The 123599-nt window shown below is 51.5% G+C and overlaps 4 protein-coding genes and 2 long non-coding RNA genes across 7 annotated transcripts; 2 read left to right on the forward strand and 4 right to left on the reverse strand.

Moving 5' to 3' along the window:
* Positions 1 to 18744: 18744 nt before the first annotated feature.
* DRD5 (dopamine receptor D5) lies at positions 18745 to 21081 on the reverse strand. The gene has a single exon (XM_058723095.1). It carries the CDS (start codon positions 20710 to 20712, stop codon positions 19288 to 19290), a length of 1425 nt encoding a protein of 474 aa, XP_058579078.1. The 5' UTR covers positions 20713 to 21081; the 3' UTR covers positions 18745 to 19287.
* Positions 21082 to 33889: 12808 nt separating this feature from the next.
* OTOP1 (otopetrin 1) lies at positions 33890 to 70038 on the reverse strand. Its single transcript, XM_058723096.1, has 6 exons — positions 69633 to 70038; positions 59020 to 59156; positions 54132 to 54190; positions 48157 to 48287; positions 43123 to 44051; positions 33890 to 35451 (listed from the first exon to the last, which is right to left on the reverse strand). Exons 1-6 carry the CDS (start codon positions 70027 to 70029, stop codon positions 35281 to 35283), a joined length of 1824 nt encoding a protein of 607 aa, XP_058579079.1. The 5' UTR covers positions 70030 to 70038; the 3' UTR covers positions 33890 to 35280.
* A 442-nt stretch (positions 70039 to 70480) lies between these two features.
* Positions 70481 to 72726, forward strand: LOC131507834 (uncharacterized). Of its 2 annotated transcripts, XR_009259741.1 has the most exons (3): positions 70481 to 70680; positions 71584 to 71667; positions 72083 to 72726. It is a non-coding gene; the product is annotated as an uncharacterized LOC131507834 (long non-coding RNA). The 2 variants fall into 2 exon arrangements; XR_009259740.1 differs by lacking the exon at positions 70481 to 70680 and having other exon boundaries at positions 71466 to 71667.
* Positions 72727 to 81767: 9041 nt separating this feature from the next.
* Positions 81768 to 92622, reverse strand: TMEM128 (transmembrane protein 128). Its single transcript, XM_058723108.1, has 5 exons — positions 92487 to 92622; positions 90823 to 90964; positions 86966 to 87124; positions 83810 to 83918; positions 81768 to 82394 (listed from the first exon to the last, which is right to left on the reverse strand). The coding sequence occupies exons 1-4, from the start codon at positions 92581 to 92583 to the stop codon at positions 83819 to 83821; spliced, it is 498 nt and encodes a 165-aa protein (XP_058579091.1). The 5' UTR covers positions 92584 to 92622; the 3' UTR covers positions 81768 to 82394; positions 83810 to 83818.
* An 87-nt stretch (positions 92623 to 92709) lies between these two features.
* LOC131507842 (uncharacterized) lies at positions 92710 to 107906 on the forward strand. Its single transcript, XR_009259743.1, has 3 exons — positions 92710 to 93660; positions 94075 to 94230; positions 107093 to 107906. It is a non-coding gene; the product is annotated as an uncharacterized LOC131507842 (long non-coding RNA).
* Positions 105346 to 121221, reverse strand: LYAR (Ly1 antibody reactive). Its single transcript, XM_058723101.1, has 8 exons — positions 121053 to 121221; positions 119624 to 119738; positions 115230 to 115337; positions 115029 to 115112; positions 111251 to 111668; positions 110844 to 110930; positions 106381 to 106466; positions 105346 to 105668 (listed from the first exon to the last, which is right to left on the reverse strand). The coding sequence occupies exons 1-8, from the start codon at positions 121172 to 121174 to the stop codon at positions 105534 to 105536; spliced, it is 1155 nt and encodes a 384-aa protein (XP_058579084.1). The 5' UTR covers positions 121175 to 121221; the 3' UTR covers positions 105346 to 105533.
* Between the last annotated feature and the right edge of the window lie 2378 nt (positions 121222 to 123599).

The following is a 123599-nucleotide window of genomic DNA, read 5'->3' on the forward strand; positions in this document are numbered from 1 at the left end:
CTGCCATTGCCCACGGGCGCCTCTCGCCAACCACCGTCCCCACCCCGGCAGGGCCGTCCTCCTCAAGCCCAGATGTGTGGTGTCCTGTCCCTGCACGCGACTCCACGCGGCCTGCAGGGCGCGTCACACCGCGGCTGGTGCCTTGCTCACCTCCCGTGTCCTCTGCTCTCTGCTCTCATCCTCTCGCCCCTGCCCCTGCCCCGTTTCCTAGGCCTGGAATCCCTTGCCATCCCTTTTCCCCTAGGGAACCCCAGCTAGCCTCATTTCCACATGTATCTTTTTTTTTTTTTAAGTTTATTTAGAGAAAGAGAGAGGCAGAGTTGTCAAAAAAAAAAAAAAAAAAAAAAAAAGAGTTGCTCAGGCCTTGCCGGCCAAGCCCAGCCTCTCAAGAGGAATACCACCCCCCCACCCCCACCCCCCACCAGCTGACTGGCTCCCCCTGGGGCTGATCCTGGCTGAGCCTCACCAAAAGCCCCAAACCGGTGCTGCGAAGTTTGTGATCAAAAGCCCCTGAAAGACAGGCATGTCATACGCCAACCACGAAGGACAGACCGGAGCTGGCCCCGGGGTGCAAAGAACCTCATCAAAATGGCAATAGGTTTGCTGAGAAAAGCCTGGCCTGCGGTAAAGGGAGGCTGTGCGCAGCTGCTGGAAAACGAATGGGCATGACGGCCAGAAGTCCAGTCCCTGCTCCAGCCAGAGGATGCTGTGACAGCCTAACATCCACCCGGCCAGTGACGGAGCCACGGGGCCAGGCCACCTCCCCCAGAAGGTGAGCTTTATCCATGTTCCCTCCTGGCCGTGAGCCGACCCAGCTGCTGGTGGCAGGACACGGTGGAATTGACAAGGGAAGAAGAAAGAAACAAGGCCAGGGGGAGACTGGAGCTCACGGAGACCCCTCGGGTCCCCCCTCGCTCACGGGGCAAGGATGCTCTATTAGGATGTCAGTCTAGAGCCTGGAGAGTAACAAGAAGCGTTTGACCAGCCTCTCTGCATAAAACTGTCCTCCCACTGACAGCTGGCCAAGGCTTTGGGTGACCGTGGATTCTAGCCAGGTCTAGCACCAAGCCTAAGGCTGACTTGGGACAGCCTGGCCCCTGCTCTCTCACGTGATCAGTAAGATTCCTGCAGGTCTCACCTGCTTATCTGAGCGTGCAGGGTCTTTGAGCGATCACCCAGTGGACATGGATCCATCACGCACGGGTGCCCTGCACTGGGAATGGGAGGGAGCAAGGGGCAGGATCTGCTATCGAAGGGCTCAGTCCAGGGTGGGGAGAAAGCTGATAACCAGACAAGCAGGGTCCATGACAAATGTCAGAACAGACCGATGGAAGCTCGAAGGACAGGCAGCTGACCCAGTATTAGCAGGGAAGGTGACGGAGATCAAGGATGGCTTCCTGGAGGAGGAGACACCGCGGCTGAACCTCGAAGGCATGTAGGAATGCCCAAGATAAATAAGGGAGAAAGGGCATTGTAGAAGACAGAGACACAGGAACACGAAACGTCGTGGTATGTGCCTGGGATGCTCAGCACTTCACTGTGGCGGCAGCCTCAAGGGGAGGAGGAGACAGGCAGGTGACCAGGGTCGGAGGGAGGGGTACAAAGGCCAAGAACGTGGGGCGGGAGGGAGAGGGGCCGGGAGGACCTCATCTGAGCGTGGTCCCTCGTGAACCAGCCGCCCTCGCTTTTCCAGAGTCATGATATCCCTCCTCCCTGTCCACACACCGAAAGGCTGGATGCCACTTAGGTCTTGAGTTATTTTAAGAAACGGGATCGATTTTTCCGTCCCCGGATCCCGGCACTGAAGCCCACGCTACACGTAAGCATCCGAACAAGCCGGGCAGGTGGATGTCGTTCAGCTAAACACGCGGGTTGGGAGGGAGCTCAGGAGGAAATCGATGATTTTGGTCCCTTCCAGTCTTTAAAAATCTTACAATCCCATCTAACTTTCTCGGGCCAGTTGGAACATCTCCCAAAAAGCTATTTGGGGTCAAGCACATCCTCTTACGTGGCTCTCACCAGCCTGACAGCCAGACAGCAGAGTGTCCCTCTCCCAGCTTTTATCTTATTTTGAAGTTAATTTACGTATTTATTTTCGAGAGAGAGAGAGAGAGAGTGTGTGCACGAGAGAGAAGGAGAGGGGCAGAGAGAGAGCAGACCCCAAGCAGACTCTGCCTCCGGCTGTCTGTGCAGAGAGCCCGACATGGGGCTCGAACTCATGAACCGTGAGATCATGACCTAAGCATAAGTCAGGAGTCAGATGCTCAACCGACTGAGACACCCAGGCGCCCCTAACTCTCCCAGATTTTCAGAGAAGTATCCAGAAGGAATGAGGAAGCCCATTTTCCTGGGTCTCCGTGCAGGCAGATTCCCCGACTCTCCCCGCTTCTTCCTCCCCCTCCCCCACACGCATCACCAGAAGGGAAGACAGCCTTCTCCACATTCTTTCTTCTAGAAAACCCAACGCAGCCCAACCCGACGGCGAGGCTGGAAAGAATTTAAAAAGTGCTGGCTGTGTCCAGCCGCTGAGCAGAACACTGTTTATATGTTCTCCCATCAGGAGCGCAGACCTCCAGAGCAGCGGCTGGAGGTGGACAGCCCGGGGTTCAAGGGCAAGCGCCAAGCACGCCCTCACTGTGGGCTTTCGGTCCGCCTGCTTTACCTGCTTTGCCTCAGCGTTCCTCATCTGTAAAATGGGGATGATGACACCCACTCCTAGGACTGCGGTAAGAGTGAGGCGGTAAGTTAATGAATCTGGAGCACCCAGAACAGTGCCCAGCACTTAAGAAGCTCACGGTCATTGTTGGCCATCACTCTTACGAGCTCATCTGTAAGACAGAGTGGGGTTCCCTTATCAGAAGCAGCTGGGGGCCTGTGGCTGGTGGGTGCACTCCACTATCCAGCCCCTCCCTGGGGGGAGGACGACGCTTCCTCAGCGTCGTGAGTGCAGGAGTGATCATGTGACTTCGGCCGGCCAATGAAGGCTCGTGGTTCACCATCTTTCTCTTGCCCTTTTGCCACAGAATCAGCGGTGTCCCCGAGAGAGGCCGCTCCACAGCCCGGGTTCTGGGGTGGGCCTGCAGCTTGAGCAAGAAATAAACCTTTGCTGCTGGGAGCCACTGAGATTGAAGGGTTGGTAATTACTGTAGCATGACCTAGCCTCGCCCAGCCGATTCGGGGGATGGATGGAGTCAGTGAAGTTAAGATGGGAACACAAAATGACACAGACATTACAACTAGTTTATTTTGTTTGGTTTTTGGTTTTTTTAATGTTTATTTATTTTTGAGATACAGAGGCAGAGCATGAGCCGGGGAGGGGCAGAGAGAGAGGGAGACACAGAAGCTGAAGCAGGCTCCAGGCTCTGAGCCATCAGCACAGAGCCCGACGCCAGACTCGAACCCACGAACCGTGAGATCATGACCTGAGCCGAGGTCAAACGCTTAACCAAGTGAGCCACCCAGGCGCCCCACAACTAGTTTATTTTGAAATATAAATGTGCATTCATTCGTCTTTAGTAAGGAAGTCAAGACCGTTCAGCGTTATTCTGGTAACTGGACCTCCATTTTGTCTTTCATAAGCCCCGTCTCTCACGCTCTAAAATAGAATGGTAACTCGTAGAGCAAGCTGCAGGCTTTTTTAGATTTTTACTCATTTTATAAGAGTCTACAGTTGTCTCTCCCACATTGGTTTGACGGGAACTATTTTAGCAACTCAAACTTACGGAGCCTTCTAAAGGAGTCAACTTTCTTTCATGGAACCAACTTTCTTCCTTGGGGAGCCTGGGTGGCTCAGTCGGTTAAGTGTCCGACTCTTGACCACAGCTCAGGTCTTGATCTCAGGGTCATGAGTTCAAGCCCCGCGTTGGGCTCCGTGCTGCGCATGAAGCCTACTTTAAAAAAAATAAATAAAGGAACCAACTTGCTTTCCATACTTAGGTGTTGTTGGCCTATGTAAAGATTTAATTACGAGAATCCTATAACAAATGCAATAAAGGGATATAAATATACATGTGGTTCTTTGTTGTAACAGCCCTAGGAAGCTAATACATTGACTGAGGGCTCCTCTTTCCCAGCCCAGGGCCAACCAACGGGTGAAGGTGGTCTTGCCAGACTCAAAACTGTGCATGGGTCCTGTCTGTTCATCACACGGGGGTCCCAGACATTACCGTAGGTGAAAAGGAGGCCGGGGGGAAGTAAATTTTCAAGATAAGAGTAATAACTAACATTCATTGGGTGTGAGGCTTCCATAATTCATAAGCAAAAAGAAAAATCACCTATAAAATTGCAAATAACTCTGAGTATGAAAATGACACCCGTGATTACAGCAGATGCGACCTTGAGGTTGAGAAGGCCAAGGACACAAAACCAATTCCTCACTCTGCACAGGGACAAGACAGCATTGGTGGACACTCTCGTCCCTGCACGGGAAAACTGGGGGGCACCCAGCCGTCACTGGCCCACAGCAATTCTGAAATTGGGTTGGGCGCACACCGGGGGGGGGGGGGCCCACCCAGGGAAGCAGAATGGAGCCTGGAGGTGCCTTGGTTCTACTCCCTGGGAATAGCTTCCAGACCACTGGTTTTCCGTGGCCCTTCACTCTATAGTTTCGAAAATCCTTCTCTCCCCCACCCCCGTTTCCCTCCTGGAAAAGACATTGGAGAACATTCCATTCCAGGAGGGTGCACGTCTTTCCCAGCCTGATTTCTTCATGCAGAATTTAGGAGGCCCAAGGGTCCATTTTGGTCTCAAAACGTAGAGAGCTTGGAGCTCTTATGGAAGTGGAACTCTCTCCAAAACTGAATATGTGTCTTATTACTTTATTCCAAACGGCAGTAACCACACCACAGTCCTTTGAGACACATGCCTTTCTCTCTCAGCTTAACTCCGAGCACTTAGGCTGTCACGCTTCCAAGGCACAGCCAACCTTTATTCTTTCCTCCTGCTTCGTTGGCCTGAAGGATTGAGTACGTGCTGACTTCATCGAGTCAATGATTTAACAAAGAACATGGCGGATGCACCCTTGATTTGGCCCTAGCCATGACTTCTAACTGGCATTTGTATGTAGGACCTTCTCAGGTCAACCTTCCACAGGTTGGAGATGTGAAGCAGCCTTGCCTCTCTCGACCCTCAATGCCCCAGACTTCCAGCACCTTCCATTTCGCTTCACACCTGCTTACAGCTTAGCCCCTTCTTTTCTGGGCTCACCTCTTTCCTGCGGGGGCAGCCAAGACATGCTGCTAACACTGTGTTTCCCAACCCCTTCACCTCCAGTCACTGGCTCCTTCAACACGTCACCTGCCTTCCCAGTTATCTGGACAGCAGTGTTACCAACTGTTTCTATACAGCATGGCGCACCTCGGCATCTCCCCCACCTCCAGGAATAGCTTCCTGTTGCCCGCCACCCGGACCCAGAGCCGAGGCCACACATTCCACATCGTAGAAGGCAGCTCTGTGCTCCTGATCTGTCTGCTCTTGCGATATCCAGAACCCTCTGTGGGACGTATTCTCCCCGCTGACGATGCCTGGTGTCCGAGGGGACTATACTCTGATTTTGTTGTTATTCCTGTGGAAGCAATGCGGGGCGATAGGAAGAAAACTTCTAGCATTATCTCTTTGGCTGTGACATCACTGGGGCATCTATGAGGGCCAGACGCTCATACATCATCTCCGACCTTCCATCACAGAATAGATGTCAGTCTCCCCACCTTCCACAAAGGAGAACATAGACCCAGAACCACCAGGGACCTGTCTCAGAATCACATATGTTGTAAGTGATTAAGCATAAATTAGAACAGAGACTCAGGTTTCCAGGCTCCGGCCCTTTCCGCAATTTCCCAATGTCAACAATTAACTTCCCTCCTTTGATCCTCAAGTTTTCTATCTGTGATCCTGGGTGATTACACTAGAAAATCTCTGGGGCACCTGAGTGGCTCAGTCGGTTGAACATCTGACTCTTGATTTCGGCTCCGGTCATGATCCCAGGGTTGTAGGATCGAGCCCCACATGGGGCTCCACACCGACATTGCAGAGCCTGCTTGGGACTCTTTCTGTCTCCCACTGCCCCTCTCCCTGGCTCGCACGCTGTCTCTCTCTCTCTCTCTAAAAAAAAAATCATCTAAGGCCACCTTTATCTTGGGGTTCTTTTTCTCCTAAAGGTAAGAATAACAAAGCTCCTTTGCCATTAGTACAAGCCCATTCATTAAGTCTGATCACTGCAGCTAGAACCTTACATGAAATAGACAGATTGAGAGATTGGCAACCCAGGGGAGGAAATAGCCCTCTTTACATAATGATTCCCACTATGATTTGGTTATAAATAACCCACAAAGAAAATGAGGCTTCTCAGCAGCCTCTGATTGTAGTGGGTGTTGGGATGGGTGATCGTGCCCGTGCGAATGCTCTAGGCTGATTGGGAAGGTGCCCCCTCTGCTTCAGCGGGGACAGGTGCTTCTACGTAAATTGAGTATTTGGGTTAATGACCAAAGCCAGCGGATAGAACACAACAAATACAACGAACACAACATCACGGCTACTTCCCAGATGATAAAAGGCAGTGGTATCAAACGGCCATTGTCCCCTGACATACCCTGTGCAGGGGCCCCAGACCCATCCTGGCTGAAATCCCCCGCCGAGGGCCAGAGAGGGGATAGGGTCCAGCGTAAACCTCATCCGCTCTCCTTCCTGGGGACTCAGCAGCCTCTACTGACCTGGCCATTCATTCACTCATTCCACACCCTTCTATTCAACCCCTACTCAGTACCAGTCCCCGGGCAGGCACTCGGGGGACAGAGGACGCGAAACTGGAGAACACAGGCTTCCTGTGAGCAGTGAGTGCAGGATATACACGTACATAAAGAGTAACAGTGGGGAAGGTGCCTGGAGGAAGTGCTCGGGCACTGTGGACTGGCGAAGCAGGCAAAACTCCAGGCAATCAAGGATGTTTTCCAGGAGGAAACCATGGCATGGCTGATGTGGGAAGTGGCTTCTGGACAGTTCACTGGACCGGCAGTTGATAACTTGAATCTGCCCCTCAGGTGGGTGGAGTCACTAGCCTAGCCGTGAGGGTCTAGGCTCGTCTCGTAGATGTCTCTGCCGGAGCTCACATCCCTGCAGACCGGGGACCAGACTCTTGCCAGGGTCGGGAGTTTCAGGCCGTCCTTGATGTGCTGTCCCTACCTTCATGCTTGAGTTCACAGCTGTCATGCAAAGAGCAGAGCAAAGGGACATCCACACTGCGGTGTCATTCCAAGCTCTGCCATTTTCTAGCTGTGGGTCCAAAAAAAAGTGACCTGAGTCTCAGCGTCCCTAATTTTTTTTTTATGTTTATTTATTTTTGAGAGAGAGAGAGAGAGAGCATGAGCAGGGGAGGGGCAGAGAGAAAGGGAGACACAGAATCCGAAGCGGGCTCCAGGCTCTGAGCTGTCAGCACAAAGCCTGATGTGGGGCTCGAACTCATGAACTGTGAGATCACGACCTGGGCCTAAATCGGATGCTTAACCAACTGAGCCACCGGGGCGCCTCTCGGTGCCCTTATATGCAAAATACCTTATATGCAAAATTACCAGATATATGGTAATACCTGGTTTACAGAGATCTGAGAATTAAAGTAGCTCTTGCTGGTGCTCAGGAGGGGTTAAGTTCTCTTGGGGGCCTCCTGTGGCCTCCTGTGCCAGCTCTTGCCAGTGTCGCGAGAGTGCCCTTGAGGGCAGGTCACTGACTCACCTCTGAATCCCTGGTGCTCAGCACACTTCCTGGGAGCTGTTAGGCACCCAGGAAATCCTACTGTGGGAGACTGTATTCTTGTGGACTGTATTATCGTCCAGCACCCGTTAGGTCCCCTGCCTGAGTGGGAGGGGTGTGCGTCCCCACCCCACTGATGTTGGGTTTGGCTATGTGACAGGCTTGGGCTAATGGAGTACGAGTAAACTCAGTGAATGCTGCATCCCAACAGAGGCATCAAATGTCCCTGGCCTCTTGTGATCCTGTCCTCCAATATGAGATGAACGTGCCTCAGGCAGCTGCTGCCCTTTTGCCCTTTTCCTGGGTCTTCGAGAGCCCAGTGAAGCAGACATGAGCCCAACTCCCGGCCTGGACCGGGCCCATCTGGATCTAGGCAAGCCCTGTAGAGCCCCACAGAGCCAGGCTCACCTCTGAACATGAGAAGAAACTATATGTTGTCAGCGCTAAGATTTGGGGATTGCTTGTTACGTAGCATTATCACAACAAAGCCTGACTAACACATTATATAAAGTGAAGTCAGTACTAACAATGTGCCAGGTATTGTTCTAAGGGCTTTATACAGAGTACCCATCTAATCCTTATAGCATTACTTGGGGTGCTATTACAATTATCCCCACTCAAGAAATTGGGGAACTTAGGCACGAGTTATCCCCAGGGTCACATAGCTAGTAAGTGGGAGCACAGGAATTCCAAACTAGCAATCCAACTCCAGAGTCTGCGTGGCATAACCCCTCCACCATAGTGCCTCCTGTAATAAGCCGATGAATTAATAAATTAATCTATCTATTGGTCAGCCTGGGGCTTTGCCCTGAACCCCATTTCCCAGCTCAGTGACAGGGTCTTGCCTCCTGAAACCAGAGTTTCTGAATAACCCCACTGGACTGTCAAGAAGAGATTCTATGCCTAGGTTCTCAGATCTCATGATTGGAAACTCCAGTGCCAACTGCACCCAACGTTACCCCTGAATTTCCAGAATGAGTCCCTAGAACTGCCCCGTTTCCATTGCATCGGGTCCACCTACTACCCAGCCAGAGGCTATATTAGTCAGGGTTCTCCAGCAGAACCAATAGGATGTATACATGTATGCAAAGAGACTTGTTATAAGGAACTGGTTCTTGTAATTATGGAGGCTGAAAAGCCCTCTGGTCTGCAGTCAGCAAGCTAGAGACAGGCATGAGACCCAATTAGCACACAATATTCAATCCGATGGGCAGTATTTAAAAGAACTGAATTAGCAGTGTAATTGACCACCCCGGGAAATGACACAAATTTCTCATTGGTCAGCTAAATGATAAATCCGAATGACCAGTCTTTAATCTGATTCACAATGAATATTGCTGATAGAAATCATCAATAAATAACAAAACCGGGGATCGCACAATTAAATGGTAAATTGCTAAAAAAATAACTCCCTCCCCCCCCCCCCCCGACAGAAAACACAGTGGCAGGAGACATGGATAAAATTTGATACGGAGAAAAGAAGCTGGTCAATAAATCACATCTTCACTGTGAAGGTTTCTAAGAAAATAGTCAATTCAATAAAAATAAATTTAGCCAGATTAAAACAAGAAAATGGAAAGTCATGCTGTAAATGGCTTCCTCGCACCAAAGAGAAAAATGATCAATGAATTTAATCTGTTCAGTGCATTTTACTCTAGCAAGCACTTGCTAGGGGAAAATTTGTCGATGTGGATAGACTTACGGCTAAAGTGTTTGTTTCCAGGGGCGCCTGGGTGGCTCAGTCGGTTAAGCCTCTGACTTGGGCTCAGGTCATGATCTCACGGTTCATGGGTTTGAGCCCTGTGTCCAGCTCTGTGCTGACAGCTTAGAGCCTGGAGCCTGCTTCGGATTCTGTGTCTCCCTCTCCCTCTGCCCCTCCCCCTGCCCATGCTCTGTCTCCCTCTCTGTCTCTCTCTGTCTCTCTTTCTCTCTCAAAAATCAATACGCATTAAAAAATTATAAGGAGATAAATAAAATGTTTGTTTCCAAGGGACAAAATATCTACTCACCTTTGCTCTTTTGCAAATGCTCTTTCTTCCTGCATTGCTTTTCCCCACCCCTTTCAGCTGCTCTCCTGTCACAAGCCTTTCAAAGGCTCCTCTAAGGACTACCTTAGCTACAAGGTATTTCCTGCTGTTCCACCCGGACGGGAACTCACGCTCTTCAATTCTCTCACTCTCTTGTGGCCCAGAGGATGGCCTCTCAACCTGTGTCACACTTATCGGACTTCATCCTCCCTTCTCCCCCCACCACCGCTCCCCCCCACCCCGCCGGGGCTCTACCCAGCCCGCATCCAGCCCCCCTGGCAATCATGGGGCCCAGCTCCCAACCCCAGCACCCAGCAGCTAATGAGCCAATTACAGAGGAATGCCCGGGGGCGGAAGTGATCACTTGGGCAGCCATGTGAGTTCATGTCCACGAGCCACCTTTCCTACAGAGGTCTGCCTCTTAGATGGGCAGTAAAGTCACTGATCTTCCATGAAAAGGCCCCTGAACTGTGACAGCGGGTGGGGTAGATGTTGCTGGGCACTCAGGATCCATCTCAGAGGCTGGAACTCCGGCCTCCAATGTAACACTAGTTCCACTGAGGAGCCTGGTCACCCCCATTCGTGTTATTCCTCTCCACCCCGTGCCTCTGGGTGAACCAGCCCCTATGCTCGTTAGAACCCCCGGCCAGGCTCACTGGAGAAAGGCATGGCTGGGGGGTGGGGGGGAGATGGGAATGGTCTGGGAACAACCACAGGTGACAATGTTGGGGTCTGGAGAATGATCTTAATAACTTCAGACAGTTGTCATAGCTGTTCAAGAAAAAGATAGGGATTGATTGATGTCTCTGGATGGGATATCTTGGGGTCCTCCCCTGGCCCCCGGTACTCAGGCCTAAGGGAGCATGAGCCGCGTGGCCACGAGAGTGTTTAGTGGGGGAGAGTACTGCCCAGGTCTGAATCTCAGGTCCACCATATTTGCTGTGTGACCTTGGACAAGTCACTGGACCTCTCCATTCCTCGATTTTGTCATTTATAAAGTGGTGGTGTTCACTGTACCCACCTCCTGGCTCTTTGTAGACATTAAATGAGTTAATGTTTATAAAATGTTTAGGATGTAGCAAGCATCCAGTGAACTGTTATCTGGAGCCTCCCCCCAGGGTGCTCTTTGGCGCCCACGAGGTCCTCTGAGGGCACAGAGCACGAGCATGCCTGCCCTTGAGGGGGGGACGTGCCTGGGAACCGGGGCCCTGCGCTCCGACCAGACCAACCAGAGCAACGCGTCCCTCACCACATTCTGGATTGTGAACCTTTCCCTGTTGTCTGGCGGATCAGGACCCAAGCTTTCGTCCCTCCTGCTTGTTTGCAAAGGCATTTCCTGAGGGTCCCTCAACTCAGCCATCACAAAAATTCTTCCCACTCTCAGGGAGAAAACTTGGACACATGCTGAGTCCCAAGACCAAGGGAAGCAAAACAAAAGAGCTCTTACAAACTGAAAGTGACTTGAAATAGAAGGGGCGTTGGTGAGGGGCCAGAGGGGTCTCTGAACCCTCCAACAGGAGAACCCGGGACTGCAGAGAACCATTCTCCTCGGGGTTCTAGCCTGGGCTTTGGGTGGTGGTGACCCAAGTTCTCGACCGCACCTCCAGCAGGGACAGTGAAGGATCGTCACAGCCTCAGGCTGCATGCAGACTGAAGCTCACGCCCAGAAGCCCCTTGGCACAGTGCCTGGTGCAAATCCAGCACTCAGACCGTCTTGGGGGTGGAGGTCCCAGACCCAGACCTCTGGTCCTCATCCCCACACCCACCCGGACGGCCCTATGCACCTTCGCATGCGTCCAGCGCCGAATCCAATAGCCTCATCGCCCCTCACCACCCCCGCCACCAGATTCCCTTCCTCCCAGACCCCTGAGGGCTCCACAGGCCATGGTATCGGGTCACGGAAGCAGAGACTGTGATGCTAACCCACCTTTAATTCCGGCACAGAATAGGCAATCCATACGTCTCAGAGCTTGTAGGGTTTGTTTTGTTAGGTTTGCGATTTATTATCATCCCATTCTTACCATGTGGGGTAGGGGCCAGCCAGACAGAGCCGGGCGTGAACAGTGGGGGCCTCTTAGCTGTGTGACCCGGGGCGAGGAGCAGGACCTCTCTGAACCTCCGCATCTTCAGCTGTGCAGTGGGAAGGAGCTGACCTACTCACAAGCGGGATGAGGCCCCTCTGTACAAATCCTCCCATGGCATCTGGTAAGAAGTAACTTCTGGTAAATGAGGCTTTTTTTTTTTTTTTTTTTTTTTTTTTTTTACATTCATAACGACCCTGAGATGTAAGCATGATGGTTGTCATTATTTGAGATGAGGAAACCAAACTCAGATGTCAAATCATTTACTTAAAATCCCACACCTGGGACTTGAACCCAACTCTCCCACTTCCCAGTCTGCTGCTCATTCTTTGTTGCCCGAAATGTCCCAATGATTCTACCAGAGTGGGGGAGGGGGCCGGGGAGGGGACAGGAAGTTGCTGACATTCTTTATTTCCTTGTTGTAGCGGCCTCCCTCCCTGCAGGAGGAGATTTCAGTATTGAAGACCCAGCCCCTTTGAGTTTGTCCTCAACTCATTTTTAAAGTCCTCTTTTCTTCTTTGCCCACGGCTTCCTGCCACTTTGCTCAGAAAAGTCTGCTGTCTTCCATGAAATACCAAAACAAACAGAAAAACAAGCCTTTGAACTGCTGTTTCGCCCCCTCCTGAGAGCTAACTTTGTCAGTTGTAAATTACCATTCTCCACACTTCTTTTGATCAGAATTAATCAGGGTCCAGAAACCCCCTGGGCATCTGTATTTAATCCACAAACAAGTCAACAATGTTCCATCCTAACAGGGGATATTGTAGGAAAAGAATAAATCTCAACTTATTTGGCGTGGAAAGAACAGTTGGCCGTGAACTTTTTTGCACTCTTGATTTCCTTCGGAGAAAGATTTTTCCCGGACAGGGAGTGTCCTCTGTCCCCCACGGAAGGAGCACACAGGCTGCGGAAGGAGCACTGATCCAGGGCTTGGAGACCTGGATTCTAGATCAGGGTCTAGTTCCTATGACCTTGCTGGGCTTCTTAGACAAGTGCCTCAACCTCTCTGGGCCTCAATTTCCACATGGGCACAAGGAAGGAGGTGAACAAAATGAGTGCTGAAGCCTCCAGCCAGCTTTCAAATTTGCTTAAAGAACATTAAAAATTGCTAAACAAAAGAAATGATAGTGGCCATTTCTGTTCAGAAAACAACGTTCTCCGGGTCTCCCTGGGCCCAGCATTGTTTTAATATCCCACAAATGGGACACATGGGTCCCCAGGCCCCAAACTGGGAAACGTCAAAATGGCATCTCCCCAACAGTGCCCAAGCAAAAGTCTGGTGACTCTGCCCCCACTTGTGAGCGGGGATGCTCCTGGTTCCTTTGAGTCCTTCCCCAAAGTGGCCTAGAGCCCCTGGGAGGGTCCCATATGAGCTCAGGAACATTCTCTTCTTAGCTCTCCCCTGGTCTCAACCATTCCTCTCCTCATCAAGCTTGACATTGTTGCCCTGTTTCTTCCTGTCTTAGGTGTGGCCAAGTTTGATTTACTGTTGGTCTACTCCATCCGTGTCCCAGATCTTGGCCCCTGAACTCCTGGTTTCTGCACTACCCTAAACATGGAGCGTAGGACTCCTGCCTGGACAAGGAGAGGCCCGGCCCTGTGCTCTCTGGTCTTGCAGATACAATCACAGAGCTGAGAGTTTTCAAATTCTCACTGTGTGCATGGCCCTCCATTCTGCGTGCATCATATCACATAACCCTGCCAGTGAACTACAAGGTAAGTCCCATTATTATTCTCTTTTTAATATGCCACAAAGAAAGAAAAAGAGAAAGAAAGAAAGAAAGAAAGAAAGAAAGAAAGAAAGAAAGAAGAAAGAAAGAGAAAGGAAGAAGAAGGAAGAAGAAAGAAAGAGAAAGAAAGAAAAAGAAAGAAAGAGAAAGAAAGAAAAAGAGAAAGAAAGAGAAAGAAAGAAGGAGAAAGAAAGAGAAAGGAAGAAAGAAGGAAGAAGAAAGAAAGAAAGAAAGAAAGAAAGAAAGAAAGAAAGAAAGAAAGAAAGAAAGAAAGAAACCCTTGGCACGTAGCTTAATCTCCTTACTTCTAGCTCTCATGAACTAACAGGTTAGTGAGTCAGAATTTGAATGGGGCTGATGATTTTAAAATATGTCCACAAGGCATCAGAATAAACCCCTGGGACTTAATGGATGTACATAGCGAGGTATAGAAATATATATGTAGATACTTCTGGATATGTGAATATACACAGATGAATATATGTGTGCGTCTATCTACCCAGATCTATTTCCCAGCTCTGTCCTTTGAGGGGGCCTGGAAACAAACGACCTGAGTAGCAATAACACCCTAGTGCCCAGATCTTGATTTCTAAATACCATTCTCTGCTAAAAGAAACCAAAACTCCTCGAAGAAACGGCTGATTCCAGAGCTCACACGGGAAATACACAAGATGAGTCTGGAGTGTCTTGGGCCAAAAAAAAAAAAAAAAAAAGCAAAGTGTCCAAAGAATAATGACAGCATATCAAAAGGACACAGACGCCAACTCAAAAGTGCTCCCACTTGGCCAAATCTGAGACAATGTCAACCTCACAATAAATGTGGAGAGGAAAGGATTATAACCCATTATAAAAACTAGGAACTCAAGAGTCTACACAGGTATAAATTAAAAAAATAATAATAAATGCCCTGCCTTACAGTAAAAAACCAGCAATAAAACAATGATGGAATTTTTTAAGTTTCTTTATTTATTTTTGAGAGAGAGCGTGAGCAGGGGAGGGGCGCAGAGAGAGAGAGAGAGAATATCCCGAGCAGGCTCTGTGCCGTCTGCACAGAGTCCGATGTGGGGCTCAGACTCGTGAAACCGTGAGATCATGACCTGAGCGGAAACCGAGAGTCGGATGCTTCACTGACTAAGCCACCCAGGCGCCCCAGTGATGGAATTTTTTTTAAACACGCCGTCTGGCCAGCACAATAATAATTGATTCGGGGAAGGGTGATTAGTAGATGCCAAAACCAAGGGGTGAAAGTTTGAGGAAGAATCCTGGGGTGTTTTTGGAACCTCGAAGTATCTCTCCGGAGGACGCCTATCAAGTATCTTCATTACAAGTACCAAGTAACCTTAGTAACTTTGTAGGGGGCTCTGCCAGAGCCCCGCGATCAAGACTGACATCGCCAGTAATGGGCATCGATGGCGTGTGCCCCCGACGCGACGCTCTGAGAGGGTCACAGCCTTGCCTCTGTGGCGTCCCTGCCCAGAGCGCACGTCAGAATCTACGCAGCAGGAAACGCGGCCTCCTGGAGGCCCTTTGCTAGTTACAAAAGAGCGTCCGGGGGTGCCGTACTTCCTCCCACTTCCTGTGGGGACGTGCAGGCCTTTGACCAGCCCCCAACGCGAGGACCAGCACCCCGCAATGGGCAATACCACCGGGACTTGCTGCGTAAGCACCTAGCTACTTAGCGGAAGCACCGAAGACCGGCCTGCGCGTGCGCGCTCGCGCTTGCGCGCCTCCGAGGCGGAAACAGACACGTACTGAGCACCGACTCCACCCCAGACGCTATTCTAGGCCAAGAGGACGGTGCGGCCAAGACAGAATGGATCTCAGCTCTTGTGGCCTTCGCTTCTAGGATGATGTAGCTTTCCACGAGCTGGGAACCTCCAAGTCCACTCAGAATGTATCGAGCCGTGGAGTTCTTTGAACAAGGAGAAAGAAGAGGAAAAAGAAGGAAACAAACAACTTCGGTATCATGCACTCTCATTTCATCCCGACCCAAACCCCTGGGCCTAATGTACCCATTCCTCAGATAAAGAAACTGACGCTACGAGAGGGGGCCGAATGCAGACAACTAATAAATGTAGGAACTACAGTCTGAACTCGGTTCTGCGGAGCCTCAAGCCTGGGCAGTGTAACTCTGTGGGTCCGGTGCAGGCACCTGGAGTCCGCCAGCCTGGGTCAGGGCCTCTCAGGGCCGGATAATTGTTTGTGGCCGAGGCTGTGCGTGCACCGTAAGCTGTTGAGCCGTGACCCCTACCCGCGAGAAGGCAGGAGCACCCCACAGGCAGGTATGACACCCAGAAGTGTCTCCCGACATGGCCAAGTGTCCCCTGGGAAACAAAGTCACCCCGGCCGAGAGCCACTGGCCCGGGTTTAAATACTGACCCCGCAACTTAGTGGTCGCGTGACCTTGGATGAGCAACGTCACCTGTCTGTGCCTCAGTGTCCTCACCGGGAAGATGGACGGAAAACAGCACGTGAGGTTAGCGTGAGGACCAGATTCAGGAAAGCGCTTGGCCGTCCACTTAAGGGCTCAGGACGCGGCTCTTTCTCCGGCTGCCCTCTGCCACCTCCCCTCTCCAAACGCAAAGCAGTGTTCAGAGCAGGTGCGCGGTGGAGGCTGGCTTACGGGTGGATATAGGACAGTGTCCGGTAACCAGCTAGTAGCAAATGGGCGAGGAGTCGTCCGATCCCGGCGTTAGCGCCTCTGCAGACTGGGGACGCCCTGACAGCCCTTCTCACCACCGCAGCGAACACGAAAGCCTCCGTGGCCAGACTGCCTAAGGTCAAGTGCAGCTCAGCCAGTCAGGGGCTGTGTGACCCTGGGCTCGTTATTCAGCTTCCTGATGCCTTCCTTTCCTCGCCTGTAAAATGGGGGTGATGAAGGTCCTGCCCCGCCGGGGGGTGAGCGTGAATTAGCACGTGCGTGGTGCCCAGCGCAGGACGCACCCCCGTAGCGCCTGCTGTCGTCGCCTATTCCCGTTCTCGACGGGAACCACCCACAGGGCTCCAGCCGCACTGACCTCCTCGCTCTTCTCCCGGCTGCCGTGCGTGGCCCCGTTTCCAGACGTCCCTCTGCCAGGAGCACCCTTCGGCCTAGACCTTAGCCTCGCCCCGACCCTTCTTCTTCGCCTGGGCCTCTCTGCATTGGGCCTCTCCTTTTTTTTTTTTTTTTTTTTTTTAGAGAGGGCGAGGGCGAGCCGGGGAGGGGAGCAGAGGGAGAGAGGATCCCAACCAGGCTCCATGCGGAGCCCAACGTGGGGCGGAGTCCGATGTGGGGCTCAGTTCCACTGTGTCCCTCCTACTGAAACACAAGTTCAAGACACCAGAGCGTTTGATCGGTGACTGGATTCCCAGGACAGTGCCCAGCACACAGTAGGTGGAAATAATCACAAGAAATGATTCGAGACACTTTGCAGAAGGGACTTTCAAAGTCCCCACATAACCCATTTTTCCTAACACACAAATGGTTTGAACTGGGACATAGAATGTTTGCCCCATGCGCGCACACACACACACACACACACACACACAAACTTGCTTGCAACAACGGTTCCTTTCAAATAGATTAGCTACCCTTTAGAGACTTCCAGACCAATAAGGGTCTCTCAAACTGCGTTCCCCGCCACTGTGGTCTCCAGAGAGCAGGGAGTAAGGAATTGAGCCAAACGAGGACTCACAAGGTCAAAGACATCGGGAAGCAGGGCCGAATTCTCTCCTGCTTGGGGATCCACGCTGCACAGAAAAGCCCTAAGAAGCCTTGTAGAGGAAACAGATACTGTAGCCGGGTTTTCTGAGCTTACTTCACCCGAGACCCCGTCCATGACATCTGCATCCTGGAAAACAATTTGGGAAACAGTGTGCTAGCATAGGGGTTTCAACTTACAGAAAGTACGGCCCAGAGAGGTTACTTGCCTCACCCAAGGTCACACAGCCACCTTCCGAATCCGAGAGCAGGGCACTTCCCGTGGCCCCCAGTGTTTCCCTAATGGTGCACGTAGCCTTCAGTTCACACGAGGTCAAAAATTGAACACAGACTGCAGATTCTGAATCCAGTTTGACTCAATCATACATGCAAATTAAGGTACCAAAGTGGACTTGGTTTCAATCTCACCATTCCAGAAGTGTTCATTCAACAAATATTTATGAAGCATCATGTGCCAAGCACTGCACCTCGTGCAGCAAACAAGACGTGGTTGGGTTCAGCAGACCGGCAATAAAATTATCCCTAAAGAGACCAAAATGGATTGAACTGTCCTTGATAAGCCTGCTTCAATGTAGGGGCTTGTAAGAAATTACACATTCAGATTTCATTTGCTTCCATGAACAATGCTCGCCTTTCGATCTAGCGGTACGAACAGGCTCTCAACTGGAATGCTTCTGGAATAAAACGCTCCCCTTTTCTGTGCAGGCTGCAGAGAGGAACAAAAAGACTGGGATGCGTTGGGCTCTTTTTTGTTGTGGAATACTTCAGCCAATAGATTTTCCCACTTCAAATTCATTCAGATATCATCCCTAGCTCCTACATTTTCGTGGAAACGCGTGCCCTCATTTCCCATCGTCTACAAGTGAAAATGTCTATTTAAAACAGAGGTTTGTTTTTTAAAGCATGTCCGCTCACACATTTCAAAGCCTTCCAGAAATGCTGATCAAGAGCCACGTAACTCTAAAACCCTGTAGGTTTGAGATAAAAAGATAAAAAAAGATAAAGCTATTATTCTGCGTGATCTTTTCAATGAACTGATATGCTAGAACTGATATGCTAGAACTATCTGCCTAGGAACTGGGAGAATTATTTCATGTTATTTTTAAAAAGATTCCAAATGAGAAAACACTATTAGAATTTCAGGCTGAAGAAGTCCCTATCTGATGCCGTGGTACTGAAGCCAGCTTTCAGCACAGACGTGAAAAGTGTGTATCTAAAAAAAGAAAGAAAGAAAGAGAGAAAGAAAGAAGAAAGAAAGAAAAACCTGAGGAATTGGAAGCTCTTCAATTGGAAGCAATTGGAATTGCTCCTGTGTGTACCTTTAAGGCCAACCTGTCTGCTAAGAAAATAAATGTGTGCTTCCAGACCAAGCCCAAACCTTCCCTGCTTGTAAAGATGCTCTCGTGGCTTCTCCAGGAGCGATCCTAAACTCCAGTTTAGGCAAAGCAAAGATAATCACCCCACAATCCACATAATTTGTGTTTATTAGACACCAGAACAAATCGGAAAGAGTTCCCCAGCTGTGGTGAAGACACACACGGAGGACAGAAACTGCATAAACACAGGGCTACAGGAAGCAAGATACAGGAATGTCACCCGCACCCCCCTCAACACTGCACACACATAGAACCTGTTGTCTAAAACCCCACCAGACAAAAACAAGTCACTGAACAGTTCATTTGTGTAAAAGGGAGGGCGAGTATATTTTTTAAAGATCAACTGCGACTTTTTTGTTTGTTTTTTAAAGAACCAAACACCACCTTCTCTTCTCTAACTGGACCCCCCCCCCCCCCATCCGTTTCTGCTAGGCTGCAGTATATATTCCAAACCTTCTGCCAATTCTTACACCAACAAATCAGTCTGGTGACGTTTCTAAGCACATGGGCTCCTACACAGACACAGAAAATGTGATGAACTGAGCAGCACTGGACGTGTGTGTGTATGTATTCTGCATGCTTGTTAATGTCTGTGCCATTATATAGATCCAGAAGGGGCCTTTCTCGGGCACTCTACTGGAATCCGTTCGGGGTGAAGGGCGTTATTTTGCCTAAAGAAACGTCTCCCTCGCAGTCCAGCTCCCACACAGACTCAGCAGCAGGGTCACCATCCGGGGACGTCTGAGAGATCTGGGACATTCGATCGAAAGGGCTCTCCTCCTCCTTGTCCCCCTCCCCGTCCCCCGGGGACACGGCATTGGGGATCATATGGATGTAGGCAGCTGCGATCTCCTTGTGGAAGACGGTGTCCTGATTGTAGGAGATGAGTTCGTTGCTGATGTTCACCGTCTCCACCTGGGTGCGGGAGCACAGGTGACTGCACCCCAGCAGCTGCGCAAACACCTGCCGGAAGTCAGCGTTGAAGGCGTAGATGACCGGGTTGAGGGAGGAGTTGGCCCAGCCGAACCAGACGAAGACGTCGAAGGTGGTCTCGCTGACGCAGGGGAAGCCGGCCCCAGGACCCTCGCGGCGGCCGCTGCAGAAGGGGACCGTGCAGTTAAGGATGAAGAAGGGCAGCCAGCAGCACACGAAGACCCCCATGATCACCGACAGCGTCTTGAGGACTTTGGTCTCCTTCTTGATGGACGCCCGCAGGCTGGGGTCGGGCGCACAGGCTGCGCGGCCGCGGCAGCTCTGCGCGCGCTCGGCGGCCCTCTCCAGCGAGGAGATCCTGCGGATCTGCACCTGGGCGATGCGGTAGATGCGCGTGTAGGTCACGATCATGATGGCCACGGGGATGTAGAAGCTGATGAGCGAAGAGGAGATGGCGTAAGTTCGGTTCAGGCTGGAGTCGCAGTTTTCCGCCCTCGCCTCTGGCTCCCCTGCCTCCCCCCAGGGCGTCCCGTTGGCCGGGCCGGATGGCGGTGGCGCCTCGCCCCAGGAGCCTGCCTTGTCCCTGTGCCAGTGGAGTTGAACTGGGATGAAGGAGATGAGGATGGACAAGGCCCAGGCCAGGCCGACCATGATCAAAGCCACGCGCTGGGTCATCTTGCGCTCATAGCGGAAGGGCCTGGAGATGGCCCAGTAGCGGTCCACGCTGATGACGCACAGGTTCAGGATGGACGCGGTGGAACACATGATGTCAAAGGCCACCCAGACGTCGCAGAAGGCCCCAAAGGGCCAGTAACCGGCCACCTCGGCGACCGCCTTCCAGGGCATGACCAGCAGCGCCACGAAGAGGTCGGACACAGCCAGGGACACGATGAAGACGTTGGTCATCTTGGCGCGCAGGTGGCGGCTGCGCACGATGGCCGCGCACACCAGCACGTTGCCCAGCAGGGTCCAGACGATGAGCAGGGTCAGGAGGCCGGCGGTGACCACCTGCGCTGCCCCCAGGGGCGCCGCCCCCTCCGAGCCCCCCACGGAGCCCCGCTGCGCCAGCTGCTGCCGCCTGAAGCGCGCCCGGGACGCGGTGCGGTTGCTCCCCGGCGGCAGCATGTCGGGCTCGGCGGCGGGGGCGGGCTGCGCGCGGTCCCAACTTCAGCCTTGCGTCCCCCGGGTGACCCCATCGGGCACCCGGGGGCTGAGGAATCCCCGAGCCCCGGGGCGGGGGACGCTCACCGTGCGCTGCGCCGGCGCCCGAAGTGCGCGGGGACCCCTCTCGCTTCCTCCAGCGCCTCCGGGTCGGCGGCCGCGTCGCGCCCCTCCGGCGCGGGCGCCGGGGGCAGGTGGCGGCCGGTGCGCGCCGGGCGGCGGCGGCGGCCGCGGCCGTGTCTGGTTCGCCGCCGGAGGAGCGAAGAGCCGGCCGGCACCGAGGGGGCGGGGGCCGCAGGCGGCCGGCGGCGGCTGGCACCGCCGCGCTGCCTCCGTCCCTCGCTGCACCCCGGGCCCGCGCCCCCGCGCCTCCGCGCTCCCCGGGCTCCCGCGCCGCCGCCCCACCTGTGCCGCGGCGCGCTCACTCTCCGCGCTCCGCCGCCCGAGCCTGGGGGGCGAACCCGCAGGTGCCAGAGGCGCTCCGGGGCCCGGCCGTCGCCCGGGCCGGGGAGAACGCGCCCCGGGAAGACCAAGAGGCCCCCCGGCCCAGCCCTGGTGTCCTGGCCTCATCCGCGTTTGGGGAACGGGGGAGGTGGGGTGAGGGTGGGGGCAATCGCTGACTTCCAGACTGGGAGAGTTTGGAAGGTAGACAGCAGCCTGGGATTTCACAGACCTGAGACGCCTTCGGGACTTCATTTCTGGCTGTGTGACTTTGAGCCTTCGACTCAGCTTCACGGGGCCTTGGTTGCCTCATCCACAAAATGGGCTCGTGATTCTTGCTCCTGCGGGGGGGGGGAGGGGGGTAAGGTTCAGTGAAACCAGCCATCTAGGAAAAGCGGGCGGGAGGACTATCTCCGAGGACCCGGGGTTCTCCTGAACCCCCCACCCCCCACCCACAACGTGGATTCTGAAATTGGGACTTCACCTGACCTCTTGGGAGAGGCTTCCCCTCCCCCCTCCCCCATCACCCCCAATCTTTAAGCGCTTCTTTCTTGGGGAAGAATTTTGGATGAACCCAGAAGACAGGGAGGAGGAGGGGAGACTCCAGGCAGCTGGGAGCCTCCTCCCTGCTGGCCGCTTTAAGTCTTCCTCTTTTACAACCTTGAGAAAAATGGACTAATAGCTCGGTGCTTGACCGAAGTGGACCCTGAGGCTTGAATTGTTGGCCCCCAATCCAAAGTTTTGAAAAGAATGGCAGGAAACACTGCAGAGGAGAACAGCGCTCCTGGCTCTTAACCCCTCTCCCCTCAAGCAGACAAGTTCCGTGGCCGAAGGGCCAAGTCTCGGCCTGTGCTAAACTCAGCTGAAAGCGGCAGGGAGAGACTGTGATGAGGCGGCCGAGGCGGCCGCGGGCGGCACAGTGTCCATCTGAGACCCCCTGGCCCGCTGACCCTGCCCTGAGGTCTAGAAGCAGGGTCTGGAGTCTCTGTCGTCCCCTCCTTAATCTCCCTCTGCGCTCAGCCCCACCTGCCGCGTTCCCCCGGCGGCCATCTGCGTGCCGGACGCAACACCTGCGAGCGTCCCAGCTTCTCACACTCAGCCCCACGCAGCCTCTTGTCCCTCACATCTCTCCCCTCGGTGCTTTCTGCTGCTGGAGGTGGCAAGACCATCTGTCCGTCCCCTCGGAGCTGGTCTGCTCCTCTCTCCACTGATGCCCTGTCCAGGACCGCGTCTTCCCCACCCGTTCGACGGCGACACAAGGCTAGGCTCCAGGCCCTGCCCTGATCCTCTGGCCACCCTCCTCTCAATGGCAGGCAGAGTGACCTTTCTCAGACGGAGCTACGCCCCGGTCACCCCCCCAGGGGGAAAACCCTCAGTAGCCCCCTGCGATCCCCCATCCTTGGACGGTCCCGTAAGGTCCGCGAAGTCTTTCATTCGTCTTGCCCTTTGCTCCTGAATCTTCTGCGGCCGCACCTCCTCCACCGACAGCCCAGATTCGAGCCTCCACCACGACAACACAGAAGCAAGCAAACAAAAAAGGCACGAGTTGCGACTTCCCTCGCGGGTCTCAGGGTCGTGCCTCACCCTGGAACGGCCTCCCTCCTTGTCGTCCTGGAGAACACCAGCTCACGACGTCAGAAGAGAGCGTGGCCTTCGGCGACCGGTTTGAATTTGAATTCCTTGTACAGTGAAACCTTGGTGTGCGAGCATCATTCGTTCCAGAAACATGCTTGTCATCCAGAGCACTTGCACATCAAAGCGCATTTCAGGAACCATTGGCTCACGATCGTGTGACGTTCGGCCTCGTGTTCGGAGCGCTCGATCCCGTCCTCTCACATCCCACCCCACCCGTGCGCAGCCCCCCTCGGGGAAGCCTGGCCGGCTTCAGGGAGGAGGAAGGGCCCCGTGTCCAGCAGAGCCCGTGTTAGCTCGTACTGCACCAGTTCGAGGCTGTAGCGTTACTCTCCCTTTACGTGCCTGTTTGCCTCTCTGGACCCTGAACTTCTGAGCTCAAGGAAGCGTGTCTTCTTCACGTCTGACCTCCCCAGACCGGCACAGTGGGTGCGTGCTTGGCCAGTCTTTAGTGGTGGAAGAGTGGCAAAAGGGAGGCTCCGTGCCCAACGCTGGGACAGCAGTGGACAGACAGGTCCCCAGCAGGGGCGCACACACGCTCGCCACATGAGTTCGCATTGGTCTCCGGATAGTTCTGAGTCCCGGAAGTCCGTCTGCCCATTCATTCATTCAACAAGCCTCGGCTGAGGACTTCAGCGTGCGGAGGGGAAAGGGGGGGTATGCGAGCCACAGCCAGGCGCGAAGACACTGAGCGCCTCTGGACTGAGCATGTGGCTGTGTTCCGCCAGACCCCTGGGTCAGCTTATGATGTGGCAGTTATGTCACTGGAGGAGGGGGGAGGGGAAGGGAGGGAGAGAGAGACAAAGAGGGAGGGGAGAAGGAGAGAAGGATGGAGGAGGAGGAGAGGAAGAGAAAAAAGAGACAGGGTGTCCTCTCTTCTGTGTGGTGAGCTGGAGGGTGAATGGCATCCACCAGCGTGCCGAGTGGAAGGACATTCCTAACAGAAGGAACGACAAGTGCGAAGGCAGAGGCACGGAGCCTCATGTGCAAAAGGGGAGATTTTCCAGAACTCTAAGGCTAGGCTTTCCCTCCATTATCCAAAAAGCCATGTCTCTCGTCATTTTGGGAAACAAGAATTTTCTATCAGTAAGACGCTCGTCTGCGTGCAAAGTGACAGCACCCAGCCTGGTTGGCTATAGCGTGTCTCTCCTGTCTTCGCCAGGGGGGCTCCGGGGGTCATTTGTCTACTAGGGACGATGGTTTCTGGCGAGCAGTGACTGTCCTCTCTCACCCCCGCTCTTTCCCACATTTCCCAAAAGGCTCTCGTTGGCCCGGGAAGCCAACCTCTCAGCATGGACTGTAACCAAGTCGGCGGCTGATAAGCTCCCTGTCTTGTGCCACCCCAGCCAGAGCCCGGCCCCAGAGGAGGGCAGCGAGGCAGGGATCCTCCCCAAAGGTGGCTCCTGCAAAACTGCTAAGAGGATTGGCTGAGAACATTGTAGCACAAAGGGGGTTTTCCTCACGCAGTTGGCAAACATTCTTCCGTTTGAACTCACTGATCCTCTTTCCCCTGAAGACATTGCCACTCGGATTTGCTTCACTGAGACAAATGACAAAACCAATAGGCTGGCAGCCAGGATTCTGCTGCTGCTGCCACAGCCGGTGTCAAGACTCAAGTCTGTTTTACCCCAAGAAAGGTTTGGTCCTTGGCTACGGGACGCACCTGAGCTCCCCCGACGCCGGCCGCATCAGGGTCCTCAGCTTGGCTCCGCGAGGCCCGGGCAGAAAGGTAGTGATGAGTCATCTGCATCCATCCCGTGGCTGGAAAAGTGGCCTCGAGCACATGACTGTTGATGGTGACCTGGAGACCTCCTCTTCAAACCCAAGGGGCAGTCCCCAGGTCTCTGCCCCCTCCCAGCTGAGACACACAGGAAAAATGGAGATGAAGGGCTATCCACAGGACACGGCCACCAACATGAAGGGGCTCTCACCTGCCAAATCTGGGACAATGTGAGCATCAGAATTAATAATGTTAACGATGGATGGGGCGCCTGGGTGGCTCAGTCGGTTAAGCGGCCGACTTCGGCTCAGGTCATGATCTCGCAGTCCGTGAGTTCACGGTTTGTGGGTTCGGCCCCATGTCTGGCTCTGTGCTGACAGCTCGGAGCCTGGAGCCTGTTTCGGATTCTGTGTCTCCCTCTCTCTCTGCCCCTCCTCCGTTCATGCTCTGTCTGTCTCTGTCTCAAAAATAAATAGACATTTAAAAAAAATTTTTTTAAATAATGATAATGATGGATTATAATCTATTTGTTAAAGTGAGAATCTATACTGATAAAAAGATAAAAGGAAGGAAGAGAGAGAGGGAGGGAAAGAGGCAGGAATCTTCCTTATGGGAGAATGCCAATTAATAAATGTCAAAGGAATAACAGAGTTAGAAAATCTCATTTTGCCACCATAATAGTAATAATTGATTTAGACAAGAGTCGTCACCAAGTAGGGGCGTCTGGATGGCTCAGTCGGTTGAGTGTCCGACTCTTGATCTTGGCTCAGGTCATGATCTCATGGTTCATGGGTTCCATGCTGGCAGTGAGGAGCCTGCTTGGGATTCTCTCTCTACTCTCTCTCTCTCTCTCCCTGCCCCCCCCCCCGCTCTCAAAATAAATGAACACTTTAAAAAAAGAAAGAGTCACCACCAAGTAAAAGTTTGGAGAAGAATAGGATATTCGCACGGTCTCCATTCATTTATTGATTACAAAAAGAAAAATATGGTAACTTTATCATTGAGAAATCTGGCAGGCCTGGCCTTACAAGTGAACAGAGTTAACACGACCAGGGATGGGACAGATGGACGCCAGGTGCCCCGTGGTTGGATGCACCGAGGACACAGCATCCGTACCTAGTATCCCTGTCCCCCGAGGAAACATCAGACGGACCCAGAAGAGGCAGCCTCAGCAATTGACCTGAACTCTTCAAAGTACTGATGCCCCAATAGAGACAGAAAGGACAAGAAACTGTTCCAGGTTGAAGGAGACCAGAAACGTGCCAGCTGGATAAGGAGAGAGATCCTTTGGAGAACGCGATGGGGACAGTTGGCAAAATATGCGTGTGGGTTGTATATTAGACAATTATTGGCAGTTAAGCCATTGACAATGGACAATTGTTGACAAGTAGACAGTTGTATGGCATCCATCTTCAGCCTCCTGAATTCACTCACTAGACTCTCCTTGTCCTTAGAGACCACACACAAACGGTTTCAAGTATCAGGCCAAGGGGAGCAGAGTGCCCAGGCTTGGCTGAAAGAAACGAAGGCTCATCACCAAAGACGGGGCACTTTGCCTCCCCAACAAAAATCAGGGCTTTCTTAGCAAAGGATCGTCGCTGGGAAGGCAATTAACACGTGTGCCCTTGTTCATATTTCCGAAGCTCTTGCTGAGGTCAACACTGCAGGGAGGAGGACTGGGTCCCCATCCCCGGGGGCTCAGCCTGTGTGTTCTTGGGTGGTCCCAGTTACTCCTCTGCATGGCTCTCCATCCAGAGCATGGAAACCTCTTCAGAGCTCAGTTAGGAAGAGATGCTGGAAAAGGTGAGTTGATTGGGGCTTTTCCAAATGGAAAAGCATAAATAACTTCCTAACCTGCCCTGGTAAATATCAAATAAATACATGTGTTTTGTATTTTTTGCTTGAACTTTCTGCCATATTAAAACTACCTCCCAGTTCCCATTTTTGCCTCAAAAGATCTTCAAACATCTGTCCATTTGTTTGTTCATTCAACAGGGATGAGGAAGGGGCGCCTGGGTGGCTCAGTCCGTTGAGCGCCCGACTTCGGCTCGGGTCAAGGATCTCACGGTTTGTGAGTTTGAGCCCCATGTCCGGCTCTGTTCTGACAGCTTGGAGCTCAGAGCCTGGAGCCTACTTCAGATTCTGCGTCTCCCTCTCTCTCTGCCCCTCCCCCACTTGTGCTCTGTCTCTGTCTCTGTCTCTCAAAAATAAATAAATGTAAATAAAAAAAAAAACAGGGATGAGGAAGATCTTTGTCTGATGGCAGAGGGGATACAGTTGGGGAACGAAACAGACGTCGCATTGTCCCTTCTTTTTGACGCTTACAGTCACGTGGTTTTAAAAAGAGAGAGAGAGAGGCTTATAGTAAGCGGTCAAATGGTCCAACGTGCAACTGTGTGGTTAACGGCCACAACGAAAGCAAGCTAGATGGTGTCGTGAACGTTCGTAACAGGGACCTCAGACCTGGTCTAGGGGTGGGGGAAGACTTCCCCGAGAAGCTGGTGTTCGGATGGAGATCTGAATGATGAGCTGAATTAATGAAGTGAAAGGAAGAGGGAGCAGCCAGTGCTAAGGCCCCGAGGCAGGAGGGAACACAGCACGTCCAAGGAACTAAAGAAGCTGGCCCGCGTGCTGTCAGCACAGAGGCAAAAGCAAAGCGTGAGCAAAGGCTGGAGAGGCGGGCGGCAAAGACCACACAGGACCCCGGGGCCCAAGGGGAGGATTTGGGTTTTCATCTCAAGCGGCGAGAGGCCATTGGGGGTGTTGTCCAGGGAGGGGTATGAGCACATTTGCCCCTCTCAAGCGCGGCTCTGGCCGCAGTGAGAACGGCAGACTTGTAGGGGCCATGGAGGCCTTGGAGAAATGAGGAGGCCACGTCGGGAGGCCCGGAGGAGATGATGGGGCACCGGAGTGGGGAGGGGCTGGAAGTGGGCAGAAGTGGGTGGAGCCACGAGTTTGGGGAGTGGATGTGACAGGCGTGGCTGCTGCTTGGAGATGAGACCTAAGGGCCGTGCAAAGACAGCCCTGTACTTGGGGCTTGTCAAACAGAGGCTGGTACCTCCGTGGGGGGTGGGGGGTGGGGGGTAGCCAAGGAGAGGGAGGACTAGCTCGAGGACTGAGACTGTGTGGGGCCAGACACCCTCGGGACACGGTGCCTCTGAGACAGGTAAGCAGGCTGCTGGAAACAACCAGCAGGGAACGAAGATACAGACCTGGGCGTCGGCAGCACCTCGACGGTAAGCAAGCCGGGGGGCCCTGAGCTAGACCGCCACGGAGAGCAGAGAGGGCAGCCAAGAGGATGCAGGGCGGCCCCCTGGAGCGGCAACACCACCTGCCCAAGAAGAGGGTGAGGGGCCTGCCCGCAGACCCGGAGGGGTGGCCAGGGACCTGGGATGAGCCCCAGGGGAGCTGCCATCAAAGCCAGGACCCTGTTCACGCGGCTCCCCCCTCCCCGGCCCTCTCCCCTCCTTCTGCAGACGGGGAAGCCGACCGTCCCTCGGAGGGGCGTGATCGGTGCCCCCGCTCACTCAGTTTTTGCCGGGCGCACTGCGACTCCCCCGTTCTCGTGTGCTCGGTCTTCTGCTCCTGCGCGAGGCACAAAAAACAGGGTAAAAGCCCCGTGTGAGTTTCCTGTAGCCGCTGTGACAAACTGCCACACCCTTAGTGGCTTGAAACAACACAACTCTATTAGGGTTCTGGAGGTCAGACGTCCAAAAGGAGTCTCGCTGGACCAAGGTCAGGGTGTCAACAGGGCCATCGGCAGAGATCCGAGGGCAGAATCCCAGCCCCGCTTCTTCCAGCTGCTGGTGGCTGTTGGCACTCCCTGGCCCGTGGCGGCATCACCCGGTCTCTGCCCTCCCTGTAGCCCAATTCCCTCCTGCCTCCCTCTTAGAAGGACCTCTGTGACTATGTTCCCGGCCCTCGCAGACAATCCAGGATGATCTCCCATCACAAGAGCCTCGACTTAACCGCACAGGCAACGTTGCTCTTGCCAAGTAACGTGGCCTATTCACAGGCTCCAGGGATTAGGATGTGGACATCTTTAGGGAGCATTATTTGCCCTCCCGCAGGCTCCCTGGGCCACGTAGAGGACCAGGGATGTGAGAATTTTCTGGAGCAGCACCAAGCCTGTGCAAAGACGGACATCCCGTCTGCCCTCAGCAACAACCCCAGGGGCAGAAACATGAAATCGCTCACGTGGCCCTAACAGAGCTCGCTGCGTGCCAGACTCGCGGGCGTTAACATGCAGCATCTCGGTTCGTTTTCCAGTGACTCTTCAAGGCACAAACTTCCACTGTCACCTCCTGATAGAGGAGAAAACCAGGTGCCGGGGGACGAAAGTAGCTCGTCAGAGAGACCTGAACCTGGCCTCAAGCCTTGTGCCCGCCCCCCCACCCCCACCCCTGATGAAGCACGATTCTTCAGGGACCCGTTGCAGGGGCGGCCCCAGCTCTGCGTGCACCTTCAGGGCCCTTCCCCCAGAAAATCCCACCTTCTCTTGCTGGAATCTTGCCTGCGCCCAAGGAGGCCCCAATTCTAACACCTCATGTGTTTCTGCAGTTCACGGGCGGCCTGTGGCCTTAGCGACCCTCGTGACACATCACCTTATGCCATTGGAGAGGCTGCACCCCTGAGGACAGCGCCCAATCGGGGAAGGCGAACGCTCCCCCACTCCTCCCCGAGCCGCGCTCCTGGTCCGCGAGCCGCCGGGCGCAGCCACCCGCCCTTGCCCTGTGGTTCTGGGTGGCTCAGTCCTGCTCTGCGAGAGGGCCACGCACCCGGCCGCCAGGTGGGGAGGGTGAAGTGCGGCAAGTTGAGGGGAACCGGCGACACCTGTGGTTCCCTGTGGCTCCCTCCAGCACGTGCCCGGAAAAGGTGAAAGCATTCGTGTTAAGGTGATGCATTCACAGGACAACTGTTGGGATGAGGCGGAGACCCTGGAGGAAACTGTGGGAAAGCAGGACTGTGGGCAGGTAGAGAGGAACAGATCAGAGGGGGCGGGGTGGGGGCGGGGTTCCGGGCTAATCCCTCCCACCCACCCACCCCCAACCTGTGCTGCAGACCCCGCCCCTCTCAGGCTCACCCCTCAACCAGCTCCAGGCCCCACCCCCTCCCACAACCACACACAGGCAGGGAAAAGGGCAGACCTCTTGCGCCTTGCTTTCTTAGTAGCTATCACAATCCTTCCAGAACTATCCGGCAGAGACCCCCTTCCCTCTCATCGTCAAGACCAGGGGTCAGCAGACTTTTTCTGTGAAGGGCCAGGTAGTGGGTATTTAAGAGCCATGTCTCTGCAGCATAATCTTTTCGTGTGCGTGTTTTGTTTTCATTTTTGCCTTTTTTTGGTTTTGTTTTTTTTTTTTACCAGCTTTTCAAACTGTAAAAGCCATTCTTAGCTCACAGGTGGTAGTTTGCGGGCTCCTGGCCTAGCACTATTCCCACTGTTCCCACATCCCGCTCTCTACCAATCTCCAGCCAAGGGGGAGCAGGCTCATTATGTTTCGGCTTTGACCGAGCATCCCAAACCAGTGTTCCAGAAACACCCGCCAGAGATACCTAGGCAGCCCTTGCTGTCGTCAGGAAGACAGCTCCCGCCCCCCACATCCGCTGATTCGTCCCTTCCAAGGAGGGGAGCAGAACCCGCCTGTAAGCTTCTTTGGCACCCCCCCCTCCCCCGTCTCCCCCATAGGACAGAGCAGGCCCAAAGCGCCGTCTTGTGCCTTAAAGGCAAAGAGGGGACTGGAGGCGTGTCCCCGAAGCGGGCGGAGAATGTCTGCCAAGGCCTTAAAAACTATTTCTGGAAACACGCCAGTCCTGAGAGCCCGCCGAGCTCCGGGCGCTTCCCCACGCCCTGCAATAGTCTGGATTGTGAGGGCGGCAGCCCTCGTGGTGAGGCCTGAGGGAGAAGGAGGTTAAGCCTCTACCCTCACAAGGCAGACAGCTGTGTCCAGGACGGAGAAGCACACATGGATAAGCAAACGACTAATGGTAATGCGGCCAAGGTGAAGCGTAACGGGCGATGTGTTCAGGCAGATGTCCGGGGCAACCCCCACAGCGGAGGGACCTCTACACATGGCCTGAGGGATGAAAAGAGGCCCATCTGTTTCAAGGAGCCAGAGAAGCCCTCTCCTGAGAGCGAGATTAGCACGTGCAAAGGTCCTGAGGAACAGAGGAGTCTGCAGTGTCCAAGGCAGGACAGCTGTATGTGGCTGCAACAGTGCAGGTGGGGGCACCCGGGGGGGGGGGGGGAGTGGGGGCGGGGGGGGCAGAGGAGGGGACAGGATAAGAAGAAGACAAGTAGCAGAGGCCAGACCGTGAAGATCCCAACAGACCACAGTCAGGAGTTTGTACTTTCTTCTAAAAGCAACAGGAGGGGCACCTGGGTGGCTCGGTGGGTTAAGCGTCCGACTTCGGCTCAGGTCATGATCTCACGGTCCGTGAGTTCGAGCCCCGGGCCAGGCTCTGTGCTGACCGCTCAGAGCCTGGAGCCTGTTTCCAATTCTGCGTCTCCCTCTCTCTCTGCCCCTCCCCTGTTCACGCTCTGTCTCTCTCTGTCTCAAAAATAAATAAACGTTAAAAAAAAATATTTTTTAATAAAAATAAAATAAAATAAAATAAATAAAAGCAACAGGAAACCAATGAAGAGTTTAGGCAGGTGACTTGATTTACATTTTTGAGACAATGAACATTACTATCATTGTTGTGGTGTTTCTTATGTTATTAATGTGGCTGAAACACCGGACCAAAATTATCACCCTTTTTGAGTATTAAAACACTGCCCTCGGGGGACCGGGTGGCTCAGTCAGTTAAGTGTCCGACTTCAGCTCAGGTCACAATCTCATGGTTCATGGGTTTGAGCCCTGCATCGGGCTCTCTGCTGACCGTTCAGAGCCTGGAGCCTGCTTTGGATTCTGTGTCTCCCTCTCTCTCTCTCTCTCTGCCCCTCCCCTGCTTGTGCCCTGTCTCTCGCAGTCTCTCAAAAATAAATACACGTTGGGGCACCCGGGTGGCTCAGTCGGTTGGGCGTCCGACTGTGGCTCGGGTCATGATCTCACCGTTCGTGGGTTCGAGCCCCGCGTCGTGCTCTGTGCTGAAAGCTCAGAGTCTGGAGCCTGCTTCGGATTCTGTGTCTCCTTCTCTCTCTGACCCTCCCTGGCTCACATTCTGTCTGTCTCTCTCTCTCTCAAAAATAAATAAACATTAAAAAAATTTTTTTAATAAATAAACATTTAAAAAATTAAAAAAAAACCAAAACACTGCCCTCGTTCTTTCCCTGTCCTGTCCCTGTGGCCCCAGGGTCTGCCCTTAGGAGCAGCTAATGTTACTGTCATGCCCCATCAGACCTGGTGAAACTGCCCTCTGCACCCACCTCCCCAGCCTCCTCCCTGACCAAGTTCCACCCACTCTATTTGGGGGACTCTCCACACATGGGAACATCCTCCAGCTGCGTTCCTCCAAAGCCTCGTGATGGGGACAAGGATGCCCCACGGACAGCCGGACATGGTGGGGGCAGGTGGAGGGAACACCCCTGTTGAAACTAATTCTCAGCTTCCTTAGGGGAACTCAGAACCCACCCAGCCCTCACCTGGCAACGAGGACAGCCGTCCCTGACACACGCCACAAGAGTCCAAAGTTGTGGACAGGGTACAGACGGGGCATTTTGCACCCCTGCTCTCATTGGGGACCCTGGAGTCTGCTGCTCGCCCACCGGATCGCCCCTCACTTTGACCTAAAAGCACAGGTGAGGACTCAGCGGAAGGGCACCGGCGCCCCCTGGTGGCCGCGCTCTTCCACAGCGGTCCCGCCAGCGGTCTGTTTGCATTCTCTGTCCTTAGCATTTGGCCAACCCTTGACAGATGAAGGGAAATGATGGCTCATTGCTGTTCCAATTTGCATTTCTCTTCCTCTAGCCCTGAGAGCTTGACACTTGTTCATTGAACACTCCGGTTCGTCCTCTGTGGGCTGCCTTGGTATGAAGGTAATACATTTGCTTTGCTGCCTAAGTGGGTCGAGTCGAGACGCTTGGCTACCTGTGGGACAAAGCTGCCTGGCTCAAACAGCCATCCTGATGGCGCGAGCTCTGCTTGTTTAGGAGCAAGAGGCGATCCATCTTTAAGGTCACGTCTCAGAAGCTCTGAGCCCAGCAAGACTGTGCTGGCTTTTTCCTGCTCTGATGGTGCCCCGTGGCCACGCCTGGAGCCCTAATCCCACAGCCCCCGGGCTGTACTGATGTGCTCAGCACCGGGGGAAATGAATGCCAGCCGAAATGAAGTCCTCTGAATAGATCGGCATTCACAGGTATTCATCTCGTGCAGGGTGGTTTATCAACGTGCACAGAGACTCAGCCATGAAAATGCTTGCCACGGTGTCGTTTGTAATAGCAAAAAGAAAGCAAAAGAGGAAGAAAAACAGAAAAGGATCACACCGTCAAATGTCTCTACCTGTCCAACGTCGGGTTCTGACTACATAAGGAATGATACAGCCCTCCATGGAATGTGCTTTGGAGCTACCCAAGGTCACATTGCAGAAGAATACACAATGTCACGGGAGGCTGTTCAGGAGTCTTGACTCGGGGTTCACGGACTCTCGAGGAGGTGCTTCTGGAAGGGACACGGCATCACCTGAGACGCTTCTTGAAGCACCCTGAGCCCCACTCCAGCCCAACAGAACCTGAACTTCTGGCTGGGAAGGCAGGAGTCCTCACAAGCTCTCCAGATGATTCTTACGTATGCTCAAGGGTGAGACGTGATGCCACGGGGAAACGAAAATCGTCCAGAACCACGCAGGTGTATTAAGAGGGGGAAAAAGCTAGTTACATGCAAATTCAGTATACATAAAAGCAATCCCATTCACGTGTGTGTGCCTGTGTGTGCGTGTATGTAGGTGTGTGTGTACTGATAGGTACCGAAAATTAACAGCAATTACCTCTAGAGCACAGTTCCTCATGCTGGGCACTATGAACCTTTGGGTCCAGATAACTCTTTGTGGTGGGGGCCGTGCTGTGCACTGTAGGGTGCCTACCCGCACCCCTGCTCTCTGCCCACCAGACACCTGTCGCACACATAGCAGTAACGATAAGAAGTGTCTCCACGCTTTGCCAAATGTCCCCTTGGGGACAGGATGGCACCAGGTTGAAAACCACCACCCTAAATAGAAGGTATGACAGATCGTCTTTGACTTTGTTTTCGGTCTATCTGCCCGTTGTCTTTAGTTTTTTCCCTAGAACTTAAGGTATTTTCGTCATGTAACAAACAAACAAAAAAAAAATGGTGTTTCTTAACGTGCCATTTGCCCGTGCTATCAAACAAAATACACGCAGATGAAAAGATACTCACGTTAGTATTTATAGGAAATAAGCTAATTTTATTATGATCTTAAAATAATTATGGCAAAGCACATAAAAAGGCCTTCCAAACGTCATTATTTCTTAAGAGGCTTTAAAATATTTACAACCTTTGGAATAGACAGCCAGATTTTAAGTATATCGTAAAGAAGCAATTATGATATATGGGAAATGCTTTACAAAGATAGTGGATTTTTGCAGAAGCCCTTAAAAAAACCCACCAGGATAAACACTCTAACGCTGACAATAGGAAGACTATGGCACATGCATCTGATGAACTTTAACACAGTAGCAAAATGATATTTACAAAGCCTTGAAAACCAAGTGGAGGAAAGGTTCATGCTCTATTGTTAAGTGGGGGGGAAATGGATACAAAATTGGACATGTCAGATCAGATCACCAGTGGCAAGCATAATAATGACAATGAAAAGAACGCCGTGAATCTCATTTCACCTCTGGGAAATAAAACAGGGTGTTAAAGTGATCGTCAACCCAACAGTAGTGTCCTAAGTGATGTTTTCTCTCTACTCTTCCAAAATGTCCACGTTTTCTGTAATAGGCATGTATGTATTTACGGTGAGAGAGAATAGTAAAATTTCTTTTTAAAAATAAAATGATCACAAAAATGTGCCGAAGTTTCCAGGAAGAAATAGGTCTCCGTATTGATCCGCACACTAATTTCCATCCAGATGAAAAACATAACTTTGTTCAAAAAATTAAACATATTCAGAAAGTACAATATAAACTAAGTGCGATTGTACCGGCATTTATCAGCTCTGGGAGGGATAAAACGTCAGGAGGATTGTACTACGCAGCCGGTCAGAAGAGCTGTAGGCAGTAACGTGATGATAGAAAACAATTGTTATGAGAAACAAACCGCATAATGTGTTTTTCCCCCCAACCTGGGATCACATTCTTCTAAAAAAAAAACAGAGGATCCCATTTAAAAGGAGAGAAGGGGCGCTGGGTGGCTCAGTGGGTTAAGCGGCAGACTCCTTGATTTCAGCTCAGGTCATGATCTCGCGGTCAGGGACTCGAGCCCCGCGTCGGGCTCCAAGTCGGGCTCTGCACTGGGCACGGAACCTGCTAAAGATTCCCTCTCCCTCTACCGCTCGTGTTCCCTCTCTCTCTCAAAAAAAAATAAAAGGAGATAAAAGAATTTGAGTTTGGTGAGAATTCACTACCCGAGACCAGATCTCAGCTGCCTCATCGATGTTGATCTAACGCGCTCACATTCATCCAGGGTGATAGACAATTCCAGCTCACGGGAAATAATTGCCGCAAAGACAACCCTCCGTGCATTTGTCAGGCGATATTTGCCCAACCTGGCCATTCGCAGGTGGCTCCAGTGAGTTCTCTTGTTAGGTCACTCCTCGGGCTTGGATGTGGACACAGACTATATCTTACAATAGACCTCAAAGAGAGAGGCAGCTGCGTGCATTCGGTAGAAAATAGAAAAAGGCATGGCCAGGTTGACCACAACGATCCAGGGTTCAAAGCCAAAGACGATCTCCTCTAATCCGTTGTCGTACTCGGGGCGGCAGCCGAAGGCAGGAGGGACCCAAAGCTACAAGAGAAGAGGGGCCCATGCCAGCAGCCGCCTGGGGAGCCCGACGCGACCCCCCAGGCGCCGGCCTGGACTCGGGGACTCAGAGTTACACCTGTCCCTGCAACGTCCCCCTGGAGGTCTCCAAATCCAACGAGCCTGCCTGACTCTTCTGGCCTCCTCAGCCCCCTCCCGAGTGGATGCTGCTCACACCCACCCGACTCTCTCTGTCCCCACAGCCCTCACCTTGGTCGGGACCTCAGTATCCCCTGCCTGAACTGCCACAGTGCCTCCAAATGCCCCCGCCCCAACTCCAGCAGACGCCTTCCATCCACCCTGACCCTGCTGTGGAAGCGATCTTTACAAAGGGCACATCTGACCTTGCCACTCTTCTGCTTGTCACGCGCCAGTGGCTCCCAGGAGCCTTCAGGACAAAGTCCAGATTTCCTCAGTGACGGGGCACTGAGTTTGATTGCAATTAACTACCACCAACTCCCTCACCACGCCCTTCACTTCAGCCTCCGAAGGCTGGATGTGACTCTCCTCCAAGCCTTCAGGGCTTTGCTCCTGCCTCTCCCTCTATCAAGGGCTCTCTGTCTTCCTTCTTCGGCTGAATCCTACCTTCTTCCAAGTCCTGAGACACTCCTCCTTCCAGGAAGCCCTCCATGATCTAACCAGGCTGGGAAGGAGCTCCTATGTGCACAGCCCCCCAGGCTTACCTACAGCAGAGGTCACCCGTTTATCACACCCGTCTTTACATCCCAACATTGGTGCCTGGAGACCCCAGCCACGTGGGGCTTTCTGACTTGACCTGGAGAGACAGCCCAAGCCTTGCTCACATCCCCCTGCTTAGGGGAGGAGCCCCTGCTTTGGAGCCGGACCTGGGTTTGCGGCACTCACAGAGTGCCATTTAACCTCCCCGAGCCTCAGTTTCCTCAGCTGGAAGGTGGGACTACAGACACCTGTCACAGAGGGCTCGCATGAGAATAAAATGGCAACTACGTCTGCAAAACCTAAAGCAGTGACCTATCGTTGCTGTTGCTTGCGGAAGCTACGCACTGGTCCTGCCTCCGTCTCCCCGCCCCAGGTCCTCCTCCTCCACCTCCCCTGCTACAGCCGGTCTCCTGGGCCTGCTTCTCTTTTACACTGCACACTTCTGGAACTTTCTCCACCCTTGCATGGTGGCAGGCAGCCTCTTGGATGGCCGCCCCCTGCCCCCCACCGATCCCACCTCCTGGGAGTCACGTCCTTGTGGAAGCCCCTCCCCTTGAGTCAGGCTGAGCCTCATGACTCGCTTCAAACATCAGAATGTGACAGAAGGCGTGAGACGTCACCTCTGAGATTAGGTGGCAGAAGGACTGGGGAGTCCTGCAAGAGAGGAAGCCGGCCGCCCTGTTGTGTGTGACCTGCCCCGTGGCGAGGCCCCGCGGCCAGGAGCGGAGGGAGGTCGGGAACTCACGCCCTCAGCCCAACAACCCACCAGGAAGTGAATCCCGCCAACAGCCACGTAAGTGGGTTTGGAAAGATCCCCCGGCGGTCAGCTGAGCAGAGGCACCGGCTAAGCCACGCTGGGATTCCCGACCTCCAGACTCCACAACATTAACAACCAGGTGTTGTTCAAGCTGCCGAGCGCGGGGTAATTCCTGACACAGCGGCAGGAACTGATGCACCGTTTCACTAGCCTCTCCGTGCGGTCCCCTCTGTATCTCTGCCCACTGTGACCTCAGGCTCCGTGACCCTTAAGGTGCCTCCAACCACCCTGGCTGGTTCTTCCCGGCTCCTTCCTGCTTCCTCCTTCGCTCAGTCTCTCTCTGTTGGCTGGAGGGCTCACCCCTGGGTGCTCTTCCCTCCCCTACACACGCGACCCCTGAACAAGCTCACCCAGGCTTGGCTGTAAATAAACACCAACTATGGGCCGATGACTGCCCCCGTCTGAATTACTCGCCTGATCTGCCCTCGAGGACCCCACGGGCTACTTGGCGTCTTACTTGCGTCTCAAACTCCCCCTCTCACCCGCGACATCTTCCTCCTCGTGGCCGGTCGCACGCTGGGCATCACCCTCGTGTTCCCTCTTTCCTTCAACACGCTGCACCTGCCAGCCAGCCCATCGGCGAGCCCGGAGGACCGCGCCTCCACGACGCCCTGCGTCAGTGGACCCGTTTCTGTCCACATGCACCTGCCCGGCCATCGCTGTCCCCTGTCACCCAGGCCACCGAGGCGGCCTCCTGACCATCCGGCTTCCACGGCGCCCGACGGGCCCGCTCACCACTCTGCTGCCAGACTCGCTTCTCCTGCGAGACCACATCCCTTCCCACCAGCCCTCACAGCCACTGAAAATGAAATCCGCCCCCTACATGGGATTATAAAGCCCACTGCTGGCTGATCCCTCGCCAGGCCCCCCAACCCCACTGCCCAGGTGTCCCCCACACCCGGGGTCCCCGTCACGTGGCCCACCATCCTCCTCCTCCAATGACATAAGCTCCCTGCCCCGGGGCCTGACCCCGGCTGTTTCCCAGAACACTCACCACCCAGCCCCTGTCACCCCCTGAGGAAGCCCCTCTCACCCGCCTGGGCCTTCTGATCGGAGACGGTGCCAGGCGTGGCCTCGCTGCCTCTCGGCTCGTTCTCTGCGGGGGGCGCTTCGCTAGAAGGGGTCTCCTGCCTGACCGTTTACTGCCAGCCCAGACCTCTGGTTTGCAAGCCCCCTAAGGCATCACTCACAGCCGCGCTGGCCCTCGGTAGCCAGCCGGTGGCTAGATCTTCAGGAGAGAGAGGAACGGAAGGAAGACAGTGGGCAGAGAAGGCAAGGACAGACGACTGGCCCTCTTTCCTGAGATCCAATATTTAGATCTGCCGTGGAGTGTTTTTGCTTTTCATGCCAGTGGGAGGCGGGGCTGTGTCCCCTTCCCTTGAATCCGGGGGGTGCTGCCACTGCTTGACCCAGAGCATGTGGCAGGCAGGACTGATGCCACGCGATATCCACACAGGCCCCGAGAGACTGGAACCTCCAGTTTCGGCAGGTTGGCCGCTGGGCCCCGAGCCGCCACCTAAGAAGCCCCCCGACCCTGAGACCGCCATGCTGGAGAGCCCGTGTGTAGACACTGCAGCCGAGGGTCCCAGCTGAGCCCTCTCAGCCACCCCCACCCCAGCCACCAGACCTTGGGCCCTCGATTCCAGCCCGCCCACCGGCCTCAGTCGATGCCACGAGGAAGAGCTTGACTTTCCCAGCCAAGCTCTGCCAGAATTTCTAACCCTCAAGGTCATAAGACCTAGCTGGTTTTGACCTGCACTGGGGGTCGTTTGTTACACAGCAGTAGGGAACCCAAACATCTGCTTGGATGTCCGCCTGGAGGTCGTGGAGGCGTCTTACGAGTGGACGCGTCCGGTACTAAACCCGGGGTCTTCCTTCCACCCCGAGCCCCTCCCAAGCCTGCCGCCCCTTCGGAGTCCCCAGTCTCCATAAATAGTGTCACCGTGTCCCCGGGAACTCGGGTCAGAACCGGGGAGTTGTTCTTGACATCTCTTCCCCCCTTCACACGTTACCACGTGGCTGATATTGGGGGACATTACGCTAAGTGGGACAAGCCAGTCGCAAAGAGACAAACACTCCGTGAACACTCCACTCACATGAACTGCACGGTGTGGTCGAACCCAGAGGTAGGACGGGGTTGCGGGGGGCCAGGGGGTGGCGGTGGGGAACAGGGGCTTGTTTCCCGGTTACAGAATTTCAGTTTCTCAAGGCGAACGGGTTTCAGCGATGGGTGGTGGTAAGGAATGCCCTTTGCACTCCTGGACCGTATGCTCTGGGATGGTTACAACGCGGGCGCTGGGGTGGCTCAGTGGGTTGAGCGTCTGACTCTTCATTTCGGCTTAGGTCACCATCTCGCGGGTTGTGGGTTTGAGCCCCGTGTCGGGCTCTGCGCTTGACGGTGAGTGTAGAGCCTGCCTGGGATTCTCTCTCCCGCTCTCTCTGCCCCTCCCCACTCGCTCCCTCTAAATCAATCAATCAATCAACTCTTTAAAAAAATAAAATGTGGGGTGCCTGGGTGGCTCAGTCGGTTGAGCATCTGACTTCAACTCAGGTCACAATCTCACAGTCCGTGAGTTCGAGCCCCGCGTCGGGCTCTGGGCTGATGGCTCGGAGCCTGGAGCCTGCTTCCAATTCTGTGTCTCCCTCTCTCTGCCCCTCCCCGTCCATGCTCTGTCTCTCTCTGTCTCGGAGATAAATAAACATCAAAAAAAAAATTTTTTTTAAATAAATAAATAAAATAAAATGATTAAAATGGTAAATATTATGGTAAACGCTTGTGTTACGTGGTATTGCCTACAATTAAAGGTTCGACTGAGTTAAAGAAAAAGCACGAATCGCATCCTGTCACTACCTTAAAACCCTTCGACGGTTTCCTGCTGCATTCAGGATTCCGTCCTGGCTGTGGCTGTGGCTGCTGAGACCCCGCGTGGTCCACCCTGGCGCCTCTCTCGTGTCCCTCCCTTTGCTCGTCGTGCTCAGCCAGGCGGGTCTCCTTCCCGCGCCAGGAGCACGTCCCGCAAGCCCTACTTGGCCATGCATCCACACGCTCCCCGCGGCCTCCCCATGCCCGTCATTCTGCCCAGATGGTCCCCTCCCCCTTCCCCCCCTCCCTAAATCCCACCGTCCCGCCTGCCACCCTCGTCTGTCCCCACGGCCGCTGCCGTCCCCACGTGGATGTGCACACCAGCACCTCCGGCTGCGGCCTCTATTCCCGCACCTGGTCCTGGAGGATGACGAGTCTCACCCTCTGCCAGGGGCTTCACGGCCTCATGGGATGGACCGCGGGTGCGCGTGTGGCCCGTGGGGCTGCTGAGGGCCCCCCCCGGACATCACCCCGCGATGATTTCTGTCTTCCGGCTCACTCCCCGGTGAACAGAGGCAGGGCCTGGGGACACCGGGGGCGGAGCATGGAGGTGAAGAGATGACACGGGTCCCCCTCCCAGGACAGAGCCCTGAGTCCGGCCGTCGGGTCCCAACGGACCATCAGTTACCATCAGAGTCTATCATGGCCATGCGGTTCTTGGTCGAGCTGGTCCGAAACCACAAGCCAAGCGCCTCACCGGCGGTCAAGCAAAGAACCCGTGCGGAAAGCGGCTTTTCTGAACTTGCTGAAAAGAGAGAGATTCCTACCTCTGGGTGTGTACAAAAACAACACACGTTAGGGGGATTCTGGAACCAACTCTGACTTTGTAAGATCTAAGCTGAGGGCACCTGGGTGGTTCAGTCCATTAAGCATCCGACCTCGGCTCAGGTCATGATCTCATGGCTCGTGGGTTTGACCCCCGCATCAGGCTCTGCACTGACAGTGTGGAGCCTGCTTCGGATTCTGTGTCTCCCTCTCTCTCTGCCTCTCTCTCTCTCTCTTTCCAAAAAGAAAATAAATAAATAAAAACATTAACAAAGAAAGATCTGAGTGGATACATGCCTCTCTGGAATACAAGCCTCACATAAAACGCAGCCCCGCGATAGTCACTAATCTGTCTCTCTCTCTCCCGTTCGGCTCCTTCATTCCCTGCTGTGCCCAGCACATGCTCCAGAAATGTCTATTCCATGAAAGACGCGGGCCCACCTGGACCCAGACTCGCCTGGGACCCCTTCTCCCTTCAGAGCTCCTCGTAACCGTCTGCCGGGCTGGAGGGGGTCCGAGGTCTGGGTGGCCCAAAGCAAGAATCAGGTTTGATGGGCAGACACGTGGCCATCTCGGCTTCAGAGGGACCCTCCCAGCGTTGTGGCCTTAGCGTGACATCAAAATGGGCGGTCCCTGGGCACGCCCCCGCTGAAACTAGGCGGAGGAAGCTCGAAAGCCAGGGAGCTGGCGGGGAAACGGCATAGCCCTGGCGGCCTGGAAGCTGGCGGCTGCAGAGAACTGACCCTGACGACAGGCGTCCCCACCCTCCCGCCAGCCACGGTCATTTCGAGGCCCGTGTGGTGCCAGAGGCAGCTGGCCCCTCCTACTGAATGGATCCCAACAAGGCACGGGGCTCTCTCTTCCTTTGTCCTCTCTCCATCCCTGCGGCCACTGCCCTGGGCCAGGGGGCCATCATTTCCCATCTGGGCTGCTTCAGGGCTTCCGTCCAGGTGTCCCCGCCCTTGGGCTCGCCTGTCTCCATCCTTCCCGCCCACCGCTGCTAAGGGGATCCATCCAAGACACAAACCGAGAGGGTCCCCTATGGCCCTCAGCACGAGGACCAGACCCGGCCGGGCTGACGAAGCTCCGCTCAAGCCAGACCCACAGGCGAGACCCGCCTTGCTCTTTCCCCCGCCGCGGCTCTCCCCGACGTGTGTGGAATTCATGCGGAACTACTTTGCTGCTCCCCAAGTAGGCCGTGGCGGCTTCCGCCTCTGTGTCTTTGAACCGCGCGCCCTCTGCGCTCGGTGCTTGCCTTGGCCACCTGGTAAACCTCCAACCGGTCCTCAGAACCCGGGCAGCCGAAACGGAGTTACCATACGCCTTCCATGTTGCTACTTGCCATCAGAGGCTGCAGGCTGGAAACCATCCACTTCCCCGGCCTCCCTCGCGGCTAGGGGTGGCCATGGGAAAGCCGCTGCCTGGCACTAGTCCTTCCTCGTGTCTCAAGCCCCGATGTGATGCGTGGTGCTGCTGCAGCCACTCTGTGACCGCGTGGCAGTCCGCACCACACGAAGCGTGGTCGAGTGGAAAGACGGACAGCACCTAGATCCTTGATCAAAGGGCTCAGCTGCTGGACCAACCCCGAATAGCCAACCTTCGGGATTCTCATCTTTAAGACTGAAGAGACTGCTGGCCAAGCTTTCTGTTCTTTGCAGCCAAAAGCTCTCCTGAGTCTGGGCCTCACCTCAAGCATCCCCGACTCACTAAAGTCCCTCCCTGGATCCATGCTCCCGTTACACTTTGCACATACTCTGTGCCAACACTTGCCCTACTCGCTGTATGTTTTCCTTGTGTCCCTTCCCCCTATACTGTGACCTCTCTGAGGAAGAGGTTATTGGGGAAGGTCATCCAAAAGAAGTGACCGCCAGTCGGCCCCCCGAGCCCTCACAGGCTCCTCACCCGCCCCCTCCCTTGTCCTTGGAACGTGGGTTCTCCATGCCCTTTTCGCTCCCAGAAGCTGCTCCAAGGACACAGCCCTGAAATAATGATGTGGCGTTGAGAACACCTGCACGGCATGCACGACCGAACCCAGTTAAGCCTCTCTCTGCATATAGACTTCTGCCATCTAGCAGGCAGGTACAGGGACCCCACTCGTCTTGCTGCTGCCCAAGACAAGCCTCGTGTGTAAGTTCCCCTCACCTATTAAAACCGTCACCTACAAAAAATAAAAAAATAAAAAAATAAAAAATAAAAAATAAAACCATCACCTACAAAGCTGGAGTGGCCTCCTTCCGCCTCTCCCTGCCCTCCGTGGGGCAGGTCTGTTACAGATCTCCCCCGGGAGGGCTGCTGACCAACAGAGATGGGGGTCTTGTCACCTGCAATCGTTAGCCCCGACCCCAGCCCCTGGCACACGGCAGTGCTCAGTAAGTGGGTTTGTGGAGGAGACGCCTTCATTCCAGCCTCATTTTTTCACCCCACACTTACATCATTTTGATAATAAGCTTCCCTCACTCCTTCTCTGGGCGGGGGGGAAAGAAAAGCAAGGAACATAGATCGTGTTTAAGGTGAATAACTTAATGCACGTTACCGAAATATTGCAGAGGAACAGAAAGGCTGCGATGTTCCTCAAGACGCTTCTCTTGCCGTCGCCCTGCAAGAAACCGGGGCGGCAGGCGGGGCCCGGGGTCCCTTCCCGGCTCCCCTCGCCCCCCTCTCCGCCACAGCCTTCTCTCAGACCCGTGTTTCCGTTGGCCGCGCGGAGCATCTCGCCGCCTGGGGAAGCCGCGTCCCCGGCCACAGCCCCGTTCCCGAGGCCGGAAGAGGAGAGGGGAGTGGCATTGCCGCTGCAGACGGTGACCATTCGCAGGGTTCTGATGTCCTCCGACAGCGTCTCCGGCTCTCGGTGGATAGACTCAATGATGAAGAGGTTCTGGACGTATTTCTCAACAATCATCAGGACGGAGTAGGGCAGGTTGAACCAGGTGTAGGGGGGGCAGGCTTCGGCACAGAGCACGGCCAAGATGGAACCCCAGGAGATGAGCGAGGAGCTGGAGGCGGTGCCCACCAAGAGGTCGGCATCCAGTTTGCGGGCCGGGCTTCTGGACTCATCCAGCGATTTCGGGTCTATCCTGTAAATCCGGATGCCAAGCAGCCCGGCGGCCCCCATGAGTATCAGCAAGGCGATGGCATACAGGTAGAACATGATGAGCGCCGACTCGCTCTTGGATTTGGAGCGCCCGATCTGAATCAGATACACCCCCACGACCCCGATCGTGGCGGCCAGCACGCTCAGGCCCAGGACCGAGCCTGCCACGACCCCGCGGAACTTGAACCGCACGCTCTGACGCTGGTGGCTGTCCACTTTGCGTCCGATGTTTTTCCACAGGACGTAGAGCATCATGGAAGCCAGGATCTGATACTCTATGTTGAAGGGATAGAGGTAGTAGATCCCGTGCGAGATGGCCGAGCAGAGCGTCGGGAGCGAGCAGTTACACGGCGGCGTGTGGTCGTCCAAGACTGGGGGCGAGAGAGAATGCACGGGAGGGAGGTTGGCATGTTGAGTGGGCAGGTGGAAGGGCATGAGTAAACAGCGTCACTGAGGAGTCACACGTGGCTTTTCCCGTTGAATTAAAGCTTTGTGTTGTGCCTTGTTATCACGTTTGATATCGTGGCTAAATTGACGGCCATGACTACCCCCCAATGAGCACTACCTCCATGAGTCACATTATACCCATCGATCCGTACCTACACCAGCCCTTTGAAATGGTATTATACAAATTTGCGAACATGCAAAGATGTCCACAAGATTTTGCATAAGAGAAGCTCGCTGAGGAGGAGAGAGTATAATTCCATTTTTATAAATTATAGATGTATGGATGATAGACAGACACATAGAAGAAATCTGGAAAGATAGAAGCTAAAATGTCAACAATGGTTATTTCTGGGTGGGAAAGTGGCAGGCAAATTTTTTTTTTTTCCTTTCTGTTTTTCTTTCTGGGTTTTTTTTTTTTTTTTCAGTAAAAGAAAGTTCTATTGTGTCTCTTTCCCCCAGCTTCATGGATTTGTGGAGATATCATTGGCATGTAACACTGTGTAAGTGTAAGGTGTCTAGTGTATTACTTTCCTCCAAGTTTTGCTTCCTTGTATCCTCTAAACTTTCTATGTGCATATGATTTACATGTGTGATTTTTAAATTATTTTTTATTTTTATTGACTTTTTTTGAGAGAGAAAAAGAGAGCACACAAGCAGGGGAGGGGCAGAGGGAGAGGGAGAGAGAGAGAGAGAGAGAGAGAGAGAGAGAGAGAGAGAGAGAGAGAATCCCAAGCAGGTTCCACGTCCAGGACAGAGTCCCACACGGGGCTTGAATTTACAACAGTGAGGTCATATCCTGAGCCCAAATCAAGAGTCAGATGCTTAATGGACTGAGCCACCCAGGTGCCCCTAAAATTTTTTTAAGTAACTTTATGAGGGAAAATGCCCCTTCTCCTGAGCAAAGCGTTTCCTCTTGAGAATATTGGATACTAGCACGTGTAGTGTGAGACGGGAATCATCAAACTCCAATGCTTGGCACACGAGTTGGCACCAATTTCCGGAAGGCACTTGGCAATGGTATACAGAGCGATTTCATAACAAGGAGGGCACGTGCTATACATAAATAAGAAAATATGTAACAGAAGCCTTAAAGATGATGCAGCTGTAGTCTCGGACCTAGAATTCCAATCTGTTTTGAGGGACGAGTCAAAAATGTAATCAAAGCCAAAAAGTGTAATCAAAGCATTAGGTAAAACCGTGTGTGTGTGTGTGTGTGTGTGTGTGCGCGCGCACGCACTGGAGAGAGAAAAAGAGAAACATTTCAGTGTCCAACAATTTAGAAACTGTTAAGCGAATTTTGATACATTCATACAATGGAATAGAAGGCTGCCATTAAAAATTATAATGAAGTTGTGTTTTAATGGTACAGGAAAGTGATCATGTTACATAACAATGGAAACAAGTAAGAATAAAATGTATACACAGCATTTTTAAAATGCGTGTCACAAGGGGGCACCCGGGTGGCTCAGTTGGTTAAGTGTGCAACTCTTTTTTTTTTTTAATTTTTTTTTTTTAACATTTATTTATTTTTGAGACAGAGAGAGACAGAGCATGAACAGGGGAGGGGCAGAGAGAGAGGGAGACACAGAATCTGAAACAGGCTCCAGACTCTGAGCTGTCAGCACAGAGCCCAACGCGGGGCTCGAACTCACGGACCGTGAGATCATGACCTGAGCCGAAGTCGGACGCTTAACCGACCAAGCCACCCAGGCGCCCCAAAGTGTGCAACTCTTAATATCAGCTTGGGTCACGATCTCATGGTCATGGGATCGAGCCCCACATCGGGCTCCAAGCTGACAACACGGAGCCTGCTTAGGATTCTCTCTCTCTCTCTCCCTCTCTCTCTCTCTCTCTCTCTCTCTGCCCCTCCTCTGCTTGTGTGCGTGCACTCTCTCTCTCTCTCTTTCTCAAAATAAATAAATTAATTAAATGAAAAAAATAAATACATATCACAGCTCAGCACTCAGTTATGAAATCAATTTAGTGGGTAGCTGCCAATGTATTTTTTAAACAGAAAGGACTTGTCATGGAATAGAATGGAATGGAATGGTACCAGATAGAAATTTGAAAGTGTCTCCGATACAGCAAGGTTATTATTTCGTGGCATATGTGTCCACACGTAGAGATGTGCACTTGAGCTACCGTGCAAGTTCTATTTCTTATTGTAGGCTGTAGTCAAAAAAATAAAAAGATTGAATATATACACTATGGCCTTAACTACAGATAAAGAAATAGGACACGACAAAGAAATAACCTGATATTAACAGCACGTAACTGCATTTCTGGGTAGGTGCTACTGTAGGGTTTTTTTTTTCTTTACACTTTGTCACTGCCTTAATGCGTGACTTGTAGAGACCAGTTATAAAATCACATGGAAAGCCTGTGGCAGCACAAATCACCTTCACTTTTGCAGAACCCTGCACTTTTCACCGCACAACCGGTTTCCCACCTCTCGTAACCCAAGGCGCTCCTGTGCAAAATCAGGGGAAGAAATCAAGGAGAAAGGTTCAGATCAACGGAATGTGAGAGCTGACAGAGTCTTTTCTTTGTAGATCAATCTAATTCCATCTTTCCACAGAGGTTCCTGGAGCCAGATCAGATCCGGGTTTCATCATTTACTTGCTGTGTGGACTTGGGCTAGTTACTTAACTTCTCTGTGGTTTGATGTTTTCATCCGTATGGTAAGGTCAACACTGACTACCCCACGGTGTTTTGAGAATTAAATGAGCCGCACGAAGGGACTAGAACAGCGTGTCAGGCCCTCAGCAAACACTTGGGAAGTTTGCTTTGTTTTCATTGCTATCACTGACACCAATGAGGAAACGAGAGTTGACGAGAGAGAAGGACTTTCCCAAGAGTCGGCTGCCGGTGGAGAGCGGGGGTTGGGGGTTAGAGAAACAGCGTGTGCCCTGACTTCACCATCCCCACCCCACTGGTAAGGAAGCAGGTTTTTTTTTTAAGTTTACTTATTTATTTTGAGAGAGAGAGCAAGTGAGTGAAGGAGGGGCAGAGAGGGAGAGAGAGAGAATCCCAAGCAGGCTCCACACTGTCAGTGCAGAGCCCGATGTGGGGCTCGAACTCACACACCGTCAAATCGTGACCTGAGCTGAGATCAAGAGTCACATGCTTAACCAACTGAGCCACCCAGATGTCCCTGGTAAGAAAGCTGTTTTAAAGTCGCCCTGGGCGACGGGCCTGGGGTCATACAGTGAGTGTACCTGAGTAATACATTAAAGCTAAAAGGACTCCCTGAAAGAACCTGGTTCAGGTCCCCTCACTTTATGAATGAGAAAAGGGAGGCCCAGAGACGTTGAATGGTTACCAAAAGTCACACAGCCAGGACGTGATGAGAACATCCCCAAATCTAGGCTATCCGGTTCCCAGCACATTTCCGCCCTGCACATTCCTCTCAGCCCCACTGTTCTAATAGAGAAGCGACAGGTCATAAACGCGAAAGAACTTTGGAAGGAGGTGTGGCGGGCTCTCAAACAGGAGCAGGGTGGGGGTGGGGGTTGGGGATAAGGATGGGCCATAGGTGCAAGCCGGAGAGAGAAAAAAAAAAAAAAAAAAAAAAAAAACCACTTCAAATGAACTCAAACCAATTAACGACAACCCTGAGACCTCTCTGGGTATTTCAAAGCTATACTTTTAGTAGAAAGAACGGGTAATAGAGACTTAATTAAAAACACAATGACTGCCAATCTTCCCTAGCTGTAAACAAAGACATTCACTTCCATACCAAACTGTACCGTGAGAAATGGTACCCTAAATGATAACCCTTGGGTCCGGCAAGTCCCTGAGTCACTGAGGAAACCATTAATTACCCTCAGCACGTCCTACTTACGTAACCAGAACGAGGGACTCAGGAGGTTTTGAAAGACTTTCAACAACAGATGATTGTCTGGCCAACGTTGAGGTGGAAGGACCCTGCAGTTCTTTGGAACCTGCCTCTCCGACTCTGAACTTTTCTGGTCTCTGCAGCCTTCTAAGAGGTTCCAGCACGGGGACGGGACAACTCTTATCACTCACCTATTGTGACGTTCCCAAAGCCCAGCGTGATGAGACGTTCCTTATGTTCATTAAGTTGGTGCTTTGACTCATTCAGGACACCATTGGTCCACAGAAGCAGGTTAGTGAACACTGAGTGGATGACCCCAAACCTGAAAAACACAAGGACTCAGTTACTGAGCCGCCCTGGGAAGCTCCGAGCCCCATGGGGTGAGATGGAGACATTGTGCACACACACTCCCACATGCACGCACACACACACACACACACACACACACACACACACACACCACGGAATACTACTCAGCAATGAAAAAGAATGATGGAACAAGGTGGATGGAACTAGAGGGTATGATGCTAAGTGAAATAAGCCAGTCAGAAAAAGGTATCATACATTTTCACTCGTATGTGGAATTTGAGAAACTTCACAGAAGACCATAGGGGAAGGGAAAGAAAAATAAGTTACAAACAGAGAGGGAGGCAAACCATAAGAGATTTTTAAATGAAGAGAAAAAAAACGAAGGGTGGAAGGTGTCGGGGGGTGGGGGGCGGGGAAAATGGGTGATGGGCATTGAAGAGGGCACTTGTTGGGATGAACACTGGGTGTTGTATGTAAGTGATGAATCATGGGAATCTACTCCTGAAGACGACTACTCTGTATACGCTATTTGTTAGCTGACATGACAATAAACAATTTAAAAAAAAAGAAAAAGAAACTGAAACAAGTCAGAGACTCGCTGTCTGGTCTCCCCTGCAGCCTGGCATGGCCACTCTGGCCAGTGGGATGTGAAGTCAAGTCTACTGGGCACTCCCAAAAGCTTCTGATTTTGGGATGAAAAGGATGAGAATAAAAAAGCCTATGTACTGTCCTTCCCCCCCTTTGTTTCCAGCTTTGAATACAGACATGAAGGCTGGAGTTGTGGCAGCTACGTTGTGACCATGAAGCAACCAGTATGGGATGAAATGGTAACCCACTAAGAAGGGCAGAGTGAAAGCATACACTTGTCCACCATCTGCCTAGAGGAAAACTGGTATGACTGGGTCCTCAACCCTGACCTTTCCTCTCCTCTGAGTTTTAACCCCAGCTGCCCCCTCGGGGCCTCCCACAAGTGACCACAAGCCAAACTTTCCTCATTTGAACCTTGGCTTCCTGGAGCACCTGTATAACATCCAGGCACAAGAGGAGAAGGAAACAGGTGTTTGCCCATCTGCTTGCCCCTGTGCTCGCCCAGCAGCTATAGATTGTGGCCAGGTCACCCCGGGGCCCGGCACAAATGCAGACAATGCTGTTTGCCTCAGGCCGACTGCCTTTTCTTCTACTTATAATGCACACGGCTCCTTTTCTTCTCTTCTTTCCTGGTGCACAGGGCACCGTCCAATCCCAGGCCCGCTGAGCCCGATGAGATAATGCCAATGTCACCTGCAGCTGCAGACGGTCTCCGTGAGCTGGCAGCCTCTTGTCGGTCCGACCTGGAAACTGTCCTACAAACTAAGGGCAGACGCTTCCTCATGCCAGGCCGCCCTGTTCATACTTGGGTCTGATGGCCCCAGACCACAACAAACACAAGGCCTCCGGGGGCCACTTCTGACCTCAGTTTATGCTTTCAGCTCTGCTTGCACAGCTACTGTACCTCCAAACCCCACCCTTGGGAAGAGAAATGGACTCAAACAAGTTAAGGGGAATTCTTAGATCGGAGAAAAGTCCCAGGACATACAAAAAGCATGGGGCCGTGGAATCCTGGCTCAAAAGACCAGAAAACAAACAAACAAGCAAACAAACAAAAATGACAGCAAGTCTGGGAGTGGTAAGTTCTGAAGCCTTCAGGGCCTGGCAGGAAACGTCAACAAATGAAGCAGGTCTGGGGTCCATTAGGGAGCGGTGGGGACTGTAGCAAACTGAGGCTACACCCCCCCCACTCAGCTCTGGCCCTCTGCTGCACGTGCGTTTGGGACAGCCAAATCTTCCAGTTTTGCTAGAGAAGTCGAAATCCAAAACCTAAAGGTGGGGAGTACCTCAAAAATGTTTAACACTTGTCTCTACAAACAGAACAGGCCAAATCAAGCTCTGTGTGTTATCTCATTTAAGCCTCTCGCTGTCCAGGTTAGGAAAGGGGCCACGAGACAGGGAGAGACTTGCGTCCAAACACCCAGCAAGGAGGTGGGCACGGAGTTGTGTGTCCCATCCCTTGGAGTTCCCTCAGATGACAGACCCTGGTTGCCAAACGTCTGGGTGCCTGGCCTCAAGCCGTCCCGTCCAAAAACTGAGAGTGCAAGGCACGGATGTGAGCCACACGTAGAATTTCAGATTTTCCTGTAGCCACGTTTTTAAAAAGTGGTAAGAAAAAAAGAAAGAAAAAAAAAAAGGAACAGGTGAAAACAGTTTGCATCATTTTCTCTTAAACCCGATCTAATTTGCTATGACGTCAACATAGAATCAACAGCAACAAAAATTATCCCTGAGATCTTTTGTACTCGGTTTGTCGCCCGAGGCTCCGAAACCTGACGTGTGTTAGACGCTTCCCGCACGTCTCGGTTAAAAGTAGCCGCAGCTCAAGTGCTCAGTAGCCCGTGTGGCTGGTGGCTGCCTTACCGGGCAGTGCAGATGCCCGAGCAGAGCCAAAGACCCTTTTCCGCCTGGAGAGGAATGGGCCCGAATGTCCCGAGGCTGTGATTGCATGAGTGACATTAGAAAGAGAAAGACTCGGGGTGCCTGGGTGGCTCAGTCGTTAACCGTCCGACTTCAGCTCAGGTCACGATCTCGCGGTCCGTGAGTTCGAGCCCCGCGTCGGGCTCTGGGCTGACGGCTCAGAGCCTGGAGCCTGTTTCCGATTCTGTGTCTCCCTCTCTCTGCCCCTCCCCCGTTCATGCTCTGTCTCTCTCTGTCTCAAAAATAAATAAACGTTAAAAAAAAAAATTAAAAAAAAAAAAAAAAAGAAAGAGACTCCACCCGCAAAGCCAGGAGGCCACTGCAGTCACCTGGATTTACGGCCAACAATCAGAGCCCCCCAGCCGTGCACAGGCAAGTGTCTTGACCTTGGACGCTTTGCTTCATTTCTTTGAGCCTCGGTTTCCTCATCTGCTGAGTGGGGGCTGGTGATCGTATGGCCCCTAAGTGGCAGGGCTAACGTGGGAGAAGTCCTCGTGAGGAACACGCCTCAGAGAAAGTGCTTTATGCGTGAGCAAGCCCACCCCACTCAGCCAGGAGTCTCTGGGGGTAGACGAGATGTTCCATACACATCTGTTGAAAACCTCTCACCCTTTACCCCCAACGATTCTACTTCTAGGAACTTACCCCAAGCAAATCATCAGAGATGTTCAAACACTAAATATGTTTGACCGAGGACGTTCATCACAGTACGACTTATAACAGCAACAAAACTTTCAGAAAGATTGGCTGCCGTGGACTGGCTTGTGTCTCCTCAAAATTCTTCCGTTAAAGCCCTAGCCCCGCAGCGCGACTGTATTTGGAAATGGGGCCTCTAAGGAGGTCATCAAGGTTCAGCGAGGTCGTAATGGCGGGGTCCCGGTCAAATAGGACTGGTGTCCTCAGAAGCAGAGGAAGAGAGAGCAGAGCTCTCTCTCCGCAAGCGCAGAGGAAAGGCCACGTGAGGCCACAGCACACAGCTGCGGGCAGGCCTCCAAACCCAGCCCTGCTGTCACCTTGACCTTGGGCTTCCAGCCTCCAGAACCACGAGGACTGTCCGCTTCTGTTGTTTCGGCCGCCCAGCGTGTGGCATTCTGTCGCCACAGCCCGAGCAGAGTAACACAAGAGGGCGGCTGGTTAGACTAACTGCGGCAGTGACCCGCGGGGCGGTCAGGAAAGGTCGTGGCGCAGACGAACGCCGACCGGAGGAAATGCCAACGATAAAATGGAAAGACCAAACACAGCAGGAAGAGCAGGGCCGTGATCGTAAGTAGAAAATGGAGATGCACCCGGGTGGCTCAGTCAGTGAAGCATCCGACTCCTGCTTTCGGCTCAGGTCATGATCCCAGGGTGGTGGGTTTGAGCCCCACGTCGGGCTCTGCACTGAGCACAGAGCCTGCTTGAGACTCTCTCTCTCCCTCTCTCCTGCCCCTTCCCTGCTCTCTCTCTCTCTCTCTAAAAAATAAAAAAAAAAAAATTAAAAAGAAAAAAGGAATGAAAACTGTATTCATGGAAAAACTGGCAGGAAGCAGCCCGCAATGTTAACGGTAGTTACCGCTGGGTGGGGGGCGTCTCAGCCAGCTGGGGCTGCCGTAACAAAACGCTCCATTCTTTCTCACGGTTCTGCAGACAGGAAGTCACAGGTCAAGGTGCCAGCACGGTTGGTTTTGGTGAGAGCTCTCCCGTGGCCTCTCTTCTGGGTGTGCAGAGAAGGAGAGACGGAGATCTCTGGTGTCTCTTCCTCTAAGGGCACCAATCCCATGATGGGGGACCCCACCGAGCACATCATCTAAACCTAACTACCCTCCAAACGCCCTGCCTCCAAAGACCATCACCTTGAAGGTTAAGGCTTCGGCATGTGAATTTCGGGGAAACACATTCAGCCCACAAAAGTGGCATTAAGGTGATTCTTAGGTCCTATTGTACCCTTGCAATCTTATCAGTTAAAAAGTACAATCCTTAAAAAGCGTCTGTGGGAGGAAGAGCGAAGGATCCACCTGTTCCTCATTCCCCGGCATGCAAAGTGGGACAACTCGGGACAGAAATCCCAGGCCTGCCACTTGCACTCTGGAGACATGGGGTAAGTCCCCTAATCTGCTGGGACCTGTGGGCCGCACCCCTTCAAAGCAGGGAAGTGTGGTTCCCATGAGTTACCCTTACAGAGCCCGCATGCGGATCAAATGTGAGAAAGGGGCCATTAAAGTGTTCTTTGCTGGGTTCTCGGGGCCCAGAACTCATTTGTCCCTGGTTTGTCCATTTCTCTCCACTGGGAGACCACTCAGGGCCGCAGAGGCTAGCACGGGCTGCCAGGGCACAGCCCCCGGGACATCCCACCAGGTGCCTGGGGTACCTCAGCCCAACGTCCCCGCATATCCCCGACAGTGTCTGGCCGTGGACCCTACACACAGTAGCAGCTCATTAAATGCTTCACTGCCTGTTGAGGCTGATCCTTTCTGCATGGCAGGATTGGGGAAAGCTATTTCTATTTCAATAGGCTATCAAAATGGTTCTATCCAGGGGTCATCCATAAATCCTTTCCTAAATTTTTTAATGTTTATTTGTTTATTTTGAGAGAGAGAGAGAGAGAGAGAAAACACGAGCAAGGGGAGGGGCAGAGAGAGAGGGAGGGAAAGAGAGAGAAAGAACCCCATGCAGATTCCACACTGCTGACCCGGGGCCCCAACCCACAAACCGCAAGATCATGACCGAAGCCGAAATCAAGAGTCTGATGCTTAACCGGCTGAGCCACCCAGACGCCCCCATAAATCAATCTTTTAAATATCTGTTGTCATTTCAAATGGTACTGGGGGAGGTTTCTGTTTCTCATGATCTGATAAGAGATCTTTCTATGAAACAAATGCTGATTCTTTGAGTCGGTGGTATGTGGGCACCCAGGGCTTTCTTACGTGATGGTAACACCTTCCACCTAGTTAATTCACTCCCTATCCTATGGATTCTTTCCCTTGATTCTCACAATCCCTCGGGAGAAAGGTGACAGAGAGAATGACAGACCCCACGCTTACTGAGCACTTGTCACGCACCAGGCACGTGGTTTACGTCAATCACTTCATTCAGTCCTCAGAGGCTGGCCCTCCTCTCATCCCCATTTGCAGATGAGGAAAACTGAGGATCATAAAGGAAAACGGCACCGACAGCAGAGTCGGAATTCGAACCCACATGGTCCTACTCCCAGGGCCTCCTCCCCAGGCCAAGAGCGCGGGCTTCGCTCGTCGGGATGGAAGGGAGAGTTGGTCTCCCATTTAAAACCCAAGCGCAATGGCAGTGATGAGTCTGTGCGTTCCAAACGAACACCAAGTTCAACTCCTTTACTAGCAGTTCCCACGCTTTTTACCTTTCCAGGGTTTTGAAAGACTGGATGATATCCTTGGCATGCCCCCAAAGAAAATACACCTAGGAAATAAAGGAAGAAAAGAAAGACGCGTCAGGGAAAACCACTGTCATGTTCGCATACTGAGAAGCTTTGAAACGCACAGAAGCGGAGCGGGGAGATGCTGGGACGTCCGTGAACTCCCATCCCAAGGGTCCCAAGGATGGAAAGTCACCAGGGCCCTCTCAGGCGGCAGTGCCACCCCCCCCCCCCTCCAGTGGGGACCACACTCCGGAGGCGAGACTCCAGGTGTGCGAGAAAGGTGTCGAAGACAGGTTGAGGCTCTCAGCAGGGATGGGGCCTGGGGAGTGGCTGCCTGCCTGTCATGATCCCCGTCACCCCGATTCTATCACCCGTGTTAGGCTTCCTCCGAGAAACACCCAACAAACACTTCCTACACCAGTGGCCAAATGTTGAGGGCTTTTTAAAAAAAAATACTTTCGGGGCGCCTGGGTGGCTCAGTCGGTTAGGCGGCCGACTTCAGCTCAGGTCATGATCTCACGGTCCGTGGGTTCAAGCCCCGCGTCGGGCTCTGTGCTGACAGCTCAGGGCCTGGAGCCTGTTTCGGATTCTGTGTCTCCCTCTCTCTGCCCCTCCCCCGTTCATGCTCTGTCTCTCTCTGTCTCAAAAATAAATAAACGTTAAAAAAAAAAAATTAAAAAAAAATACTTTCGGGACGCCTGGGTGGCTCAGTCGGTTGGGCGTCCGACTTCGGCTCAGGTCATGATCTCATTGTTCCGGAGTTCGAGCCCCACGTCCGGCTCTGTGCTGACAGCTCAGAGCCTGGAGCCTGCTTCAGGTTCTCTCTCTCTCTCTCTCTCTCTCTCTCTCTCTCTCTCTCTCCCTCTCCTCCCCTGCTCATGCTCTGTCTCTCTGTCTCAAAAATAAATTTAAAAAACATTTTTAAGGGGCGCCTGGGTGGCTCAGTCAGTTAAGCGTCCAACTTCAGCTCAGGTCACAATCTCACGGTCCGTGAGTTCGAGCCCCGCGTCGGGCTCTGGGCTGATGGCTCAGAGCCTGGAGCCTGCTTCTGATTCTGTGTCTCCCTCTCTCTCTGCCCCTCCCCCGTTCGTGCTCTGTCTCTCTCTGTCTCAAAAATAAATAAAAAAACATTTAAAAAAAATTTAAAAAAATTTTTTAATAATAAATAAACAATAAATTTGCCCTGTTCAATCTTCATTTTGCAAGGAAGAGCTATGAAAAATAAAATCAGAAAACACCAAAGAAAATTCACTTACACATCCTACCTCTTCCACACTGTTTTACCGAAGACTGACTGGCCTGCTCTGAAAACACTTTCAGGGGATGGTCCTTAAAACATCTGACGTCCCAAAAAGACAGAGAGCAGTGGCTCCTGGTAAGGTGCCATTCAGCCCAACAAGAGGGAAAACGTTTGGTAAAAGGATTTATCAATGACTTCCAAGTTAGACAGCTACTTCACTGATACTTTCGTAAAGACCACACAGCAACCCAAAAAAAAGTTTATGATGTTTTAAAGTGAAACCTCGGAATAGGATATTCTGCACGTTCTCTGTAAAACTTTGACAAGAATGTGCAGGGAACTACACATTGTTATCTTCCTTCCCGGTTTTTTCAGTAACGTTAAATTACATTTTATTTGTTGAGTTTACTTTTTTTTTTTTTTTTAATTTTTTTTTCAACGTTTTTTATTTATTTTTGGGACAGAGAGAGACAGAGCATGAACGGGGGAGGGGCAGAGAGAGAGGGAGACACAGAATCGGAAACAGGCTCCAGGCTCCGAGCCATCAGCCCAGAGCCTGACGCGGGGCTCGAACTCACGGACCGCGAGATCGTGACCTGGCTGAAGTCGGACGCTTAACCGACTGCGCCACCCAGGCGCCCCTTGAGTTTACTTTTTTAATGTTCATTTTTTTGAGAGACGGAGAGAGACAGAGCACGAGCGGGGGAGGGGCAGAGAGAGAGGGGGAGACACAGAATCCGAAGCAGGCTCCAGGCTCCGAGCCGTCAGCACAGAGCCCGACGCGGGGCTGGAACTCACGAACCGCGAGATCGTGACCTGAGCCGAAGTCAGATGCCCAACCGGCTGAACCCAAAATAAATGTTTTTTTTTTTAATTACCATGTAATCCAGCAATCCCACTCCTGGGTATATATCCACAGGAACGGAAAGCAGGGTCTCAAAAAGATATTTGTATGCCCATGTTTACAGCAGCGTTGTTCCTAACAGCCAAAAGTAGAAGCAATCCAGTGTCCATCAATGGATGGAGACGGTGTGGCCCATCCATACGATGGAATATTGCTCAGCCTTAAAAAGGAAGGAAATCCTGACACCCGCTACAACACGGATGAGCCTTAAAGACATTAAGCTCAGTGAAACAAAGCCAATTGTCACAAAAGGACAAACACCGTATGATCCTACTCATCTGAGGTCCCTAAAGTAGCCAGAGTCGTAGAGACAGAAAGTAGGATAGTGGACACCGGGGGCTGGGGGAGGAGGGAATCAGTAGGTAGTGTTTAATGGGGATGGAGTTTTAATTTTGCAAGACGAAAGGGTTCTGGAGGTCAGTTGCACAACAGCGTGAATATACTCGACACTACTGAACTGTAGCTAAGACAGCAAATGTGATGCTGTATATAGGTTAGCACAATTTAAAAATTCCATTTTTTTTAAATACTGTTTTTCATTCTCCAGTCATCGAGTGTAGCAATGCCAAGGAGTAAATGTCCGCTAGGTATAGGATGCTTGATGAATTGACTGATAAAATGCCCTAAATTAGGAAGATAGAGATCTGCAACCCACCAAGTAACAGAGTGATATTTTGAAAACGCACATCTGTCCAGGTCATTCCTCTGCCTAAAGTCTTCGATGGCTCCCCATTGCCCGCAAGATATAAAGTTCAAGCTCCTAAGTGGCCATCAGCCTTGGCCAAGTGCTCACTGCAAAGTGCTTTACACACATTAGCACCTTCAATCTTCACAAAACCCCAGGGAGCAGGCGCTCGACAGATGCGAGGCCTGAGACCCAGAGAGGTTAAGTAATTTGCCTGAGCTCACCATTGCGAGTATGAGCCAGAGTCAGATCACCTGACCAGAGTCCATGCGCTTAAGCCCTCCGCTAAACCATGGCTCCGTCTATGCCGTCGCCCCAGCCCGCCTCCCCCCACAGCCCCACACACCTTCTCCCCGTCATGTGGGAAGACCACACGTCCCCCAATATCTCTGACACCCTGCTTCCATTGACACCTCTGGAGCTCTTCCTGGCAGAAACGACCTCTCACCCCAAAGCTGGTGCGCCCTCATCACTGGGTGACTTTGGTCAAAGCATTGAGCCCTGTGTTGTCATCTATATTTGTAATTTGTCCCCATCTGACTGACACCTTGGCAGGGCTCAGACCATGGCTCTTCACACATGCATTCCTAATACTGGAAATACTATTTGTTGGGTTCAGAAGGAAGGAAGGAAAGAGGGAGGGAGGAGGAAGAAGAGAAGGAAAGAAGGAAGGAAGGAAGGAAGGAAGGAAGGAAGGAAGGAAGGAAGGAGAGAGAGAGGGAGGGATGAGGAAGAAAGGAAGGAAAGAAGGAAGGAAGGAGAGAGGGAGGGAGAAGGAAGGAAGGAAGGAAGGAAGGAAGGAAGGAAGGAAGGAGAGAGGGAGGGAGGAGGAAGGAAGGCAGGAAGGAAGGAAGGAGAGAGGGAGGGAGGAGGAAGAAGGGAAGGAAGGAAGGAAGGAAGGAAGGAAGGAAGGAAGGAAGGAGAGAGGGAGGGAGGAGGAAGAAGAGAAGGAAGGAAGGAAGGAAGGAAGGAAGGAAGGAAGGAAGGAGAGAGGGAGGGAGGAGGAAAGAAGGAAGGAAGGGGGAAGGAGAGAGGGAGGGAGGAGGAAGAAGGGAAGGAAGGAAGGAAGGAAGGAAGGAAGGAAGGAAGGAAGGAAGGAAGGAGAGAGGGAGGGAGGAGGAAGGAAGGAAGGAAGGAAGGGGGAAGGAGAGAGGGAGGAAGGTAAAGAAGGAAGTTCTTTCTGGTCTCACTAAGACTCTCCAAATTGTCACTGGTATCACCATAAGCCTCTGTCATCATGAGATTTGACTCCCCCGAAATAAGTAGCCAATAAATAAATTGTCAGCGCTTCCATGACAAAACATCAGAGATTGAGTGCCTTAAAACAACAAAAATGTATTTCCCATGGTCTGAGACGCCAGAAGTCCAAGATGAAGGTGTGGGCAGGGTTCTCCTGAGCCTCCCTCCCTGGCGTGTGGATGGCCAGCCATCTTCCTCCACTGTCCTCACACCGTCTTCCTTCTCCGTGAGTCTGTGTCCCAATCTTCTCTTCATATAAAGACGCCAGTTCTATTGGATTAGGACACCCCCCCATGTGACCTCATTTAGCCTTAACGGGCTCCGTAAAGACCAAATCTCCAAAATACAATGTTTCAGTGACCCAGAGGAGTGACCGTCATGGCCCAGGGTTTCCTTTGCAGGGGATGAAAGTGTTCGAAGATTGATTATGGCGATGGTCGCCCAGCTCTGAGAATACACCAAACCACTGGCTTGTACAGCGAAATGGGTGAATTGTACAGTGTGTGAATGACAGCTCAATAAAACCCAATAACATATATGAAAATCCACTCCCGAGCCTTTTCTGGTAGCCTCAAGCTTGGCAAAATGTCCTGACTCTCCATTACAAGGGCCCCCTCATAGGATCCCCACAAAGACAGCCAAGGGGACACAGAGACCCATTTGAGAGCAGAGGCAACGGAAGGACTGAGCCTCAGAGGAGGATTACGCCTCCTCTTGCTGTCTCCCACACCTCCCGTTTCGTGTGCCCTGGGATACACTCTGCAGGAGCCGAGGTGACCTACAGAAACATCTTAGGGTTTACCTGGACCAGAGTATGTGCTGCGTGTGTGACAGGGAAGACGCCTTCAGTGGCTGATAAACATTCAGAGAATCCAACGAAGTAGCCAATTTTAAAGCATCCCAGGATGATGGTGATGACCGCGAACAATGTCATGCTACCTAAATTGGGGGGGGGGGGCGCGGGGAGAGCACAGAAACACACGTGTAAGTGTTGACACGCACGGATGTCGTTTCAGAGTAAACGACATTAAAACCCTCACCTACGTGGTCAAATGGTTTTTGCAAGGGTGCCAAGACCGTTCAGGGAGGAAAGGGCAGTCGTTTCTACAGATGGTGCTGGGAAAGTGGATATCCAATCATGAAAGAATGAATTTTACCCTGCCTTACACTATATACACAAATTAACTCCAGATGAATCGAAGAGTTAAACGTAAAACCTAAAACATCAAAATGAAAAAACTGTCGGGCCTCAGAGGATACTATCAACCTCCATTAAGAGTGGGAGGAAATAGGGGCACCTGGGTGGCTCGGTTGGTTAAGCACCGGACTTCAGCTCAGGTCATGATCTCACGGTTCGCGAGTTCAAGCCCCACGTTGGGCTCTGCGCTGACAGCTCAGAGCTTAGAGCCTGCTTCGGATTCTGTGTCTCCCTCTCTCTCTCCCCTTCCCCCATTCATGCTCTGTCTCTCTCTCAAACATAAAGAAACATTAAAAAAAAAATTTAACAACTAAGTCGATAAATTTTATGTTGTGTCATACATATTAGAATTAATTACATATATACACAGCAAGACAGTATTGTGTCCTGTTTATCATTGTTCCCACCTGATGCATATCCTGGGGTCTGATAAATGATATACATTCAACAAAAATTAGCCCAATAAACAGAAGGCCTCTAAGAGCTTTTCCCCAAGAAAGATCAGTCTAAGAGTGTCACTGTTCTCCTCAAAAAATCTGTTATCTGATCTTAAAACCCTGCTCTCTAGAGAAAAAGATGGGGGGCACACAGGCATTCGGGAACCCTTGCACTCTCTGTGCAACTCTTCGGTAAACCTAAAACTTTTCCGAAATAGAAAGCATATTTTTAAAACTGATAGGAAGGGGGATCCATAACGGTGTCATGGAAAGGGCCTGAACTTAGGGAAAGTGAAGAAAGGAAGTATTCTTTGATGGTGTATCTGGCATGGTTTGGACCAAACAATAAACACAAAAAATATGCATAGGAAAGAAAAAAAAAAAAACATGGAAAGGAATATACAAAACACATTAAAAAGAAACTTGTAACAAATGAAAATATTAGCAAGAAAAACAGAGTGGTCATGGAGACTTGATCAACGTCAAAGGTCCTAATCCTTCTTCTGGGCCAACGTTGGCCGCCATTCACGCCTCCTCTCCCACGAGCAGGAGGAAACTGGATCGTGTGTGACAAGCATTATGGTGAGGTCGAGAGAGAGGACGGGTCCTCACACTGAGCTATAACATTACAGCTCCAACCCAAGAAGCCTCCAGTGAAAAGTAACTCAATCGCCCAGCTCCTTTCCATTGCTCAAAGCCTTATAGAAACAACTCTAAGTCACATTTTTTTTTTTAAATCCTGGCAAGCTCCCAGTGAAATCAAAAGCTCAGTAAGAGCGGAGACTCAATCCCGGTGCTTTCAAAAGGTTTGACAAATGCATGGCTCGTTTTGATTACAGGGGAAATAGCGAGAGGAGGTGAGGCAGCCTGGCTGGTGTGGCAAGGACACAGGCTGCAGCCCTGGGGACCTGGTCATTGGCTCCGGCTGTGCCCCCGGTGGCATGCGTGAATTCAGATGAGTCACTTCCCTGCTCCTAGCCTTGGTTTTCCCATCTAGAAAACGAGACCAGTCTCCAGCACTGGTTCTCCAACTTGAACATGCATCAGAATCACCTGGAAGGCTTGTTAAACCGCAGATGGCGGGGCTCCACCCCCAGAGTTTCTGCTTCTGGTAGGTTTGGGGGGGGGGGTGTCCAAATTTGCATCTCTAACAAGCTCCCCGGTGGGGCTGACACTGTTGATCTGGGACCCCACCTTGAGAACCACTGGTCTGGAACACCCCTGTCACTGATATTTCAAGAGTTACGATAAATACATCATCTGCCTTCTCATAGTGTTAAAAATCCTTCCTTTATCCATTTATTTATACAACAAATATTTGGGGGACGCCTACTATGCATCAGGCATTTTGTCAGGGGCTCAAAGGCAAACAAACAAGATTGCTGGGGAATCAAAAAATACACATGTGTAATATTGGATAAATTGGGCTGTGCACAAAATGTAGAGGTGCACGCTGGCACCAGACTTCTCATCTGCAGAAATCGGTGGGAGAGTAGCTAGAGTCAACTTTAGGGAAAGGACTGCAACGTAAGAACCCTACCTCCAGCCAGCATGTCACCTGCTTGTCAGGGCACAAGACAGAAAGAGATTTGAGGGTATGCAAAATGCAATTCATTCAACAACTCTTTGTTCCAGGGATGGTCCAGTCACTGTCCCAAGCCCTGGAGACATAAAAAGAGTGATAGAATAAAGTGCCTGCCCTCAGCGAGTTTAACATTCTAGTGGGGGAGACAGAGAATGAGCAAATAAGTAATAAACATAGAAGAAGTGTCAGGAAGTGCAAAGTGTGTGAGGAAGAGTAAAGCGGGAAGACGATTAAAGTTGACGAAGGTCAGAAAGAACTCTCTCAGAAGGTGCCGGCTGAACAGAGAACAGAGGTGGGGGGGCGCGGGGAGAGTCATCCACATAACTCGCTGTTTAGCCAAACAGCCTGTGAACCGGGGGAGAGTCCTCATAATTGGGAGAGACGAAGAGGAGAGGGAACAATGGCAAGCAATACATGTAGCAACAGATTGGAGAGGATGATGGATGTATAATCGAAGGAAGAGGGGGAGGGTGAAAATGGATGGATGGATGGATGGATGGATGGATGGATGGATGGATGGATAATGGAAGGAAGAGGGGGAGGGTGAAAATGGATGGATGGATGGATGGATGGATGGATGGATGGATGGATGGATAGATGGATAATGGAAGAAAGAGGGGGAGGGTGAAAATGGATGGATGGATGGATGGATGGATGGATGGATGGATGGATAATGGAAGGAAGAGGTGGAGGGTGAAAATGGATGGATGGATGGATGGATGGATGGATGGATGGATAATGGAAGGAAGAGGGGGAGGGTGAAAATGGATGGATGGATGGATGGATGGATGGATGGATGGATAATGGAAGGAAGAGGGGGAGGATGAAAATGGATGGATGGATGGATGGATGGATGGATGGATGGATGGATGGATAATGGAAGGAAGAGGGGGAGGGTGAAAATGGATGGATGGATGGATGGATGGATAATGGAAGGAAGAGGGGGAGGGTGAAAATGGATGGATGGATGGATGGATAATGGAAGGAAGAGAGGGAGGGTGAAAATGGATGGATGGATGGATAGATGGATGGATGGATGGAGGATGAATAGTCTAGTAGATAGATAAATAATAGGAAAGAAAAACAGGATAGTAGAAGTTAAACCCAAATGGGTGAAGATACACCAACTGGAAATATGTGATTTACATGGTCTATAAAAGCTTTGTGATACAGAATAAGGTTGGGACAGACTGGGTGGGGAACAGACACAGAAAACCTTTCAAAGATCTCATGGAAAAGAGATAGAGACCAGGTGAAAACAGGGGCAAAGAAAGAAACAAATGGATTCCACAGATCTCCTCTCATTGGAGCAGAGGCAGCAATGTGCCTTCCTGGGGGAAATGTTAAGGGGTTTTCTGGATAAGAATGGAGTAAAATGCATCTGGTTGTGAGAACAGGAAAGGAAAGATAGCCATTCATTGAATAGAAAGACACAATAAAATGTTCAGGTGCTCCAGGGTTCCTTGGTGGCTCCGTCCGAGGAACGTGGGACTCTTGATCTCGGGGTTGTGGGTTCGAGCCCTGCATTGGGTGCAGACATTACTTAAAAATAAGATCTTTAGGGGCACCTGGGTGGCGCAGTCAGTTGAGCGTCCGACTTCAGCTCAGGTCATGATCTCACAGTTCATGAGTTCGAGCCCTGCATCGGGCTCTGTGCTGACAGCTCAGAGCCCGGATGGAGCCTGCTTCAGATTCTGTGTCTCCCTCTCTCTCTGCCCTTCCCCTGCTCACACTCTGTCTCTCTCTCTCTCTCTCTCTCTCAAAAATAAATAAAGATTTTTTTAAATAATAAAATAAAATCTTTAGAAAAAAATGTTCAAGGGCTCCAAAAAGCAAACGTATGCAAAAGGAAAATGAAACAACATGTAAAAGAAACCATAATGGTCGCAAAGAAAACTGGGAACAATAAAGTCAAGCATATAAATCCTTACAGTAAATGGGTACAGGGAATGATCTGAATTAATTAATCTCCCATTAATTTAGTCAGCAAGGATGGGAATATTGGATTAAAAGCAAAACCTAACTGTTTTATGAATCACACTATTCACTGAGTAGCAAGGGCAGAAAATCAAGGTGTGGACAAAGAGACCATGCCAATGAAGAGAAAGCGGGAAGAGCCATATGGATACCAGACCACATGGAATTCAAGTTAAATGTAGTAAACAGGATGAAGAATCCCTTCATGTTTGTCATCACGCATGAAAAAAAGGCATAATGTATGAGAAAGATATACTAGTCCCTTGTGTGCCAAATAAAATAGATTTCCCTATTTATAGTATATGTAACTGCTACTTTAAAGAGATCAAATGGAAGATTCCAGAACTAGACTGATCTGGTAGGAGGAAACGTAAGGAAGGACACAGAAGAATTAAGACACACAATCAGTGAACTTGGATTTACAGCCTCCCTTTGCACACCTCAAGAAGAGAATATATGATTTTGGATGCCGCTAGAATATCATCAGCAAAAATCGACTCGCCTGCGAGAAGACAGTGGGCTGTAGTGGTCAGAGCCTGGCCTCAAATCCTGTTCCCCATCAGTTATTAGTTGATGACTTTCAGTAATTACTTAACTTCTCTATGCCTCAGTTTCCTCACCTGTAAAACGTGATAATAATATGATTGGCTTTCTCTTAGGGATGTAGAGGAGATTAAACGAGAGTCATTACATGAAAAGTACCTAGCACAGTGCCCCACACGTAGGAAATTCTACAAATGGATGCTGTCATCATTCTTATCATCAATCACAAAGAAAAACAATGAATTCGAACCAATTAGAAGTTTCCCAGCCACGTCACTTGAGAATAATCCTAAAAGGTCTCGTGTTGGCAGAGGGTAGGCACCCTCCTCAGTGGTAGGCACCCAAATACTCCCTAGGAGTCTGGAACCTTGAACTGTAGGCTCTTAGAGGTAGAAGGCCCCATAAAGTCAGTCTATATCCCCGTCTCATGCAAGAATGCTTCCAGTGCATTATGACTAGTGGCCAACTGGTCTCCCATCGGGACATGCCCAGGGCTGGGGGGCTCACCGTCTCTCAACGCACACCCTTCCATCACCAGCTGGGGCTCATATTAGAATGTTCTTCCCTATGCTGAACTGCAGTCAGCCTCCTAGAGCTGTCATCCTCTTCCTTGGAGATTGTGTCATCATTCACTCACTCACTCATTCATTCATTCACCCATCCGTTCACTTGGCGATTCAGTAAATCCCAACTGGCACTTGCTACGTGCCAGGCACTGTGCCAGGAGCTCAGGCTATAACGGGGGGCACATGCAGACAGGGGCTCTGCCTCCAAGAGCCCACGATCTGGTGAGATCGACACACCGAATAACACAATCTCCTACTTGATTTGCGTCAAGAAGGAAATAGAGGACCCTATGAGACCAGACCACCTGGGGTCCACACCTGGTCTGAAGGTATCAGGAAAGGCTTCCCTAAAGAAGTAACTCTGCTCTCCGGGAGCTGAAGGATGGTCTGGGGCTGACGGGAGTGAGGTTGTCGCCTCCTCTCCCTTCTGGACTCGACACCCTTTCGTCCCTCCTGGGGCCACCCTTCTGCAGGTGCCCGTGTGATGGTCAGAGGGGGACAAGGCATTCCACGTGCAGTCTGACTTCCTTTCCAGTGAACGCCAAACTGGCACCAGCCTTTCGGGCAGCCCCATTATCTTGCTGATGCTGAAATCCTGACATTATGTTTATAGTTTTTTATTAGACAAAAAAAAAAAATCTCATCCAAAAAATAATATGTAAGAAAACGCATGCAGCTAGGCAAGAGTCTGTCGTAGTGACCCCAGGCTGGGTCTTGGGGACCCACCGCTCTCCTTCCCAAGGGAATTGTTCAAACCCCCCCACCCCCGACATGTTGTTCTGCTCCAGAAATTTGCCGGGTGTCACTGTCATGCTCAGTTTGCTATATTCTGTGTATTCTTTTATCATTTTAAAATGATTTTTAATGTTTTTTCCCAGACTCCAGCAAAAACAAAAGACCTTCTTCTGGGGATCCTTCCCTAAATCCCTACACCCTCACCCCCGCCCCCAGCTGTCTTCTGCCTCCCTTCACGCATCCCCTGCACCTACACACTATAACGCTGAATCATTTATTTCGTAAGACATTTCTCTTACGATGTGCCAGAGGCTCCTAAGCATTTTATACGTACTAACTCACTGAGTCTCATAATACGTGGTATCATCGTCCCCATTTTACAGATGAGGAAACTGAGGCAGAAGTAAAGCTACATGCCCAGAGAAGGGGCACGCTCTTAGCCTCTGCTGCCCCCTTGTTGTCCGCACCCCTCTGTGCAGGGCCACGCCCGAAGGTCCCGCCCAGCCCCAGAGCCCAGCCAATTCTGGGAGCTCAGGCCAGGCCGTGGAACAAAACCAGACCAACAGTTCTGCCCAAGCACCACGAAAATTTCCAGGCTGTACACTTGGCTCCCTTCTCTGTTGCTCCCCACAAGTTCCCGGGAGCCTCGACGAAGAGGAAGCAGACTTTTGCCTTCTCTGACACCTGTTAGTATCAGGCCATCTGCCCGGAAGCAAGGAGTCTGTCCCTCTTCACCTTCTCACTGTTAAACATTCCCAGTGATGGGGAGCTCCATTGTTGCATCTCTGCGTTCTGTGCCTCCGCCCCTCCCCTGGTGGCCCCCCTCCGCTGCTCCCTGCCGCCGTCCCCCATGGCACCTGCCCCTCTTCTCGCACACACTGGGACCCGCTTACTCACAAGTGGGCACAGCCTGTTTCCCAAACCCATCACCATGTTCCTGACCTTTAACTCGACAGCCGGTACAGCCACCACCCCTGAGCTGGTCTGACATAAGCAGCTCACCTCTGCCCCTTCACTTCCAGGCCCTTAAGGGACGACGAGCACGGTGCTGGGAGCAGTCCATTTCCGGGGGCAGCATGCCGGACAGAGATGTAATGTATCATACACATGGGTGGGTCTCATTTTAAGAAAAAAAGTATTGGGGCGCCTGGGTGGCTCAGTCGGTTAAGTGGCCGACTTCGGCTCAGGTCATGATCTCGCGGTCCGTGAGTTCGAGCCCCACGTCAGGCTCTGTGCTGACAGCTCAGAGCCTGGAGCCTGTTTCGGATTCTGTGTCTCCTTCTCTCTCTGACCCTCCCCCGTTCATGCTCTGTCTCTCTCTGTCCCCAAAATAAATAAACGTTAAAAAAAAAATCTGAAAAAAAGAAAAAGAAAAAAAGTATTATGCAAAAATATGATCTTAGAAAAGGAGTACATTTGGGGATGATTACTCACAAGCATTACAAAAAAGAGAATCGCTGGGACGTATAATCGAGACAATGCTTCTAACGTGCCTGCATTCTGAACTCACTCAATAAACACAGCTTCATTTCTTATTGTCATTGTTCCCATAATTGTGTGTTGATGACGCTTCTCGGGACTTGAGACAGAACAGTAACAACAACATCCTACCACTGGTAAGTAAACCACTACAGTCTTTTATGGAACTAGAAACAACTAGGATGTTAATTACATCGTAGTAATTAACAGCCTGAAACAGCTATTCACTGAGTGTGCATATCAATGTACCCACTGAGCTGGCACGAGATAGCCAGGCTGCTGTCATTCCTTCCAGAAAAAAACCAATCTCATTACTTAGCAAACAGAGGAGCTGGATTAATAGCCCCTCATTTCTGCTAAATATTTTAATACATCAATATTATCTGTTCCAAAGGAAATTTTCACTTTCTCATGCTCAGTAGGTGAAGCAGAACGTTTTCTGCTCAAAGAAATGCCTCACAGCCCATACCAAGACCCAAAAACTTTCTCTGAAAACATCAGTGCCCCGAATTTCACAGGCTGGTTCTTTCTCAGAGCCCCGGATGTCTAGGACTGTCACAGAAGCCAGGGCAGAGCTGAGTCAAACCTGTCCTTCCAGCTACGATTCCAAGGAAAACCCCAGGGCTGGCTGGGGCTGACGCATCTCCCATGGCCTCCCCATGTTCTTTTGGGACAGTTAGCCTCTTGCTTTTTGATGAACCGCAGCCCGTTCACAGGGATCACAGTGTTTTGCAAACTGCGTTCAGCTCTTCCCCGAGAAACAACTGGGAGTCTCATTTCCCTCATGAGGAAACAGGGACTCAGAAGGTGAAGGTAGCAGAGCTGGGACACGGAGCCAAGCCTTCCAGAACGACACCGTGACCATTAACCACACTCCTCACTTGAATGGTTACGGTATCGTGTTTGTCTCAACGGCCGCCATTTATTGAACACCTGCTATGTGCTCTCTCTATATTTGCCACTACTGGGTGTCTAATAGACATCTGAAAAGTAACGTGTCCGTAAGAGGAAACGGTGTCACCCTCACCCCTGTTCCTCCCTCTGTCTCCCTAATCTTGGGAAACGGCACCACCATTCAGCCACTGACTGAGATCACAAGGCTTCGAGTCTTTCTGGGAAGAGAGAGAGACAGGAGGGAGAGGGAAAGAGGAAGGGCAGGGGAGGGAACGGTGGTAGAAGGAAGGGGCAAGGAGGGAGGGAAGAGGAAGGGAAGAGGTGAGGGAGGGTCAAAGAAAGGAACCTTCCACCACAGGAAAGCCCAGGTGGAAAGCCTACGTGTGTAATCTTTTTTAGCCTGTGTAAATCAGTGTCCTCAAAATAACATTTCATTTCCATTTGTTTGTTTGTTTGATGCAGACACCGGAAAAGGCACGGGATTCCCCACCATTCAGAGTCACAAAACCATGAGCCTCCCTCAAACAACCATTTGCAGAACAGGAATTCGGGCCCAGCCTGGAACTGGGTCCAGTTTTTCCAAAGGCAGGATGACCTAGCCGCAGGCCCTGAGGCTACGAAGCCTGAAATCTCACCCGGTAACGCAGCTCTTATCCAGCCAGCCCTAATACGAGGTGGAAACCGACACGGAGCAAAACAGGTGCACACAGAGAAAGCCACGGTGGCCAGTGGGAGTTGGGAGCAGTTCCCGGCAGGGCAGGCGGAGACGATGGCACTGGGGCCAGACCTCGGAAGGGAGGTGGGTGGGAAGGAGAGGGGAGGTGTGCTGGGCACGCAGCCTGAACCCAGCCAGCAGTCACTGGTCCCCCCAAGTGTGTGATTCCTGCTCCCCGCCTGCGGAAACAGGCAGGGTGGGCAGATTATGGAACGTGCCCAAGGTCACGCAAGGACAAGGAAAAGCCACGCTCTCTCGGGCAGATTTAAAGTCAGACCTGACGAGCGGTCACGTAGAGATGTGTGATGTGTGTGGTCCCCGCGCAGTGACACGTACCCGGCCTCTCCGGGGAAGGTTTCCCAGGGACTGTCTCCAAGGCAGACTCCCCACTGCCTCCTCCCTTTGACTGCACCCCATCGAGCTCCCTCTCAAGGGCCGAAGCTCCTGGAGGAGGGGAACCTTCCTATCTTGATGATGTTTCGGTCACCGCGGCCTGACTACCTGGCAAGTGTACTACCCTCCGCGGCCCCAATGCTTGTCCGCTTAGCCACGATTCCATTCGCCCCAGCTGCACACTCTTAGCGTCTCCTCCACGCCAGACCCGGAGGTGGCTCTAGGACTAAGACGTGAGCCTCACAGAGCTCCCCCAGGGTGGTGGGGGGTGGGGGGTGGACAGAGATATCAAGAACAGGTCTCCCCAGGGCATGGTGAGGGGTGGGGGAGTGTGGTCAGACCACAAAGAGCAGGGGAAATCAGAAAAGCACCACTAGAGGGGACGGAGTGAGGCCTGAGCCCTGTTCTGGAAGGCAAGGCAGGCGGAAGGCACTGAGGGAGGCGGGAACAGAATATGCAAAGGCATGGAGACCTGAAACACCGTAATGGGAACTAAGAGCCTCTCGGGAGCCCAGAACCGAGGGCAAAGGAGGGGATAAAACCAGAGCGCACTGCGGGGGGCTGATCTCAGCAGGCCGTGAATGCCAGGACGGGGAGTGCGGCCTCCCTCGTGGCTGCAGGAATTTCAGCCGAGGAGAGACGTGAGCGGGCTCGTGTAGCTGCGGCTCTTAGGACGGGATGTGTGCCGAGAGCCTGACGGCAGAGAGAGAGGAGGCTGCTACAACAGCCCGGGCGTAACAAAGAAAAAGAGAGAAGGCAGGGAGGCGGGGAGAGCCCGAAACGCGGCGGGGGAAGACGGAGCAGAGGGAAGTCGGGGGAAAGGGCGCCGCCGAGCGGCTGGCGGGTGAGCCGGCGGGCTGCGCGCCGCACCTGCCGGCGGCCGGGAGACTCACCGCGGAGCCAGCGCGCGCCGGCGTGCGTGTCCTTGGGGCGGAGGAGGCGGCGGTGCGCGGCGCTGCGGCCCACGTACCACAGCATCCAGAGCAGCTGCAGCAGCATGAGCGCCGTGAGGACGCACAGCAGGTCGCTCTTGCCCACGCCCGAGGCGTGCACGGCCCAGGCCAGCAGGAGCAGCAGCCCAGCCGCGAACACGATCAGCCCGTACTGGCTGCTCAGCGCCTCGGCCAGCTTCTGCGGGACGCTGGCGCGGAGCGCGCCCCGCCGAGGGGCCGGGGGCTCCCGCGGGGCCGCGAGCTGGGGCGAGGGGCCGGCCGCGGGCCCCGACGGCACCCTGTCCGGGGCGCTCCCGGCCGCCTGGGGAGAGGCAGGCGCCCCCTGGTCCCCGGGCATCACGGAGTGACCCGCCCGGAGTCTGGTTCCGGGAGCGGCTGCGGGCCCGGGGCCCCACCGGCTGTCCCCACCCCCGCCCTTGCCCTGACGCTCTCTGCCGACCAGTCCCCCTCTCCCGATCGCCCTGCGACACCTGCTCTCCTCGCTTCTTCCCCTCTGCCCTCCCTCGGTCAAGGTGCACAGCCCGGTCCGCTCACCGCCGCCGCCCCCCACCCGCTGACCCCGGGCTGACCCCGGCTGCCTGTTCGCGCTCCTGAAAGCGCACTGCCCACCTCCCGGGACTCCCCAAAGCCCGGGGGGCAGCCCTCCCGCCCACTATTTGACCCACGCGGGCCGCTCCCCGCCCCTGACGCCTGGGACCCGGGCCAGCCCTCCCCCGACGTCCCCTCCCCGCGCCCGGCCCGCCCCCTCTCCGCTGTCCGCACCCCTGTCCGCTTCGTGGACGCCCGCCCACCCAGCCCTGCCCGGGCGTCACGGAAACCCTGGATGACGACAGGTGCCTCCTGGCTCCTGGGATTGCGGTGGGGGGCAAAGGGTCACCCTGAGTCAGCCGGACCGAGTAGGCGCAGGGGGCGTTGCTGGGGTCCGGCAGGGGTGTCCCACTGTGGGGACTGTCCCAGAGGAGCTGCGACGCCGACCGCAGAGGTCTAGGTGAGCCTCAAAATGTCCTTGTGAGTCTGTCTGTCCTTCACCCTGTGTATTTCTACCGTATGTTTTCTCTGTGTGAATCTCTCTCTGTGTCTGGCCGTCTGTCTTAGGGGTGTGTCTGGTTGGGACAAGAAGGTGATGGTGTCTCAGCGCTCCTCCCTAGGTCTATGAATGGGGGAGGGGTGTGTTTTGTTTGTGTCTGTGTTTGTGCATCTGGTGTCCTTGTGTGTCTGCCAGATGCCCAGATGCCCAGGAGCTGCCTCCCAAGGAGAGAGATCACCTGTGCACCCCCTCCAAGGGAATGGAAAGCTGCTTCTGGAAGCAGAGGTGTTGGGGGGAGCTGCCTTGGGCCTTCCCGGAGCTACAGGTGCCCCCAGCCCGTCCCTCAGCACTCCAGCCCCTCTGAAGCTGACCGCGTCTGCCAGGGTGTCCCGTTCAGATGCCACTGAAGAGGAGAGTCCCCCACCCCCACTCCCGCCAGAGGTTTTTGCAAAAGAGCATCCTAGAGGCAGAGGTGGCTGAGAGCAGAGTGGGAGCAGGGAGTTGGTGAGGGAGCTGCTGGGGGGGCCTGCAGCCTGGAGGAGGAAAGGCCTCCTGCGCGAGCCTCCTGTGCTGTAATAGAGGGCTCCTCACCCAGGAGACCCCCTCTTCCCCTGGGTTTCACGCTCTCTGTTGCTCTCCTGAAATTGATTGTTGAACAAGCAGACCCACATTTTCATCTTGCAGTGGATCTACTGAATTACATAGCGGTTCTGATTGCCAGAGGGTCCTGAAGGGGCGGGGGCTGGACCAGCAGGGAGTCAACCTGGGAGCCTTGTCTTGCCTTCATTCATTTTTTTTTTTTTTTTTTCACTCATTCATTGGTGTGGCCAACACTTACTTCTCCAGCGCTGAATCATTTGCCAGGCTCTTCTGGGTACTGGAAACTTCAGCTATGAAAGACTGCCGTCAAGGAGCCGGCACCCTGGCAGGGACATGCTGAACAGACAAGTATGTGTCGGGAATGCACTGGGAGGCTAGAGAGCATCCGATGTGAGACTCGGCCCTGTCTCCTAATCATGGCCCGTAGTGGGGACTGAGCAAGCAGCCCCCGGGGAGCAGGGCTGCCCCGAGGGGAGGGTTGGGGGAGCCTTGAGTCTGCCAGGAAGGGTGAGACGTTCCTAGAGGAGGCACTGTTTTCTCCTCTTTTGGGAGGAAGACTGTGACTTTCAGCTGGGTTTCCCCAGACCCAGGCCAGGTGATGCTCGGTAAATAAACCGAGGGGTTAACGAAGGCACAAGTGGGGGGAAGTTGCATGAACAAGCAAGCCAGGTGTGGGTCTCACCGGACCCGCAGGGCAGGGGCACAATGCTGTGTCTTCCCGCGTCTGCTCCGTCCCCTTCCCTTGCTTTCTTTTCCTCCTTAGCTCACACCTGGAACGTGTGTACATCTGTGGCCCGTCTCTCCCGCCGTAACGAACGCTCTAGAAGGACATTGCCTATCTTGTCCATGGCTCTAGCTCCAGCGCATAGGACAGTGGTGACCAGCACACCCGAGGTGCTCAGTGAACACGTGTTGAATGCGTCCCCCCCTCCAGTGAAGCCCTAACTCCCCATCCCTGTTAATGCGACCTTATTTGGAAATGATCGATCAAGTTGAGGTCATCAGGGTGGGCTCTGATCCAATACGGCCGTGTCCTTACAAAAAAGGGGAGACTGAAGACAGACACATATAGAGGGAAAGGTGATGTGAAGACACAGAAAGAGTGCCATCTACGAACCATGGAAGCCCTGAGACCGCCGGAAACTCGGAGAGAGGCCTGGAACAGACACCTTGATCTTGAACTCCTAGTCTCGAGAATCTTGAGCCGATAGATCTGTGTCGTTGGTGGCCTTTGTTAGGGCAGCCCCGGGAAAGGAAGACACCCAGCTTATTCCTTCTGTGCTCCCCTGTGGGCGTGTCCAGCTCCCCATCCGTCCGTGCCCCACACTGTAGACTATTGTCAACTGTCTTTCCAATGCTGAGCGCCCTGAAGGCAAGAGAACTATGTCTGATTGGCTCTGCTCCCTAGCACCCAAGCTGTGTTTTTATCATACGTTGGAAAATGTGTAGTGAGCCCCTCCCAAGTGTCAGGTATAAGGCCAGGCCTGGGGACAACAAAATGAAGCCACAGTTTGTGTCAAATGCCATGGGAAACTGGGAGGGAGAGAAAGAGAGAGGGAGGGAGGGAGAGAGACTGCCTGGCAGATGGCAGGAACTCCACGAATGCCCCAGACTTCCGTGAAAATCACCTCTGCTTTTATTTCATTTTACACTTTTACAGCACACATTAATTCATTGTCTCTTTCATGAACCAAGCTCAAGTCAGCATGGATTTGTAGGGACAGGCAATATCACGTGGCGGGGGAGGGGGGGGCGGTGGGTGAGTTCTAAAGCCAGGCTTCGGGGTCCAATTCCTGGCTCCATCACTTACTGCTGTGACCCTGGACAAGTTACTGAGCCTCACTGTGCCTCAATTTCCTCATCTGTAAAACGGAGCTCTTCTTTTAGTATTTCTTGTAATGTTTATTTATTTTTAAGAGAGAGACAGAGTGTGTGCAGGGCAGGGGCAGAGAGAGAGGGAGATGCAGACTCCGAAGCAGGCTCCAGGTTCTGAGCTGTCAGCACAGAGCCCAACGTGGGGCTCGAACTCACGAACCGCGAGATCATGACCTGAGCCGAAGTCAGATGCAAACCGAGCCACCCAGGTTTCCCTAAAACGGAGCTCTTAATACTAACCATTCTCGCAGGTTTCTATGGGGACAAAGTAGCCTGATACATATGAAGTACGTGGGAATGTCCCACCAAATACAAAGTACCCGAGACACTTTGTTATTTACTGAGCACCTACTACATGCTGGGCACTGAGCTGAGGCTATGCTGTAGAGGCACCAGCTGAGCATCAAACATGGGCTCCCCTTCCACGGCGTAGAATCGTCACCGGGAAGTGGCCGTCCAGCCAGGGACTCTCCCCTTGCACCTAGGTGGAGCCAGGCGACCAGGTTCTGGTCGGGGGAGTGGAGGCAGAAGTGATGCCATCGATACCCCGAGCGCCCCCGCGAACTCCGTGCTGAAGACGTCAGAGTGCATCAGCCTGAGCCCTCCTCCCCACCCCGTGACTGGCAAAGCAGAGTTTCCCCGCTGAGGCTGGGCCCCCGTGAGTGAGAAGAAAACTTCTACCGTGCTAAGCCGCTACACAGTTTACCTGTTAGAGCAGTCGCGCTGCCCTTCCTCACTGAGAACTCAAAGACACATAACACGCAATCCCCATCTGAAAGTCAAGTGGGACTCCCTTCTCTGGGCCACCTCGATTCCTTTTAATGAGCAATGAAATGTAAGTTTCTGGACACGAAAGAGGGAGACTGAAGTCGGTCTCCTTTACTCTCTACTCAAAACGATGCTGAAGACTGACAGATTTATCCATCTTTCTGCCTCCCGCTGATGTATAAGTGTTTCAAAGATCTGAGCCATACAGAACTCTCGATTTCTTTTTATTTTTTAATGTTTATGTATTTATTTATAGAGGGGGGGCAGGGGAGGAGCAGAGAGAGGGAAAGAGAGAGAGAGAGAGAGAGAGAGAGAGAGAGAGAGAGAGAGAGAATCCCAAGCAGCCTCCACACTATCAGCACAGAGCCTGATGCGGGGCTTGAACTCACGGACTGTGAGATCATGACCTGAGCCAAAATCAAGAGCTGGAAGCTTAACCAACTGGGGGGCTTAAAACAACACAAATTTCTTGTCTGGCGGGTCTGGAGCCTGGAGGTTGGAAATCAAGGTGTAGACAGGCACTCGCTCCCTTTGAGGGATCTAGGAGAGGGTCCCTCCTCGCCTCTTCCAGCTTCTACTGGCTGGTCCTAATCTTTGGTGCCCCTTAGCTTCCAGCTGCATAATAGAATCCCTGTCCCTGTCATTGTCACGTGGTCATCTTTCCTCTGTGTCTGTCCGTCTCCTCTTTGTATAAGGACACTAGTCATATTGGATTAAGGGCCCACGCTCCTCCAGCATGACCTCATCTTAACTTGCATTGTAATTACATCTGCAAATAAGGTCACAGGCACAGGGACCATGGGAGGGACTTCAGCATATCTTTGGGAAAGGGGGCACAATTCGGCCCGTGACAGGCAGCCTATTAAAGCATTATTATTTGATTTATATAACTAGAAAATCTCTAGATAAGGTAAACAGAGATCTATCCTGAATCATTACAAGACTCTCAATTCCCAAACCTGAGCCAGTTCACAGACCCAGAGTCCTCGAAGGAAGAGGGGGCGGGTCTCCTTGACAAAAGCCTTGCAACATTGCCATAAATATCCTGGGAATAGGGGCGCCTGGGTGGCTCAGTCAGTTGAGCGTCTGACTTCGGTTCCCGTCCTGATCTCGCAGTCCGTGAGTTCGAGCCCCGCGTCGGGCTCTGTGCCGACGGCTCGGAGCCTGCTTCGGATTCTGTGCCTCCCTCTCTCTCTGCCCCTCCCCCGCTCGTGCTCTGTCTCTCTTTCTCTCAAAATAAGTACATTAAAAATTTTTTTTAAATAAATAAATGTTAAAAAAAAAAAAAAAGGAGAAGCAGCAGCAGTGTGGTGTGGAACTCCTTGACCATATAAATGCCAGCAGAAGCATCATGGCAAGGAAAAGGCAAACTCCTCTTCAGAGTATGTGTCTCATCCAGGGAGGACAAGTCCCCCCACTCCCTTCATGATGGAAGGGGTCTGATAGAATCGAACGTCCACCAGGCCGGTGTCCCCAGGGAAAGGTTCCACATCAGCAGCACGGCGGGGGGGGGGGGGGGGGGGGGTCTCTGCCGTTCACAGTGCTTCCAGCAAACTTAATTGCTTATCCAACTTGCTGGCGTGTGGCAACCATTTTTGTTGTGCTCATGGGTCTGTGGGTCAGGATCTACAGAGGACACGGTGGGCATTGCTTTTCGTCTCAGGTCTACAATGTCCAGGGCCTCAGCAGGAAAGATGAGAAAGGCTGGGGGTGACTCAATGGCCAGGGCTTGGAATCTCTGCAGATTTCTTCATTCACATACTGGTGCCCCAGTGACCCAAAGCCTGTGCTCAGCTGGGTTCCCACACGTGCCCTCTTTCTGCAGCTTGAACCACCCATAGCCTTCCAACTGATCCTCGAGAAGGGGCCTCCCAGGAGGGAACATCTGGACAGCAAGCATCCCAGGAGACCCAGCAGAAGCTGAGTGGTCTCTACGACTTAGCCTTAGAAGCCACACTAAGGCGTCATTTCTGGCATATTCTGTCGGTGAAGGTGGTCATGAGCCCATCCAGGTTCAAGGGAAGGGAGAAGTGGCAAAAATTCAGAGCCCCTTCTCAAGTCATTCCAGAAGGTTCTGCACGCAGCATATGTCAACCGGGTCAGCCTTGGGGAAGGACTTCTATGCTGCTGAGCGTGTGCACAGCCCTCCATCTTGCACCTTGTACGTGGGCCCGTGGAGGAAACACTGGGTGGCTAGGCAGAGGCTGACAGACACCAACAGAACATGCTCTCTTACCCCCTCCCCTGCAGGCGGTGCCCCTGGTGAACACTCACGTGACTCATTTTTCACACTCTGAATCCGTGCTGATGGGCCCCTCCACATGTTATTCCCCAAACCTCCTTGTCAATAAGTTTCCAATTCTTCTCTTTCCAAGTCACTGACCATCCAGCCACGCTGGGAGTCTGTTAGCAACCATCCACGAGTTCATGTTGATTTGTACCCTGGCCATCTCTCAATCCGGCCAAAGTGGCCAAGCAAATGTACCCCTCAACATTCAGCCCACTGGGAAGATCTTCCTTCACAGCCTTTCCTTCAGGGTCACCTTTGGGTGGGGCTATAAGGCTGCAGCCGTCTACGTGGGGGGACAGCATATCGTGATGGCTGGTGCCGTCGTATCATGTAGAACCACCTGGAAACTAAGCTGGAGCTTTTTCTCCGCCACTCATGAGAAACTCCCCAAGGGACTGCAGGTGTAGATAAACGGAGACAGTGCAGGGGCGCCTGGGTGGCTCAGTCGGTTGAGCATCTGACTTCGGCTCAGGTCATGACCTCACATTTCGTGAGTTCGAGCCCCGAATTGGACTCACTGCTGTTGTCAGCACAGAGCCCACTTTGGATCCTCTGCCCCCCCCCCACCTCTGCCCCCCAGCCTCTGCTTGTGCACTCTCTCAAAAATAATTCTAAAAAATTAAAAAAAAATTTTTATGTTTATTCATTTTTGAAAGACAGAAACAGAGCACAAGCGGGCGTGGGCGGAGAGAGAGGGTGACACAGGATCCCAAGCAGGCTCCAGGCTCTGAGCTGTCACCACAGAGCCCGACGCAGGGCTCGAAGTCACAAACCGCGAGATCATGACCTGAGCCGAAGTTGCTCGCTCAACTGACTGAGCCACCCAGGCTCCCCACATTAAAAAAAAAAAATTTTTTTAAAAAGGAGACAGTATGTAGCAAAAATCGATCTCAAAGGCCCCTGAGCCACCTGTACATGCAACCGACTAATGGCTTCCAGTTCATGTTCAAGCTTATATACCATTTCTACTCAGCAATGCATCACTGTGGGGCATGCCCAGCCTTGCTCTTGGTGGATCAGATGACATCCAGTTCATGCCATAGGTAGGTGTCCATTTCTCAAGACCTGGTCGTTCCCTGTCAGGCCCTGACTCTGGTGGATGAAATTTCCCAGACTGAGAAGTCACCCGGCTCGGATACTTTGCCCCCAATTAAGTCCTGAGCCTGATCCTTCCCTGGGTCTACCCTGTAGCTCGAGGAGGTAAAGATTTCTTTAAATGCAGCCGCAGAGATGACCTCTCATTCTTTGCAAACTGTTCTTGCGGAAACACCTCCAGCTCAGACAGAAGGGGAAAACAGTGCAAAATGAAGAACCCTCAGGAGCTCAGACCTTTTCTGGGCAGGAAGCAGGCTGAGAAAGCTGGATTCTAAACTGTTTTCTTCCAGAAAAGAATGACACGGAGGGCGAATAGAGCCCAGAGGGTAGAGCCTGACACCTTGTCAGAGTCCTAGGAGGCAGCACTGGTCCCTAAGCAAGAGAGGGGGACCCGCGTCCAGCTGGATTTCTGTGGACCAGCGACTGTGTGCCTCGTTCCCCGCTTTTCGAATGTTACTGCGCGTACCTGCGCCTGCCTCACCACTGTATGTTCGGTGTGCGATCGACAGGTAACTCGCCTGTGAGGGTGGTCAGCTCGAGGCCCCCGCACCGCTCTTGATTCAGATGATGAGATCCTGGAGCTCAAGCCTGTGTCTGACGCTGGAACAGGATGGGGCTTCCGGGATTGGGACTTTCGCGTGTGGGAGGAACACAGAGAATTTGTGGCCAGAGACTGTGGCGGTTTTAACACCCGGCTCACACGTTCCTTGACCCTCCTCCTTTAGGATGAGGGGAAGGTATGTCCCCTTGAATCTGGGGTCTGTAACTACGTGGACAGTTTCTGAGCCCATGCTCTAAGTGGGGGCTTCCTGTCTCTGGGACACAGCGGTGGGCAGAGCGATGCCCCCGAAGGGGTCCACACCCTGCTCCCGGGAAGCTACCAACAACGCTGCGTTGCGCGGCAAGAGGAACACTGACGGCGGATTAAGGACTTTAAAATAGGGAGAGCACCTGGGGTTGCCCAGGTGAGCCTGGCGTGATCACACGGGCCCCCCGAAAGCGGAAGCAGAAGGCAGAAGAGCGGATCTGGGCAATATGACAATGACGAGGAGGCAGGACAGGCGCGGCTTTGAGAGGAGGAAGAGCGCCACGAGGCAAGAAATGCAGGTGCCTCTAGAAGCTGGGAACGGCCCTCGCTGACAGCCAGCTCGGCATGGGGAGCTCCGTCCTCGGACCGTAAGGAATTGAATTCTGCTGCCCGCCTGACAGCACGGGAAATGGACTCCCCCCCTGGAGCCTCCAGAAAGGACCACAGCCCTGCCCGCACCCGTGAGCGCAGACCTCAAACTACGGAACTGCGAGATAATCCACGTCTGTTGTTTTAGCTGCTGTCTGTGGCAGCTCATTACAGCAGCTACCGACACCGACACAAAAGCTTTGGACCTGAGCAACTCTGCAGGGAGGAAACCCAAACTGCCCACCCCTCCTTCCCCGCCCCCCGGGGGAGACCCTGTGCGGAGAGAAATCAGCAGCCAGCACCACCTCGCCAGCCCAGAGGGAACCGCCTTGGAAGGGGACCACCAGCCTGCCGGCTGGGTCACCCCATGTGGGGAGGAAACAGGTTGTTCCTGCAAATTCCTGTCCAAATTTCAGACACACGAACAAGACCATGGTGGCGGTGGTTTTAAGCCTAAACGTGTCTTGTGATTTGTTACGCGGATGAGGGGAACACACGCATGTGGGGGTGAGGCCAGGAGGTGAGACGTGGCCCAGGAGTGCCAGGCCTTTTGTGCTGGCCGCGGTGACAGGGATGAAGGGATTATGAGAAGAGTCCGGGTGGCCCTGATGGTGTTCAGGTGAGTGCCGGGGGACAGCGGGGGAGCAGTGGGTGAGTTGGGGGTCACTCCTGCCACTGGAGGTGTGTAGGCTGGGGGGCACCCAGCTCTTGAGGTCCTCTTTGACTCCTCTTTACTGTAAACATAAGGCAACGTTCTAACACTCTTTTGCAAAAGTATGACCTAATACAACTTTTTCAGAAAGGAGCACGACTGGAGAGCGTGGGCAGAGAGAGCTCTTTGGTGGAGTTTTGCCATTGGGGCGGGGTGGGGGGCAAAGAAAACGGTCAGTAAGTGGAGAGGCATGAGGGACCCCGACTTGGCGGGGGGGTGTGTTCGAAGATGGGAAACATGGCAATATATCTGTGTGCACGTGGGAAGGATGCATCTCAGGGCACGACGAATACGCCCAAAGTGAGGTTCTGAAAGGTTTGCAAAAGCTGCGGTTAAGAGTAAAATCCAGGCGCTCACGCTGCTTTAGAAATAAAGCAGCCATACGTCCCACTTCTGCCCAAATGGGGAAATCATGGTCCTCGGCTTGGGAGCTGAATCTGACACTCGGGTGAGGAGGGTTTGCGGCCCCCACCAACTGCCCCACCTTCCCTCGGCCCAGAACCCTGCAACGCCTACCCCTTTGGAGTCAGTCCTCAGTGCATGCAAAATACTCCTGCTGCTGATTCCTTTAGTTTTTATGAATCCCATGGGCCTAGAATCCACCAGACTCTTTCCCACCTCGAGGAATACTGTGCTTGAATCGGTCTTTCAAGAGAAAAATGTTTTTAAGTGGAGGCATTTATCTGGACTGGGACTGCAGAGGGCACCTAATAACTTCTGTCACCTGGCCCCAGCCTGTCCCCCCACACTAGCCCACCTGCAGAGACTTTGCAACTTTCCCTAGTCCCTTCCAGTGCCTGGCTGCTGCTGAAGAGAGCTTTTAAGGGTGCATACGACCAAAGAGCCCCGACACAGCCAGGGTCTTAAATCCTTTTAGTCTCTTAAAAAGACCACTGTCACCCGAGCTGGGTCCCAGACATAGACTGGGGGGTTGGGGGGAGTCCCAGTCTGGTTTTTATCCTAGTGAGCGAAGTTAGATCCCTTGATCTCTCTGTTCCCTGCCAATTCGAAGGCTCCAGCTTCTGCAGAGAGATCTCTCCCCAGATTGACTGGAACAGGGGAGTTCTCGACCCGGGCCGCACGCAGGAATCGCCTGGAGAACTCTTCCTGTGGAACAGCTCTGCTCCCCAACCATACCACCACCTCTGAGCAGCGGGCCTGGGCATCCGGGGTGCAAGCAGGTAGGAGACTTGGGCTTGAGGCTTGGGATGGCCAAAGTCAGGTACAGCTCTAAGAGCACGCACCTGCCTCTACCCTATCGTTGGCCGTCGGGGTGGGGACTTACAAGTGCTCACTTAGTCTTGACTCTGAAGGGTGGTGCTCCTTCCACAGGACGGCCTGATACCGTTTGTACTTATTTAGCAGTTACAGTAACAGGGACAGACCCCTAAATAACACACGTGGCAGTTATTTGACAGAAACAGGGACCACACATGATCCTGTTTCAAAAAACTTATTGAAAGGTCTCTTTGCAAGTAACAGCATAATCTTACCGTCTTCTTGGCCACAGCGTCAGCGTTTGGCTCTCTGGGTTCTGACAAACCAGTGTCCAGGAATGCACAGCCTTAGCTTTCTATCCAAATGGAACTATGCTCTGCAATAAAAGATGGGGTGGGGGGGGGATGGGGTGTCTGGGTGGCTCAGTTGGTTAAGCACCAGACTCCAGCTCAGGTCATGATCTCAGGTCTCGTCTTGTCTTGTCTCATGTGAGTTTGAGCCCCGCGTCAGGCTCTGTGCTGACAGCTCGGAGCCTGGAGCCTGCTTCGGATTCTGTGTCTCCCTCTCTCCCTGTTCATCCCCTGCTCGCTCGCTCGCTCGCTCTCCAAAATAAATAAACATTAAAAAAATTTAAGATGGGAGGCACCTGGGTGGCTCAGTGGGTTAAGCATCCGACTTCGGCTCAGGTCACGATCTCACGGTTTGTGGGTTCAAGCCCCGCGTCGGGCTCTGTGCCGACCGCTCAGAGCCTGGAGCCTGCTTCCGATTCTGTGTCTCCCTCTCTCTCTGACCCTCCCCCGTTCATGCTGTGTCTCTCTCTGTCTCAAAAACTAAATAAGTATTAAAAAAAAATAATAATAAAAAAATAAATTAAAAAAGAAATTTAAGATGGGATGGCGGGGGGCCTGACCTTGCTCCTTACTTGTGAGGAAGCCCTCACGTGCGGGTACACAGGCTGGGCTTGATTCTGCCCGCTGGTCACGCCTGCCTCGTCCCATCCCTGATCCTGGATCTACGTGGTCTTTCTTTCTCTCTCCATTACCACGAATGGAGTGAGCACCTACGTGTACCAGGCACTGTGGCGGGTGTTTTGTAAACATCAGCCCACATCTTCCACCGAAGTCCCCTTTGTCAGGGAGATGATAATCGACACCACAAAGCCCGTGCCGGTGAGGTTTAAGGTGAATGTGGGTGCATTTGAAAGCGTCTGGCTTCCTGAGGTCTCCGAAGAGCAGAGTAGACTTGCACCCTTGCCGCAAAGTGCTATCAGCTGAGACCAAAGGTCCAAAGTCTGCAGTAACAAAACCCACAGGAAAGTTATAAAAATATTTTATTTAAATGTTAAGGAAAAAGTACGTGTACTTAAAAATGAGTAAAAGTGCCCACGTTGAACAAATGCTAGAAACCCAGTAAGTTGCACATGACAAAATCTAAAGTGGCAGGAACACATAAAATGCTTTCAAGTGGTCCTGTCACCTAACAAAACTACTATAAAAATGAGATCGCAATTGCAGAAGCTGGGTTAAAGGCACATGACATGATCATTCCCACATACACACCCAGTGATCGCATACGATCAAAGGGCGAACAACTCTGCAATGTGGGGAGGACACCGTGTGCCTATAATGAAACTCTGCTTAAATGTTCACACCAACACTTTCTCCGACGATTCATCAGACTGACACCACAAACTAATTATTTCTATTTTGAACAGAACATTTCTATTCTGAGTGTGAAAAATTCAGTAGTCACTTGAGTGTGAGGACAGACAAACGAAATCGAATTTATTCTGATTTCAACCAGACTGCAACGTTATGGTTTTTCCGAGGAAACCACTCACTTCCTAGATACGAGGACACGTTGTAGCACTTGTTACACCTGCGATGCTGCCAGCTGGCTGGGTGCTGAATCGTTCGCGTCGAAGTGACACGCTCTTACACCTGAAAGAAAGCCAGCATTTATATTCTGAGACAGTCTGTCTTTTAAGCAGCTGGATTTCCTGTCTAAAAAGCACAGTTCAGGGGCGCCTGGGTGGCGCAGTCGGTTAAGCGTCCGACTTCAGCCAGGTCACGATCTCGCGGTCCGTGAGTTCGAGCCCCGCGTCGGGCTCTGGGCTGATGGCTCGGAGCCTGGAGCCTGTTTCGGATTCTGTGTCTCCCTCTGTCTCTGACCCTCCCCTGTTCATGCTCTCTCTCCCTCTCTCTGTCTCAAAAATAAATAAATGTTAAAAAAAAAAAAATTAAAAAAAAAAAAAAAAGCACAGTTCAGTCCACATGCCTGTAACGCTCTCTGGCTCTCCATTACCAAAAACAAACTCACGTCAAGGGTCGAAAGCTCCTGAACGTGTGTAAAAACTGAAAACTGAACGGCGGAAAACGTAATGGTATCAGGGCGGAGGGGAAAAGCAGGACACGGGGTCAGATGAGGCTCCATCCTGTGGCGACACGTGCTGACCCGGACAAAGGGAGAGACGCCAGATGGCCCCGGACAGCACAGTGTGCACAGGGGACTCTCCACCTCTGTGGGGCCACACACCTGCTAGTGACCACCTGCAGCCTGGCAGCGACGGAATTCTGTCCGTGTCTCCCTTATTTGGGTACAGTGACTCCCCTCAGAACTCCAAAGGGAGCACAGGCCGTTAGCTGAAATGCACCCCAATCCTTTACTTAGTATGTTAACATCCACTTCTCTGGGCCTGTTTGCATGCCCGTAAACTGACACATGAAGAAGTTTTCCTCCCAGCTCCGAAGTCAGTTGCGTAAAGAGAGGGCCTATCTTGGCTTTTTCACCGTGTCCCTAAGCACGCAGAGGGAGTGCTCTCATGCATATTTATTTGATAAAGGAGTCGTCTGGTACTCGACAGACTGACCTCGCCGTGTAAGGCAGCAGGCCCAGGGAGGCAGTCGTCCGTGGGGAGCAAGAGATTCTGTAAGTAACACGGAAGGAAAAGGCTGATGGGTCGTCCGTCAGATTTTTAGGAGGCAGCCAGAACAGCTCGAGTGGGTAAAAGTGCCCGTTCTTCCTACGTTCCTGCTCCCTAACAGCAACCTAGCCAGTCGTCTGGTGTGTATCAGGTGATGGAAGCTGACCTGGGTGGAAAGTGACCTACTGTGGGAGCTTATCTACACTGTAAGGTGTAAATACGACATCTCTGAAGGGTGGGGTGCCTTACCCAGGAAATAGTCATGGAGAACTAAATTATGCAGAAGGGAAGGGGTCTCGGTCCCTTTCATCTCAGAGTTGAAGGAAGGCACAGTTGGTGAGTAGTCCGTCACTGCTGTGCCACCTGGAAACGGTCACCAAAGACACTGGCCCAGTGAGTTCAATGTTAGAAAGGCCATTCCAGAACTCTTACCTCTGGACATCACCCAAGGAGTGAGATCAGCATCACAACGCCCATAAACTGAGTGAACAACACCAGCGGGGTGAGGAAGGACCACATGTGCCACAGGGCAACGTTGAAGCTGAAAAGGATAAGACACGCGGTTGGCCGCTCCAGCTGTAATCTACGCACGTACCCCGAGATCCCACTCTGAACTCCGTTTGGGAAAGTTCTCTTAGCCAGCAACTGTGTGTGTATGTCATGTTTCCCAGAGATGTGGTTTGGCCAGCACTGGAAATATCACAAACTCTTCAGAGAGCACTTGGGACCGAACCACTGAAGGTCCTCCCCCGAGAGCTGGCCCAACAGGATCCCAAGTCTCTCAAAGTCAGTGTCTGTGGCGGCACATCGACGACAATGGCTACAGCCTGCTTCCACGACCCGCACACTGTCAAACCATCAGAGTAAAGACACAGTTTCAAATAACTTTTTGTTAGAAACAGGATGAAAAACGTAATGACGTATAAGTTGCTATTAAATCTCCCTTTGAGAAAAACACTGCTCCTGTCGCCAAGGTAAGAATAAGACAGCTTCTCAGTGCAAATGATCTTTATGGACTGAATTTGTAAGAGCAGAAGTTAATTAAATAGTTACTGGTTTCACTATGTAATAGTTTTTTAAATGGAACTTTAAACAATGGAACTTTTTAAATCCTACTGTTCTAAAAAAATAACCTTTCCGGGGTGACCTCACTCTTACGATGTAAAACAGCACACCCGTGTACCCACACCACCGAAGGGTCAGTAATAACCACAACACAAGGTGATACATGTCAATGCCCTCCAATTTCAATGACAGAAAATTAATCATAAAAAACATTCAATTAAACGGAATAGGCACAAAATATATGGTTTTTCCAAAATCCCAATTCAATTGACATAGAGAAAGGAAAAAAGCTAGAGGAATATATACAACATATAAAGAACAGTTGTTCTCTCTGGCTGCAGGATCATGGGGATTTATTTCCTTTGTGTTTTTCTGTAATTAACAGATTATTCTTCAGTGAGCAAGTATGCTTTCATACACATTAAAAAAAAAAAATCAGGGGCGCCTGGGTGGCGCAGTCGGTTAAGTGTCCGACTTCAGCCAGGTCACGATCTCGTGGTCCGTGAGTTCGAGCCCCGCGTCAGGCTCTGGGCCGATGGCTCGGAGCCTGGAGCCTGTTTCCGATTCTGTGTCTCCCTCTCTCTCTGACCCTCCCCCGTCCATGCTCTGTCTCTCTCTGTCCCAAAAAAATAAATAAAAAACGTTGAAAAAAAAAAAAATCAGTGTTTTTTCATCGACTACCTATTAAGAAGAAGGATATGGGTTGTGGCATTTTCCTGGTAGCAAAGCAGTAAGAACAACTGTAAGTCTAGCCACCAAAGCAGAGCAGGTTCAGTAAACCCAGGTTATGTCCGTGTGATGATAATGTGTACAATTAAAAATAATGAGGCTTATCCAGGGGTGCCCGGCTGGCTCAGTCGGTAGAGCATGTGACTCTTAATCTTAGGGTCCTAGGTTCAAGCCCCGTATTGGGCATGGAACCTACTTAAAAATAAAATAAAATAAAAATAAAGAGGCACATTTTTTTGTACCAATATGGACGAATTACCAATGATACGGCTCTGTTAAAAAAAAAATGGACAATCACTTTGGGAAAAAAAAAAATTTCAGCTGTTTACTGCAATTGGAGATATGTATAACCTATAAGCCAGCAATTTCACCTCTAGAGACACGTATACACGCGTGTGCACACATACCTCCACCAGACATGCGTGCACATGTGCATGAGACTCACACACAAGAATGTTAAGAGCATCATGAACAACAGCACCAAACTGGAAACGATCCAGATGCGATCAACAGTAGAAGCGATGATGGGACGAAATGCTAACCAGCAACGAGCGGCTGTGCTACACGGCTCGGGTCTAACGGGAGATGGGGTGAGGCAGGATGAGACCGACACACTCGGCAGGAAGAAAAGCGAGGCTTCGCACACACTCTGTACAGCACCGTCTAAACTACAACCCCGCTCGTGGGACACGTTTTCTTTCACAGTAAAGACAGCAGCTTTCTGTTTGTTCTGAAGTTTCGAGTGTGAGAATGATAAACAGGTACCAGACATAGCACTGCATGTGAACAGCCAAATGTACAAGAATACGGAATACCTGAATCCATTTCTACGAAGTCAAAAAAACAGACAAAACAAAAACGGTACTTAAGAGATGCCAAAGAAAGCAAGCCCCACACGGATCGGGACAGTGTCTGTCCACGGGCAGGAAGGAAAGCGCCCTGGCTGGGGCGGGGGGTGGGCGGAAAGGGATCACGGGGCTGGTACGGTTCTCTTTCTTGACCTGGGTGAGGGTTCGCCAGTGCAGTGGTTAACTCATTCAGCTGGACAACTTAAGCTGTTTCCACTTTCTGTATTACATTTCCCAATCAGCACGATGTAATTAATTAATTAATTTTTTAATTTACAGCCAAGTTAGCATATAGCGCCATAATGATTTCAGGAGCAGATTCCAGTGATTCATCCCCTACGTATCACACCCAGTGCTCACCCCCACCAGTGTCCTCCCTAACGCTCCTTACTTATCCATTTAGCCCATCCCCCCACCCACAACCCCTCCAGCAACCCTCAGTTTATTCTCTGTATTTAAGAGTCTCTTATACTTGTCCCCCTCGCTTCACATTGCAAATGATTTCAAAAGCAAAGCGCAGAATATATACAGATAGCACGTCAACATTTGTGTTTTAAACAGCTAAATGCGCGGGACACCTGGGCGGCTCCGTCGGTTAAGCGTCCGACTTCGGCTCAGGTCATGAGCTCACGGTTCGTGGGTTCGAGCCCCGCGTCGGGCTCTGTGCTGACAGCTTGGAGCCTGGAGCCTGCTTCGGGTTCTGTCTCCCTCTCCCGCTTCCCCTCCCCCACTCACGTTCTGTCTCTGCAAAATGAATAAACCTTAAAAAAAATTAAAAAACCATAGCTAAATACGTAAAGAACGATCCTACTAGAAAGGGCCTCTGAGACTAGCCATGACAGGAGGCCATTTTCCCGTTTCTCCTTTTCTGTAAGCTTCGTGCCCCGTACATCGGCACCTGATCACAACACGCTTTATTCCCCTGGTTGTTGCAAAGTTAACTCACCAGACGCCGGCCGCAATAAAAGCGGCAGTTGTCACGGGTATCAAGGCTGGATACTTGACGTCGTAATCTTCAATCCCGCGGCACCACTCCAGATAAAGGATGCAGTAACACGCAAGCGACAGGCTGATCAGCAGGAGGGCGCCGCCAGCCACGAACCAGCTGCAGAGACCAAACGACACAAGGGTTGCCAGCAGACTTAGCGCCTCAGCGCGCGTCTGAAAAAAGGTTTTCACCGACAGCCTAAAAATCGATTGCTACGCAGATCAACTGGGCGAGGGGCCCAGAGGGGCCCACAGCTCCCCAACCCCCGCTTTCAGATGGCCTCTGTCGGGCGGGAGATGGGGTGACACAGGAGGGGGCCGGCAGGTGCAGCAGGAAGAAAGTGAGGCTCGAACAGCCGTGCACTCCCCACGCTCCACAAACCACCACCCGAAGCACAAGTCCGCTCGTGGCGCCGTGTCTCCTCTCACGACACGGCAGCTTTCTGTCTCTTTCTGAAGTTTCGAGTGGGAGAGTAAGAAACGGGTGCCATGAACTCCTCTAAGGTAAGGAGGCTTTCTGGGAGGACTGAAAATCAGACTGGAAGGTGGTTACCTCAAACTGCCTCTCGGAACAGATTTCTGAGCGAGACACCCATTTCTAGAATATTCCCAATCTCCCTCCAAGGGGCAGTGTCTTTTTCCTCACTTGGAATTCTACCCCAGCGCTGACTCCGTGTGGGTGAGGCGGCCTCCTTGGCCCCTGCTGGTTGTGGGAGGTGGCCAGATTTGGGGAACGAAGCCCTCTTCCTGTCTCCCAACGTCTCCATTCTCTTTCGCTTCTTCACGGAGAGAAGACGGGGGTTCCATGCAGACGAGAGAGGGGTCATGGGGGTCTGGAACAGTCACAGTCACACAGGCACTGAGTACACTTCCAGCCATGGCAAGCTTCCAGGTTCCTTTAAGGCACCGAATGACACTACAGTGCTGGGATCAGTTATGAGAGGCGGGATAGCTCAGTGGTTGGAGCGTGGCCTTCCAAATCTGCCTGTCTGGGTTTGAAGCTCAGCCCCAGCACGACTAGCTTTGTGGCTCTGAGCAAGTTACTTAACCTCAGGGTGTTCTAGAAACATTAGTAGGACCTCACAGAACAGCTGCGAAAATCACATAGCACTCTGAAAAGTGCTGCCCCATAGCGAGCAGCATTATTCCGCTGGTGTGATCGATGGAAAAAATACCTCCACGTTCCTCTTTTGGGGTCTGCAGAGGCCTCTCTTCTGCTACAGTGTCATTCTCAACAGGGGCGATACTGCCCCCAAAGGGAAGAAATCCTCCTCCTCTTTCTGTATGCACAGAGAAACTCCCGCAGGACGTTACGGGGTGGGTAGGAATGAAACGTCTCATGGAGGCTCCTCGGGAGGTGGCAACAAAGGTTGAGGAACACTGTGCCAGAGTCGCGGTGACCTCCTTGCTCGGTCAGGATCCTTCCGTCTGTTCCAGGTTTTAACTCCACCTGGAACCCTGGTGCGGCTACTGCGTCCAGATATGGCAGAGGACAGAAGCAGCTGGAAAACCCGCCTGAACCAAAACGCGACTGCAAGTCAGAGGCCCTCCACCCTGGCATCGGAGTCCCTCGGCAAGGTTGCCAAGGGAAGCCATCTTGCCCCCGGTTTCCCAAATTCTGACTCGGTGGGTAACAAGGAAGAGCCTGGGTACCTGGGCTTGTGATTTCCGTTGTAGTTTTAACCAGCAACTCGGCTCACACACACGACCAGGATTTTCTTAAAAACTGTGATTTCCAACCCATCACGACGCTTCGCTTTGTTTGTTAACATAGACCTGTGTCTCCTATCTCTGAACATCGTCTTGCAGCCTTGCGTAGATTCGAAGAACCCTAATGCCTCGAGCTTCCAAACTTGGGGGCTAACGGCAGGGCAAGAGATGAGGAATCACTTCAGGTAGATTTCTAAGGCAGCAGAAGGCAGCCTGCAACCCCTCTTGGGTACGGCCCTCGTCCGACGGCCGCTCAGACTCCCCACTGCTTACCGAGGCCCTTGGCAAGAATATAGTGCCACTCAAAATCCTCAGCCTTTGAGTATCCGTTCAGGTCTTTTGTCTCTAAGGTGATACTTTTCTGAGGCCAGGCCAGTGACTTCTGTGTCCTTCTCCTGCCCCACAGCCCCGGCTCTGCTACGGGACAGCGCGGGCTCCTGGGCAGCCCAGTGACTACGGCAGGTGCCCCCAACACCTCAGAGGTGTAACCAACTGTCCCTTAGCTTGGCATTTCCTTCAACTAGTGAGAATACTTAAAATAAGGAGACAAAGAGGGAAATCCTCCTCTCTCTCCTAAAACCTCCAAAAGGCCTGCCTCCCGAGGCTGGGCTGACTAGGTGCCCCTTCTAGGTGTCCCACGGCATCCTGGGCATATGCTTACAGCGTGCACATGACCCATTCACCTGTCTTGGCCTGAAAGGGGCTACTGGGGGGGCTGGAAGTGGGCTTCCTTTATCACTGTCACCACAGCCAAAACGCCTCAGGCTCTCGTGTCGTATCTGAATAACGAAGAGGCCGCTGCTCCCGGCAGTGTGCAAAACAACTACTCATCCTCTTTTCCCAGCCCAGGCTCTACACCGACTGAGAGACACATAGGAGTTAGGCCAATGACGTCAACTGTCAGCTCTGTTACTGACGGAGCTGCAGGAAGATGGCTTTGGTGACCAGACGTGCCACCAGGTTCCAAGTTGACATGAAAACCTAGAGACCCTCTCGGGTTGGGGCTGCCCCCAGAAATGACGGCACAGAAAGACAGACCAGAATCTGGGCTTCCCACAGACAGCTGGCTCCCAAGAGAAAGAAGGTGCCTTCGACACGTGGCTGGTTCTTCATCCCAAACTCGGTCAGGGAAGGGGCAAACAGGGTAAAGGGCAGGAAGACAGGAGTGTTTAAGGAAAGTTCTAGCTCCTGGCATTAAGGCAAGAGGCGAATAGGCTTTTATGGAACAACTGAAACAAGTCCCATATGCCTCCTCTCTCCTGAATGCATGCCCTGTGCACCTCCCGGCTCTCCCTCCCACAGTCAGCGTCCGAAGGCCTCTGAGGAGAAACTGTGCGTCACCCCCATGATGACACGGGATCAAACGGTCCTATCCACACCTTTCTAGCCCTGCTGGTCCCCGTGCTCGCATCCTGTGCAAACCACTGCTCCCAGTGCCAGCTCAAAGCTCACCAACGTCTCTCCCTCTTGGCTCTGCTGTGTGGGGGCCTCTAGAACACTCTTCAACATTCAGTGAGGACTCAGGTACGATTCACAACCTTGCCCCCCCCATCAATTCCTGAGATCATACCGAAGAGATCTTAATCCTCATGAATGACGGACGATTTGACATCAGGCCTCAAAGCTCCCGACTCCTCCTCTGAGTGACGTCAACCCTAATTCAATCACTCCCCGTAGTTACTTTGTTAGCTGTAACTATGCTCTGCAAACAAACTCTGAGGCCCGGTTCTCACCCGCCAGGGTCCTCGCTCCCTCCTCCCGGTGCTCCTGCACTGTCTTCAGACAGACTGTCAGAATCTTTCTTCTTCCATTTTTTACACATGGATTAGGTTCTTCTTAAATTCACTACCTTCCCCATCCTCCAACACACTTGTGCTGAAAGGCATACTGAAGTACTTTCCAGTTTCATCCGTTCTGCTGTACGTGTCCCAAGCACACACTCTCTTGGTCACTAGTGACCTTTGTGTCACTTTGTGTCACCAGTACCTCCAACACCGTGCCTGGCAGGAAGTAAGAGATTTCTAAGCATTTGAAGAACGCAACTCACAAGACACTATGAGCGATGAGAGGAGGGTGCTTAATTATGAAGCAATGAAGTTTTCTCACCTATTGGTGTGGAAGTTTTCTTTAACGGTTTTAAAGAAATCAACATAGTAGGTCACAACAATGGATGCCAGAATCCAGAATCCAGAATGGATGTTAAGTCTTGGAAGAGCTTTCTCCTTTCTCTCAACAGCGGTAGAGACTTCTGCAAATAAGGGAGATTTCAACTTATCAAATTACCATAAATTTATGAGGAAAAAGAACACCTATTTTAAGCCGGATAAAATAATTTCCTAGAGCTTTCCCAAAACCAGATTCTCTCCAATTAGAGAACAGATTTCTTCTGTACAGCCACCAAAACACGTTTATATTTGCAGAAATAATTAATAGGAACCTGCTATAAAACATATTCAGTATAGTCAACTTGTTCCCCCTAAACGAATTTAAAATCAAATTTACAATATTACTGTCTTTTGGAAAGAAAGACACCATCTGGTAGTATAGGAATTTTAGTATCATGTTTCATATATTGCCTAGGAAAGCAATTAGTCTTGTTAATTAAGAAAAATGGAGACAGCAGACATTAGAGCACAAAATGGACTTGTAATTTCCCCCAAATACTTTTAACTACATATTTTAATTATTTCAAACAAACACAACCTTCTGAGGCAACGGCAGGGCACAGCGGAGGTCTAGTCCTGATACAGCACTGTCTAGACAGGTGATGGACAAATCAAATTTCTTCCAGTTGAGACCCAATCTGAAAGAATAGGTGGCTGGGGTTGGGTGTGATGAGTTTTTTCTAACAAATTCCCCAGAGGAATGACATGCCCCCCCCCTCTTAATTCTCGTGAGAACCTTTGGTATACATCTGAGACCCCGACCTTGAACAAACCATCTGAATCCCCAGGAGGCTTGTTCATAATACAAATTCTGGGAGACAGCCTCAGAATTTGTAAATAAGAATGCCTGGGCATGATGTTTTCTGCGTTTATTTTTCAAAGGGTAGTAAGTGCACGATTTGCAACATACAGGGCAGAAAAATCTAAAATGAACTCTCTTTCCCCTATCCTTAACCCTAGTTTCCTCAACCCCAAAGCAACTACCAACACCAACTTCTATGAATTCTTTCATATTCTATGCATTTACAGGTGAACACACATCACACGTTACCAGGTCTGTACCCAAACGCTGGTACAGCGGACTTTGTCCTGCGCCTCCCTGTGAAAATCATCCCCATAGGGCGAAAAAAGTCTGCCTGCCGTGTCATGTAGGAGCACATCCAAATGTATTTAACCAGCTCTCTGCTGAGGGGCAATTAGACATTTTCAGTCGCTCGCCACCACGAGGAATGCTGAGGTTAAACACTGTGCACATACGTCCTCGTGTACTGGTACGAGTATGATGCTTTGGTAGATTCTTAGAAATACAACCGGATGGTACTTTTTATTTAAATGGAGAATGCCAAACAGGTGTCAAACCAGCTCTCCTGGGAATCCTGAAGCGCAGCTGGGATGAAGATGCGCGGGGCTACGCGATCACTAGGAATCTCTCAGGGACGCTAAATACCCGACTTGCAAAACGGCTTGGCAAGCCTTCAATAAACGAAACCTGGTCCCTCCTGCCAGGACAGGGCTGCGGGAGGTCCGCGGGGCCGGCCGTTTCCGGGCGCCTCGACTCCGGACACCTCAGCGCAGCTCGGGGCGCGCCCGGGGGGAGCGCCTCACCCGGCCCGGCGTAGCCCTCGCTGTCCAGCGGGGCCTCGGTGTCCCGCGGGAACAGGTACCGCCGCCGGAGCTGCTCCCGGGCCCGCGAAGCGTCCATCTTGGCAACGCCCAGAAGCGCGACGGAAATGACGTAACGACCGGAACTTCCGCCATCGGCTCCCCGGCCGAGGTGCTCGCTGCTGTGAGGGGTGGAGCCTATGCAGGCCGAGGTTTTAGTTGGTGAGACTCTAGGGTGGGCTTGGCTTCTCGGCCTCGGTGCTCAAGTACGCAAACAAGATTTGAATTTGAAAACACTGAGCCTGGGCCCGGCGGAAGGTACCCGCAGCGGATTCCGACCTACGGAAGCCCGGGAGGACCAAGCTTCCGGAGGCCGCCGAAAGTGTGCCGGGCAGGGGTGCGAGGCTGTGGGGTGCCTCCTGGTTCCCTTTGATCTTGGCGGACGGAGCCTCCCCTGGCTCCCCTGTGTCCAAACTTCGTAGTCTCCGGCTTCTTCCCTGCTCCAGGAATCGCCCAGCTAGACTTGAAAGGGTCCAAGGCAGCCGCAGGACCTGCTGTATCTGCTGCCGAGCCTCGGGCCTGGCCCCTTCCGCTGGGATGGATGGGCTTGTGCGGGAGATAAACCTCTCCGCGCCTGTCTCCTCTTTGGCACCGCGGGGGTTACACCTGCCCATACCTGGATCTGTTGTGAGGTTTAAGTGGGAAGCACCCGTATGTGGTGCATGTTAACCCCCGTCTTCTGAGTCTGGAGAACTATAACCCCGCCAGGAACATGGGAGACAAGTTTGTTCTGGCTCAGAAAACTGCGTTTTCCCCTCACTCTTGCGCATCGACCGAAAAAGACTGTGTCCCCAACTCACGATTTTTCTCCGTCAGTAGTCCCGTGAATTACGGTCCTTCCCCTGCCCTACGTGTCATGTGTTGAGAAGTTTGGGGCTCAATCATTGAAACGTTTACTGAGCATCTGCTGTTCGCAGCAAACTGTTAAGACACCATGCTCCACACTGGAGATAAACATGAGTAAGACATGACGTTGCACTGGAGGAGCCCTTGGACCAAAGATGACCTCAGAGACCTACCACCGCCTAGTTTAGGGCTTATAAATGTAGAGAAGAGTTCTGTTAATTCAGTCAACATTTTCCAAGCCGCTGTACCTGCTAAAGTGCTGAGGACAGAGGTGGGTTAAAAACTCGGGGAGGAGACGATTTCAATACGAGGCCATAATAGAAATACTGTGGGGGGGAGGGGGGAGGGTTATGGGAGCACCAAATAAAGGGAGGTGTGCTCTGCTGGGGTGTGTGGGGAGCAGGGAGAGTGGCTTGAGGTGAGTTGAATACAGGAGTGGATAGCCCAGTAAGCCATGGAAGTCAGTTTGTTTGGTAGGCACTCTGGTATCTTCTATATGTTATGAGTATTTGCAGAAGAGATGTAATAAATATTCAAGAAAAGAATGGCAAGTTTCTGCCGGTTCATTTCTTCAGCCTTTCTAGCAAACTCATAGGAGCAAAGGATGTAACAGCTGGGCAGATCATATGGCCTGTCGACACAATACTTCCTTTTTGTTTGGTTTTGTGTTGCCTTTTCTTTTCAGACTCCTCAAGAACCAGGGTTCATCAGCTCAAAGCCACCTGGGGTCTTTGCCCTCCCGTCTTCTCTCTCTTCAAACAGGGGGTTTGAAGCCTTGTCAACAGGAAGTGAATTCCTCGTATCACATACAGTCTTCTGTTGATTGTCTCCTTGCAAAAAGGTCAGTGCTGGGTCTCCCTTGTAACTGAATATTCCCTGGAGCATCACAGCTATGCCCGAGTTTCCATATGTAGTACATTCAGGTCAGATCCGGTTTCCCCTTTGATGGTTTCAGGGCCTTTGTATTTGGATCCGAAATCCTTTTAGCCTTCTTTCTCGGGTGTTATTAATGGCACTACTGCTTACCGTGTTGATGATACTCAAAAGCAGGTTGGAAAAGGTCCAGTGTTTAATGACCACATCTTCATTGCTGGGGCCATTTAAATAAGTTCCTCAATGTGTGTTCTGTGTACCCTAATAACAGATAACTGGTAACAGAGTGCTACCAACCGAGGGATCTCATTTTCAATGTCAGTTACTTATGGGGAAAAATGAAACTGTGACCCTTCCCAGCTCTCCTTAGTAACGTGGTTAAGTCCAGGGTGTTTACAGTCCGTTGAATCCCGGCTCCATCGTGACGGGTCCTTCGGCAAGTTATTTTATTGTTCTAAGTATCCGTTTCCTCATCTGTGACACAGTAGGTACCAGGACGAAGATTTGTGTGTACTGATTGCTTAGCCTGGTGCCTGGCATGGAGTGTGCGTTCAAGCAGGTAGTTAATATACACTACTGCTAATGTGTGCTTCCCAGGCCTTCCAGATCCTGCTCACCTCCTGGTCCATTCGTTATTCCCTTCCCCTTGGGCCCCAGATAGGATTCTTGTGGCCATTTTCCTTTTGCTTGCGCTCTCCCACCTGAGCGTGGGCAACAACCATGCCTTAGCAGCTCCCCAGAGCCTGGCAGGTAGCAGAAATCCCATTACCCAGTTTTCAACTTGACCCTTGATCCCAGCTAACTGGTCTTCACTGCAGACACACATCCCTTCCTCTGAGAAGCCCCTCTCCCTGCTTTCTGTAGTAGTTCTGCAGAGTTCTCAAGAGGCCGACCCTGTCCTAGCGGAGGACACAGGGCCCAAACCAGACCTGTCAGCCCCTGGGACTGAGGCTGGGGCTGCTGGGATGGTAAGCTGTGAGGTCAGTGTGGCCTTTGGGGCTGGCACCATAGAGACCCATGGAGGAAGTCCGCCTAGGGAGGAAGCTCTGAGATGCACGCCAAGCCAAGAGGTAGCATTTTTGATAGCACTGTTCCAACTCCTGACTCCAGCCAAGGCCTGGTTAACCTAGTTAAGAACACGAGCTCTGAGGGTGTCTGGGTGGATCAGTCGATTGAGCATCCTGCTCTTGATTTTGGCTCAGGTCATGATCTCACGGTTCATGGGATGGAGCCCCGTGTTGGGCTCTGCACTGACAGCATGCAGCCTGCTTGGGAGTGTCTCTCTCTCTCTCTCTCTCTCTCTTTCCCTCTCTCTCTCAAAATAAATAAATATTAAAAAAAAAAAAGAGAGAGAGGAAGAAAGAACATGAGCCCTGGAGCCAGCCACCTAGCCCTGGCGTTACTGACTTTGCCATTTCTGGCTGCTTCAACCTTGGGCAAGCCACTTCTCTTCTGCCTTAGTTTCCTCATTTGGAAAAGTGAGTTAAGAATGGGTTACGGATAGTATCTACTTCATGGGATTGGGTAAAGATCAAAGTCTTGATAACATGCACAAAGTGCTTAGAACAGTGTCTGACCCAGAGAGAGCTCTCGATAAGTCCTACCTGTTGTTATGAATCCATTGCTGAGGCATCACAGATTTCTGAGCCAAGAAAACCAAAACTCATTTTTATTATTTTTTGCAGTTTATTTATTTTTGAGAGAGAGAGAGTGCGAGCGGCAGAGGGGCAGAGAGGGAGACACGGAATCCGAACCAGGCTCCAGGCTCTGAGCTGTCAGCACAGAGCCCGATGCGGGGCCCGAACCCACAAACCGTGAGATCATGACACGGGCTGAAGTCGGACGCTCAACGGACTGAGCCGCCATCCAGGTGCCCCCAAATCTCATTTTTAGAAAAACGAATGCCGTTTAAGTGGTTTTGTGTTACCTGCAGCCCTGACAGCAGACTGGAACAGCTGTGTTCTCCCATCAGGCCACGTGCCTGCCCCACTGGCCCAGTGATGGTGAGCACGTCCAGGAATGAGCTCATGCAGAAGGGAAGTCTGTGAGTCTGACAGTGCTGTGCCGCCCCAGCAGAAGGGAAGCCCCCGGAGAACCTCTAAGGACACAGGCAGTGTGCTGTGTTGTGGGATAGGGCGTTGGGGAGAATGGCACAGAAGCCTCCTCAGGCTGCCAGTGTGTCAGGCAGCAGGGAGGTGTTCGTCTTGAACAAAAGATCAGGACAGGGAAAGGGACCGTTCCTCAAGCTAGAAAGAAAAGGAGGGGGTGGCGGGGGGCGGGGGCCGGTACTGGCCTAGAGTGGGAAACCTGGGAGGTTGGAATCCTGTGAAAGCGTCCCCAAGCACTCCTGACATTTCCCGATGTGTGGCAGTTTGGGAGGAATGTTTGGATCCGTTGTTCTGTGCAAGAAAAATCTCTTGTATTAATCGCTCACATTTAAATTGAGACTCATTGGTCGGGGGGCACCTGGGGGGCTCAGTCGGTTAGGCGTCCGACTTCGGCTCAGGTCGTGATCTTGTGGTTCGTGGGTTCGAGCCCCGCGTCGGGCTCACCGCTGACAGCTCAGAGCCTGGAGCCTGCTTCCGATTCTGTGTCTCCCTCTGGCTCTGCCCCTCCCCACTCGTTCTCTCTCTGTCTCTCGCTCACTCACTCTTTCTCAACAGTAAATAAATAGAAAAAAAAAATTTTTTTTAAATTGAGACCCACTATCAGGCTTGCTCACCTAGAGAGCTGAGGTGCATCCTGACCGACTACCTCCCAGATGCCCAGAGTCCTCTAGGCTGTTAACGCCAGTCTCGTCATTGACATGATCCGAATCATGCAGTGCCTAGAATTTGGCCTGTTAATGGTGTGCATGTAATCTAATAAAACAAACTCATTTTTTTTTTCCTTTTGAGGAAGCCCCGTATATATTTTTTTAATGTTTTATTTATTTTTGAGAGAGAAAGAGACCACACAAGTGGGGCAGGGGCAGAGAAGGAGGGGGACAGATGATCTGAAGTGGGATCCACGCTGACAGCGGTGAGCCTGATGTGGGGCTTGAACTCACGAACCGTGAGATCATGACCTGAGCTGAAGCCAGGCGCCCAACTGACTAAGCCACCCAGGTGTCCCCCCTCCCCCCATATTTTTAATACAATATTTTGTCTCATATTATCATGCATTTCCAGTAAGTAAAGAAACTTAGATGTCCTAATTTATTTATCAAGAAGCCATTTCTTGAAAGCTTAGTTAGAAGAAGGGATACAGGATAAATATACTCAGAAATCCAGTAACCACAAAGTACATAAATTGCATAAAACCATGAAAAAGCCTTTCTGGTCACGTGATCCATTTTGGAAACCACTTGGAAATCCCTGGCCTGGACAGTTTTTTAAAAAGCTTTACATGGAATATATTTATAATGATGAGCTAAATCATCAGTGCTAAGAAAAGGCAGGTGGAAACGAGGCGGGGGAGGGGTCCTGACCAAAGGAAAAATTTGACCAGGAGAGAGAGAAAAACTAAGTTCTCAAGGCGACACCAGAGTTCAGATCCTGATTCTGCTATTTGCTATGTGACCTGGGGCAAGTCACTTAAGCTCTCTGCATCTCCTCATCCACGAAATGGGTACAGTAACACCCCCCTCCTAGGTTTGTTGAAAGATCTGTGAGGTGGATAGATATGGATACAGCGGCAGATATAAAGGGCTTAGCGCTGTGCCCGATGTAGAGGATGAAGACTCCGTAAAAGGGAACCCCTGTTATCGGGGAAGGACAATCTCGGCAGCCGGGGAAGGCAGCCTGGGAGTGGTCAATACCAGTGGGGCAGCAGCAGCTGGTAGCTGGGCAGCCTTGAAGGGGTGAGCCTGGTGGCCTTCCTGTAGGAAGAGGTCAGACTGTGGAGCGGCACGGGCTGTGGATGGCCGACCGTGACCAGCACCTTACATTCCCTTGATACAAGGATTAAACTATCCGTTGGGTAGTTTCATTGGAATTTCTGATTGCAAATCCCTAATTTGTCAGAGCTGAAAGGCCCCTCAGCGCTCGGGTCTCTGCGGGTAGCCTTGCAGCTTATGCGATGGAGCATGGATTTGAACCCAGGCAGGTTTGGCCTCAGAGCCTGAGCTCCCATGCTGAACGGATTCTGATGACTCAGTGTCTCAGGACAGAAGCTACAGGGAAGTCAGAGTGCCCGGGGCTCATTCTTGCCAGACGCTGGCTCCAGGAGGGGAGAGTGTGGTGCCCACCTGCCCCTCTCCCACCCACACGCACAGCAGACATTGCTAATCAACGGCAGCGTTTCTTACCCTCCCTGAGCGCCAGGGGAGGGCCTCCAAATCCTGAAGAACCCAGAAAATTACCCCCGATTGACTCGTGTGAGCGGGACAGATCACATCTAGTTGCGGTATGGCGTGGAGTCAACGGGCCTGCCAGACGATAGTGCAGAAATGCGGGCTGGGGGTTGCTTGTGTGCTGGTAAGAATCTGCCTGTCATTCCTTAAGAGACTCAACACACGCGTCCTGATGTTCTGAAAGTCCCAAAAGCACATTTTGCACAGAGCCCAGAGGGAGCTCCCACCTCCCCCCCACCCCCGCCCCCCACCAACCCCAGGAAAGTGGGGGTGTTACAGGGCAGTGCTGGAGGGTGACTCCTCACTCGCAGGGGGTCGTTGGACTCCGTACCCCTCCTTGGGCATCACCCCCAACACCACGGCCACGGCCCCTGAGGAATCCTCGTGTTAGACAAAACAAGAGGGAGGAAACTCCAGCCTTCCAAGATTGGCGGTGGAGAGCGGGTGGGAAGCACCTTTTGCGAGGCCACATCACGAATCACAGCCCCCGGGGCTCTGACGAGGCTGGAAGGAGACCTGGTACCAGGTGTGGACACAGCCGGGCACCGGGGGCCCTCGAGATCGGTGCCTGCGGTCGTGACAGTGGTTTGGGTTCAAATCCATGCTCCATCGCATAAGCTGCAAGGCTACCCGCAGAGACCCGGTCTCCTTAACCCACGATTCTCAGACTCTTTCAACTGTTCAACCATTGAACAGTCCCAGAGACTTCTCTCAGATCGTGGGATGCCAGGTGCTTTCGTGGAATATCATGACATGTGGATAAATTAGGTGAAAAATAGCCGAGCGCGGTAAAAGTTTCCACCCACTCTCCTAGCATCTGAGCTAGAATCACGTGCATGGTGACAAAAGCCAAGAGGCTTAAGATTTTTTAGGCAGAGACATCTTAAAATTGAAAACATTTTGTTGCCTTTTTTTTTTTTTTTTTTTCTTCTGACACCTGGAAGAGGGATCGCCATTTCCATTTTAGCTATAAAATAGCTCTCTGTTCAGGATGAAATTGGTCAGAGCAGGGCTACCCTATAACGTTACCATTAACATCCTGATGCAAACTCGATGCCGGGTCCCCAGAGCAGTGCTCTTGGAAACTAACCAGGGGAGCTGAGGCTTTACCTACCTTTGATCTACGGTGGGGAAATCTAATATATGGACCACCGCGAGTCTGCAGCCCAATTCGGCCCGAGGTCACCAGGAAGGCAGAGCAGCAAAGGTAATGTTTCAGGAGCTCACAATACCCGCCCTGTGGCCAAAACAAAGGCCTGACCTTCGGAGCCACGTCTGACCTTTCAACTCTGACACATGTATTTACTCAGCAATTACAACTTAAACTACCAGAAGGGCAGTTCAGTCATTTATATCAAAGGGAAGGAATTAAATAAAGCTTTCCTGGATCCCGTAACAAAACAGCTGGGCCGAGCTTTGCACTCAAAACAAAGAAACTTCTCTTGCCACCAGTGGATGTGACTGCTTTGTACCCAAGACAGAGAGTTAGAAGGCGGGTCTGAGCCCAAATTGCAGAAGTTGGAAAACCTAATAAGCGGGCTGAGCAAGATCTTGAGTTTCTGTAAATGCTAAGAGGGCAGTGCTAGATTCTGTAAGAGGCAGAAACTGCTGTGCCGCCGTGACCTCACTCAAGACCAGTCTGCTGTGAGAACTTGGAGACGTCGTTCTCTACAGCGTGATAATCTGGCGGTGACCCCCAGGGGCTTTACTTAACAGCATGGGATAACAGAGCCATTTGGAGAAGAGAGACACAGAGATGGAAGTTTGCGAGGTGCCAGACCTCGGTGCGCTTTCGGGCAAAGCAAACTCACGTACCCTCATCCACTGAGGGAGGCCGTGGAAACCGGTGAAAGCATTCTGGAAAAGCACCGGGCTGCGCGTCGTCAGGGTGGCACGCACCCGACGAGTCCGTGATCCCAGCAGAAAGGAGGAAGTACTGTGTCTGCACCCGGAGCCTTAGAGAGGATGCCGATTTCGACGGGGGACAGCAGAGTGTGGCATCAGCAGAAGAATGGAGCGATGCTGTGCATCACAAAGCCGGCGCAAACTCCTACTACAAGGCAATGTGGCGAATCTCACGGAATGTTGGACGAAGGAAGCCAGACACAAAAGGCCACGTGCCGCCGCGTGATTCCTTTTACATAAAGTTCAAAACCAGGCCTGGCCGATCCATGCCGCCAGAAGTAAGGATGTGGCTGCCCTCGGGCTAAATAGTCTGTCTCTTTGAGTTGGGCAGTCACGGCTCGGGTGCCTGCACTTTGTGAAATTGATTGGGATTTAGATTTTTATACCTTTCCATATATATACTTTAGTGGAAAGCTTACGTTAAAATCATTCACTCATCTAGGTTTGTTGGGCAGTTTTATGATCGCATCTGTGTCCTGGAAAATGTTGACACGTGCATCGTAAACCAGAGCGTCACTTGAGAACTGAAGCAGATTCGCTCGTCTCGCGGCCGTGCTCCCTGGTTTGGCCGCTGTGGCTCTTCCTGCCGGGCCCAGTCACTTCGTGCAGCAAAAGGCCAGGTGCCTGGAGGATGGGGGCCGTCCCCCGGAGCCAGAGCGTCGGAACAGCCTTGGCGAACCTTCGGGTACTCAGAGAGGAAGTATTTGCGGACACCTACTATGTGCCAGACACCTGTGTGCGGTATTTTAACTCCACTCTGTCTACCCGGGGAAGTCAGTACAGCAGGTGAAACCCCCGAGATTCAGAGGCCAAATAACCCGCCCAAGAGGGGCCCTTGGCTAGTAAGACACAAAGTCGGATTCAGTGCAGGTTGGACTCTGACACAGGGAGCCCCGCTGACAGCTGTCACCTCATGCTGCCTCCACCCCGGGTGGGGGTGGGAGCCTGCAGGTGACAGCAGGGGCAGTGGCAGGAGGAGAAAGACCACCTAATACAGCAAGTTCCAGAACCACTCCAGCGGGCTCCCCACCCCAGGCCCACATCCAGTATACCAGTACACCCTCGGGACATTTTACCAGGCTTGCCTCGAGGCTGTTCGTCTCCCGTCCCTAGAGCCAGCACAGAGCCTGGCCCAGGGTGGGCCCTCTGGAATTACCCCCTTAGTCCCTATGACCTATCACGGTTTCAGTGACAAGAGGTGCAGAACCGTAGGCACCAGGGCTAACGGGAGGATTCAGGTCCAAACGCATTTGTGAGGAAAAGCATCAGTGCACGCAAGACAACGTCCCCCAACAGAATCCCTTTAAATGTGAAATCCCGCCACGGGCTTGTCAGATTTCCTCTTCTTTTTTTTTAAATTTTTTTTTTCAACGTTTTTAATTTATTTTTGGGACAGAGAGAGACAGAGCATGAACGGGGAGGGGCAGAGAGAGAGGGAGACACAGAATCGGAAACAGGCTCCAGGCTCCGAGCCATCAGCCCAGAGCCTGACGCCGGGCTCGAACTCACAGACCGCGAGATCGTGACCTGGCTGAAGTCGGACGCCTAGCCGACTGCGCCACCCAGGCGCCCCCAGATTTCCTCTTCTGACATCGAGAGTGGCACAGAGGCATGCTCTCTGTTACCTATCAAATGTGAAATAGAACGTGCCCTCTTGGGCTCACTGCCTAGAAAAGAAATGTAGAAGGCCTCTTTTAGCCATCTCTTGAAAGCTCGGTTGGAAGAAGGGGTAAAGGCTGAGTCCGTGCTGAGCTCCAGTAACCACAAAGGACAGGTAAATGTATAGACAGTGCCTTTTCTCTTACCTTGGACGCGTCTAGTAATTGACCTCGTTTCCTTCCGCAAGGGAGGATGTTACAATCTTAAGAGCGCTGTGGTGTCACGGTTCTGTATCCAGGCACAAGTCAACAACGTACAGTTGCCTACTTAGTGCTGGAGTCCAGCTTGGTCTGGACAAAAAAGAATACCACCAGCCAGGAGGATCAGTTTTCAGCGGTGGAGTAAAGAAGGGAGATGCAGTCTCCATAGCTTTCCCTGATGGAAAGGAATTGGATAAAATCTCTGATGTCTGAACACCTCCCTCATTCAGCTGCAAAAGTGCTATCCAAAAACCAACAATCTGTATCAAAGACTGCTTCCTCCCCCCACCACCCCCGCCAATTCCTAGAGATCTGTTTTGGAGAAAGACAGGTAATTACACGCTAGTGAGATTCTCCAAGTAAATTGTTTCAGTGGGAACTGGGCAGCTCAAATTTTAACTTTGAAAGAGAAACGATACGTTTAGAAAGATGAGAGCTTCTCAAAGATATCCGTGAAAGTCTGCAGGCCCGTAAAAAGGCTGTTAACCTTGACTTTTAGCAGTGTATTCTCAGAAGCACCCTGTGAGGCGGGTCTAGACAGAGAACTAGGAATGGGGTCCCTGGAAGCCCCTCTCCTCGGAGGGGTCACCTTCTTGCATCATGACAGCAAGCCACCCGTGCTCGCCTGAAGCAAAGCCAGTGTGGAGAAACTGGACTGATTTGGCTGTTTTTAAACGTTCTCCACACAAATGCCCCTCTGCCCTCAGCGGCTGCTTTCTTCATTCTCTGGCTGCTGCGTCAGCCCACGTTCCTCGCCTGACCGCAAGATGCCTAGAGTGCCTGACGTTAAGGAGGGCCCAGCCCGGGACAGTCACGCATCTTAGAAGATACAGCCCATCTTCTCCCAAATCCTGCTGGTAAGCAGCATCATGGAAAACGGCTGTGCACACAGCTGACCAACGCCAGGCAGGCCAGGAAGGCAGGCGTCAGATTCGAAAACCCCACAGTGTGCCAAAATGCATCCCCGGTAGGTTTGGGGATACCCGAGGGCCAGACCCGGCAGACCCGTGTGGACACAGGCAAGAATCTGGTAGAATGCAAACGTAACACTCGACTTGGACACAGTGAAGGGGTAGAGCCAGACACAAATATCATTAGATCCGTTTCTAAAGTCCCTGGGGCTCCAATATTGTGTGAGCCCAGGTCAGGCAGGCAGCTGCCCAAACCAAAGGGTGGTCCCTGCGCAGGGACCTCGGGAATGGTCTGCGGACTGTGTTTGTAGCCAGACCCATGGGCACAACTGCTGTGCATTTGGGGAGCCCTTCCCACCGCCAGCTGCACGGTCTGCAATAAAGACCTCTCTCCGTGACACGGACCATCAGAATCGGAACGGCTGGCTTCATCCTCGTGGAGCTCGAGGGAACTGAGGTCACCTCCTCCGGCCCTGGTGCACGGGCACCGTGCTAGCCTTCCGGAACAGCAGCCAGCCCCATCACTGCCCTGTGCTGCCAGCCAGTCCTAACCGGAGAACCTTGGGTAACAGCTGACAAAGGTAACAGAAATGAGGACCCTCCCATGGCATGGGTTTTAGTTCATTTTGTCACGTTTGTCCAAGTTTGCCTTAAATGCATCCTGGTAAAACTGACGGAAAATAAACATCAGCACAGACCTTGAAATACTGTGGAGTTTGCACTTCAACGTGGGACTCTGGGGAGTAGGTTCGCGCTGCGCCCCCCACTGCGCACGGGGAGGACAGGAGCAGGAAGTGTCCTGGGCTGCACTCAGGAGTCAAGGCTGGGCTCTGCTCTGTCCTTGAGAATGTGGCCTAGGTCATGCCTCACTTTCCCACTTTCTCCTATGCTCTCCAGAACATCTAAAGCTTCTCATGGCTCAAAAATTGTTACCAATAACCCCAACAGGAATGTATCTGCTGGCTTCAGGCAAGGTGCTGTGTACTTTACATAAATGAGTTCATTCATTCGCAGCCCAAGAGGAACCTTCAGCATCCTCACTGTCTAGATGGAGAAAGTGAAGTCCAGAGAGGTTAACTATCAAAGGACCAAGCGAGTCCAGGAGACAAGCAGACTCCTCTCGCTCATCCGGGGACTCAGAGGCTCAGACAGCATCTGTCTGCCTTTTTGGCCCCTCTTCCTGTTTATCCTCCCCTCCTAAGCCTTGTGAGACGGTTCCACGTTCCATCCTTGCTCTCTCCTGCAGTAGGAGGGATTAACGACAAATGTAACCCTGGCTAAAGGGACCACGCTCGCCAGCTTTTAAGGGACTTGTGGGCAAAGCCTGCTCAAATATCAGCAAGAGGCACAACACAGCTCTCCTCCAGCACAGCATACTAGGCCTCAGAATACCATCTCTGAAAGTATCACGATCCACTTGGAGCCCCGGGACAGCGACACAGCTAAGTGATAGGTTCCGGGTCAAGTGAGTGATTTCCCTGCATGTGGTCACAGGCCATGCTCCCAGTCTGTCTCGGGCTGAAGAGGGACAGGGCCACGGTGCGGACAGGCCAAATACTGAAGACTGTAGTTGTGATCATTTCTGGACGAGATACTGTTAACTTACATGTTTTAACAACACAATAAACACACAAAAACCTCTAATTAAAAATGTAGAGAAGCGCTGCAATTAAATACTTTTTAGTTTAGTAGTAATTGTTTTTGGCTTGTCACATTTTTAAAAGATTTCCACCACATAAAAGCATTTGTTTTTTTAAGCATGTGTAACTGGATAGACCCAGACCTGGAGGTTAATTTCTGCTCTGCTGCTTCTGCTTTTTTTTTTAAAGTTTCTTTGCTTTGCGAGAAAGAAAGTGCAGGAGGGGCAGAGAGAGAGGGAGAGAGAGAGAGAGGGAGAGAGAGAGAGAATCCCAAGTAGGCTCCCTGCTGTCGGCACAGAGCTCAATGCGGGGCTTGAACCCACAACCCTGGGATTGTGACCTGAGCCCAAGTCAAGAGTCGGACGCTCAACCAACTGAGCCACCCAGGCACCCCAAGAATATTTTTTAAAGTACAATAATTTTCACCACCACAGGTTTTGAATTTTGGATAAGAATATATTTTATTTTCTCATAGAAGTTCTACCAAAAATAGACTTTTTCTGTAACTTAAAAATACAGCTTTGAAAAAGCAATGTTGGAGTTGTTGTAACTCATTACATGTTTTAGAAACAGCAGTGAAAAAAAATCAACAGAATGGATTCGATTTTTAAGTAGAAAAATGTTCATTTCAAAAGCTTGACTTTGTCCTTTACTAACTTGAAGGTGGGGTTCTTGCTGATCTTCTTGTTAAAGATGGTCAGGAGCTCCTCTTCCGATCTGTGGTGTTCCTCTGTCACCGCGTAATACTGAGCTAAAACCTTCACGGGGAGAAACAGTCATCAAGTGGGTGATGTGTCCTGAAAATGTACCTCAAAGTTCTTCCTTTAACCCAGAACTAGGCCAACAGTAAAACAGAAAAGAAACGCAGGTGCCGGTGACACGGGTGTGTCCTGCTCGTGGGTTCGCGCAGCACCCGCACGTGCGGCCTGGCACACGTCGACACAAAGTTAAAAGCAAACACACCGCTCTGGAATAAGCAAACGGCAGCAAGACAGCAAGAACAGTAATTCCCAGGGGCGCCTGGGTGGCTGTCGGTTGAGCGGCCGACTTCGGCCCAGGTCATGATCTCGCGGTCCGTGAGTTCGAGCCCCGCGTCGGGCTCTGTGCTGACGGCTCAGAGCCTGGAGCCTGTTTCAGATTCTGTGTCTCCCTCTCTGACCCTCCCCCGTTCATGCTCTGTCTCTCTCTGTCTCAAAAATAAAAATAAGCGTTTAAAAAAAAAAAAATTAAAAAAAAAAAAAAAAAGAATAGTAATTCCCAAATTTAACACACGCACCGTTCAGGCTAAGGAAGTGCGATGGGATGGGGTCCAATTCCCGCCCCCCGCCAGTCCCGAGGGGCTACTGAGCAGCTGGAAAATCACTGAGATCCACATCTGTAGTGTTTTAGATTAGGAAAACCAAGAACTGTACATCCTGAAATAAAGAAGTGGCTGTCCCCAGCTTCTGCACCTGCGTCTGTGCACCATACCTTTTTCCTTAGCTTTTTGATTGCTACTTCGTTGTCCGGGGCCTGTTTCAGAACTGCTTTAATAGTTCCCTTCCAGTTGAATTTACCTACAATATGAAGAATAATACGTAAAACATTTTGTTTCGGTGTACTGCCAGAGGGATAAAGCAACCATGTGGGCGACACATATTTGCCATCCGGGAAATGAACTAATGACCCTGACCGTACCGCGTAGCAGGTGCTGGACCTGTCCGCTCGCAGTGGCCTACAAGCCTGACTCCCCTTCAGGACTCGCTCTCAGAGTGAGCGGGTCAAGTGGGCCTCCCAAGTACCATCAGCTTTACAGGTGCCTGTAAAAAGGCACGGCTGTATCCGATGAACTCACAAGTGTCCCTGAGGGTCCGCCAAGATCATGGGGCTGGCCAAGCATGGTGAGCAAGACATAGAGGAACAAAGGCAGCTCAGCCTCGGATGGCGGAGGACAGCCACAGACACGGGCTATGACACCGGCTATCTTGCAGGCCCAAGGCTCATCTAGGGGACTTGCTTCCGGAAAGATGCAGCAGGTGTACTTTTGCCTGTTCTGTCTGCTGAGAACAGCCAAACCCCCAGAAGTCTAGTCAGACAAACCTAAGACGACTCTGAAAGAGGGCAAGAAGGCGGACCGGGTAGGGGCCTCGAGACTTGAGGATTGACCTGGTAGTGAGCTCCCTGTGTTTTCTTTTTGCTCCAGAGATCCCAGATTTGGAGCTCAAGAAGCTGGCAACCTGGAAAGCCGACAAAGGAAGCCCCAACAAGAGCGTGACCCTCCTCAGCGAAAGGCCAAGAAAGGAACAGCCCACCGAGACACAACTCCTCCACAGTCCCCACTCTCCTCCAGCTAAACACCTCAGAAGAAGTTCGTGGCTCCCACCCTCAAGGCTGTGATGAGGGAAGGCGTCAAAGAAGGCCGAGTAGGAAATCGGGACTTTCACCCATGCCGGCTGGTAACAAGGCCGTGGCCGCGGTCAGTGGTGACCACGGGGGGAGCCAGAACTCCCACCCTGCCTGCACTAGCAAGGAGTGCCTCCTTCAGGTGCCAGCGGAGGTCAGGTGGGCAGCCTGGTCTTCCCTCCCACCTGCTGTAGTGAGGTCTTGCCCCCGCTTCCCCTGCCAAGTCACGTGAGGAAGAGCCAGTTAAAAGAAGTTGAACTAAGACCCAGAATCTTCTAACCTGCGAAAATGTCCAGGTGCCAAGTGAAAACCATTCATCATTCCAAAATGAAAGTACTTCAGTAAGCAATTATGTGTACACTCGGAACAAGAATAGAAACACTCAGCCAAAAAAAAAAAAAAGAAGACATAAAGAACCAAAAGGAAATTTTAGCACTGAAGAATATGGTAGCTGAACTGAAAAGCTCAGTGGACGGACAGAACGGAGAGGGGAGAGGAAAGAATCAGTCAACTGGAAGATAAAACAATAGAAATTACACAGTCTGAGCAAGAGAAAACCAAAAGAAAAAAAAAAAAGAACATTAAGAAAACTACAGACCAGTATCCCTCATGAATACAGACATCAATATACCTACCAAAATATTAGTAAGTAGAATCTAGCAGTTAGGTAACACATAAGAAAATTATACACCACAAGAAAGTGAGTTTATTCTGGGGATGAAAGGCTGGTTCGATATTTAAACATCAATCAGTGCAATTCACATTAACTGCTAATGAAAAAAAAACAATTACATCAATCAATGTAGAAAACGTGTGCGACAAAACTCAACACATTCATGATAAAAACTCTTAGAAAAATAGGGATACAGGGGAACTCCTTCAACTTGAGATAAAGAGCATCCACCAAAAACCTCCAATTAACGTGACTTAAAGTGAAAGATGTAATGTTTCTTTCGATCAGGCACAGAGCAAGGCTGTCTGCTCTCATCACTTTTACTCAACACTGTGGTGGAAATTCTTGCCAATGCAAGAAGACAAGGCAAGGAAAGAGCAGTGCTATGGATCCAAGAGGAAGAAATAAAACTGCCCCTGTTTGAAGATGACATGATTTCCTCTAAAGAAAATCCCAAGGAAATCTACAAAATCATACATATTCTATATAATCACAGGAAGAGTTTTTGTAGATCTCAACAAGATTATTCTAAAACTTAATTCTGACAAAGAATAAAGCCTGCCCAGTTTCAAGACTTCAGATAGAGTTAAAGCGATCGAGACTGTGTTGGTAGGGGGCACACATACAGGCAAACGAAACAGAATCAAGAACCCAGAACTACACAAATATGCACAACTGATTTCTGACGAAGGTACAAAAGTGATTCAGTGAGGGCCTTCTCAGCAAACGGTGCCGGAATAATAGCACACTGATGGGCAAAAAAATGAACCTTGTACTAAGTCTCACTCGTTACATAAAAATCAACTCAAAATGGATCACGGGCTTAAGATCAAGAGTAAAATGTTAAATTGTAAAACATTTAGAAAAAAACACAGGAAAAAAACTCTTGGGGATCTAGAGTTAAGCAAAGAGTTCCCAGATTTGGCACCAAAAGCATGACCTATTAAAGGGAAAATGGACAAATTAAACCAAATCAAAATGAAAAAAATCTGTTCTATAAAAGATTGTCAAGAGGATAAAAAGCTATAGACTGAAGGGGAAAAAAAACCTTGCAAACCCCACATCCCATAAAAGATTAGTATTTAGAATAGAATACATAAAGAACTCTCAAAAGTTAACAGTAAAAAAGAAAATCCAGGGGCGCCTGGGTGGCGCAGTCGGTTAAGCGTCCGACTTCAGCCAGGTCACGATCTCGCACTCCGTGAGTTCGAGCCCCGCGTCAGGCTCTGGGCTGATGGCTCGGAGCCTGTTTCCGATTCTGTGTCTCCCTCTCTCTCTGCCCCTCCCCCGTTCATGCTCTGTCTCTCTCTGTCCCAAAAATAAATAAAAAACGTTGAAAAAAAAATTAAAAAAAAAAAAAAAGAAAATCCAATTCGAAAATAAGCAAAAGACGTGAACAGACGTTTTGATGAAGAGATATACAGATGGCAAATAAGTACATGAAAAGATACTCAACATCATTAGGGATAAACAAATTAAAATCACCCAAGCTATTACCACACGCCTATCAGGATAGCTAACAACAACAACAAAAAACAACAACAACAAAGTACCACCACCAGACCCTGGCCGAGATGTGGGAAAACTGGGTGAGGCACACACTGCTGGGGCGATTATAAAATGGTATGGCCACTCTAGAAAAAGTTGGCGGTTTCTTTAAAAGCCAAACACGCAGTCACCACACCACACGGCGATTGCACTCCTGGACGTTTCTTCCACAAAAGTGATGTGCGTTCACACGAAAACCTGTACGTAAATGCTGACAGCAGCTTATTTATAGCAAGTGGAGGCTGGGCCTTCAAGAGAGGAGTGGTCAGACGAACGGGGGTACGTCCACGCCACGGGCTTACTGAACAGCAGAGGGACTGGATTACCAACACATGCAGCCACCTGGATGCGTCTCCAGAGAATAATGCTGAGGGAAAAGTGGTAATCTCAAGAATTCACATACTAGATGATGCCATTTAGGTAAGGTAACGTTCTGAAACTACAAAAGTACAGAAACGGTGAACGGATTAGTGATTGTTGGGGGCAGGCGGGGTGGCGGGTAAGGGCATGGCTATAAAAGGGCCCACAGAGGGCTCCCTGTGGTGATGGAAACGTCGGTCTCCTGACTGGGTCAGCGTCAGCACCCTGTGGAGACAGGATAGTTGTGCCCGCTGTGGCCCTAGCAGGAAGCTGGGAAAAGGGCACGTGGATCCATAGGTCTCTATTATAATTTCTTACAACTGCATGTGAATCTACTATCCTCTCAAAACAAATTAAACTAAAAAAAAAAAAAGGCCTCATGCGGCCCAATTTGGGAGTGGGGGGGATCCAGGCAAAGAGGTGTAACCCAGCTCAGGCAGTTACTGAACCCCCATTAGTAAAGCCTCCCCTCCCGGGTGAGTCCTCGAGTCTGTTCTGCATCAGCAGGGCCCCAGGGAATGCTTCAGGCCGGAGGAAGCGGGGGCAGCTCTGTGGAGGAGGCAGCATTTGAGGGGACCTTTAAAGGCCAGGAACTGGATTCTGACAGGGACACACTGAGGGAGACAGAGACCCCGGGAACAAGAGGAGGTGGGGGGCGGGGCAGCTAAGTGTGGCGGGTACTTCCGGGAGAGTAAGGAGGGGCAGGGGGGAGGGAAGCAGGGAAAGGGAACAAGGTCTCAGAAAGCCGTGCTGGGTGTATCTGCAGTTCCAAAGAGAACGGGTTTCCAGTCCAGACCATCTTCCCCTTAGAGCTAGACAGACGCTGCGGAGTGGCTCACACAGCTCCTTTCTCCCCTCTGGAGCCACCCCTCCCCGTGCCTCCGGAGGGGATGATCCGCCTGAAGGCCCCGGGTCACCTCCTCCCCCCACACCCTTAAGGGCAGACGTCTCCAAAGGATGGCGGCGATACCTTTTGCAGGAGCCCCATGGTTTTCCGGTTCTCCACCCTCAGAATGTCCTGAGAGCTTCCTCTTTTTCTTCTTGGTATCTGCTTCATCTAGGAAAGTAGAAAGAGTAAACGCGAGAACAAGATTTTGTATTTATGACAGCGGCTGCCATTTAATGAACGCCACGCACGGCCAGGCCTGGTGCATCCGCCAGGAGGACCCGCTCCCCAGGCACCCAGCACCGCGGGCTTCTCCACCTCGGGGTCAGGTGAGCACATGGCGAGTGGACGGGTGCCGTCACCTGCGCCCGGGTTGGCCCGATCCCAAAGCTTACGCTCTTTGCCTTACTTGTTCCAAACGCGAGGTCTGACGCAAATTCACTGCTTTCCGACCCTTGTACCAGAGCCCAGAGCAAACGCCAGCCACGTACCGTCCGCGTGCTTCTTTCTCTTCCCGGGTGGCGGCTTCGTCGGCTCCTCCTTGGCGTCTCTGGCTCCGTCCACCGCCCCCTTGGCCTTGCCCCCCTCGCTCTGGCTCTTCTTCCCTGCAGAGCCCAGGGCCTCCCCTCCAGCCTCCTGATCGGCCTCTCGCTCTTGCCCTGTTTTGTGCTTCTTAGGCTTCTGACCCCTTGAATTCTCCTGGTGGCCTTCTAATTTTAGTTCTTTCTTCTCTTTTTTTCTATTCTTCTGCCTTTCTTCCTTCCTTTCTCTTTTATTCTTCTTCACCTCTGCTTGCTTTTCCGGGGTGTCATTTGTCTGGGAGGCTGGAACCTTCGTGGAAAGTTCTGCGCCGGGCGGGTTGGCCCCTTGCTTGAGTGGCTGTCGGTCCTGCCCCTTACTGACCGGTTCCTTATTATTAAGCAAAACCGAGAGACACATAAATACTCATTCCAGACATTCGTGCACGTCATTAGCAGGTATCTACTGAGCAAACCGTTCCAAGAAAAATGTCTACTACTTACCATTTTACTGTGACCGCCTCCCCCGCCAAGAGCTAAAACGTAGCAGTAAACATATCAAATGGGAAAAAAACCTTCCCCCCGAGCCCACACCCCACCCTGCATTTCATAGACATTTTCCTTCCGCTGGGAAAGTGAAGAATCCTTATGTCACTTAAGCTAGACCTTTAACTTTGGCTCACTCTCCACCTTTCTGATAGAAGATGAGCACATTGGTGTGGCGGAAACCACTGGATTTATGCATCTGCAGACCTGGGTTCGAGCACCAGCTCTGTTAATTCCGAGCCGGGTGACTCAGGGCAAGTTATTTATCTGCTCCGAACCAACTTCCTCACTCATAAAATGAAAGGTAGTGGAATGAAAGTCATATGGTTCATGGGCGAATAAAATGGAAAGTTATGTCATGTGCTTAGCAGCTCATGGTGCTGAGTAAAGACGAGTAGACCGAGGATGCTTGAATAAGCCACTTCCAGGAAAGGCTCTGTAAACTCTGGAGCACTGGACCAGCACCATCTACTCACTGAGAGCAGAGGAACTGCCCTTGAGGAAGGGATGTGGGACACCTGGATGGAGTGTGGACCCGCAGAGTGGGAAGCATGGGGCACAGGGAGCCACAGAAAGCTAGGGAACCACAAGCCACACTCTACCTTATTCAAGCCAGTGCACAGATCCGACGGAGAACGACGACCCCAGCAAAATGAGTGCCACTGCCGGCTGCACTCCCTGACCCTGAATCTGTGCTGGTCTCTATGTCAGCCCCTTCTCAAGGATGACCCCAGCAATGTCCTGAGCTTCTGGTGAGTCCTAATGCGTCTGGATGGGGCTGCTTCGGGTGCGGCGGGAACCACCGGATGTCAGCGCCCAAGACCCATCTCCGTTAGTACCAGCCAGGTGACAGACCAGTCACCTCCAGTCTCCTTCATCTGGGAGAGTAGGTCTCAAGGAGGGAGCTACTGTCCCCCAAACTGAGCCAAAACAAGGACTGGCTTTTGCTCAAGTACAGACGCTCTACAAAGGTCATGCCTCACTCAGTGCTCAACTCCGGGCTGAGAGCACAGCGTCTGCGTTTCCCCAGCAGGTCAGAGACACCAGCCAGGCCAGGCGCATGGCACGAAGGCAGGCAGTGGGCTCAGAAACAAAGTCAGGAGGAAGAAGCGGCCCAAGTCGCCTGACTCCTAGCCTACAATTTCCTTCCTAGCTTATGGGAAGGCACTGTTATGACCACTGAGAGCCACACGCCTCAACCCACCTTCGGCCCCGTTCAGACCAAGTCTCTAGCTGGGGCCTCCCCTCCGCACCCAGGGAGAGGGACACACGCACCCCATCTGGCAGCTACTCGGTGATGGGTAGACAAACTCATTGCCCATATTTTGCTTCGTTCCAGGCTCTCCTCAGAGACACCTGCACCGACCCTCTTTCCTAACAGAGCCCCTCCTCTCGCCTACCATTTCTCCTAGGGCTTCCGCGCCCTGTCCTGCCATCAGGGCCGGGACCTGCATATGCCATCATCTGTCCCGCACTGGAACACAGCTCTGTGAGGGCAGGACTTTGGCCTCGTTACAGCTGTGTGCGCGGGGATCGGGCACGCTGTCCTGGGGCACAGGAAATCCCCCCCACCCAGGAGCAGAGAATCCAGGGCCTCCGGCTGGATGCCCAGCACATAGTAACGGGAGGGATGAACACCAGAGGTGTGTACGGACGGGGCCACAGAGCCGAACGCACCACTCACACTGGGTTGTGCTGTGAAGGTCACAGGGCAGAGGCAAAACAAAAGCCGTGTTTTACAGAGCTCAGTTGGCCACGGGCTGCGCACTGATTATTCATTGACTTAATATGTTCACAGCTTCGAAAGGGAAATCAGAAACAATTTAAAAAAAAAACAACTCTGCAGTGAACGAAGTAATCCCAAATCTTTGATTCTTACTTAAAATAATGGAAATAATCCTTAAAAAACAGTGCCACCGAAACGCTAATCAAACGACTGGTTACAGGGTGTGCTCCGGCAGCACACGTACTAGAAGACCACAGAGAAGATCAGCGGGGCCCCTGAGCAAAGCTGGCACATACACGACTGCTTATGAGATTCCAAAGGCCCAATCTGTCTGTTCTGGAAGAGCCACGACAGGATAGTTTCACCGTTTATTCCAATTTGCTGCCCAAACTGTTCTCTCTATAAGTCAGTCAACTCCTGGCACGGTGAATAGAATAAAAGATGGTCAGAAAACCCCACTGTCGGGGGCACCTGGTTGGCTCAGTTGATGGAGCACACAACTCTTGGTCTCGGGGTCGTGGGTTCAAGCCCCACGATGGGTGTGCAGCCTACTTGGGGGAGAAAAAAAAAAAAGGGAAAACCCCATTGTTGTTTTTGAAAACTGCTACTGATTTCAGTCTACAGATGGGGTAGAGGCTCCATACAGGAGCAAGGTGCAGGTGAACTAATGGGGACATGTTTTTAATTAACAACGTCACCAAAAGGAGGCCACACGGTATCAGACCAAGACTCTGCATGTGCTCCACACTGAGGGGTCTCTCAGATGGAACCTGACAGGCGGCGGATGATTACGCCAGAGGGATTCCCACTCCACAGAAGGAAGGAGACAGACGCGCATCGGATGCCCACGAAGCCCGGGCACGAGGAGGGATGCTTCCAGAGCCTCGGCTGCTTTAATGCATGTATGGCGCCTTCTGTGAACCCCTCGCCTAAAGGAACCCCTAGTCACTCCCTATGTCCTCACGGTTTATTTTTCTTCCTGGCTGTGTCACTGCCTGAGCTATTTTACGGTGTTTGTTCAGGGCCCAGCACGAGATCAGTCACTAAGTCCCAAATCGGTGCATGAGTTGGACTTCTTTAAGTCTTCTTTTCTTTTAAGAAAACGGGAAACGGAGGCTCAGAGAGGTTAAATAAAGTGCCCAAGATCAAACGTTTGGCCAACAGCACAGCAGGGATTCAAACCAGGTCTGTCAGACACCCCAAGTTCCTGCTCCTTCCAGTACATCCCACTGCCTGATTTCTAAGCAAGCCATTTCACGTTAGCCGGTACCATTATCAAACATTGGGATTAAATACCTTTCTCTGCACAATAAGGAAATCTTCTCTGCAGTGCATTCAGTTTATTCTTTCCCATAAATGAAGGCACAAAGAGGCTCTCTGAAAAAGAAGGCTGTCTTGACCTCCAAAAATAAGACATTCCCATTCATTATTACCAATCATTTTTGCCACACTACAAATCTGAAATTAGATCTGACTTACGTTGCCAGAAGCTTCAGAAAAGATACTCCACACCTGCTCCAGAATGGACTCATTATGAACTTTTAAACTGTTCTTCATCCAGTTCTGTAAGGAACAGACACACAAAAAAACCTGACTTGTCCCGTTCTGACAGGTGCCCGCAGGCTCAGTCACTGGGCCACGCCATCCCCTCCATCCAGGGAAGGCATATCCCATCCATACCTGAAATTTCGCCTTTTTCCTGGGAACGTTGTCAAAACCACTAATTTGCTCTAAAAGTTCCCTCACTTTGGGGCTCACGTTGGGTCTTTTTATTAATTCATTAATTTTCTATAAAAAGGAAAATAAAACAAGTAATAAACAACTGGCACAAGAGTTTCACGAAAGCCAGGTTAAGTGTCCTTCTATGGCTAGAGGTTTTGCAGTTCAAGGCCAGATTTTGTATTCATGTCTATGCTTACGCGTTCACCATAGTGCCAGAAGTGCTAGCCAGAGCAATTAGGCAAGAAAAAGAAATAAAGGCATCCAGGTTAGAAAGGAAGAAGGAAAACCATCTCTGTTCACAGATGATTTCATCTGACATGTAGAACACACTGAAGATTCCACTAAAGATCCCAGGAGGACCAACAAATTTAGCCACCATAGGACTCAAAATCCACACTTGAAAATTCAGGTCTAGATGTCATACACCAACAAGCTGAGAAGGAAACTGAGAAAACAATTCCATTTACAATAGCATCAAAAACAATAAAATCCTTAAAAAACTTAATCATTAAGGGGCTGAAAGACTTGTACACTGGAAACTATAAAACACTGAAAGAAATGAAAGAAGACACAAATAAATAGAAAGACATCCCGTGTCTGTAGATTGGAAGACTTAATATTAAGAGGGCAATACTAACCAAAGTGACTGGTACAGATTTAAATGCAATCCCTATGAAGATCCAATTGACATTTAGGTTGGTTGGTTTGTTTGTATAAATAGAAAACTCCATCCTAAAATTCACATAGAATCTGAGGGGACACCAAATAGCTACAACAATCATGAAAAAGAACAAAGTTGGAGGTCTCATTCTTTCTGATTTCAAAGCTAGAGTAATCAAAAAAAAAGCATGGCACTGGCATAAGATGGGCATGTCAGCCCATGCAGTGGCGAGCCCAGAAACAGACCTCGCCTATATGGGCAAATGGTTTTCAAAAAGGGTGGCAAGACCATTCCGTGGGGTAAGAACAGTCTTTTCAACAAATGGTGCTGGGGCAAACGGATATCCACACGGAAGAGAATGAAGTTGAACTCTTACCTAACGCTACACATAAATATTAACTCAAAATGGATCAAAGACCCAACCTGAAGAGCTAAAAGCATAAAATCCTTAGAAGAAAACAGAGGGGGAAAGTGTCATGACAGTGGATTTGGCAATGACTTCTTGTTCTTGTACATGACACCAAAAGCACAAACAGCAACAGCAAAAAAGCAGGACTATATACAAATTTAAAAAATTTTGTACATCAATGACACTGTCAACAGTGAAGAGGCAGTTCACAGAACAGGAGAAAATATGTGCAAATCGTTTATCTGATAAGGCATTAATATCCTGAATATTTAAAGAACTCCTACATCTCAACAGTGAGAAACAAACAGCCTTGGGGTGCTGGGTGACTCTGTCAGTTAAGCGTCCAACTTCAGCTCAGGTCATAATCTGTGGTTCATGAGTTCGAGCCCTGTGGTGAGCTCTCTGCCGTCAGCACAGAGCCCACTTCAGATCCTGTCTCCCTTGCTCTCTGCCCCTGCCCCGCTCACGCTCCCTCTCTCTCTCAAAAACAAACAAACATTAAAAAAAAAAAAATTAAAAAATGGGGAAAGGGCTGGGAATAGACATTTCTCCAAAGAAGATGTACACATGGCCAATAACACATGAAAAGATACTTATCATCATTATCACTAGGGAAATGCAAATCAAAACCACCCTGTCATACCCCCTTGGACGCCTATTATCAAAAAAACCGCAAAGTGTTGGGGAGTATGAGAAGGAACCGGAACCTTGTGTGCTGCTAGCGGGAGCGTAAAATGGCACGGCCATATGGAAAACAGGAGAGCGGTTCCTCAAAAAATTAAAAAACCCAGCAATTCCACTTCTGGGTGCACGGCCCAAGAGAACTGAGAGCAGGGACTCCAACAGATATGTGTACATCCGTGTTCACAGCAGCATTATTCACAATAGCCAAAGGCTGAAGCAACCCAAGTGTCCACCAACATATGGACGTATAAACACAACGTGGTCCGTCCACACAACGGCATGTTGCTCGACCTTAAATGGGAAGGACATTCTGACACCTGCCACAACACTGACGAACCTGGAGGACACTGTGCTCAGCGAAATAAGCCAGTCACAAAAGGACAAACACTACATGATTTTGCGTATATGAAGTCCCTAGAGCAGTCAAATTCATAGAGGCAGAAAGCGGAATGGCAGGTTCCAGGGGCTGGGGGCGGAGGGCACATGAGGAGTCCATGTTTAATTTAACGGGGATGGAGTTTCAGTCTGGGAAGGTGAACAAGTTCTGGCGATGGATGGTGGTGACGGTTGCACAACAGTGTGAATGTCCTCAACTGTGTACTTAAAAATGGTTAAAATGGTAAACTATGTCATGCTTAACTTACCACTTACCACAATTTTCTAAAATCTTGGAAAAAAATATACACAAGTGATCAAAAGAATCCGACGAAAATGGATATTATCCAGACCAGGAAATTACTTGAGGATCAAGACACGAAGATCTAATAAATAAGGTCTGAAGTAGCAGGAACAGAACAGGGATGAGACCTAAATTAGCGACCTTGAGAAGATGCTTATGGCAATATCACTGAAGGCAGAGGAAAAAGAGAATTATTAAAGTTAAGGAAGTGACCGTACACAAGAAAAACGGTCCTCGATGAGCCAAGAGAATGAAACACAGAGCGCAGGACGGTGTCCCTGCATTAGGAAAGAATTAAGGCTATATATACACAGACCTGAAGAAATGGATACAGGATACTGAGATGAGGACAGGACAAAGCTTCTCTCGGCACCCAGGCAGAAAACAAATTAAGACCACGACGCAAACGTGAAGCTGGCTGGGCACCCGCCCGAGCGGCATGTGGGTCAGAACAGGGTGCTGGTAACAAAGTTTAGTGGCAAACGCCGTGACCCAAGCAAGTGGCTGATCTTTCCCCGACCCGTCTATCCACTCCCTGTGTGTAAGCACAGAGACATCTAGAAGGATGCTCAGTTTTGGAACAGTGACAGGATTCCAAAATTTGTCTTTAAAACTGAAGGCTTTAGGGATGTAAGGAAAATCCCTATGAGGCTTTTTCCCTATGGGAGAACAGCCAGTGCACCACATTTAGTCCTCCCCATCTGTTTACACTGTCAACTAGGGGTTCCGGGAGGAATCAGACGGCTAGCGGACCAGTGGACCCGGACAGCACCTGAAGGAGAACTCGACCCATAATACGGCGGTGCGGCCACAGAAGCCTGACAGTGTACAGCAGGGGTCAGCAAACCTTTTCTGAAAAGAGCCAGGTAATAAAGATTTTAGGCTTTGCAGACCGTCCAGTTTCTGCCCTGACTACTCAACGATGCCCCTGCAGCTCCCAGCACCAACAGACCATATGGAAACAAATGGGCGTGGCTGCATCGGGCTGTCTGGCGTTTGCTGGCCCTGCTTTAGAGGGTGTCATGCAAGCCTGACGTAACTCCTACACCCAGGTACCTCAAGCTCAGGACCTAGAAGGTCACCTCCTCCTGGGGAGGATTAAGATACAGTATGAGCCCCAAAGTGAGGCCGACGGTCACCAGCCAATCTATCTTGGTTAAAATAAGCAGTTTACCAGCTTCTGTATCTGCACTGGGCTGACTCAGTCATTAGTCCTTTGTGAACGGGAAGACTTCCCCTCCCAGGAGTCTGCTAACTCGGTAAGCTAGTGAACACCAGAAAACTCATTTAAACTATCATCGAAGGGAGTCAACTACTACGTATCCAGTTTCCAGGAGGGTAGAGAATTTCCACAGAGATGGCATTTGTCTTTTCTTTCTCCTACCTTCCGTTCTGAATCCTTTCTCCTAACTGTTCTGTGAATGGGGAGTAACACCCTGGAAGCTATACCTCTCGGTGAATTAGGGACTTTGCTGCTCTTGCCGTTTTTACTGTGCATGTTTCCATTTGCTTCAAGTAGAAAATTCCTTTTCTTCATGAAAACAACTTTGTTTTGCCCAATTCTGACGACTGGCAGATGCAACGGAGCAAAACATGGTTTGAGTGATAAAAAGCCGATCACTGGAAGCAGATGAAGATTAGAAAGCTTCTGTTCCGTTTCGTAGCCAAGGGAAAGTGAGAATTCTAAAACATTTTTGCAAGGAATCCGCAGAATGTACGCATTAAAGACCAAACGCACTGTAGCCGTATTCACAGAGAAATAAAGAACTCTTTGTCAAGGCCCAGTAGCTCCGCCTCCGTCTGTCCTAAGACGCGATGTTTGTGCATCTTGTCTGCACGTACGGTGCATTTATTCTCAGGCTTCCAAAGAAAGTGGAAGAGGTCAGAAGCAGCTACCTGATGAACGAGAAAGACCTTACCTGGATCCATGCCTGCTGCTTAATATCGCCTTTGTGGGTTTTACCTTCATAACCTTTGCCACCATACTTCTGTTCTTCACTGATGCACTTCACGTGGTTTTTGTAGTCGTCACCCCTTCAAAGCGATACAAAGTTCCACAGTCAGACCCACTCTCCAAGCGGAGGCTCCTGCTCACATGCTGCTCCTACCCTCTGCCCTCCATGTGGTTTTACTGTTTATAACCTCGGGGCAGGGCAGGTGCACTGTCCGTCGTCCTCCGAACTGTTCCATGTAGAGCCCACAGCCAAACCTTCCACCCGGTTTCAGATACAAACGTCTTAAACCAAATTGACAAGCAGTACTTTTTTTTTTCTCATAAGTGAATATATGCAGAATACAAGAAATAAAAATAATTCTCTGCAATAGGGTGGCTTTATTTTAAATAACAAAGTCTGTATGATTTCCTGGGTATACAGTAGGCAATCAGTAATTAGTTGTACAAGAAGTTAAAAGCTAAAGTAAAATGGTGCTATCTTGTCACTAAAAAGTTCTAGACTGCCAAGTCTCAGACCACAAGGAAACTTGATTCTGTCTCTTACAATCACTTGGAAGCCCCACGGGGCCCTCGGGGAAATGTTTGGGACCAGTCTGGGGACAAAGTCTCTCAATGAGAAAAAACCATTTTCCCCTGTGTTATAGGTCAGGCTTCCCCCAGGATTAGGTATGAACAAAGACTTTAGCAGTTTTCAAAAAAAAAATATTTTTGAAAAAAATCACTGCTTGAGAATGAAATTAAAATGGACTGTTAGTAAATATCAATTGAAATACCACACAGGACACTGAGGCAGAGGCACCAAAAGCCACCTTTGCACCTAAACCCTGCGAAGCGGAGGGGAGGCAACCGAGGACGGAGGGGAGCCACCTGCAAACAATGACCCATGACCCACCCCAAAGAGGAGAGAAGCCAGTGAAAAATCTGGCCTGCCCCCACCCCCGAAGTCCTCCCCTGTCCAGAGAGCCCTCAGCGGAAGTACCAGACGCACCCGGGGGCCGGGGGCTCGCTCCTACCATCACCTGCGAGCTTGTGCGGGGGGACCCCGTCTTCTCTCCCTGCCCCCACCAGTTTCTGGTTCATTAATCCAGCCCTTCGATGTGGCCAGCCCACCATGCCCCTGGAGCCTTACTCTGGGTGGTCACCTCTCAGGGTCTGGTAACGCCGAGCGCCACCGACGGACCACGTGCTCCCCACACCCTCACCCCTCCCTCTGTCTTCTCTTCGGATTGTCCTTGGAGAGCAAACAGGCTGCAGAGCACTTTTAATTGTTTTCTTCATTTCTTTGCTCAAATATGCCTCCATTTTTTTTTTTTTTTTAAGGCCTCATGGGGCCCAGGGCTTCCCAGACTGGTCTGGGTCTTTACTACGATCTACATGAATTAGGTAGAACTTACCAGAAATCTTTACCGCAGTCAATACAAGACAGGCACTCACAGTTTCTGCAAACGGCCACGTGCTTTTCCACTTGCACTTTCTTCACAGATTCGCCACATGCATTGCATGTAAAAAATACCATTTTTAGCTAAATGGTTACGTATTCTCGATCCAAGTTAGGTTTAGAACCTGTCCAAAGAGAACATGAAAAGAAAGGAAAAATAATTATCATTGTAATCTGAAGCATTCATTCCCAATAAACAATCCTACCGCTCACTTTTCAACCATAGTTTCACGTGAAAATAGCTACAAAGAACAGAATCTAAGTTGATGAGCAATCCACATACAACTCTAAGTCAAGTCGTAATTACCATCTGTTAAGCCCAGTTACCTCACCGTGTGCCAGGCCGGTTCTGAGAGCTTTACACATAGTAATTTATTTACTCCTCATAGCAACTCCGGGAGGGAAGGCCTATTATTGTGTACAGTTTACACCGGGTATGGAAACAGAGAGATGAAGTAACTTGCCTAAGGTCACACAGTAACAGATGAGGATTTAAATTTGGAAGGCTGGCTCCAGGGAGGAAGAGTTTTGGGGGCATTAAGCAAAACATCTTAAAATGTCTTACCATTCCTAGTAATGTTAAGCTGGCTTGCCCTCCATCCCTGTGCTGTTAGGTGTGAACTGGAAATTATTCCAGGTCACCAAACACAACAAAAACATAGGAGGGAATTCAGGAAGGTTTAGAAAATGGAGAAGGGGTCTAAAAATTTCTGAGAGCACAGGAAACATTCATATAGGCATTACTATGTATCCAGATGTTAAAATATGAGGATGTGCCCCTCAGTCTTAGTGGACAGGGAGTAGGGGAGGGAGGGAGGGGCCTCTTTCACATGACTTCTTGTTGGATCAATAAACAAGTGGAACCACAGGGGCGCCTGGGTGCCTCAGTTGGTTAAGCATCCGACTTTGACTCCTGTCATGATGTCATAGTTCATGGGTTTGAGCCCTGCACCAGGCTCTGCGCTGACAGCTCAGAGCCTGGAGCCTCCTTCGGATTCTGTGTTTCCTTCTCTCTCTCTGCCCCCTCCTCTTATTTGTGCTGTCTCTCTCAAAAATAAAGAAGTAAAGATTAAAAAGAAAAAGAAGGAGAAGGAGAAAGAGAAAGAGAAGAAGGAGGAGGAGGAGGAGGAGAATGGGGGGGGAGGGGGAGGAGGAGGGGGAGGGGGAGGGGGAGGAGGAGGAGAAGGAGGAGGAGGAAGAGGAAGAGGAGAAGAAGGAGGAGGAAGAGGAGAAGGAGGAGGAGGAGGAGGAAGAGGAGAAGAAGGAGGAGGAGGAGGAGGAGGAGAAGAAGAAGGGGAACCTTCTTATGGAATATGTTCTTATAGAACCTTCTTATATATCAAGGGGTCCCAGCTGCTAGGCACTGAATTAACGGAGGGCGTTCACACACCCACGTGTCCCAAGCACTGCCTCAAGATTTAGTATGTCTGTGCAAATACGTAACTACCATTTATAGATTTCATGGAGAGGCTATTGTGCTTGACAAAACACAAATTCATCTGAAAGTGTTATAGGAGTCACAGTAACTTTCCATGGCTACATAATTTTTTAACCACTAGAGTTTTCGAGTGTTGTCATTTTAGGTTGTAAGTAAGTTGCACGGCAAAAATACTGACAACTATTTGACCCAGCACCTTCCTCCTCCTTATAAAGGTGAAGGTAAGGGTCAAGTAAACCAGTGCGCTTTGACTCATACAGAAATCCTTAAGCACAGATGAGCGGTTGCATTCCCAGAGAATTCCCATGCACATAATCACTCTCTCCCCTCCACTCCCATGTTCTGGGTCACTGCCAGAGAGGTCACACATAAGGAAGGTGCAGGGTAATTCCATTCCATCCGGCCTTGAATGGAAATGTACATCCTGGCTGCACCCGGGGTTTACGAAGGCCCAGCCGTCTCTCGTGGAAGCCTCTTGCCCCGTGGGCACCGTCGGACATCAGCCTTGCCTGATACGCTACATACCCACACAGGTCCCCACTCCGCGTCCCCCTCCTCAGCTTGCCATCAGTGTAGCTTGGCAAGGGGGGGCACGTGGTCAGCCACAGCCTAGCACTGAGTCCGGAGGAAACGTGGTGGTGGTTCTGGGACATGCGGCGACGATGACCATCTTCTCATCCGTCAACCAGTCACCAGTCCTGGGGAGCTGACATCACGTGAACCACGAGCCAGCTCCCTCCAAGCCCGGCATTCTGCACACAGCAGATGGCTCTGCTCAAACAATGCCGGGCAAGTGATGCGCCGCCCTGCCTCCCGAGGGAGAACAAAGACTAGAACCAGAACCAACAGATTACTCAACAGTCTGCGGGGGCACCTTTGTGTAAGAACAAGAGCGAATCCTTAGTCACCAAGAAACGGGCGGCCATTGTACCCGCAACGAACAAGCAGCTGTGTTAAACCAAATTATCTGCCGAAAATTTTAAAAATACTTCCATTATGAGATCCAACTATGAAAAATACCACCTCAAACTAAACCTGTGGCCTAGACCTTTCTGACTTTGAGCG

Source organism: Neofelis nebulosa, chromosome 3 (assembly GCF_028018385.1).
Source record: "Neofelis nebulosa isolate mNeoNeb1 chromosome 3, mNeoNeb1.pri, whole genome shotgun sequence".
NCBI lineage: Eukaryota > Metazoa > Chordata > Mammalia > Carnivora > Felidae > Neofelis > Neofelis nebulosa.

Excerpts from the sequence above, each read along its gene's own strand:
- DRD5 (XM_058723095.1), bottom strand. The coding sequence starts at position 20,712 with ATGCTGCCGCCGGGGAGCAACCGCACCGCGTCCCGGGCGCGCTTCAGG.
- OTOP1 (XM_058723096.1), bottom strand. The coding sequence starts at position 70,029 with ATGCCCGGGGACCAGGGGGCGCCTGCCTCTCCCCAGGCGGCCGGGAGC. Across the intron at positions 54,191-59,019 it reads CAGCACATACTCTGGTCCAG|GTGTATTTTCTTTGGGGGCA; the intron begins GTAAACCCTAAG and ends TTTATTTCCTAG. Across the intron at positions 35,452-43,122 it reads TGTTCCTCTGCAATATTTCG|CTTTGGGTCCCTCCTGCCTT; the intron begins GTAACGTGCATT and ends CTTCTCTTGTAG.
- TMEM128 (XM_058723108.1), bottom strand. The coding sequence starts at position 92,583 with ATGGACGCTTCGCGGGCCCGGGAGCAGCTCCGGCGGCGGTACCTGTTC. Across the intron at positions 87,125-90,822 it reads GAAAACTTCCACACCAATAG|CTGGTTCGTGGCTGGCGGCG; the intron begins GTGAGAAAACTT and ends TGGTCTCTGCAG. Across the intron at positions 83,919-86,965 it reads TTTATTGCGGCCGGCGTCTG|CTTCAACGTTGCCCTGTGGC; the intron begins GTGAGTTAACTT and ends TATCCTTTTCAG.
- LYAR (XM_058723101.1), bottom strand. The coding sequence starts at position 121,174 with ATGGTATTTTTTACATGCAATGCATGTGGCGAATCTGTGAAGAAAGTG. Across the intron at positions 119,739-121,052 it reads GACTGCGGTAAAGATTTCTG|GGGTGACGACTACAAAAACC; the intron begins GTAAGTTCTACC and ends ATCGCTTTGAAG. Across the intron at positions 105,669-106,380 it reads TCAAAAAGCTAAGGAAAAAG|GTTTTAGCTCAGTATTACGC; the intron begins GTATGGTGCACA and ends CTCCCCGTGAAG.